Source organism: Rattus norvegicus, chromosome 1 (assembly GCF_036323735.1).
Source record: "Rattus norvegicus strain BN/NHsdMcwi chromosome 1, GRCr8, whole genome shotgun sequence".
In the NCBI taxonomy this organism is placed as follows: Eukaryota; Metazoa; Chordata; class Mammalia; order Rodentia; family Muridae; genus Rattus; species Rattus norvegicus.
Window position 1 is genome coordinate 56724879 of NC_086019.1, and position 144179 is coordinate 56869057.

At 44.5% G+C, this 144179-nt stretch overlaps 1 protein-coding gene, 1 long non-coding RNA gene and 2 pseudogenes across 3 annotated transcripts; 2 read left to right on the forward strand and 2 right to left on the reverse strand.

The window, feature by feature from the left end:
• Positions 1–45060: 45060 nt before the first annotated feature.
• LOC134482778 (large ribosomal subunit protein eL24-like) lies at positions 45061–45488 on the forward strand (annotated as a pseudogene).
• A 6664-nt stretch (positions 45489–52152) lies between these two features.
• Positions 52153–60855, reverse strand: LOC134482784 (sperm motility kinase 3A-like). 2 transcript variants are annotated; one of them, XR_010059332.1, is made up of 3 exons: positions 60182–60849; positions 52948–53207; positions 52153–52512 (listed from the first exon to the last, which is right to left on the reverse strand). XR_010059332.1 is itself a non-coding variant. In XM_063276975.1 (3 exons), exon 2 carries the CDS (start codon positions 54496–54498, stop codon positions 52993–52995), a length of 1506 nt encoding a protein of 501 aa, XP_063133045.1. In that variant the 5' UTR covers positions 54499–54524; positions 60182–60855; the 3' UTR covers positions 52153–52512; positions 52948–52992. The 2 variants fall into 2 exon arrangements, 1 of the variants encoding a protein (XP_063133045.1); XM_063276975.1 differs by having other exon boundaries at positions 52948–54524; positions 60182–60855.
• Positions 60856–78385: 17530 nt separating this feature from the next.
• LOC134482785 (uncharacterized) lies at positions 78386–116247 on the reverse strand. Its single transcript, XR_010059335.1, has 3 exons — positions 116159–116247; positions 80204–107851; positions 78386–79735 (listed from the first exon to the last, which is right to left on the reverse strand). It is a non-coding gene; the product is annotated as an uncharacterized LOC134482785 (long non-coding RNA).
• Positions 116248–142550: 26303 nt separating this feature from the next.
• Positions 142551–143022, forward strand: LOC134484149 (large ribosomal subunit protein eL24-like; annotated as a pseudogene).
• The last annotated feature ends 1157 nt before the right edge of the window (positions 143023–144179 follow it).

Consider the following 144179-nt stretch of genomic DNA (forward strand, 5'->3'; position numbering starts at 1 on the left):
AATGGGAAAGAATCCTTACCCCATTCCTCAGGCTGTGGGGGCTGCCTCCACCTGGCATGATAGTGTTCCTGGGGCAGTGGTATAGGGCTGTTTGGGGTCTCCTCTCCTCACCTTAGTCAAGCAGGTTCAGGGGCCAGTAAGCAGGTGCAGTTCATGGGCTCTGGGAAGGTATATGGTACGTTATCTACCCATGGAGCCCTCATGATTCCTTTACTGCCCAAGGTCCAAAGAAGTATTTGATGTCCATTTACTTGGGCAAGAGGAGACTTGAATGTCACTGCTGAGCTCAGATTCTTGGTAGTTGTGCCAGCATTGTGTGAGAGCCACATCTGGATCCCTTCTAACATTCGTCAGTGTGGAGCTCAAGTCTACCTGGCTGGGTAGGGCAGAACCTCCTCTTCTAGGCCTTCTCCTGTGGGTCCTGAGCTCAGCCAGAACGTGGAGTTTGGACAACCAGTCAGGATGTCAGTTGATGCAATGACTCACACTGGGGCACAGGCAGAGCTGAGCGTTCTATTGTCTGGACAATGTGATAACAAACAGACTGGGAACCATGGGAGGAGGAGGACCCCCAAGCTAGCTCAGGTTTCAATCCCAAAAGATCAGTGTTCCCCATTCTTATGAAGTGCGTTAACTATCCCTGACCAAGAGGTATGTTAGCTTCTATTAGAAAAAGTTTGGGAACAAAAACCCTAGTGTTAAGTGGGGACTGTGCCAACTGTGAATGACCAGCATGGGGCAGGACTGGTGTCAAGACATGCCCCCCTGACACACACACAGGCACACATGCAGGTGCATATATAGGCACACATGCACATGAGCATGTGCAAACACACACACACACACACACACACACACACACACACACACACACACCACCTGGTACCAAGGGGGTGTGTCCTCCTTGCCTTTCCTTAGCTTCCCCTCATCACATATGTCCCTGAAGAGTCTGAGCCAAGGGTAGTCCCTCCCCTCTCTGAGGTTTTTATCCCTCAAGCTCAGGTAAGGTCACTCTGATCCTCTTTCCTTGCCTGGCCTCAAGCTTGTCACCTGGTCCTGGGGTTCACAAGTGCTACCAAGGAAGAAAGTACCCCCCCGCCAGCATGCTAGGAACATAGCATATTTGTATTTTATGGCAAAACTACTTTGAATTTGGTTGTCTGGCCCTCAGTACCCTACCCTCTCCTTTTTTAGGGCCACAGTTCCTGTCCTCTGGCTTCTGGTCCTCATCATTCTCCACCCTGGTTTCTTAAGTAGTTGGTTCGTTTTAGTCTTCCTGACCTTCAACCAGTGGTCTCAGTCCTGCTCCTCCTTGTGGCAGTTTCATATTTGCTAATACGAATTTGCTCATTAAACATTTTGTTGTATTAAAAAAAAGGACGAAAGTGCAAATGTCTCCATTTTTACCCAGCTGCTCATACTGCTGGCTCTGGTCATGAGTCAAGTGTGGACAGGAGCTTGGTAGGGTCTAGGTACTTCGTTTGTCAGTGTGTCCACCAACACAAGTCTCCTGTGGTACCAAAGCACTCCAAATAGAGCTTGGGATGTGCTGGGTGGCATGGCTGAGTATGCCTGTGAATAGCAGACAGGCCCAGTACAGCCACAGTACAGCCTTCTCTGGGCGTGAATGTGCCTGAAAACAGATGATGTTTTGTTGGACAGGAATGGAAAAGTCACAGCTATGCACTTTGGCTTCAGTACACAAGTTGAACTAGGGCAAATGCTGAACCAATACTATGGTGGTTACACTTTGCTGCCTTTGAACTCTGCCTAGGCAAACTTCATAATAGTCCAAAGAATGACATATGGGACATAGGAGTAGCCTTATATTTCACGGTCGTCAGAAAGGTCTCATATGACCCTATAATCATGCAAGAGTTGAGAAGACAGGTTATGGCCTGTGTATACCTCGTCCACATGTGGGCTGTCAGAAGAACTTAAGGGCCTACATCATCTATCTATAAGGCATATTGTGTGGTCTTGGAGTTGAGCACAGGGACTTGCACATGTAAGCAAGTGCTGTACGCCTAGGTCCGTTTTCTGAACTATATTTTCTCTTTTATATCCACTTCCTAGGATATCTTAAAAAGAAAGTAGGGCCTTGGTCTACCATGAAATCTTGAACCTGAAGGTAAAGTTTAATACAAAGATCACATGTCACTCACAGATGAATCTAGTAGGAAGTACATGAACTTCAGTAGCACTCAATATGAAACCCACAATGTGTGTACACCACCCTCACTGCCCTCATTTAAACTCATGTTTGGACCACTGTCCCTAGCTGGAGACACCTTGTCATCTCCCAGAATAAAGTGGAGGCTTCGTGCTCCAGTGGAACAACTGATTCAAGGTGCAAGTGATGAGTAACATTACAGTGAACACCAGGGACTGCCCCTGCAGAGGCAGGAAGTGGCCCTTCCATTCCTGCTGGGGAAGCAGTATCTAAATTGTCCTGAACAGGGGAGGATCCCCTCACTCTAGCTGATATATTGGGTGACACAAGGAATGTAGGTAGATTATGAAATCACAGTACCACATTTCTTTCTGAGGCAGAGACTCTTGAGAAACTTTGCCCAGGAGTTAACAGCTCAAGATAGCAAGGTGAGGTCACTGTGGGCCCTGCATTGACCTATGAAAAGTTATTCATATTAATCACCATATCTTTAAAACTTACAGCATGTGAGAGCAAAGTCTCCTCGGAGACTCAGCTAAAACTAATCGGTGAGCTTTTAAGAACACAAACAAGTAGGAAATTTAAATTCATGTGACTACTACTAGTAAAGCAACATGCTGGCAGGTAGATAAGGGCCTTTGTGTAAGGCCCCTGACAACATATAGAACTTGAGATGTCAAGTGCTCAGCTCACATGCTCAGTGCCATGAACTCAAGACAGAGCTTCTCTGTGAGTCACCATCTCTGAAGCATGGTGTGCAAACAGTGGCAACAAACCTTCTCCCAAGTTTGAAGCTGACTTTACTGTCATTGATTGTTTGCACCCTCCCCCAGATTGCCAGATTTGATTAACATTCTCTGAATTTCTCTCACCCATGTACAGATGGACCTCCCTCTGCACATGAAGCCTGTTCCTCTCAGGCCTGCTCTTCTCCTCCCCAGATTAGGAACTGGATACCTTTCAAGCCTACATTCTCAAGTCTTGTATCAACTTTGGGTACACAATAGGCACAACATGACATTGAATGCCAAATGACACTTGCCTACCAGACAATAATTACAGTCCAGGGGTCCCAAATGGAAACTGGCCAGGGAAGGTCAGGTAACCCCTATCCTGTCTCTATGTAGAGACAAAAATTGACACACCTTCCCAAGCAGACTTTCTCAGCTGTCTCAGCCCACACAGCAGTCCTTTGCTGAGCTTCTTTACTTCCAGTGACCAATGAGAATACATGAGAAGATGCCTGATTCTGGAAAGACCTGGGCCCCATGAACCACAGCAGCCACAGCTTCTGATCAAAGGTGATTCCAGGAACTGAAAATGTCTAATGTTCCTGTGGCGATTTGAAAACAGTAAGGCCAGGGAGTGGGACTATTTGGAGGTGTGGACTAAGTGTGGCCTTGATGAAATACATGTGTCACTGTGGCTGTGACCTTTACGTTTCTTGTCTGAGCTGCCTGGAAATCAGTTTTCTCCTAGAGGCCTTCAGATGAAGATGTAGAACTCTCAGGTCCTCCTGCACCATGTCTGCCTAGATGCTGCCATGCTCCCACCTTGATGACAGTAAAGTAAACCACTGAATCTGTAAGCCAGACACAAATGTGTTCTTTAAGAGTACCTCTGTTCATGGTGTCTGTTCACAGCAGTAAAACCCTAAATCAGTTACTCCTGATTACAGAATAGAAGCTTAGTTTAGTGATGTCGTTCCTTGAGGAGAGATGGCCTCTTATTAAGGTGCTATTCTTCTAAGAAATTTCAGGCTCTCTTCTGGCATGGGCATTCATTATAATATTAATCTTCCCAGTGTCCTTTTCACTCCAAACTATAATTTTTTATTTCTTTTTTGCCTCCTTTGCTTTGATTCATTATAGACCTGTTAAGAGTAATTGCTAAGAACAACATGACAGTGGTTATACAAGGCTCTCTTCAAATCTGCACCAAATAATTTTGTTTATTACTTTTAAATTTAGCCTCAGGTAAGGTGTTAGGGAGTGGGAAGAAGGAACCCATATTTCTGTAAGAGCATCACAGGAAATATCATTAGCCAGTCGTAAACATTGTTCCCTTCCGAATCCCCTTGTTCTGGGCTTCCCCAGTCTGAATAGTTCTTGGCACTCCTGAGCATTCCAAGCTCCTGCCAGTATAGACCATTAAGCTCTTCTTAGACCATTCAACAACTTCTAGGTCAAAGTTCCAAAGTTTTCCATATTCCCCTAAACAAGAACCAAACAAGCACAACCTGGCAGGATCAGGTGTCACACAGCAAGAGTCCACTCCATTACATCACCATCTGCATTAGTTACATTTGTATTTCTGTGACAGAAATGCCATGAGCACAGCAAACTATAAAAGAAGTAGGGAGTTAGTGATCCTATTACAGAGACCACTTGTTACCAGAGGTTAAGTTCCATGACTACAAGGCATGGTGGACATATAAAGGCAGACCTATCAGAATCACACCAGACTTTTCGCCGGAAACTATGAAAGCCAGAAGATCCTGGACAGATGTCATACAGACCCTAAGAGAACACAAATGCCAGCCCAGGTTACTGTATCCTGCAAAACTCTCAATTAACATAGATGGAGAAACCAAGATATTCCATGACAAAACCAAATTTACACAATATCTTTCTACAAATCCAGCACTACAAAGGATAATGAATGGTAAAGCCCAACATAAGGAGGCAAGCTATACCCTAGAAGAAGCAAGAAACTAATCGTCTTGGCAACAAAACAAAGAGAAGAAAAGCACACAAACATAACCTCATATCCAAATATGAATATTACAGGAAGCAATAATCACTATTCCTTAATATCTCGCAACATCAATGGCCTCAACTCCCCAATAAAAAGACATAGATTAACAAACTGGATACGCAATGAGGACCCTGCATTCTGCTGCCTACAGGAAACACACCTCAGAGACAAAGACAGACACTACCTCAGAGTGAAAGGCTGGAAAACAAATTTCCAAGCAAATGGTCGGAAGAAGCAAGCTGGAGTAGCCATTCTAATATCAAATAAAATCAATTTTCAACTAAAAGTCATCAAAAAAGATAAGGAAGGACACTTCATATTCATCAAAGGAAAAATCCACCAAGATGAACTCTCAATCCCAAATATCTATGCCCCAAATACAAGGGCACCTACATACGTAAAAGAAACCTTACTAAAGCTCAAAACACACATTGCACCTCACACAATAATAGTAGGAGATTTCAACACCCCACTCTCATCAATGGACAGATCATGGAAACAGAAATTAAACAGAGACGTAGACAGACTAAGAGAAGTCATGAGCCAAATGGACTTAACAGATATTTATAGAACATTCTATCCTAAAGCAAAAGGATATACCTTCTTCTCAGCTCCTCATGGTACTTTCTCCAAAACTGACCATATAATTGGTCAAAACACGGGCCTCAACATGTACAGAAAGATAGAGATAATCCCATGCATGCTATCAGACCACCACGGCCTAAAACTGGTCTTCAATAACAATAAGGGAAGAATGCCCACATATACGTGGAAATTGAACAATGCTCTACTCAATGATAATCTGGTCAAGGAAGAAATAAAGAAAGAAATTAAAAACTTTTTAGAATTTAATGAAGATGAAGGTACAACATACCCAAACTTATGGGACACAATGTAAGCTGTGCTAAGAGGAAAACTCATAGCACTGAGTGCCTGCAGAAAGAAACAGTAAAGAGCATATGTCAGCAGCTTGACAGCACACCTAAACGCTCTACAGCCAAAAGAAACAAATACACCCAGGAGGAGTAGAAGGCAGGAAATAATCAAACTCAGAGCTGAAATCAACCAAGTAGAAACAAAAAGGACCATAGAAAGAAACAACAGAACCAAAAGTTGGTTCTTTGAGAAAATCAACAAGATAGATAAACCCTTAACCAGACTAACGAGAGGACACACAGAGTGTGTCCAAATTAACAAAATCAGAAATGAAAAGGGAGACATAACTACAGATTCAGAGGAAATTCAAAAAATCATCAGATCTTACTATAACAGCCTATATTCAACAAAACTTGAAAATCTGCAGGAAATGGACAATTTCCTAGACAGATACCAGGTACCGAAGTTAAATCAGTAACAGATAAACCAGTTAACCAATCCCATAACTCCTAAGGAAATAGAAGCAGTCATTAAAGGTCTCCCAACCAAAAAGAGCCCATGTCCAGACAGGTTTAGTGCAGAATTCTATCAGACCTTCATAGAAGACCTCATAGCAATATTATCCAAACTATTCCACAAAATTGAAACAGATGGAGCACTACTGAATTCCTTCTATGAAGCCACAATTACTCTTATACCTAAACCACACAAAGACCCAACAAAGAAAGAGAACTTCAGACCAATTTCCCTTATGAATATCGACACAAAAATACTCAATAAAATTCTGGCAAACCGAATCCAAGAGCACATCAAAACAATCATCCATCATGATCAAGTAGGCTTCATCCCAGGCATGCAGGGATGGTTTAATATATGGAGAACCATCAACGTGATCCATTATATAAACAAACTGAAAGAACAAAACCACATGATCATTTCATTAGATGCTGAGAAAGCATTTGACAAAATACAACACCCCTTCATGATAAAAGTCCTGGAAAGAATAGGAATTCAAGGCCCATACCTAAACATAGTAAAAGCCATATACAGCAAACCAGTTGCTAACATTATACTAAATGAAGAGAAACTTGAAGCAATTCCACTAAAATCAGTGACTAGACAAGGCTGCCCACTGTCTCCCTACTTATTCAATATAGTTCTTGAAGTTCTGGCCAGAGAAATCAGACAACAAAAGGAGGTCAAGGGGATACAGATCGGAAAAGAAGAAGTCAAAATATCACTATTTGCAGATGATATGATAGTATATTTAAGTGATCCCAATAGTTCCACCAGAGAACTACTAAAGCTGATAAACAACTTCAGCAAAGTGGCTGGATATAAAATTAACTCAAATAAATCAGTAGCCTTCCTCTACACAAAAGAGAAACAAGCCGAGAAAGAAATTAGGGAAACGACACCCTTCATAATAGACCCAAATAATATAAAGTACCTCGGTGTGACTTTAACAAAGCAAGTAAAAGATTTGTACAATAAGAACTTCAAGACACTGAAGAAAGAAATTGAAGAAGACCTCAGAAGATGGAAAGATCTCCCATGCTCATGGATTGGCAGGATTAATATAGTAAAAATGGCCATTTTACCAAAGCATCTACAGATTCAATGCAATCCCCATCAAAACAGCAATCCAATTCTTCAAAGAGTTAGACAGAACAATTTGCAAGTTCATCTGGAATAACAAAAAACCCAGGATGGCTAAAGTATCCTCAACAATAAAAGGACTTCAGGGGGAATCACTATCCCTGAACTCAAGCAGTATTACAGAGCAATAGTGAAAAAAAACTGCATGGTATTGGTACAGAGACAGACAGATAGACCAATGGAATAGAATTGAAGACCCAGAAATGAACCCACACACCTATGGTCACTTGATTTTTGACAAAGGAGCCAAAACCATCCAATGGAACAAAGATAGCATTTTCAGCAAATGGTGCTGGTTCAACTGGAGGGCAACATGTAGAAGAATGCAGATCGATCCATGCTTATCACCCTGTACAAAGCTTAAGTCCAAGTGGATAAAGGACCTCCACATCAAACCAGACACACTCAAACTAATAGAAGAAAAACTAGGGAAACATCTGGAACACATGGGCACTGGAAAAAATTTCCTGAACAAAACACCAATGGCTTATGCTCTAAGATCAAGAATCGACAAATGGGATCTCATAAAACTGCAAAGCTTCTGTAAGGCAAAGGACACTGTGGTTAGGACAAAACGGCAACCAACAGATTGGGAAAAGATCTTTACCAATCCTACAACAGATAGAGGCCTTATATCCAAAATATACAAAGAACTCAAGAAGTTAGACCGCAGGGAGACAAATAACCCTATTAAAAAATGGGGTTCAGAGCTAAACAAAGAATTCACAGTTGAGGAATGCCGAATGGCTGAGAAACACCTAAAGAAATGTTCAACATCTTTAGTCATAAGGGAAATGCAAATCAAAACAACACTGAGATTTCTCCTCACACCAGTGAGAATGGCTAAGATCAAAAACTCAGGTGACAGCAAATGCTGGCAAGGATGCAGAGAAAGAGGAACACTCCTCCATTGTTGGTGGGGTTGCAGACTGGTACAACCATTCTGGAAATCAGTCTGGAGGTTCCTCAGAAAATTGGACATTGAACTGCCTGATGATCTAGCTATACCTCTCTTGGGCATATATCCAAAAGATGCCCCAACATATAAAAAAGACATGTGCTCCACTATGTTCATCGCAGCCTTATTTATAATAGCCAGAAGGTGGAAAGAACCCAGATGCCCTTCAACAGAGGAATGGATACAGAAAATGTGGTACATCTACACAATGGAATATTACTCAGCTATCAAAAAAGATGACTTTATGAAATTTGTAGGCAAATGGTTGGAACTGGAAAATATCATCCTGAGTGAGCTAACCCAATCACAGAAAGACATACATGGTATGCACTCATTGGTAAGTGGCTATTAGCCCAAATGCTTGAATTACCCCAGATACCTAGAACAAATGAAACTCAAGATGGATGATGAAAATGTGAATGCTTCACTCCTTCTTTAAAAGGGGAACAAGAATACCCTTGGCAGGGAAGAGAGAGGCAAAGATTAAAACAGAGACTGAAGGAACACCCATTCAGAGTTTGCCCCACATGTGGCCCATACATATACAGCCACCCAATTAGACAAGATGGATGAAGCAAAGAAGTGCAGGCAGACAGGAGCCGGATGTAGATCGCTCCTGAGAGACACAGCCAGAATACAGCAAATACAGAGGCGAAAGCCAGCAGCAAACCATTGAACTGAGAATAGGACCCCCGTTGAAGGGATCAGAGAAAGAACTGGAAGAGCTCGAAGGGGTTCGAGATCCATATGAACAACAATGCCAACCAACCAGAGCTTCCAGGGACTAAGCCACTACCTAAATACTATACATGGACTGACCCTGGACTCTGACCTCATAGGTAGCAATGAATATCCTAGTAAGAGCACCAGTAGTAGGGGAAGCCCTTGCTCCTGCCAAGACTGAACCCCCAGTGAACGTGATTGTTGGGGGGAGGGCGGCAATGGGGGGGAGGGGGAGGGGAAAACCCATAAAGAAGGGGGGGATTAGGGGGATGTTTGCCCGGAAACCGGGAAAGGGAATAACACTCAAAATGTAAATAAGAAATACTCAAGTTAATAAAAAACAAACAAACAAACAAACAAAAACCAAAAAAACAAGGCATGGTGGAAGGAGCAGGAAACTGAGGGCTCACATCTAGAATCACAAGTACAAAGCAGAAGGTGCACTGGGAGTCACGAAAATCACAGTAACCTCAAGTCCAGCCCAGATGACATTCTTTCTCCAGCAAGGGCACACCTCCTGAATCTTCCCAAACAGATTCACCAACTGGGAAAGGAGTACTCAAATGCCCGAGACAGTGGAGGATAGCTCATTCAAAATGTCATGGTGATTCAGGAATTCGAATCAGTAACAGAGAGAACCTTCACTCTGGGTCAATGTGTGTTGCTGCAGAGCCAGCAAGCTGCTCTCCCTCCTCTTTCACATAAGTTGTGGATTAAGTAAAAATGTAAACAAGCATCTCCATGGAAAATCAACAGCCCTTTTAATCTGGTAATACTTATAGGATAAGTCCAGAGGTGCTGGACACGGAAATCACAGAAGGATCCCACGCAAACTCAAACCCTTTAGTCTTCAGGAATAAAAATACCACAGAAGCCAAAAGGGGCAAGGACATTGAGCAAACACTCACTCACTCAGCAGATAAAATTACACCTAGTCCTAACCCACAGACCTACTTTAAACAGCATACATTCTGCTGGTACCTATTCAACACAACCCTAAATGCTGCAATCAAAACAAATGGTTTCTTACTTTGTTAAGTATGACTTAAAAACTCTGAAGGAGTCCTCTGAAGGAGGTAAATGGAAACTTCTCAGGGCCTGGGGTGGTTGGCTAAGGGAGTACAGAATAACAAAACAACAACACCCAATTTCCCCACCAGCAAGCAGAAACCGGCCTGATGTCAGTTGCCAATTCCTGAGGGTTTAACAGAAGCCTACAGACTGGAAGGACTGAGGTAGGTGAGATTAAAATAGTTACACTGAAAGCCCACTTGAGGAATGAGAAAGGTAGCAACTGGACATTGCTCTGTGTGTGTGTGTGTGTGTGTGTGTGTGTGTGTGTGTGTGTGTGTGTGTGTGTCTGTCAGTCTGTCTGTGTCTGTGTTTGTGTCTGTGTGTGCCTGTGTAGAGGTCTGTGTGTGTGTTTGGGTTTTTGTTGGTTATTTTCAGGCAGGGTCACACCACAAAATGTGGCTATCTTAATATTTAACATGTAGACCAGAGTAGTTTAGACAGTTTAGAGAGCCTCTCTCTCCCAAGTGGTGCCATTAATGATGTGTAGCACCAGTTATGGGTGACTTTAAATCTCAAATTCTGAAGATTTTATAAGTCTTCTTTTGCTTGTCTTAACAATGCTGCTTCTTGAGGCAATACATGGTGCACTAAGAACAGAATAGAATATACTGTGTTCGTTGGTGAGATGGATCAGAGGTGAAAGGAACTTACTGACGATCTGAGTTTAGTTCCAGAGGTACTGTTAATATTCAAAAACAAGTACTGTCAATTTGTATTCTTTCTAAAAATCTGTCAGGGCATCCAGTCAGAGATTAAACTGTTTTTCGTGTTGTGATGCTACACAATCATAAGACTGATTCCTGTGGAACAGGCTAGTGGAGCAGACAGTAATCAACAGGACACGAGAAAACCTACAGAGCAGAAACTAGAGAGATGGTTCAGGGTTTGAGAGCACTGGCTGCCCTTGCAGAGGACCTGCACGTGTATTGCAGGACCCATAGGCAGCTCACAGCCATCTGCAACTCCTGGTCTCAGGTATCTGACCCTCTTATGACTTTGGGGACACTGCCTAATACATACAGTGCACATACCCACATATATGTGGACCATGCATATACACAAAATAAAATACCTAACTCTAAAAGAAAATAAATCCTTCAGAGACATCAAACAGATTCATGATACCCTGTTGGACACACTGACTTTTGTGACATGAGACAATGGCCAGCTTTGCTCTTATGACCTTGAAGAGGAGCTATTAACTAACCTTCATGACCAGAGAGAGCAGGTATTCTAAATCTTATGACATGGGAGAGTGGCTATACCAAAACATGTGTCCTGACACTTGAAGTTAAATCCATAACTACCAATATTAGCAGTCAGCAGCTTTCTAAATTCATTTTGTGATGTCTACATTAAATTACAGCCAAATATATTCAAAACGTGACCAAAATAACTATTTCTGCAGACTTTCTGACATGTACAACAACTGATAAGTGATAGAGTTATTACTACCATTTCCCAGCATCAAACGCTGAGCCTCTCCAATCTGAAGATATTCCTGCACAAACCAACTTCTCTCTTCTGGAATATACTAAACTGAAGCTGAAGAGTTAAAATAAAAACTTCATAAAAACTGCAAAAGAACAGCAGATAAGGGGGCAGGACAGAGCTGGCCTGAGATGTGCCCGGCCAAGCCTATAAACAAGGTCGAGGGATTGTTCCAGGAAGGGGGCCATCCGGACGGATGACTCCCTGCTCTACAGATAAAGACATTCTCCTATATTGAGAACACCCCAGCCCGCACGTACTGCTTGCAGATGAGACCTTGTACCCATTTCCCTTGCTGATAACCACGCGAAACCCCCTGGCTTCTCCTATATAAACCCCTGCCTGAAGAGGCTCGGGGCCGATTCCTCTGTCTCCTGTGTGAGATAGGTGTCAGTCCGGGATCTCGTTAATAAACGCTACCTCTTGCTGTTACATCAAGACCGGCTACTCGCGTTTCTTGGGGGCACCTCAACCTGTGACTGGAGAGAGTCTCCCCAAGTTTGGGGGTCTTTCAAAGCTAAAGCCATCTCAGTTCACCTCTACAGCTGCAGCCTTGTCCTCCTCTCACAAGCACTCTTAAAACATAACCCCATGACAGTAGTCACACTGTGAAATGAGTGTTGTTTAAGGGTGCCTGAGCAAGTCCACTTTCTGTTGCAAGAACAAAATGACTGAAGCTGGCTTATGCATGAAGAGGTTTGTTTGGGACAGTTTTGTTATTGAAAGCTAGGGTGACCTCACTGGCTCAGCTTTGGTCATAGTACCATATGATATCATGGTTGGAGTGTGTGCTAGAGAGAAAGATCCCATGGCATGATGAGAAGTGAGAGGGGTTTGGGAAGAGTTTGGATCTTTTCATAGCCACCAGGTTTTGCTACACAGGCTCCCTCTAGACATGACATAACCATCTTGCAGTAGGCACCACCTGTGTGTGTGTCTGTGTGCTTGTGTGTTTATGATATGTGTAGTATAATGTAGGTTGTGTGTGTTCGTATCTATATATGTGTGTCTTTGTGTGCATGTGCACTTGTGTGTGTGTGATTTCCATGTGTTTATTTGTGTGTGTGCCTCTGTGTGGTATGGCATGATGTGTATGGTGTGGTATATGTGTATGTGAATGTGTGTGTGCACCCGTGTGTGTGGGCATCTGAGTTGTGTGAATGCATGTATGTGTGTGTGTGTGTTCCATGTGTGTTTTTGTGAGTATGTGCATGTGTGTGGGCATGTGTGTGTGCACATGTGTGCCTCTGTGTGCATTTGTGTGTGCACATATGTGTCTGTATGCATGTATATGTCATGAGTGTGTGTTCATGTATGTGTGTTTGTGTGTGTGTGTGTGTTGTGTGAGCATGAAGAGACAAAATGAAAAGATTAAGTCCTTTTTTCATCACTCTCTCCCTTACAAGTTCAAGTCAAGCCACTCACTGAAACACAAGTCTGTCATCTCAGCCAGGCTGACTGTCAGCTACAAGAATAGGCTGGTATCACACTGTCCCACAGTTCTAGGATTATGGGCATATATAGTCCACAGTCACAGCTGGTTAGTCCTAATGGTTCTTACATGAGCTTCCAGCACAAGGCCTTTTGGGGACATCCATAATCAAATGATGACAGGGACAGACCTTGCTACCCTCAAGCATACCATTTTCAAGGAAGAAGCCTTCTTGTTAAAAGCAGTGAAAACAGCAGGCACAAGAACACCTGACCTCACTTTCCTCCTGAGACACAGAGATAGAAGCCACACATAACTCTGGTCTTCCCACTGAAGAGAGGTCAGCCTGAGCTAAGCAGCTCTCATCTGTCCCAGTTTTCTTCTTGGCTTTCATCATAGGGAAGCATGATAAATATTTTTCCAAGTCTGCACAGGTCACCAACACCCTTCCTAGTTGTGTCTGACAAAGCCACATGGAGACTACTGTGTAACTGGAGTCCTAGTCTATGGCATCTCTCTCCTTCACACTACACTCTTTCTAATGAAGCTTTGATAAGGAAACTATATTCTTTGTGTACTGACAAATCCCACATTCTTTACATGTGGCTATTGTTTCTTGCTCAGAATGCTTGCCTGGAGACAGGGGTGGATGCAGGTATTTTGGAAACAAGGCGAGATGCTGGTACTCTAGTAGCCATAGGACACAAGCCATCACAGCTATAGTTCAGAGCATGGCATGCATTCACAAAGAAGACGCTGTAGGCACCAAGAGCAGCTACATCCACAGGGACCTAAGGAGAGGGACCTGATTGCTACTGTTCATGTTGCATTTCCTCTTTGTTCTGACTGTTTTAAATGGAATTGCCCAACACAACACACTTCCTAGGATATCTGACAGCCACTCACAGATGCACATGCAGGTAAAACACCAATGCAAATGAAATAAAAATAAATAATTTTAAACTAGTATATAAGAGAGAGAGACTGGTGTTTATAAAAGAGAAACTTACCCTCAAAAACTATTTACTGTCCTGAAATCTATTTCTCATAAGCAGAGGACCATAGGCATGGAATTCTTTCTCTCCGCACTTCTCAGTGTGTGCTAGGGTACTCGATCTTTATAGGTATTTGGTGAAACATTGAGGAGCTTAGAAAGATTAGCATCATGTTGCATGTCAGCTGTCTTTATAGTCTTGAGTTCCATGTTTTCAGCTGAGCATCTGTTGCAATGGGTTCTGTATCCTGAGTTATTGTCATGGTCTGTGGAACTCCATTAACTACATGGATACAGGGGCCACAGAATGGTCATCTGGTACTTCCCCAGCCCATGAACATGACCCATGTCCAGTCACAAGTCAGAATTGGGTCCTCAAAGCTGCCACCAGGAATGCATGTAGACAAAACTAAGGTATCTGAGGAGGGTAAGGAGGAACAGAGTCAGGTTGAGGCCTGTTTCAAATTCAGAATTGCCAAGTATGTATTTCAGTTAACTGCTTTCATATTTCCCTACTGGGTGAAATCTTATCACTTGTTAGATTGGATCTTTTAAGCCAGAGAGCTAACACTGCTGAAGCAAAATCGTCATACAGACAGGCTATCAGGAATGTCACCCATGTTTATTATCTCTGGTAACAGCAGAAGTGCAGAAACATTTCCTCACTCAGGGTGAGTATGGCACAAAGAAAACCAGTGCATGCTCCTTACACCCCTGAGGGCTTCCCAGTGTAGGGGCCAGCACACTGGGTTCTGACAGTCAATGTGTCTGTGATGTGACTAAGGCACTAGGGACTGCTTACATCATCAACAGCAAGGGTCACTTTTCTAGGGATGGCACTGCAGAGATCAGACAGTAGTTAAACCTGAAAGCTCATCACATTCAACTTCTCCCTGAGCTCCTAACACACCTGATCCCCACACCCTAAGCACTTGCAAGGCCTTCATGCCTGCTGCTGTACTTTCACACTCTGCTTCCATGCACTCTGCATTCTTCCTCCTCTCATGCTCTGCTCCCAAGGCCCTGCCTTCCACCCTGGTTTTTCTTTATTTTTATTTCATGCTCCTACCTCTTCCATGTATTCTGAGTGGATCAGCTATGGGGTAGGATCATGAAATCTGTGGTTCTAAACACACACACACACACACACACACATACACACACACTCAGAGAGAGAGAGAGAGAGAGAGAGAGAGAGAGAGAGAGAAACACACACAGAAAAACACACAGACACATAGACACACACACACACACACACACACACACACAGAGAGAGAGACACACACACAGTCGTACCAGTTTAAGACAAGACTATGTGTCTGCAGGGGATCCAATTCATCCAAGATTAGGGACCTGAAAAAAGATCACTAAACTTCAAAAGAAAAATCGAAAGAAAATAACTCAAAGGAGTGTCACTGCAGGTTCTGCCACCCAAGAAGAGCCCGTGAGAAGACGAAGGGCATACTGAACAACCAGCCACACTGGAAATGTCTGCATCTGAACTGTGCAGCATCCCTATCCTGGAGTGTGGCATGCTGTGGGGGTGTCTGAGACACCATTTCTGAACACCTGGGTTTGCACTTATTTAGACCAAGTCATTGGGTGTTGAAGGTGACTACTATATCTATAGATTTATTAAAACTTATATGAATGAATTCATGATGCACAAATTGTACAACCCCACTCTCAAGAACCACCAACTGTTGGACGTATCATTAATGAATTATTCCTTAAATACTTCTGAGCACGGGGATGAAAAATTTAGGATTAATCTCTGTTCCACTTCTGGATGACACACTAAGTGTGCACCTCAGTGGAAGAAACCAACCATCTAAGGAAAGCCGCAGTCCTTTCCACCTTTTTGCAACCACAGTAGCCTACGCAAAGCAAACACTCACCTGTGGCTCATTGGTCAGAGCAAAACATTACTTCGTTATCTCTGCCAATCTCAGGGACAGAACAGCATTTTCTGTTTCTAGTTCAACTATCTTTTCTTCTTTAACCTGCAACCAAGGATCCAAAAAATGCATCAACACAGCACTTACCTGCCCACTTTGAAACACCATGAATGGACAGAGTGCAAGAAATGGTAGAAACAGCCTCAGCAAGGAGAAAGTCAACTGTCAGGTTGTGAAGACTCCTTCACATACTGCAGAGACAAGACAAGTCAGCCTCAGCAAGGCCTGGCCGGCTACCCACACACACCCCATGGCTCTGAGCCCATCAGCTCCAGACCTGAGGACTACCAGGGATGCAAGCTTTACACTCTGGACTCTTTAACCTTTGGTCAGGAAGGTACCATGGAAAGTACCTGGGAAGCAGAGTTTCCAGAGAAAGCCATAGAAACAGTTCAGCCTTAAAAATCAAAATCTGATCCCTTCAAAGCCAGGTGTGTGTGTGTGTGTGTGTGTGTGTGTGTGTGTGTGTGTGTGTGTGTGTGTGTGCGTGTGTGTGTAGGTGATCATAAGACATACGTGGTTTGGAAAATCAAGGAGAGGAAGGATTTATTGAGAAGCTGAGATGGTGGGGAATGAAGGGTGGATGTTGGAAGGAAGCTAGAGCATGGTGGGGTTTTATAAGCCAAAGAAGTGAAATTCGTATTTAATGCCCTTAAGACAACTGGTCCAGGTTCAGTGTTCTTGATGGTGGCTCAGTATTCCAGCTGTGGATTCAGGGAACTCAGAACATCATGATGAAAATAATCTCTCAGACTACAGAGTCAAATTCCTGCTGGTGCTGCAGTCTCATCAGAGAAGAAATTAAGTCCCTCCTCCTATGGATCCTCTCATTTTTGTCATTCTCGCCTGCAGGAGCTTCAGTCCTTCCTCTGAGGGGGCTACTCATATCTGCAGGTGATTTAGACCCTCTTGAAGGGAATTCTGTCTCCAGATTGGGATGCGGACCCTCCTGTTAGAGAATTAACTCTCTAAATCTTCTCACAGAGTATGTGTGACTACCTGGAGACAGCATTATCTGCACTTCTAAACTCTGATTGGTAAAGAGAACCCACGATATGAGTTTGAAAACCTCTGAGTTATACACTGTTAATTTCTAAATGTATTCTGTTGAGTATGAAAATTTCTGTAATATTTTGATGAAATTTACTTACTTCCTAGATTTCAAACAATAATAGAAGCTATAGTTAAAAGTTTAGTATGTGCTTCCTCAAAGTAATTTGAAAATATTTTTGATTTTTATTAAAGATGGTGTACGACATAGAATTTTTCCCAACTATTGTTTTGTTTACTGCTAGGATATAGAAATGCTTTATTTCTGTTGACAGAGCTCATATTCATTGTTCTGGTATAACTAATTGTTCAATGCTAAACTTTAGCAGATTCCTTAGGGTCTCTGCCATTTATAATAGGATTCCATCTACAAGTTGACTGCCTTGTTCTTCCTTTCTCATGTGATGCCTTTTGTGCAGTTTCTCCCCATAAATGACAAAGTTAGACCATGAGAACAATGCTGGATAGCAGTGCCAAAAAGACCTGGGACACATTTACAAAGTCTGGTCCAATTAGAATGGGGCTCTGTGAGAAATTTCTGTCAGGTTTGCCCTGACCATATGAGTCTCTCTTGAGTGCCTTAGGTTGGATATGATATACCCCAATTCATATGGTGAAGGATGAAGTCCCTGACACTGAGCAGGTGACACTTAAAGACAGTGCCTTCAAGGTCATCGATTCAAGGAAGCCTGAAAGGTGGGCTCTGTTGTAATGTCTTTGGGGTCTTATGAAGGGAACCATAGAGCAACAGACACTTACAGGGTGCAGGGAGAAACCACAGAACACCTAAAGGAATCAGCTACCTACAAACTGAGGAGAACTGGAGCCAATTCTTGGACCCAAGACTTCCAATCTCAAGCCCACAGAAACCTCTGCTCAGTTCTGCAGGCAGCCCAAAAATATTACAGTGTGCGTTCTTGGTGTGTCCTGGAGCCTGAAATTCACTGCTGTAAGCTCAGTTCTATCTTGGGGTAGATGGGACTAAGCATTAGATCTTAAGATTTATTTCTCAAGGTGAGATAAAGTGGTCCTGAGTTGGGTGCTAAGGTACAGTCCCAGGGTGAAGCTTCTGGATAGCTAAGTTGGGCCTTGAAACAAAACAGAGCTGTGCGGTCCCCAGGAAACTTAACACTTGTTGCTGGAACAAAGGTTTCTTCTTTCAATGTCCACTTAGGCAAATTTGCAAAGATCAAAAATGCTGATTGTGGTTCTCACCACTTTCCCTTGGAGCATGCCCACAGAGTTCCTTGTCTTCTACTGGGAAGTCAAGCCTTCTCTTATAAGGAGCTCTCATGCAGTCATCTCACGTCTCTGGTCAGGAAGAAAACCTGCTACAAACTCACCTTTAAGAGGCAGAACAGATCGTCTTCTCTCTGGTTAAGGTCACAGCATAGTCTTTATATGTTGGCTAGGATGGTGGGGCTTGAGCTCCCATTCCCTCAGTCTCTACCTTCTTTCCAGTATACCACAAGCCCTGGCTGGTCACATATCACTTTCCACAGAGACCTCTGTCTTCTAAGCCCTCAGTCTCCTCTGTTGAACAGGAGCTTTCTGTCCCTGCAGCCCAGACAAGGACTCTAACTTTAGGGTGGGGCTGAGTTTAGATCATGTAATGTTCAGACTCTCTGCTTGGCAGCCATTATCAGGCATAGTGTTTATATTTTTGTTCACTTTATCGGTCTATTTTTTCTACTGTGTGCTCTAAGAAGGGAACGCGTAGGGTTACATAATTTTTGGTGTTAGTAGCTGTACTCCCAAATCCTGCTCAGTATGTAGTCTGTGGATGTTCAGCATAGCTGAGGGAGGTACCAAGTCAGGAGACCTTGAGGTGCTAATGCAGCAAATGAGAGGTCAAAGAGGACCCAAGTGGCAATTGGAGAAAGGAGCCATAAAGACAGTGAGGAGTAAACAGGTCAACTTCCCTAAGATTCCGAAAAGAAGCAGACCTAATTGGGCTCCATCCCAAGGGAACTCAAGATAAGACTCACGGAAGAGTGCTACCAAGCCAATCCCAATTCTCTTATTTTTCCCACGTTCCTGAGAGCAGATAGGGGCGGTTTCAAATTCCCTGGGCTCCCTTCATACTCACAGGTATTTGATGCTGAAACTGCCACAACCTCTGTTCTGAAAATACTCACAGTAACGAATGAAGGGCGTGGCTAAATCCTAGAGAGGGGGGGCTAGTATCGTTCATTGGCCACTCATGCCCATGCGCACTATGCCTACCCACAGGAATTTTCCAGTCTAGCTTACCGGTTCATTGAACCGGTTCATTGAACCCACAGGTTCATTTTGCTCCTGTCCTCTCAAGAAATACAAGGTCCCCACAGTGCTTGTAAAATACAAATCAATTTACTGTGGCATTGAATACCCATCTCACCTGGAGGCATCTCTTTCCCAGCCCACTCGAGATCCTGCCTCAGACTTCCCAGAGAGCAGGCCCTTCCCATTCCCCTCTACCATCTTGCGAGCATACCTTACAGATAATGTTTTGTAGGGTCCTTCAGTCAACCACACAGGTTCTATGTTCATTTCTCACACCGTTAATTAAATTAAAATTAAATAACTCTGTTATGCTGAGAAAGAGATGCAGACTCAACTGCGACAAAGTGTTCTTCTAGCACTTAAGTCACAGGAGGCACAGCAACACGGTTCTTCCTTTCCTGACAGTGTATCTACATCTCCTTACTAAATGTTCAAGTTCTGAGATAGCTGTGTTTGCCTGCCACCCACGAGCTCCCATTCTTCTCAGACGTCTTTGCTCCTACCTGCAAGAATGCTGTGTAATGCTTTGAGAGCTCTAGAGCCTTTGGGGCCTCTGAAATATTAGTTAACTTTAGAACGGAATTGTCATCTTTAATTTCCACCAGTGATTAGTCTAATGATGATTTGTATTTTTAAAATTAAATCCCTAGGATCAAATCCAAAATCTTTCTTTAGAATTTTTGAAATTAAATAATGAATTAGATATTCAATCTCAAATATTTACAATAGATAGGGAGGCTCACATTTTTGAAGAATGATATGTTGTGCACCTTACATAAAAACCTCCTTCTAGCCACCTCATGCAAATTAAAGAAGGTACAGCCAACATTTCATCTGCACTGAGAGACTTTATCCTGCAGACAGGGTCCACTATGACACAGTAGTGGTCTGAAATTCTCGGATATCAATCTCCCGTAGGCAAATGGAGTTTGGAGAAAGAAGGGAAAGATAATGTCTAGGCCTACTGACCTTGGAATGACAATGGAAAAGGTAGGGTAGAGGAAACACCCTGTCATCTTTACAGCCCATCATTCTGCCCTCTAAGTCCAAGACTCCCCACAGCTAACAAGAACGGGTACCTTCACCTTAGTCAGATCACTAAGAACTAGGCAGGGTTTTTCTTGGTAAAGTAAAACAAAGTTTCTTGGATTTGGAACAATTGCAACCATTTCAGAAAAAGAAATTAAATATCACTTAGAAGTACATTTGTTCCTTCTTCTTCAGGCCCACTCCCACAAATCCACTGCCTAGGTCAGACCTGCTTGAGTACAGGTGACCTGTCTCTTCTCACTTACTGTTCAGTTCATTCTCAAGCTCTGTTAACTTAAGAGAGACTTTCATTTTGTCAGACACATCAGGACCTTGTGAAAAGTGGGGCAGATGCTCTTTAAATATCAGGTTTTCAGGGGCTCCAGAACTGCCAGGTAAGTCTGCATCGTGGCTGGAGAAGAAGAAAATACAAACGATCATGCATAAAAATACAACTAACTTGCCTAACTAAATTTTCATCAGAATTTTCATGTTTCAGTGAAATTTATTCTTTGTTGCATATTATTTCAGTAATTTTATGTATTGCGGCTGAGACAAGCTACACCTACGCTTTGGTCTGAGCAGAACTTTAAAACCCAATCTGTGCTCATCAACTAAATGTAAGTTCAAGGAAAAGGGCAGGGTTTGTGACATAGGCCTATCACCAGTCTCCCAAAAAGTTATGAATACAACTTAAAATATAACAAAAGTCTAATAAACCAAGAAACAATTCCATGTAGAAAAGGGACAATATATTTTCTTGACAGTAACTTTCAAAAATAAATATGCACACTACAGATGGCCCAGTGGTCAACCGAAGATTACATAAATGCTAGAAAGACAAGGCAAACAGCTTAGCCATTGAGAGACCCTCTTTCAATGAGTAACAGACAGTAATTTGAGGATAATTTCTGTCAACCTCAGGGTAAGCCTCCACGTGCACCTATGTACACAGATATATATGGTAATGCAACAAACCCACACTAAAAATGGAGAAAGAAAATAACGAAGACAGTGTTCTCAATTTCAGTAAGCAGGCAATTTGTGCCACCTAAGCAAGCATAACTACGGGGGTTGTTTAAAAGTACAGCGTTTCCAAAAACTTTCCCCAATCTAATACGGAGAGTCAGAACAGCCCTGATTAATGTAATTCAGTTTTACAAAGGCAGAGGACATCTAACCTGAATGGATGTTTAACTATTTACATATATACTTATGTAGATATATAACCATATACAACTAACAGACAATATCAAACAAAATGGAGAGAAATTTGAAGCAATACTACTAAAATCAGGGACAAGGCAAGCCTTCTCATTCTCCCAGTATCTATACAGTATATTATGGGAGGTTCTAGCCAGAACAATTAGATAACAAAAATAGATCAAAGGAATGCAAATTGGGAAGGAGGAAGTTAAGATATCACTATTGGTGGATGATATGATAGTATCAACCGGTGACCACAAAATATTCTACCATAGAACTCCTTCAGCTGATAAACAATTTAAGCAATGTGGCTAGTTAGAAAAATTCACTCTAACAAATCAGCAATCTTCCCCTACTCAAAGGAAAAATGGGCTGAAAAAAATTAGGGAAACAGCACCCTTAAAATTAGTCGCATATAATATAAAATACCTCAGGGTGACTCTAACAAAGCAAGTGAAAGATCTGAACAATAAGAACAAGACTCTGATAAAAGAAATTGCGGAAGACCTCAGAAGATGGAAAGATCTCCCATGTTCTTGGATCAGCAGGATAAACATAGTAAAATGGCCATCTTACCTAAACCAATCTATAGATCAAAGCAATCCCCATGAAAATTCCAACTCAATTCTTCATAGAGTTAGAGCAATTCTCAAATTCATCTAGAATGACAAAAAACACAGGATAAAGAGAAAATATTCTCAACAATAAAAGAAATTCTGGGAGAATCAGCATTCCTGACCTCAACCTGTACTACAGAGAAATAATTTTAAAAAACCACAGTTATTGATACAGGGACAGGCAGGTAGATCAAGGTAATACAATGTACAACCCAGAAAATAACCCCACACACCTATGGGCACTAATGTGTGACAAAGTAACCAAATCCATCCAGTATAAAATAGACAGCAGTTTCAACAAAAGGTTCTGGTTCAAATGTCAGTGAGCATGTAGAAGAATGCACATGATCCCTAATGTTTATACAAGTCTTATTTATAATACCCAGAACTTGTAGCCAATCCAGATGTCCGAAAATGGAAGAATGGATATAGAAATTGTGATACATTTTCACAATGGAGTACTACCAAACTATTATAAACAGTGACTTCATGACTTCATGAAATTTGCAGGGAAATGGATAGAACTAGAATATATTAACCTGACTGAGTAAACAAGACGCAAAAGGACTCACATGCTATGTACTCACTGATAAGTTGATATTAGCCCAAAAGCTCAAAATGCCCACAATAACCCTCACAAACCACATGGAGCTTAAGAAGAAGGAAGACCAAAGTGTGGATGCTTCAGTCCCACATAGTAGGGGGAACAAAATAATAACAGGTGGTGGAGCAAGGCAGGGACCAGGGAGCAAGAGAGGAGGGGAAGAGAAATATGCAAGGGTTGGGGAGGATAGGATCAGATTTTAGAAGGGAAATGGGCAAATTAGAGTTTCAGAAAATTGATTAAAAATATGTAGCAGTGGGGGATGATGAACTGGGTGTAGCCAGTATAAGGTCCCAGGTGTTAGGGCAGTGAGAGTCTCCTAGGACGCAAAAGGATGGCTTTATCTGAAGTATGCAACAAAGGGACATACAACCTGTAGAGACACCTCCACTAATCTAGACACGGCTCCAAGTTGAAGGATTGGGACACACGACCATCTCAAAATTTTTGCTTAGATATATTCCTGTCAAAAGTAAACACAAAAATAAAAAACTGGAACAGACACTGAAGGAAAGGCCATACAGAAACTACCCCACCTAGGATTCCATCCCATCAGCAGATACAAATTCTATACATTATTCCTAATGCCAAGATGTGTTTACTGACAGTAGCTTGGTATTGCTGATCCCTGTTATATCAGCATCTGACCAATACACCTGCAGATACTCACAGCCAACCATCAGCCTGAGCCTGGGGACCCCAAAGGAAGAGCTAGGTGAAAAACTGAAGTAGCTGAGGGAATTGAACCCCATAGGAAGAACATTATCAGCTAACTAGACCACCCAGAGCTCTGATAGACAAAACAGAAACTAAAGAGTACACATGGAGGGAACCAGGGCTCCAGATACATGGCCTTCGCTGACATCAATGGGAGAGGAGGACCCTGGTCCTGTGGAGGTTTGATGTGCCAGCCTAGGGGGATGTTAGAGTAGTCAGGCGGGAGTAGGGGAGAGAGTGGAGGAGCTCCCTCATAGACGCCAAGCTGAGGGGCATGGGGAAGATGGAATGGGTGGTTGTGGAGGGGCAACAAAGAAGGGGGATATCATTTGAAATTAAATAAATGAATTGATTAATTTAAAAAAAATCTCATGATCATCTCAGTAGATTCTGAAAAGGCCTTTGACCAAATGTGACAGTCCCTCATGTTAAAAGTCACAGAGAGAGAGGGTTACAGAAGAGTACATGAACACAATTAAGGTAACATACAGCAATCCACTAGCCAACATCACATTAAATAGAGAGAAACAAAGCAATTGTCCTAGGCTCAGGGGCAGGGCAAGGCTGTCCACCCTCTCCCTATCATTTCAATATGGTTCTTGAAGTTCAGGCAGAGCAATAAGACAACTAAAGGTGAACAAGGAGATATACATTGGAAGGGAAGAAGACATCGTATTGGTATTTGTGATGATATCATAGAATATAGAAGAGACCCAAAAAATTCTATCAGAGAACTCCTACATTTGATATATACCTTCAACAAAGTTAATGGATACAACATTAACTAAAAAATTCAGTATCACTCTTTTAAACAAACTATAAAGGGGCTGACAAATAAATTAGGGAAACACCACTCTTTACAATAGCGACAAATAATATAACAAAAAGGTCTCAGTGCAGTTATAAGAAAATGAAAGATCTGTATGACAAAAATTTTAATTTCTGATTAAAGCAATTGAAGAAGATATCATAAGAAAGGTCATGGACAGGTAGGATTAATAATTTAAAAATGACCATCTTACTAAAACCAATCTAAATTGTGAATGCAATACCTGTCAGAGCTGAAAACAAGTCTTTACAGACCTTAAAAGAGCAATTCTCAACTTCAAGTGAAACATTTAACAAACCCAGGATAGCTAAAACATTCCTGAACAATAACAGAATTTCGGGAGGAATCTCCATCTCTGATTTACTGCTGTCCTACAGAGCTATAGCAATAAAACTATATGGTATTGGTATAGGAACAGACAGGCTGATCAATAAAATGAAATCCAAGACCCTGAAATAAACCCACACAACTATGGATGCTTATTGTCAACAAAGTAGGCAAAATCATATGACAAAAAACAAGAAAGCATCTTTAACAAATGGTCTGGGCTAATTGGATATAGGCATAGGGAAGAATGCAATGAGCCTTATCTATAAACCTGTGCAAAACTCAAGTCCAATTGCATCAAAAACCGCAACATAAAACCTTATCCATCAAATCTGATACAAGAGAATGTGGGAAATACGCTTGAGCCCATTGTACAGGAGACAACTTCCTGGATAGAACACCCATGGTGCTCAGACATTGAGATCCACAATTAATAAATGAAATTTGATGAAACTGAGGAGCTTATGTAAGGAAAAGAGTACACTTAATGGGAGAAATAACAGCTGAGCTCAGGTGTCCTGGAGTCCTCCCTAGTCTGTGTCAATGATCTCAAGTCCAAGTCACAGCCGCCTGATTTGTAGTATCAAACACAGCAATGTTTCAGGCCGAGGGAGCTATGAACACCATGTACACCTTGCTGTTTGAATTTTACGGGAACTGCTGAGCACCTAAGGAAGCAAGGGCTACAAGGTCAGGTATTACAGGACTGGGACAGAGCTGGAATCCAAGTTCCCTTCTTCCGCTGCTCTGGGCAGAATGTGGGCCTGGTAATTGGTTCTTGCTGTGTATAGGGGACAGAACCAAAGGGTCCTTTTTTTTTTTTTTTTTTTTTTTTTTTTTTTTTTTTTTTTTTTTTTAGCTAGGGCCGAACCCAGGGCCTTGCGCTTGAGAGGCAAGCGCTCTACCACTGAGCTAAATCCCCAACCCCCGAATCAAAGGGTCCTATGGGAGCCCTGGCACAAGCCTGCCCAAGCCTGGCTTAGGGAGCCTCACAGCATCCCAGTATTTGATGTGTCCCCAGGTTTGTCTACCACCTTCTGTTGTGTGTCATATTCCCTACCACCTGCAAAGGACTCTAAATATCTTCCGACAAAAGGTTTTCAAGGAGGAGTTGTACAAGACACATGGTGGCTCTGTGGTGAAGTTAACATGACCCAATAGATTAGAGGGCTAGAGCCCCAGGACTGATGCTGGGTGGACACTCTCCTCTGAAATGCAACACGGAGATCTTTGTATAGAAATCAAGAGAGTGCTCTGAATAGCTGTGCAGAGCACCTCTGGCTCAGGGACTCAGGACTGACACCCATAGAATGCTGTAGAGGAGCCATTTGTGATACAATGGGTCATCTTCTTGGGTCCCTGTGCCTCTAGAGATGAGCGGAGGACTGGGCTGTGGCTGGTTATGGGCTCAGACAGGAGGGTGGGAGGGGACTTGTCCTCAGCTCCTGGGAGTAGAGCAGCTTTTCTTTCCCTGCCCCTGCTTTTTGGATTTTTTCCTTTGGCAAAAAGGAAGGACTGGAAGAAGTCTGTCTATGGAGAGTGAGGCTGGCTGGGAAACTGCTCACTGTTCTCCCTTGTCATCCTGCTGGGGGTTTGGGGTTGTTGGCAGGTTAGCCTCTCCACAATTCCAGTCTGCTTCTCTCCATTTAATCCATGCATCTCTGTCTCTGGGATAGGTGACATGGATGCACAAGTCCTACCTGTAGCTACCACTCCAGGGCATAAGTCCCTCAGTGAGTGAATTCCAGATGGTTCTGTCTAGAGAGAAATTGTACAGGGTCGTTGCTCAGTATGTAGGTACATGGAAGAGGATACTGCACGGCACCCAAACACATTTCATATAACATCAATCCACATACTCTGGTACTAATCGGTTCTATTTACACCTTTCGCCATTACTGCTATTCACTGTACTGTGAAGTGTGAATTTTTATTATGTTTCACTTCTGCAAAGGAAGAGACAGAGTTTAGCACTGGAGATTCCCTAGGGCCTGGCCGGAAGGGAGGCCTTGACACACATGTGTGCTCCTCGGAAAAAGCTTTTTCATAGGATGCCTCGTTGAATCCCAGGATGTGTGGAGGGCTCTATGCCCTATCCAGGGTTGATCTCAATATATTAATGGGAGCTGATGCTTCTCTCTGATAGAACAGTACCACCCTCCTGGAAGATGTTTGTGATGGTTTGCATATACTTAGCTCAGGGAGTGGCACTATTAGGAGGCATGGCCTTGTTAAGGTAGGTGTGTCACATTGTGCATGGGCTTTAAGACCCTTTTCCTATCCACATGCAAGCCAATCTTCCCCAAGCAGCCTTCAGATGAAGATGTGGAACTCTCACTCTCTCTGGCACCATGCCTGCCTGGTTGCTGCCATGCTCCCAGCTTGATGATACTGGACTGAGTCTCTGAACCTGCAATCCTGTGTTCATTAATGTTATCCTTATAAGAACTGTATTGGTTTTGGTGTGTCTCTTGTCAACAGTAAACCCCTAACTGACACAATGTCTACGTTCCTTTCTTCAGCTTCCAGACTTTAGAAGCTTCACACATGAGCAGAATTCTCTTAGGACTATGGCCCTAGGCTCTAGGCTATCTGCTTGATCTGAGAGTGTAAGGACATCCTGCACACCCCTATCCTGTGTTCTGAAAACGTTTCAAAGCCCATTCATCTGAGACTGGTGAGTTCAGGACAGTAGCCCCAAGTGTCTGACAGTTCACTCTCATGAGGCATCACCTGCCCTTGACAGCGGATTTTACTAAAGGGCATTGGATGTGCAGGAGAACTGTGTATGGTGAGTCTAGTCAGATCAGCACAGGAGGGAATCAAGGTCCCGTTGGCTTGTGGTTTTTAAACTCATGGTCCTGGCACTGTCTTGTTGGTATTTAGGTCCCTGTCAGTCCTCAATTGAATTTTAGCATGGGAAGCCAGGGCAGTTGTCTTCAAAGATATTCCTAGCATGGACCACATCTTCACCTCACCAGACATTAAGCACAATAAACACCAGGGGGGCAGAGAACCCTCAGGGGCTGGAACTGGCATGTTCATACACTCTGGCTTGACCTTGGCCAACACAGGTTCAGAGAACAGCCTCTATGTAGAAAGATCTCCTTCCTCCTCTCAGAGTTTAAAACATGTAGACTTAAACTAAGGTGGTGGCACACATGTGAGCAGAGGCACCAGCCTAGGCTTGTTCAATATCAAAGCCTACATGCCACCCCTGTATCACAGTCACATCAGCCCATCTCATGAGAATTCTAGGGGTGGTGATATTCTGGGTGACTATTGAATATTCTGCTGCCAGTTTCTTTGCTTCCACATGTCCAACTGTGAGAAGGGATTGAGAAAGGGAAGGTGATGAAGCCCTGCTAATATCTACTTGGTGCCACCAAATACAATGGGGTCTGATTGGCAAGATCTTTGAGTTAGATTTTATAAAACACAACCTCAGGGCAGTTAGTAGGTACTCTCAGGAAGGTGTAGAATGGTGGGTACAATGGGACAGGATCCCTGAGGCTGGTGCAGTGGGCCAGGGACCCTGAGGCAGGTAAAATTGTGTAGGGAGACTGGAACAGGTACAACAGTGCAGGGACCCTGGTGGAGGTTCAGTGGAGCAAAGACTCTGGGGGAGGTGCAATGGGGAAGTTGTCCTGGGGAGGGGACCTTTTATTAGTGATCCTGTGGCATGTGTAACTGGCAGGGACCCTGGGGCAGGTGCACTGTGACATGTTCCCGAGCTAGAATGTTCATACAGGTGTGTGTTTGCTTCATGCAGCTGCTGTCTGAAGTAGAGAACACTGGCAACAGCCCCAGAGGGGATTTTGGGAGCTCCTTTCAAGAACGCCATAGCTCCTAACTGAGAAACTATACATTGCACAGATGGGCCTTTATTGAAATGAGCAGATTCTAAGGGGGCTGCCTTGAATAAACAGCCAAAGAAAGCAGAAATGAATAAGAAGCAATTGCGCAGGCCATGTCCAAGGTGTTTTTGATCAGATAATAGGCCCTGAAGAAATCAGTTAAGTCAAATCACCTATCTATCTATCTATCTATCTATCTATCTATCTATCTATCTATCTATCTATCTATCTATCTATCTATCTATCTATCTATCTATCTATCTAATCTCCCTGAGGGAAGTCAGCTTTTATTTGTAGTAAGAAGATCACATCCGCGCCCCCTTGTGGTGAATACGAAGATCGCATGTCGTGAGATGGGTTATTTCTTCCTTTGTATCTTTGTATCTTTGTTTCTTTCTTTGTTTCTCTCTCTCTCTCTCTCTCTCTCTCTCTCTCTCTCTCTCTCTCTCTCTCTCTCTTTCTCTCCTTCCTTCTTTCCTTCTTGTTTTTCTTTCTGTACTTCTTTATTGCTTGATGTGGGATAGAATGCCATTTTTGGCCAGTCCCTATCAGTATTGGCTGTAACACAGACCCAGTCACAGTGTGACCCAGAAGAGGCCTACCTGGAAAGTTTGTCCTATCTCTAAGATACACTGTATAATACCATAGTCTGGACTGCCGGTCAGACAAGAACTGTGTTTAGGAGAATTGTGGACAGAATGAATGTCTGTGAGTCTGGACGTAGACTCTGTGGAGGGCTCAAGTCTCCTGACTGTCCTGAAGCTTCCCAATGTGATTTTTTTCCCTCCTACAGAGCCAGTCACCTCAGCAACTTCATTTCCTGGTTATTCCCTAATCCTCTTACACTGTGTAGAGTGTTCAATCTCAGGGAGGGCCTGGGAATCTGAGAGACACCACTGAGCCCTCTGGGCCTGGCTGACTCAACCTGAGGCTACTCTGTGTGTCTTCATTTTGCTCACCCTCCAGAGACCTCAAAAGTCAGCAGTAAGTTGCTGAGAGGCCAGGAACCTCCATATTGGCCCAAGAGCAATTGTCCTCTTTCACAGGTTCATCCACAGAGCACGTAATTCTGATTGGTGCAACAGTCTGGAAGAGTGAAAGACGTCATCTCCCAAGGGCAAGTGCTGTGCTAGTGGACACTGAGGAGCTGCACGGATCAGACCCCTCCCCATCCTTCTCCAGCCTCCTTTGTTCTTCCTTGATAAGTTTCCTGCAGATCTAAAAGATCCAGGCAGTCCATGACATGGGTTTGAACTTAATCTCAGGACATTTTATTCATTGCTATAAAACTAAGACCAGGTAATTCATTTGTTTGTTTGTTTGTTATATATAAGTACACCGTAGCTGTCTTCAGAAACACCAGAGAGGGCATCAGATGTCATTAGAGATTTTGTGAGCCACCATGTGGTTGCTGGGATTGGAACTCAGTACCTCTGGAAGTACATTCAGTGCTCTTAACCACTGAGCAATCCTTCTAATTTCCAGGCTAACTTTTTTTAATTCCAATAATGGTTTCTTTATTCAGGTTACATCCTGATCCCAGTCACTCTCCCTCTTCCTTTCTCAGTCCCACCTTACAAATCCTTTTCATCATAATGCTCTCCCTTCTCTTTGGTACTCCCTTTGGTACCACCCCATCCTGGGGCATCTAGTCCCAGCAGGATCAGCCACCTCCTGTCCCACAGATTTACAATCAGTTAGTCCAGAATGCGTAGGGTTCTAGTGGCAGCAACAGAGAATGAGACAGCCCTAAATCTACTTGTCAAATGACCCACATGGAGACCAGCTCCAGATAGCTACATCAGGCTCTGGGGTTGGTTGCCCAGACTCTAGCATTCTCCATGGTCCAAGGCTAATTGACTCTGGGGGTCATCTTGTAGGGTCTTTGACCCCTCTGATTTGCTTATCCCCCACTCTTCCTCAAGACTTCCTGAGCTCCACCTGACATTTGGCTGTGGCTTTCAGCCGCTGAGTGAAGCCTCTCCAGAGACAGGTGTGCTACTTTTCTGTCTGCAAGTAAATCAGAGTAACATAAATACTGTCAGAGTTTGTGTCTGTCACATGAGATGGATCTCATTTTGGGGCAGTCACTCTTTGGTTCTTCCCTCAATTTCTGCTCTGTCTTTATCCCTGCACATTTATTGGCAAGACAGATTTTGAGTTGAACATTTTGTGAGTGTATTGATGTTGCCTTCCTTTTCTAGAAATTCTTTCTTGCTACAAGAGGTGGCCATTTCACTCTCTTGCTCTGGTTTTAATCTAAGGTAGAGTCACCCTCGAAGACTCCCCCTATCCTCTACTTTACCAGGCATCTGGCAAGTCACCACAAATCCCTGCCCCTTCCTGCCAAGACAGTTTGCATTATCAATCCCTTTCCTCTCCCAACTCCTTCTCCCTAGACCTAATCACCGTTTCTATCTCCTTTCCTGTCCCTTCTCTTGTCCTGTTCCATCACTTCATCCTTCTGAGGACTGGGACTATTTTTTTTTTCACTTTCTGAGTGAGATTCACAACTCCTCAGATAGGACCTCCTTCTTCCTTCATTCCTATCAATCTGTTATCTTGAACTTTATGATTAATGTGCACTTACAAGTGAGTACACACCATAAATTTCTCTGTGGTTCTGGGTTACCTCCCTAAGGATGACATTGTCAACTTCATCCATTTGCCTACAAAATTCATAATGTATTTATTTTTAATAGCTGAAGAGTATTCCCTTGTGCAGATATTACATGTTTTCTGTATCTTATCTTCAGTTGAGGGACATCTAGGTTGCTTTTAATTCTTGGCTATTGCAGATAAAACCACTATGAACATAGTTCATTAGGCGTCTTTGTGGGATGGTGGGGCATCTTTGGGTTTATGTCCAGGGATTATTTAGCTAAGTCCTGAGGTAAAACGATTCCCAGTTTTCTGAGGAACTGCCAAATGACTTAGAAAGTGGATGTACAAGTTTGCAATCCAAGCAGCAATGGAGGAGTGTTCCCTTTTTTCCACATCCTCATCAGCATGTGCTGGATGTCACTTGAGATTTTTATTTTAGCCATTCTGATGCACATAAGTTGGAATCTCAGGGTGCTTTTGATTTGGATATACCTGAAGACCAAGGATGGTGAACAGTTTTTTAAGTGGCTGCTGGCACTTGGAAGTTCCTCTGAAGAATTTAGTTCTGCACCCCTTGTGTCCCCATAGGCCCAGAGAAAAGGCAGAAATAGAATCTTTATGGGACCCACGTGGCTTCTCAGGGTCAGTCAAAGGTCTTGGCTCCTTTATTCTCCATAGACACAGGGCACAGGTCCTGACCTCCATGCACATGCTGCACACACTAAGGATGAGTTATGCTGGCCTCTGCTGCTTCTGGGAGTACTGAAAAACATAATCCCTGGACCAGGGGAATAATGGGGGACAAGTGAGCTCAAGGCTCCTGCCACCTGCCTGAGGATAGAAGCCCCAGCAGGGTTCTCACTGCTGTGTTCCCCAAGATAATGACAAGCAGCTGTTACAGCAGGCCATGCTCTGGTTGAAAGGGCAGACAGGCACATCCAGGCCCAGAGGTGTGTACTGTTGCCGTGCTGGTTCTGTCTGCTCTTTACCGGCATACTCAACCATGCCACCCAGGATTTCAAAAGTTCTGTCTGCAGTGCTTTGTTTCCACAGAAGCTCTGTGGTCATGGAGAGACTGACAAACCAAGGACCAAGACCCTGCCAAGTACCTATCCACACTGGACTCCTGCCAGAAGCCAGCAGTATGGGCAATCATGTAAAAGTGGAGATATGGACTACTTTTTTCCTTGGGAGCACTTGTGAACCCCCAGGGTCAGGTGAAAAGCTTGATGCCAGGCAAGGACAAGACGGAGCAGAGTGACCTAAACTGAGCTTGAGGGATAGGGAACCCTTTGACTCACAAACTTCAGGGACATATGTGGTGGAAGGCGAGGCAGGCTGTACACACCCCCATGGTAGCAGGTGGTGTGTGTGTGTGTGTGTGTGTGTGTGTGTGTGTGTGTGTGTGTGTGCATGTGTGTGTACCTCAATGTGTGTCCATGTATGTGTGTGGGTGGGCCTGTCTTGACACCTGTCCTGACTGATGCCAGATACCCACAGTTGGCACAGACTCCACTTAACACTAGGGTTTTTGTTCCCAAAGGTTTTCTAATGGAAGGTAATATGCTTCTCGTCAGGGCTAGTTCACCACATTTTGTATGAATGGGGGACACTTATCTATTGGGATTGCATCCTGAGCTAGCCTTGTGGACCCTCCTCTTCCCGCTGTTCCCAGTCTGTTCCGTGTCACAATGTCCAGGGAATAGAACCCTCAGATCTGTCAGCACCTCTGTGTGGGTCATTGCATCAGTTGACATGCTCAATGGTTGTGCCAAACTCACATGTTCTGGATGAGCTCAAGATGCACACAAGAAGGCCTAGATGAGGAGGTGCTGTACTACCCAGCCAGTCAGACTTAAGTTCCACTCTGACAAACGTTAGGAAGAGGTGCAGATGTGACTCACAAAAATGCATCCACTATTGGGCTCAACTAGCAAGAACCTGTGAGCAGCAGTGACATTCAGTTTCCTCTTATCCAAGTAAAGGGACATCAAATACTTCTTTGGACCTTGGGCAGTCAAGAAATCTTGAAGACTCCATGGGTAAATAATGGACCATGCCCCATCCCAGAACCCCAGGACTGAACCTGCTTGATGCCCCTGGAGCTCCTTGGCTAAGGTGAGGAGAGGAGACCCCAAACAGCCCTTTACCAGTGCGTCAGCAACACTGTCTCACCAGATGGAGCAGACTCCATAGCCTGAGGTGTGCAGTGAGGGCTTTTTTCCATTTCATGCAGTGGTGTCTTGTATGTATGATCTCGTATGGAACTGAGACATACTGCAAGGGAGGCTTTGTGTTGGGTACAGTTAAAAGCAAGACATGAGAAGGAACTGCAGAGTTGTGATCTAGGAGACCCTGCAGTAACCAGCTCTGGGTCCTTGGAGCCTAGGCAGGCTTTGCAGTCACAGAGCTCCATCTACTGCCCAAGTCCCATTCTGACCCCGTCTCTAGCAGATAAGACAAGAGCCCAAGCTGCTTCAGGGCTAACAAGACAGTTGTTTCTCTCAGACACTTTTGCTCCAGAGAATCCTAGGAAGTTGGAGACAGAACCAAGAAAAATAGGGTCAATCCCAAGCCCTAGGCTCATGTCAGAGCAGGGTTCCCCCCCGCCCCGCCGTCTCCTACAAGTGGGCAGGGAAAGGACTGAAGTGGTGGGCAGAAGTGCTGAGGGCCAACAACTGACTTGCATGGAAATGGCTGGAGGCTGATCATGCTGGAATGCTCCCAAACCACCTTCAAGGCTGGCTGGCACAGACAGGACTACTATATGACTCTTGCCCAGACCACAATGTCCTCAAGGGTAGGGTCTTCCCCAGGCAAGTATAGGAAGAGGTAGTTCCTGAACTTCATGCCATTGAGAGAGCGAAGCTCTTGAGGACCCAGCTGGTCCACCAGTGTGCAGTCTCAGGTTGCTTTGGGTGAGATAGTCATGAGCTGTCTGTATGATTGAGCAGACACTTGTTATCCAGGCTGAGGACATACTGGTCACCTCTGCGGTCATTCTCTGCCTCTTCAACCTACAGGGAGATACGAAAACATGGAGGTAGTCTTCACCCTGACTTTTGGTTCTTTCTATGCTTCTACAATTCCAGGACTCCAGGTATTCACAGACCACCTAATTCTGGCTATTCGATCTGTCCTGGGCCAGATAAGCCATCCTGTTGGTTTCTCTGTCTCACAACACATTTCCCTCTATGTTGCCTCAGGCTGTCTCCTCCAAGCATCCCAGCATGCATCAGCTCCATATCTTCCCCAACCTACCTTAGGGTCTCTGATAATTCCAGATACTTTAATGTTCTCCCAGGAATGCCTGTGATCTCTTGTGTGCCTCACATTCATCCTAGAAGTTCTTGGGAGCCTCCATGCCATGGCATAGGATGTCTTTGTGTCCTCAATGGGCCAAGTGATTCCCTCCAGTGCAGGATTCTCTCCTTATTGTTGAATTTTGGCACTTATGTTTTTCAGGAATGGCTCTGGATATGTTCACCACACACTACCCTGGAAGACTGGAGAGTTCAAGGACGGCCAACTTTCACTTAAACAAACTTTTCCATAGTCTGTGTGGGTCCCATCAGCTGAGAGTAGCCTCCATATTGCAATGATGTGCAAACTTTTGCTGTTCAGCCATGATGGACTTTAGGATCTGCCCTGAGGACCCTACACAAGCCACAGGTAGGAGATGTGTAAATGGGGCATGTTACTGGGTCAGGTTATCAGTACAGTGAGGCTGTTCCAGACGCTGCCAGTTATCTTCCCACGCAATCATGCAGTCGCTGTGGGTTCATCCACAGACATCTCACACTCTCCCTGCTGGGAGTTAGGCTGGATGCCTACTATGTGGGAGCTGCCTTGGCTTGTGGAGCGGAGTCAGAAGCAGTGGAGGAGATGGTGTCTGCTGCTCTTAATGTCCTCAGTGCCCAGGGCATCCCTGTGATCTGGGTTCAGGTCCAGCTCCAGTGAATCATTGATGTAATTTCAGGCCATAGAAGCTCCAGACACCATGAGGTACAGGGTAGACCAGGAATGAGGGGGAACCAAGCAATCCAGGACCCTGTGGGGACCAGAGAAGCCAATATTCCATGTCATCTCTTAGGCATGATGTAAGGCTAGGAGCTCTGTGTGCCCTGACAGAGGGGGATGGGACCCTGACTCCCACAAAATGCTCCTTCAGACCTATTACACCATCAGCTTTGAGAAGGTCTTCCTCATTAAGAACATTCCACACAGCTTGCCTCTGCCATCGGACTCTATCTTCCATGGGTGAACCCCCTCAGGAATATTGACATGTCTTCTATGAATGGTTAATATTCTGTTAAGTCGTTCTCATAAACAGTGCTCAGCAGAGTATGTGTATCCACAAGAAGCCATTTTCAATTCTCTCAGGGAAAAGGAAGCAAAATCCTCCTCCTCCTCCTCCTCCTCCTCCTCATCCTCATCCTCCTCCTCTTCCTTCTCCTCCTCTTCCTTCTCCTCCTCCTCCTTCTTCTCCACATTTTCCTCCTTTTCCTCCTCCTCCTTCTCCTCCACATTTCTCTCCTTCTCCTCCTTCTCCTCCTCTCTTCCTCCTCCTCTTCTCTTCCTCCAGCTCCCCCCTCTTCTCCTCCTCATCTTCCTCCTACTCTTCCTCCTTCTGCTACTGCTAATGCTGCTGGTGCTGTTGCTTCTACTCCTGTTGCTGATGTAGCTTCAGCTGGTGTCTTTTCCTTGGCCATGTCTCTGATGTCACCTCCTGTTTATACTCAGGACATGACAGAATTTCCAGATGGCACTGTGAAAGAGACAAGACAATTTATTGCAAGCCAAAAAATAAAAAAAAATAATGAGTTAGAATTCTTAGATTACTATTTGGGGCTTTGATTGCCTTACTATTTTATTATTTCTCCTTTTCTACTTCCCAGTTGAGATCTTTGAAAGAAATTATTTAGAAATGTTACCTATAAAATCCTATATATCACTAGGTCTTAGGAACAAAAAATCAGTATGCACAAAACTATGCATGCATGCACGATTCTGACCATCAACAATAACCAGCAAACTAGGCTGTTGATACTTATTCAATGACAAACTTTGTTATTAGTTTTGAGACTTACTGAAATGTGATGTTACTTTTGAAAAGATAAGAATCTGTTCTGAGGCACTTGTAATTAATGACCACATGTGCTAGGACCAGTAGCCCAAGGATGAGGCTATGAGCCCATGACCCTCTAGTCATCACCCTTTGGGAGTTATTGTCCTAAGGGGGAGATAGAGTCCATGTAAAGGGATTGGGCAGCAAGACAATTCTGTAGAGTGGCATACACATCATTTATATTGAGTCCCTGCTGGGAAGAGGAGAAATCAAGAAGAGGGAGAAGGCTTTTTGTTAGGGAAACATCAAAAGAAATTAGAGAAGGAACAAGGTAAGAATTATGGGGAAAATGGAAACCAGAGACAGAGGAAGGACCAGCATAGATCAAACTGGAAAGGACAAAGCACAAAGGTACCTGGGCTGTGCCTGCTGCTTGTACTCTGGACTCTCCCTGTGGCTCATTTCCAGGGCTAGTTGCTGTTCTCCCCCACGCGAGGTTTCTTTCACCTTGGCAAGCAGCAACACAGCTTTATCAGGGCATTTCCTTTATTCCTGGTCCACCCCTTAAATCCTCTGGGCCAGACCCTGCTCAGGATGGGCTCATCCTCTGCTGGGGCTCTGTGGGAGAGTAGATTGTCTTATTTTCTTACTGCTACTTTTCTCAGTGAAGATGCTTGTTGGTTGAAGGCATGGGATACTCATGGCACATTTGTGATAGTGGTTCTGTGTAGGTGTCTTCAGGAATGGCCTGAGAAGACCAGGGACAATGGATCTTCTGCCTCCTCTTGGAGTAGCCTTCTGGCCATAGCCAGACCTTGACCATGGGAGGATGACAGTAGCAAGGTGACAAGAAGTAGCACAATTCCATACCTCTTTAGTTGTAATCTGAAAGCAGCAGCAGCATCAAGGCTAGGGAAATGGGGCTGTAACTGGACTCACTTGCTGTGCCTGGGCTATGCAACCATACCCTTGGAGAGCCTGCTCTTGTAGGAAGCAATAAGTTGCCATTGCCTCATTATATTTTCTTTTCATTAAAGAGTATTTTATTACAGAGGCTTGGAATCCAATACATTCCACCGCATCCAAAATTGCAGGGTCTGGTGTGAGGGGGAGTAGTTCTCCATAAGGACTTGGGAAACCCTTCCAGTATTCTTTCAACCAGGAGTGTTTCATCACCTCTGTGGCTCTTGATCTATAGCTGGGAATTACTCTCAGTAACAGACTAAGGAGGTCCTCCAGCTTTTCTGAAACCCCACATGAGGAAGCATACACTCTTGCCACAGCTTGTCTTTGAAGCTCTTGGATGATCAGTGAATCTAATTCGAACTTTCCCACCACCATATAACACAAGACCACTCCTATGGTCCACATGTCATTCTTTGGCCCGTCTTATAGATGGCCAAGGAAGAGTTCAGGGGCACAAAAAGAGTACGCACAGCAGTGCTGGGTTAGCATTTGTCCCGGTTGAAATTGGGTGCTAAGACCAAAGTCGAGGACTTTGACCTTTTCGTTTTATCGATCATAATATCATCTGGTTTGAGGTCCCTGTGAACTATACCAGGCCCATGGCAGTAGCTCACTGCTGATAATATCTGTTCAAATATTTCCCTGGCCTGGTCCTCCTCTATGTGCTCTGACTCTCTGTTGGCCTTCCACCAGCTCCATTATGAGGTATATTCTAGGTTTGCTCTCAATGATTTGGAGGAGCGAGATGATGTTCAGGTGGTTGGTCTTTCTCTATATATTTGCTTCCGTCATAGCTTGCTGGAACCACTGCTTGTACTTTAGGAGAACTTTGACAGCCACCGGGGTGCCTGTGAGCCAGTGGTGGACCTTGGCGTGGCTCCCTTGCCCAATTGTCCTCAATACTTTGTATTGGGAGTGAACGTTTCCCTCCTCAGAGATACTGGGCTTGGGGATATGGAGTGGTAACTCCTCCTCACTCTGTGTAGACATTTGATCAGTACTGATGCTGTCTAAAAATAACATTAAAAAGTAGGAATCAAATAGTGAAAAAGATGTAGCAATACAGGAGCTAAAATTACACATGTAAATAATCAAAACAATAATATTCCACATAAGAACATAAAAACTACCACAATAAATAAAACCAGACACCCTAATAAAGCATAAAAAAAATCGAAACCTCAGTAAGGAAATAGCCAGTGGTCCTCCAAATATATGGCCTAAATCTATCTCTTGTATTCATATAAAAATCAGTCAATCTATAAATAAGAAGCCAGCCATCTACATAGGCCTTTAATCTGATATTATGGGTTGGCATACCAAAGGCCTGGAAGCGACTGGTCATCCAGCCCAGATAATTGGCCAGCTGCAGGCCAGTGAGAGAGCCTGTCTTGAAAATAAGGTTGAGGACCTACCTCAGGAACAGCAGCCGGGGTGACTTCTGGATTCTACACTCTCTTGCACTGAGGTGCAGATAATATAGATACAAGGAGCAAAAGGGGATGGACACACACACACACACACACACACACACACACACACACACATCTCCCTGACATACAGGCCACCACGTAGATGTAAGAGGATACTGCACTGCACCCAAACACTTTCCATATAAAGTCAATCCTCATGCTCAGGTACTAATCTGTTGTATTTAAACCTTTCACCATTTTTGCTATTCGCTGTATTGTGAAGTGTGAATTTTTATTTTATTTTTCTTCTGCAAAAGAAGAGACAGAATTTAGCCCTGGAGACTCCCTAGGACCTGGATGGAAGTGAGGCCTGGAGAGTCATGTGTGCTTCTGAAAACAAATCTCATTCATATGATGCTTCCCTGAGTCAAAGGATGTGTGGAGGGCTCTGTGCCCTATCCAGGGTTGATCTCAAAATATTAATGGGAGCTGAGACTTCTGTCTGATAGAACAGTGCCACCCACCTGCAAGATGTCTGTGATGGTTTGTATATGCTTAGCTCAGGGAGTGGCACTATTAGGAGGCATGGCCTTGTTAAAGCAGGTGTGTCACTGTGGGCATGGGCTTTAAGACCCTTTTCCTATCCACATGCAAGCAGCCTTCAGATAAAGATGTGGAACTCTCACTCTCTCTGGCACCATGCCTGCCTGGATGCTGCCATGCTCCCAGCTTGATGATACTGGACTGAACCTCTGAACCTGCAATCCTGTGTCCATTAATGTTGTCCTCATAAGAGCTGCATTGGTTGTGTTGTGTCTCTTCACAACAGTAAACCCCTAACTGAGACGATGTCCGTGTTCCCTTCCTCAGCTTCCAGACTAGATGCACAGAACACATGAAACTCAAGAAGGATGACGAAAATGTGAATGCTTTACTCCTTCTTTAAAAGGGGATCAAGGGGCTGGGGATTTAGCTCAGTGGTAGAGCGCTTACCTAAAAGGGGATCAAGAATACCCTTGGGAGGGGATAGGGAGGCAAAGTTTATATCAGAGACTGAAGGAACGCCCATTCAGAGCCTGCCCCACATGTGACCCATACATATACAGTCACCAAACTAGATAAGATGGATGAAGCAAAGAAGTGCAGGCTGACAGGAATTGGATGTAATCTCTCCTGAGAGACACATTCAGAATATGGCAAATACATAGGCGAATGCCAGCAGCAAGCCACTGAACTGAGATCGAGATCCCCACTGAAGGATTCAAAGAAAAGACTGAAAGAACTTGAAGGGGTTTAAGACCCCATATGAACAACAATGCCAACCAACCAGAGTTTCCAGGGACTAAGCCACTACCCAAAGACTACACATGGACTGACCCTGGGCTTCAACTGCATAGGTAGCAATGAATAGCCTAGAAAGGACACCAGTGGAAGGGGAAGCCCTTGGTCCTGCCAATACTGAACCCCCAGTCAATGGGATTGTTGGGGAGGGTGGTAATGGAGGGAGGATGGAGAGGGGAACACCCATATAGAATGGGAGCGGGAGGGGTTAGGGGCATGTTGACCTGGAAACCAGGAAAGGGAATAACAATTGAAATGTAAATAAGAACGAAATTTTTAAAAAGATTAAAAAAGGGGGGGATTAAAAAAAGAAGTGAATGACTGGGACTGGGTTGTGGCTGAGCCATACATCACTGCTTGGAGTATAGTTATTTTCTCATTACGAAATATGGCCCAAGGCAGCTGAGGGAAGGGAGGGGGCTTGCTTTGGCTCATGGTTTGAGGAAACACAATCTAGAAGAGAAGGCGCTGTGATGGGAGCATAAAGTGGTTGGGCAGATGGTGACCGCAGTCACAAAACAGTGGCTATGGAGTGCTGGTGTTCTTCTCTTTCCCTCTCCTTTTCTCCTTCAGGGTGGGATCCTAACTCATAGAATGCTGCTGCATTCATTGGAAGAAGGGAGTCTTCTCTCATCAGTTAAGCCTCTCTGGATACATCCATAGAAGTTGGCCAGAAGTGTGCGTCCTAAGTGAGTCTACATCCTGTCAAAAGGACCATCAAAATTAAACATCGCATTTAGTATGGACATTACAGAAAAATGGTGGGAACAAAGGAAGGAAGGGGAGAGAGAGAGAGAGAGAGAGAGAGAGAGAGAGAGAGAGCGAGCAGGTGGGAGAGGGAGAAAAAGGGAGAGGGGGGGAGTGAGGTGGGAGAGAGATCTAGGAATACAGTCACTATTGACTTGATTTCATCATTCATTCTACCAGGACTGTAAAGTATAAACTATTCTTGTTTTTAAACCTCTACATTTATGGAGATTTTAAAGGAATAGGTGAAAGGTTTTGAATGGGGAGTCGTCGGGAGGGACACTGAAATGGATCTCTGGGGAGTGAAGAACTTTTCATAGAAGTTATTATAGCTGTGGACAGACAGAGAGGCAAATGCATCACTGTGGCTTCAAGGATCATTCAGGACCCAGCAGCAGAGACAGACTGTGTGGTGGTGTCTTGGAAGAGAGGAAACTATGGCCTCACTGCAGAAGTAGGGATATATTTTTCTGATTTCTGGAGATAGGGGATGTCTCACAGTACAAGTCTGCTGCCATACGTTCTAATTCCTAGGCAGGTGTCAGGGAAAATGGTGGGAATAGAATGTCTGGCTTCTAATGCGCCCTGTGATTTAACCTGATGTCCCAGGTGAGAGATCCTGATACTGGGAACTCTGTCAGCTTAGGGCCCCAGAAACAGGGTCTCAGTGGGATGCTTGTCAGTATCTTCAAAAAGGCAGTGGTGGCATCTGCAGATATTGTGATCTGAGCAGCAACTGGGTCTCACAGGACATTCTTATAGCAGGAATAAAAAACTGATGCAGTAAGCAAAATATTAGAGAATCAACAACTGACATTGTGGTCAACTGAAGTGAGCACGTAAATGATTTCCTCAGTGTCAGAAAGACCCTAAGGAGCCCTCGGTGTCTGTCAGCACAGCACCTTGAGTGGTAACTAGTACAAAAAGTGGGGCCAGGGTCCAGGTGAAGGTGGTGTGCGGGTGTTGGGGTGGGGTGTGTGTAAAACTGTCTCCTCTCACTGGTCAGGTGACTGCAGAAATGCCCTGGGTAGTTGGTGAGCGTGCGTTCGTGTGTGTGTGTGTGTGTGTGCGTGCGTGTGTGTTCATGCACACATTTGTGTGTATGTAGAGCCCAATCTAAGCAGGCTTTGGGGATGACTCGATTTCTCTACCTTTTGACCATCACTGCTTCCTCATTTGGAAGATGGAAACAATTCTTCATACAAAGTAGTAATACTGACATGAAAGTCTGCTGTGGAGAATGCTATAGCCTCCATTGGAGACTGACTTCTCAATCTTCAAGGACCTTTGAATAGCCAAATTGAAGTCTTCAGTGTGAGGGAAGGTGTTGAGCTGCTGGGGAGCATGTGAGTCAGGATATGGAGCACTCACTTCCTCAGCAGGTCAAGAAGAGCTGAGGCCTAGCAGGCTCCTGCTAATGACTTGTCTATCTCCACACACAGGTGATGGTTTTAAGAAACATGTTCAAACTGGCTCTTTACTATGTGGGAGCAGATAAGGAGAAAAAGTTGGCTTGGCTCTCTCTGGTGGTACATATTCCCGTGCCATAATGGACCAAGGTACTTTCAACACTGACCTGCAGGGTTCAAGAGGGTTGAACCACTGTTATGACATCCCACTTAATGGAATTCCATTTTTGTGTCTCACTTAGTTCTGTGGTCCACATGCTGATGTCTATTTGGAGTGCCTGGTTTTATAAGATATGCACACAGTCCCTAAATGTTCCTGAACAATGACTGTTATTCTTTACTGGGCCTGGGGCTTGCTCTATGCTAGATGCTCATGGGTTTTCTTCATTGTTAGTTCTAGCTGTGGTTTTGATGGCAATGCAAAGTTGGGTGAATGCCAGCCACTGCAGCATTCCTAGAGGGAAACACTGCTGCTCTCTCGGTTGGAGACATCAATGACTTCATTAACTTGCAGAGAAACCATGCTGGCCAGGGTTTTCTCTTCTGACATCTGGAGACCAAGGTGGAGAAAGTGCTCAAAGGGCCTCAGACTCCTTAACTTCAAACACAGGGAGCTCCAGTTCCTAGACTGCAGGAGACACAGCTGGCAACTGATGCATCACTGAGGAACCAGAGCAAATGTAATCAACTTGTGGGCTTCAAGAGGGCCCAGGGAGTGGTCCTTTGTCACCTGGCCCAAGAAACTGCCTTTCCCACAGGCAACTCACTGTTTCTCAGAGGAATGTTCTCCTCACAGGATTTTACCCAGCCCAGGAAGGGCTTTGGCTGAAATGGAGACTTTGATCTTTTAGTAACAAAAACATCAGAAAAAAAGCTGAATCAGTTGTTTGAGGCTTCAGGAAAAAAAAAAGCCTTCTGACAGTTTCCCCTCCCAGAGCTCAGCACAAGCCAGACAGAAGGCTCAGAAGGGAGCCTGCTCTCCAGGGCAGAGGCAGCATCTGTGTTCTGCAGGAGGCCACTCATTCGAGCTCCTTTCCTCTGGGTTTGAAGCCGTGGGCATCACTGTGACCTGCAGCACTCCCAGGCAGGTAGAACACCCAAGGCCTGGCCTGAGACAAGCCAGCAGACAGTGCCCGGGATGATGGCCACCCCAGTGGAGCTGCCTCAGCTGGCCTGTGTTTTCCTGACGGTCCTGCACCCTGAAGCAAGGCTAAGCAGGCAGGGGAGTCCTGTGCACAGCTTCTGTTTCAGTTCTGATAAAGCTCTTTCCTCTGTCAGAGAGGAATCTCATGGGATTCACTGTCTTGAAATATACGTGTACAGCCTGAAAACAACCTGCACTGCCACAAGTCAAATAAATGCCCAGACTGGAAAAGTCAGGGTTTTTCTTAGAAGATATTCTTTCCTTCGTCAAAGAAATTGCTGAGCAGACTTTAGGCCTCAGGAGCTAGAGGCCTGGAAGGCTAAAGACCTTCCTTGCTCAGATTCTTGGTTAAAATGAGCCTGCTGGGGTCTTTGCTGAACCCTGTCAATGGTAGTAAACCCAAGTCCCTCAGAAAGACATGCTACTGTGGCATGCTGGCACTATCAGCAACCTGACCACACACACTAAGAAGCATAAAATAGGAAACTGCATTTATTTCTGGGCCTGTGTCTGTTAGTTTACTTTCCTCTGTGTTCTGACAAAAGCCACTTAAGGACAGATTTGTTTTGGCTCACAGTTTTGGACTACAGTCCATCACAGAAAGGGAAGCATCCACCCATCCATCTTCCATCATCCAGGTTAGGGAGCTGCTCACATTGTGTCCACATTCAGGAATCAGAGTTAATGAATGTGAGCACTCAGCTAGCTTTCTCCCTTTTAATTCATCTTAGGAATCTCAGGACATTATTACATGGTCTTCCTATATCTGTTAACTCAGTTTAGAAACTCCTTACAGATATTTCCAGAATGTTCTTTCCTAAGTGATTCTATATCCCATGCAGTTAGCAAACAGTAGTAACCATTACACTCCCTGACCATTCATCTATCCACCTCTCCATCCACTACCCTTCCATTCATCATCAATCCATCCATCATCCATCTCTCCATCACACATCCATGCATCTATCATCCATCCATCATCCATCCATCCATCTGACATCCATCCATCCAACCATCCATCCATCCATCCATCCATCCATCCATCCATCCATCAATGTATCATTATCCACCATTCATTCATACACCAACTCACGCACCAGTCCATCCATCAATCCAGTGATCCATTCATCCTCTATTCAAGCATTTATTACTCAGTCCCTCCCTTCTTCACACGGTCTATCCACCCATCCATTCTCTGCCTTGTTCCAATACAGGGCCAATTACTGTGAGTTTCTTGATACCTAATGAGTAGAGAAAGAAGTTGAAACCGAACAAAATAGACAACAGAGAAACGGTAAAAAGAAAATGAAAGCAATGTGAAGTCAAGTTGATGTTTTATTGGAAATCTTCCATTAAGTTGAAAAGAAATAAAAAGAGAGAGGGAAGAGTCAAAACACAGTTCTCTGTATTTAAAAAATAAGTCTCAAGCAACATAATGGTAACAATTAATAAAGCATGCAGCTGTGAATTAATATTTATTTATTTATTTATTTATTTTTGAGACCACATCTCACTATGTAGTCTATGCTGTCCTCAGCTGTGGAATCAGTGGGATCAAGTCTCATGCTGGTTTCATATTGAAAGTAAATCAAACACATCTTTCAAAATCAAGATAATTTTCTGCTAGAAATATCTAAATTTATGTGGCTTTTTGCAACAGTGTTTATTTTAAACTTAAAATCACACCAAGAAAGGAATGCATTTTTTAAAATCATTATCAGAAAAAGCACACAGAGAGGGTGTGTTTGAAAGGAATCAGGGACATCTGTCACCATGAAGGTAGAGCTGTGCAGTTTTAGCAGGTACAAGATCTACTCTGGACACGGGCCTCGCTATGCCAGGACCGATGGGAAGGATTTCAAGTTTCTTAATGCCAAATGTGAGTCTGCATTCCTTTCCAAAGGAACCCTCGGCAAATTAACTGGACTGTCCTGTCCAGAAGAAAACACAAGGAAGGACAGTTGGAAGAAATTCAAAAGAAAGGAACCCGCTTGCAGTCAAATTCCAGCAGGCCATCACGGGTGCTTCTCTGGCTGATATAATGGCCAAGAGGAATCAGAAACCAGAAGTTAGGAAAGCTCAGCGAGAACAGGCTATCAGAGCTGCCAAGGAAGCAAAAAAGGCTAAGCAGGCATCAAAGAAGACAGCAATGGCTGCTACCAAGGCCCCCACAAAGACAACCACTAAACAATAGATCGTGAAGCCTGTGAAGGTCTCTGCTCCCCGAGTTGGTAGGAAATACTAATTTGGTAGATGAGAGTTTAAAAATAAAGATTTGTCTTTAACTCAAAAAAAAAAATAAAAGAAAAGAAAAAAGAAAAAAGAGAGAAAGAAAAAGAAAGGAATCAGATGTTGGAGTAGTTCCTGGGTTTGCGTTGGGTCAGATCTCCCCCTCGTCGATGTGCCTCCATCTTCCTTTCATGTCTCTGTTTCTTTTCTGTGAATAAACACTCTGACAGAAGCTCCTTAGCAGAGTGCGGTGGGTTTATTCCTGCTCACAGTTCTAGGTAACCGTTCCTTATTACAGGACAATCACAGATGCAGGAGCAGGCTCATCTGGTCACATTGCAACCACAGTCAACAATAGAGCAGCCGGATTCCTGGACTACAGACAACTTTTTCAACCTCATGGGTCAGCACAGAAAAGAAGCTCTGTAGAGGCTTTCTGTCACCCGTGGGCAAACAGTTTCAGGAGGGAGAGACATGGGTTATGGCTTCAGCATTTCCTTAGTACCAAGCCCCATACCTGACTCGTGTAAGGATTCATAGTCAGTGTTTCCCCCCTGGCAGGCCCCTCAGTCTTCCTCGGGAGAGAGGCTGCCCCTCTCTGTGTGCACTAATAAACACAGTCCCATCTGGTGAAGGTCGGACTCCTGTGTCTTTCTGTCTTCCATCTCTGTATTCTACCTTAAAAAGGTAACAGTCAAGCAGCAGAGAGCAAGGCATGCAGCTAGCACAGTCCAGAAATCTCAGCAAACGACACATAGGACCAGGCAAGACAAACTAAGGGACCAGCCAGTCAGATTCCAAGACCTTATGAATTTAACCCATGTCAGGCTTTCAGAGGGTGAACACACTCGAAGACAGAAGGTGCATCAGTAGGATGGGTGGGGGTGGGGATGCGGTGGAATTCCCACAGCTGAGCAGGACCCACAGGAGTCTGGACACAGTAGCCTGGCATATTAAGCTGTGTGCTGGCGAAGACTAAATCCTGCTTCATTTGTTTTAACTGTGGAATAAGGTAAACTTCAGTTTCTCTCTGTGTGACATTTTTCTTCACAGACGGAATCTTAAATGTAAATGTGGGTGTTGTGTGTGGTGGGAAGCATCTGTGTTATCTGAGAGCTTCAGTAACTAAGAGCAGCTGAAGCACAGAATGAGGACTTGAGCACTAGTGTGCTCTTGGGACAAGAGAGTGTCCACGGGACATTCACAAGTATGAAAACCTCAAGAGAGAGGCGAATCCTCAGTGAGAATTGGACATCCCAGGGGAGGGGAGGGGAGGAGACCCAGCAGTGATGGAAGTGGGTGGGAAGGTCCTGGGACTGCAGAGGGCTTTCTCCAATGGAGGTTGATGACAAAACCCCAGGGCAAAAGAAAAGGCAGTGCTCTGACTATGAGTAGCAAACAGTACACACAGACTGGTTAGCACTTGATAATAGCAGCTTACCAGCTACTTTGGGGATGTGACCACACAGTGCTTTTCAGACCACCCTAGGATCACCTCAAGAGAGACAAGTAGGGGTCCATTCCAATATGTAACTTGAGGAGGGAAAGTTAAAGAACAGAGTTAGAGCTGTTCTGCTATTTAGACTTAGTGATTGCCTTTGTTACTATAGGAGTTCTCCATTGTGGAGTGCATTCAATGGGCTGGGTGCTTTCCCACGTACTTATGAACTTCATTTTTAGAAGAAGCTACAATGTAGATTAAGTTTTTAATTTATATCACTTAATTAGGTAATTCTTTGAGTACGCACACCCACACACACATCACACACACACATACACACACACACACACACACACATACCACACATTAAACAATTAGCAGAAACAAAGGACTCATAAGGCACAGTGTGTGTACAAACTGCCAACACCAGGGAGTCCCACAGGGAACTCGGTGCTGACATAAAGGGCGGCAGGCCCCGCTGGTGCTCTGCTTGTACTGGATGAGGCTCCCTTCATCCCCACACAGCAGAGCCACATCCTTTGGAGAGAACACTGCTGCTCTGCTGTCTTAACGATTGCATAGAATCCCCTTCTACAAATGAGCTATAATCTATTCAGCCAGACCCCTTTAAGGAATGTTTGGATGGCTGCCAATCCATTGCTTTTAAACCCCATTGTGCAAGGGATACCATGATTTCACAAATGGTCAACTGCCCAGACTCAGCTTCTCAAATCTGATTCCAGCATATCCCTCGACATCCTCATGGGGTTTGCTTTTCCAGCTCCAATCCTAAGCAAGGCCATATTTTCTCTTTACAGACAACTAAAACAATACATCGCTGTCTGTGGACAGGAGCAAAACTGGGACCCAGCTGTCTCAGTAGGCCAAACAATGAACATACTGTCATATGTAAAACAGTGCCCTCTTCCCACCGATTTCTAACAGTGTAATTGCCGTGCGATGGAGTTATTTTTATTTTATGATATAGTAAATATCTTTTCAATTTCTCATTTTAGCAAGCTGGGGAAATGAATAGAGTACTCAGTAAAGTGCTCGCCTTGTAAGTCTGAAGACCTGAGTTCACTCTCTAATACACATATTAATAAAGCAAAACAGCTGGGTGGGGCTAGAGCTGCCTTTAATCCCAACACTCGATGGGCAGAGGCGGACAGATCTCTGTGAGCCTGAGGCCAGCCTGGTCTACAGAGAGTATTCCAGGACAGCAGTGGCTACAAAATAAACCATGAAGATTGAGAGGGAGAGGGAGAGGGAGAGGGGGAGGGGGAGGGGGAGGGGGAGGGGGAAGAGGAAGAGGAGGGGGAGGGGGAGGGGGAGGGGGAGGGGGAGGGGGAGGAAGAGAGAAAAGAGAAGAGAAGAGAAGAGAAGAGAAGAGAAGAGAAGAGAAGCGAAGCGAAGCGAAGCGAAGCGAAGCGAAGAGAAGAGAAGAGAAGAGAAGAGAAGAGAAGAGAAGAGAAGAGAAGAGAAGAGAAGAGAAGAGAAGAGAAGATCCAAGCATGGTAGTGCACACTTCCAATCCCGGCACTGGCAAGATGGAGCCAGGCAAATCCCTGGGGCTAAATGGCCAGTCTAATGCTCTGACCAGGCCAACTGGTGTTGCCGTTGGCAGGAGTCAGGGGCAGCATTTCTATACTCATGTCCTCAGGCCCTACTCACCTGCACACAATCAAGGTTCAGGGTCCTCTCTCCCATGTGCTGCTGCTTCTAAGAGATTGGCCAGCTCATGGAATGACAAAGAGGGCACATATGTGTAATATGTAAGGTGTGTTGATTGCTTTCCTGGGTGTGTACCCACGCAGAGTTCTCCAGCAGAGTGCAAACTGGTGCACAGGGCTCATCGTGTGGTACAGCCCTTGACTTCACCCATCCGGCTGATTAAAACCATCTGTGTGTTTTAATTGGCATCTCAGCACTGTGCGTGCACCCAGGCATTTCTGGATGTTTATGGACTGGTGCTGTTTCTGTAAACCATGCATTCTTACCCCCTTTAATTTTCTATTGAGTAATTGAAGCACTTTTTTCCCTCTTGGCCACTTTTGGTCATAGATACTGGGAAGACTACTTTTTTATCTGGGAACAGTCAACCACCCCGACCCCTCATGATATTTTTTTCGTCTTTACTTTGACACATGCTATTTTTTCTTTTGTATAAAATGTTTCAGAAAATCTATGTGTCCAAATTAACTAATTAATTGCATCTTTTATGACTTGAAGTTTACAAGCTATTAAAAAAAAACCTTTTGTGTTGAAGTTTATGAGAAGGAAGTTTTCTCAAGTATCACACAATACACAGGAAAAGGAAAAGTTACTTGAAACAATGTATTTCTAGGTACGATTAGTCTCAGTGGGTGTCTGTGCTTGCTTTGTACAAGCTGCTTTTGCTTCATGAAGAAAACTGAAATGGGTCTGGGAGTTAGTGGTGCACACTTTTAATCCTAGCACATTGGAGATAGAGGCAGGAGGAGCTCTTCCAGTTTAAGGCCAATCTGACCTATGTAATGAATTTCAGGACAGCCAGGGATGTCATTGAAGGACCTCATGTCAAAAAAACAAAAAACAAAAAAGGAGAAAGGGAGGGTATGTGGGGAGGGAAAAGGAAGACCAGGAATGGTGTAGCCACACACTTCATTAGAAATGAGGTTTGCTGGAGCTTCCTAATAGGGAATATGGGGATGAGATGGTGAGGAGGGTGGAACTGAGGGTGAGTCATTCATTACCAGTGCAATTCATGAGTTCTAGTCATTCATTAGCAATGGAAGACAGTCTTGTCTCGGGTCCTTACCATTAACCACACGAGGGAGCCTGGCTCAGGTTGTGACCTAACTCAGGGACTGTGAAGACAGGAGTCAGTGTTTCCAACCTCCTGCTGACCCAAGGAACTCAATCCCAAGTGGCTGTGATGGATGAACCGGTCAGTCACAGGCTCTCCCTTATCCACAGTCCCAGGGAGAGCTCTCCAGGCTGCTCCATAGGCCACCCAATGCTGCCCTTGGCAGAGCACAGGGTCAGCTCTCCTGCTCTCCTGCCCTCAGGGCAGGCTCACCTCTACTCTAGAGTCCAGAGCCAGCTCCCAAGTGCTGCTCAGTCAAGGCTCTGGGTCCACTCTCCCAAGAGCTACAGCCTGGGAGGGACTGGGTGTGTCTCAGGGCGCGAAACAAAATAATTGGGACTAAGGAAAGGAAGAGATGGCAGAAGAATTGGTAACTGACGAAGGACTCTGTAAATATTTGTAAATAATTTTAAAAAATTTGTGTATGAGTGTTTGTGTGTGTGTGTGTGTGTGTGTGTGTGTGTGTGTGTGTGTGTGTGCGTGCGCGCGCACATGTGTATATGTAGTACCCACGGAAGCCAGAAAAGGCCACTGGATCCTGGGGCTAGAGTTACTGATGACTGTAAGTCACCATGCGTGCTGGGTAACCTTGGTCCTCTGCAAGAGCAGCAATGGCTCTTTGTTACTGAGTCATCTCTCCAGACCCTGATAGGGAAGATTTTGAAAAACTGTTTTAAACATGGTGGTAGGCACCATTCAACACATGTGCAAACACTTCCAAATCTTATAGTTGTCTTAACTGTCAAGAATTATTAAAATGGACACATGTTTAAAGAATAATTTTTATTTAAAAATCCTAAGTTCTGAGAGGAGCAAAGGAGAATCCTTTCTGTTCCTCGCCAAACAACATCAACAATAAAAAGCTCCCAACTCTTGATTCGTTTTGTGAAAACATAGGAGAGAGCGACTTGATGGGGCATTACATTGTACCTTAATGAAAAATGTCCAGCCGGGACAAGAGGCAACCAGCTCTCCCCAGACTGCCATCGTCCTTGCCTCCTGTGCACATAGCACTCTCCAGCTGAGGTCCCTTTCAAAGGATGGGAATCGTCTGCCCCGTCTTCCTGTCAGGGCAGGTCCCCAGGTGGGACCCTGAGGAAGGGACCTGAAACTTCCAAAGAACGGAGGAACTTGTGCCACTTGATGCAAGCAAAGACAGTTTCTACCTGCCTGAGATTTTTATTACAAAGGTTGTTCAACTGGACAATTACAACTCGAGAATTGCCCAGAAATCCAAGCGTCCTCCTCCTTGCCAGAGTACAGTCTCTAAACACGACCACCACTGTCTGCTAGGTCATCTCTGAGAGTGCTGTCTCACCCAGATGAATACTTGGCCTAGGTAGGCTGTGACTCAGATGGTGAATAATGTGGTTCTCAACTATCCTATTGCTGCGACCCTTTAATATCGTTCCTTGAATTGTGGTGGCCCCCTAATCATAAAACTATTTCTGGTGCTACTTCATAACTGTAATTTTCCTGCTGTTATGAATCCTAATCTAAGTATCTGTGTTTTCTGATGGTCTTAGGTGACCCCTGTGACTTGAACCCCAAAGGGGAACGACCTACAGGTTGAGAGCTGCTGATGTAGAAGAATGAGAGCTGGGCCTGTCAGGAGGGGCTCTGAGGGGTTTCCTGGGAGGAAGCCACCTAAGGGTCCAGGGTTGAGGACCTAGTGCTCTGCACAGAGGAACCCACCACACCCAGTCCAACAGTCTCTCAGAGAATTCCAGGGTCTGTCCAGTTTAGGCTGGATCTCAGAGGGCTGTGAGTGAGAAAGGGAGAGGCCCTGTTATAAAAACTGAAGGCCTTAGGAGCACAGTGTCCTTACTGAGCTCCTAGAATGTTCGTTGTCATGGCTCAGTGCTGGGTTCCTGCGTCCACGGCCCTGTCTGTCCATGCTCGTGGCCTCAGTCATTTTAGACTCCTAGGTCTGTGCAATGGTTGTCTCACCATTGCTAGCTGTGCTGAGAGAGCAGAGACTGGGCTGACAGATGAGGCGATTGAGGATGCAGAGCCACTTTGAGGCCTTTGGGCATCCATAGAGGCGATACCGGAAGAGGGGGCTCTGCCTTGTCACTGGTGACAGTGAAGCATGCCGGTGAGGCACCTGAAGGAGTAACAAATTTGACAGAAGGGACAGGAACTCCCAGCGCCCAATCCTATGGAGGCCACTTAGAGGCAGACTATGACCAGCACACAGTGGTCCAGCATGTAAGGACCCCATTAGGACACATGACCTTCTTGGCCCTGAGGTGGGCCCTATTACCCAGTGCTTCCTGGGGCCTTGGAATGCCACAGGGCCAATTTCCCTATGTGAAGAAGATGCAGAAAAATCTACGAGGTCATCTTTCACAAACAGCTATTTTATTCTCAGAGTCGGATAAACACATTGAGAAGACGTATATTCTCCACTAAGAGTGAGGCGAGAACTTGTGCCAAGAGGAGGTGTGTGATGTGACCCTGGTCGGCAAAAGGGCTCTGGTCTTTACCAGCTTTGGACTGGTTTTCAACCTCCACCAGGAAGAGTGATGCCTTTGAGGTGCTCTCTTGCCACCTGGCATCTCTTCATTTGCTTTCATCCTTCCACAGCTGACCTGGAAGGTGACAGCTCTCACAGCGCTCCCTTCTGCAGGTCCGTGTCCACACGTGGGTCCACTTCAATACTGGGACTGCAGAGATGCAGCATCCGGCATCCTCTAGTGATCTTCTAAAAGGCAATGACACATGTGAGAGGGACTCTGGGACCTCTGCTGGACAGGGCATCTCTCCAGCTGTGGTCACCCTGTTCCAAACTGCTCTCCAAGCTTCTCGGAACCTCTTCCCCTCATCTCCTAGCCCCCACCCCATACCACCCTCTCCTCCCTCAGCATCTCCTTCTCTTCCTTCTCCAACTTCATCCTCCTACATTGGTTAGTATCCTGCTGTCTCTTTCTAGTTGAATGTATTTTAGTATTCCCATGAGCAGGATGAACATGGCAGTTACAGTCGGCAATGACAGATGTGCTGGTAGCTTAGACTTAACCATCGTCCCACGGTGTTTTAGACCTAGCTTCCCCGTGCATCGTCCCATAGACATACACACTATGATAACCTGCCAGTTGACTCAGACACGAGCAAAATAGATACAAATTCAGCAATGTACCTGGGCAGTGTTGGATGCTTGCTCTCTGGATTCCTTCCATGTTCTTCATTTCTGGGGAACAACTCTGTTGTGCCCCAGGGGAGGTTTTTTTCTGGACGGAATGCAGCAACACAGGTTCATCAGGCCATTTCGGATGTTCTTGAGCCACCCCCTAAATCTTTTGGGCCAGGGCCTGCTTGCGACAGGCTTAACCTCTGCTGAGTCACTGGATTTGTCTTCTGTGCTTTCAGTGTTGATGGTCTTCTTGCCTCTGCTGTGCACTGAAGAAAAGCAGGGGTCACTAATAGAAATTCTGTGGGTTAGCTCCACTGTGGGTGCTATCTGACGTGGCCTGCAGAGAAGACCGCCAGGCCAACTGGCCCTCTTGACTAATCGATGACTAGGAGTCTGGCCGAGGTCAGAACCTTGACTATCGGAGGATGACCCGAGCCATCTAGGCTCGCTTCCTCGACTTCTGAGCCCTCGCACTGAAGTAGCAGGGTAATCAAGGGTCGGGAATGGGGTCATGCATGGATGAGGCCGGGTTGGGTTGTCACACTCCTGAAGAGCCTGCTTTTCCAATAGGTAATAACAAGCCATACTTTGGTTGAATTTCTTCTGATCGAGGGAGTCTTTAACCTCTTGGGCTTCAAATCCAATGTCCTGCATTGCTCTAAGAATGGCTGGGTCTGGCCTGAGGGGGATGAGTTCCTTACAAGGTTGTGGGAACCCCTCTGAGTCTATCTTAAGCCAGGGATGAGTCAAAAGATCAGGAATTGTGGGCCTCTGCTGGGAGTTCACTTTCAATAAAAGACTCAGCAGGTCTTGTAGCTCTTCTGACAGGCCAGGTGGGACAACGTACGTCCCTAACACAATTTGCCTTCGGAGTAGCGGTATGCTGGCAGCCTCAAATGGGACCTTTCCAACTGTCATATAATAAAGAATTACTCCTAGGGCCCACACGTCGACCTTGGGGCCCTCATAAAATTTCCCGAGTAACAGCTCAGGAGCAGAAAATGCATAAGTCCCATAGGGCTTTCTCAACTTTTGCCCAGGCCGCACTTGAGTGGCAGAACCAAAATCAATGATTTTAATTCTTCCCTTGGTATCGACTAACAGATTATCGGGTTTAAGGTCCCGGTGTATAATGCCTTCTTCATGGCAGTATCCCACAGCACTTAATAATTGTCTGAATATGCCCCGTGCTTCATCCTCCTGCAGATGGCCAGCCTCTTTGATGTGAGAATAAAGCTGGTTCCCCTTGGCCAACTCCATGATGAGGTATGTTATCTTTTCAGTGTCAATGACTTGTATGAGAGATACAATATTTGGGTGGTTGATCCTCATCATGATTTCTACCTCAGATGTGACCTGCTGGCACCACTGTTGTCTCTTGAGGATCATTTTGACAGCCACGGGGGTACCTGTGAGGCGGTGCACGGCCAACTTCACGGCCGCGTGGAAACCATGGCCGATGGTATTCAAAACCAAATATTGAGAGCAGAAACTCTCTGTGCAAGAGCTGCCCTGAGATCGGAGCCTTTCTGACTCCCGTTTGCTCCGGAAGCTCATTGGAGGTAACAGAGTATAAATGCTACCTAAGAGGAAGGAAAAAGAAATAAAGGGAAGAAAGAGAGCTAAGATGGAAAGTAAAATAGTGAAAAATAAGAAAAACAGAAAACTAAAACCAACCAAAACAACAACAGAAACCCTCAAAAGTAAAACAACGTACAAAGCCAAGGAAATCCTAAGTAAAAAACTATATACTAGTCACTAGGAGGGAGGAGCACAGCTCAGCCACACTAAGATCAACATCACTGATTGTGTAAGAAAAAGAATGTACAATGAAATGAACGATCAAAGAAATTAAAACTATTAACAGTTAGAAAACCCAAGCTACAGAAAATGAAATGAAACAAAATCAACTTCCAAACAAGCAAAACTACATAAAAGCTAAAAACCTAGAGATTAAAACAAAATAGAACGCACTCATCAAAACTCCTAGAATATAGAAAGTATTAAAGAGACAACTCTAAGGAAACGTCCCAGTGAACAATTGGGATTAATTGAGATAGGGGTCTTCAAAGGGTTTTTCTCACAAGTCATGCATGGCTAAGGAATGTATGGCTAAGAAATATATATGTATATGTTCACCATCTTGGGCCATTAGGGAGATGAAAACTAAAACTAGTTTGAGACTTCATCTTATTCTAATCAGAATGGCAAAGGCAACAATGCTGGGGTGCATGTGGGGGATGGAGACCCTCATGCACAGTGTCCGTGGGAGGATATAAACTGAGGTGGCCACTGTAGTGTGGGGGTTCCTCAGAAAACTAGAAATAGGTGTGCCACCTGATACAGCTACGCCATTCCTGGGATATACTCAAGGAACAATATTTCCTGCTGCAAAGACACTTGTTCATCCATGTTCACTACTGTTTCATTTGTTCACGGTGCAGGGAATGTAGACAGCCTAGGTATCCGTCCAGGTGATGAATGACTAATGCGAGTGTGGTACCTACACACAGTGGAATGTCATTCAGATGTAAAAGAAACTGAAATTATCAAGTTTCCAACTAAATGCTTGGAGCTAGACAAGGTTACACTAAGTGAGCTCACCCAGACTCAAGATAACAAACACAGCATGTTCTTACTCATATGCACATCCTTGCAAGAAGTCTTCAGATTTAATAGTACAACTCTCATATCTCAGAGAAATTTCTTGGTGCAATTGCACAGAAACTCATAGCTGCTAAAAGACTGGAGAATACCTGTTGACAAAGTGCTCAGGGAAAACAGGTGTGGTGGTGTGTCCACATTCCCTCCCTCCCTCCCTCCATGGCTCAGGGACTATAATGGAAAACAAGGGCAGAGACATTGTAAGATTCTGGGGTTGGGAAGAGACGTATCAAAATATCTTCTCAACACATGACCACCTCATTCATAAACTCCCAACAGCTGTGACTGCCTGCATCAGATCTCCACAAAATCAAGCAGTCCTGCATGACTAACCCAGAGTGGGAACATTGACAGTTGATGACACATAGGGAAGAGAGTCATTCCCCACACTCAGGAACACAGGACACCAGGTTATTAAAAAACCATGAATTTGTGGGTTGTGGCAGGTGACTGTGAAGATGGATGTGGGAGGAGTTGGTGAAGGATGCAGGGAGTGAAGAGGATCCAAATACATTCAATGGAAGATGAAATTCTCCAAGAATTTATATAACATTTAAAAACCACAAATAATCACAAACTCAAATCCCCAGTTAGAGTAAAAACAGCAATAACCAAAACTCCCATGCATAAAGAGTCCTATGAGAGGTACCCAAATCCCATGGGGGAGACAGCTGGACTCTCAGAAGTGAGGAGAATTCTGGGAGCATGGGGGAGGCCACCAATTCTCCTCACGTTCCTGGCAGAAGAGGAACCTGCCTAGAGCCCCGTGCACCCAGGATCCTAGGAGCAGTCAGGCAGTCTCTCCCTGTGCAAGAATTGAAAGCCATTCACAAGGGGCGAAGACATACTAGAGAGCAGTTCTAAGACCATCAGTTCTGCTCCAAGGGTCCTGCCTGAAGCCCTCAGGACACACCAACCCAGGAGCAGTCTGGGATAGAACCCTTTCAGTTCCTGCCTCCAACCAGAGCTGAGCCAGTCCCAAAGCTCTCTGTACCCAGAAATGACTGTGTGAAAGCCGGTCTCCAGGATTGCTGATACACAGGCTTACAGGAGGGTCAAGCCACTGTTATCGTCAGCAAGACCAGATAACACCAGAGACAACAGGATGGCAATTGAAAATTGCAGCAACCTAAGGATAATAGGGATGGAAGAGAGAAAGATTCCCAACTTAAAGGGCCAGTAAATATCTTCAAAAAATTATTGAAGGTAACATCCCTAACCTAAAATAAAAGATGCCCATAAACATCCAGGACGCCTAGAGAACTCCAAATAGATTGGACCACAAAAGAAACACCAAATGCACAAAACAAAGACAGAATATTAAAAGCAGTAAGGGTAAAAGGTCACGTAACATATAAAGGCAGACCTATCAGAATTGCCGCAGACTCCTCACCAGAGACCTTGAAAGCCAGAAGATCCTGGGCAGATGTCAAACAGACCCTAAGAGAACAAAAATGCCAGACCAGGTTACTGTATCCAGCAAAATTCTCAACCAGCATAGCTGGAGAAAAGAAGATATTACATGGCAAAACCAAATTTACACAATATCTTTCCACAAATCCATCCCTAAAAAGGATAACAGATGGAAAACTCCAACACAAGGAGCGAAACTACCCCTTAGAAAAAGGAAGAACGTAATCCCCTTGCAACACACACAAAAGAGAGCTACACAAACATAATTCCACCTCTAGCAACGAAAACAACAGGAGACAGCAATCCTTAGATCCTATTCCTTAATATCTCGTACCAGCAATGGACTCAATTCCCCAATAAAAAGACATAGTCCAACAGGCTGGACATGTAAAAGAGGACCCAGAATTTTGCTGCATTGAGGAAACATACCTCAGTGTCAAAGACAGCCTCTACCTCAGAGTAAAAGTCTGGAAAACAATTTTCCAAGCAGATGGTCCCAAGGAACAAGCTGGAGTCGCCATTCTAACGTCTAACAAAATTGACTTTCAACCAAAAGTTATCAAAAAACTTTCATATTCATCAATGGAAAAATCCACCAAGATGAACTCTCAATCCTGAATATCTCTGCTTCAAATGCAAGGGCACCTATATTCATAAAAGTATACTTAGTCAAGCTCAAAGCACACATTGCACCTCACACAATAATCATTGGAGACTTCAACACCCCACTCTCATCAATGGACAGATCATGGAAACAGAAACTAAACAGAGACATAGCTAGTCTGACAGAAGTTTAGGAACCAAATGGATTTAACATATTTATAGAATATTTCATCGTAAAACAAAAGAATATACCTTCTTTTCAGTACCTCAAGATACCTTCCCCCAAACTGACCATATAATTAGTCACAAAACAGGTCTCAACAGATACAAGATTGAAACCAACATTAGCACAAAATTCTCCAAATTGTAAACATAAGAAAAACAAAAGAGAATTAAAAAATAACAACCTCAACAACTCTGAAAGCCAAAAACAATCCAAGCAAAGAAAACCAAAAAATAAAATCAGAAGCATAAAAGGTTAAAACTCAGATAATCCCTGGGTCGTGATGGTCCATACCTTTCCTCCCAGCACTCAGGAGGCAGAGGCAGGAAGATCTCTGAGTTTGAGGACTGCCTGGTCTATAGAGAAAGTTCCAGGGTACTCAGGGCTAAGCAGAAAAACCTATCCTTAGGAAAATAAACAAAGAAAAAACCCAAACCCAAACCCAAACCCAAACCCAAACCCAAACCCAAACACCCTCCAATATCCCCAGGCTAGGGAGATAGTTCAGTAGTTAATTAGCAAAACTCAAGGGAAAATGTTCTGATCTTTAAAACCCATATAAAAGCTGTCAACCGTAAAATTTTAATTTTGGATTATGAAGTAGATCAAAGATCTCAACATAAAATCAGACACACTAAATGTAATACAAACAGTGTTGAACTCATTGGTTCAGGAGACAACTTCCTGAACAGAACACCAATAGCTCAGATACTAAGATCAACAATGGGACCTCATGAAACTGAAATCTTCTGAAGTGCAGAGGACACTGTCTTTAGGACAAAACAACAGCCTAAAGAGTGTGGAAAGATCTGCATGATCCTACATCTGACAGAGGGCTAATATCCAAAATACATAAAGAAGCCAAGAAGCTAGACATTGTGAATGCAAACAACCCAATTGAAAAGGGGCACAGAGCCAGAGAATTTTCAAGTGAGGAATCTCTAAAGGCTGAGAAGCACTTAAAGAAAAGTTCAACGTACTTAGTCATCAACAAAATACAAATCAAAATGACTCTGAAATTCCATTTTTCACCCATCAGAATGTGTAAGATCTAAAACTCAAGTGACATCACATGCTGTTGAAGATATGGAGCAAGAAGAACACTCTTCCATTGTTGCTGGGAGTACCAACTTGCACAACCACTCTGGAAATCAATTTGGCCGTTTCTTAGAAAATCGGGAATAGTTCTAACTCAAGACCCACCTATACCACTCCCAGGCATATATCCAAAAGATGTTTCACCATACCACAGGCAACTTCCTCAACTGTATTCATAACAGCCTTATTCATAACAGCCAGAAACGTGAAACCACCCAGATGTCCCTCAGTGAAGAATGGATAAGAAAATGTGGTTCATTTACACAATGGGATATTACTCAGTTATTAAAAGGAGGACACCGTGAAACTTGAACGCCAATGATTAGAAACTGAACATGTCATCCGGAGTGACGTAACCCAGACCCAGAAGGACAAACCTAGTATGTATACACTTATAAATGGATATTAGCTACAAAGTGCAGGATAACCATGCTATAATCAACAGACCCCAAAAAAGCTGAATAAGGATGACTCAAGGCAGGATGCTTGAATCTCATTCAAAAGGGAAATTCAAAAAGTTGAGTGGAGGGAGGCAACTGATGGGGAGAGGATTGGGGACAAGAACAGGGCAGGGCACAGAGGGAGGGGAAAGGAGAAGGCTGGGTTTGGGCAATGCATCTCTGGCATGAAGGAGACTGGGGGTGGGAGGTTCCAGGGAGTCAGAGTGATGCTAGCTGAGCCTACTAGCAGCTGGGGTTGGAGAGACTGACATACCCATGTCCTGTAGGTAGAAAGGATTTTCACTAGGGGAAGGGGGACACTAACCAACCCACAAAACCTTCAAACCAACATTTGTCTTACTTACAAGATGTTCAGGGATAAAGGTAGAGCAGAGATTGAAGGAAAGTCCAACTAATGACCGGCTGAACTTGAGACCCAGCACATGGGACAGAGCATTGTTAATTATATTCTATGACTTGCAGACATGACTTAATGTAAGTGTCTTCTTCTGACAATTGGAGCAGAGGCTATCTCTTACTCTGTTGCCTGACTTTGGATCCCTTTCCCCTACATGGGCTGGTTTTTCTAGCCTTAGTGGGTGAGGATAAACTTAGTCCTGCTATTTCAGGGCAGAGTGATACCCAAGGGGTTGGCTACTTCTTCTCTAAGAAGGGAAGGGAATTATAGGAAGAGGGGCAGTGAGGTGGCACTAGGAGGAGAGGAGAGAGGGAGGGGCTGTGATTGGGATGTAAAGTGAATAAACAAATAAACTTAAACCAAAATATGGTAGATGCTTACCTTAGGAACAATGGCCAAGCTGACTGCCAGCCTCAATACTTTTCCTCACACAGGTGTTCTCACACTTACAACTAGTGTACGTACGTCACAACAGACACTCACACACAAGTTGGGCACACACACACCCACACACACAGATGCACTCACAGTCACCCCCAAGTATACCAACACACACACACACACACACACACACACACACACAAAGGTACTCACACACTCAAGTAAACTTAAAACACAACATACATGCACACGCAAACACGCAAACACACACACACAACACACACACACAAAAGCGACCCTCCACACAAACACTGACCTAGACACACATACACAAGCTACTCACAAATCAATCAAATGCAAAATCCACACACTGCTCACTAGATCCACCAAAATCACCAAAGTCTCCACTCCACCACTCCTCTAAACACACTCAAGGAAATCCAGGCCTGGCTACAGCTTAACATCTGTTGGCTGGACCGCCTCACAATCACTCCTCATGAGGTCACAATAGGACCTGTCCTTGCATGGTTGGGAAGGACTCCAAGGCTCTGGCTTAGGTTGGCTATGGGGAGCCTTTAGGCTTTTATAAATCAAAGCCTGCAGGGTGGTTTGCTGTCCTTAGTTCTCTGAACTTTTGCTGTGCCTCCTCCTTTAAATTCCTTATGTCTACCTTCCATGGGTCCCTTTTAATTCCAACTGAAGGGTTTAAGAAGATGCTACAGATATATATATATATATATATATATATATATATATATATATATATATATGTGTGTGTGTGTGTGTGTGTGTGTGTGTGTGTGTGTGTGTGTGTGTGTGTGTGTAATCTTCTCTTTAAGACCTGGGTGGCTGCTGCCTTTCTGACATTACTGTAGCCACTTTGTTTTAATACCAGTCACCAGCCTTCTTACATTATTACAGAGGACCTTTCTCATGCCCAGCTAATCATTAACTACATATCGCACTAAGTTGTGTGGTCTGTTGTTCCTGGAAATTACCCTAACCTGTGCCCTCCTTTAGGGCCAATCATAGTTAAGTTCAGTTAGAATTGCTTTGTATGCTAGTAACAATAACCTTGGACCCGAACCAACTACCCAACTCCCTGGGAAGACTTTCGGCACCTGTGTATGAGCTCTTAGTTGCTAAGAGCTTCTGTGGTTTTGCCTTTCATACTGCAGTCCTTGGAAATAGGGTTGCAGTCTCTACTCCCCTGTGTGACATGTGTCCCTGACCAATCAGTCCCAGGATATATGTTCCATAAACTGTCCCTGCTTGACTGAAATGGCTGTCTGGTTTGTGGGGTGATTCCTGCACCCCAACACTGCTCATGAGACATAATAAAGAAGCTTATTACCATCTGTAGGGTGACAGGAAGATGCCTTCCTCACAGCTTCCAAGGCTTTTGATTCTCATCTGCCCTGCAAAGTGTGAAGACCTGATTTTGAACCCATGCGAAAGTTGAGCCCACACCTGTAATACCAGAGCTTTTAGGAAGCAGGAAAAGCAGGAGAGACAGAAATTTGCCTGGGAGCTTGTCGTTCAGGCAGCCTGCCATGTGCAACATCAAACCACACACCTAGTTCCAAACAAGGTAAGATAAGGTCTGACAAAAATGTCCTCTAACCTCCACACACAAGGTGGGACACATCCATAACAGTGTACATACAAGACTGCTTCATTCTTTTCTCTCTCTCTCTCTCTCTCTCTCTCTCTCTCTCTCTCTCTCTCTCTCACACACACACACACACACACACATACACACACACAAGCACACACATACCACACCACACACATTCCCACCCTTTATTACAAACACACAGACTTACACTCACACAGACTCACAGAATGGGTGAGTATACACAACACTATACAAAAACAACAACACAAACACTCTTTAGGAACTATGATTTTCTAGTAAAATTTTCCTTCAAAATTGAGGAAGAAAACTAAGAAACTCCCACAGATGAAGACCGATTTAAAGGATTTCAGAATCTCAAGAACAAATAAAGAACAGGTGATCCCCAAAGGCAAGGTGAACTTCTGCTTCCTCCAAGATGTGAGAGATGCCATGTCACATGACCCCAAACAGCAGTGCCACCGAGGCTCAGGTACACAGACATCTCCTTCGTTGACATCAAAAACTGAAGAAGTTGGTCAGGGCTGTCCAAATAGCAGTAATACAGTCCACATAGAACTGGTGGTATTTTAGCATTTTCGGTATGATATCCATGGTAACAAAGAAAAAAAAGAACCAAACCCCAGATTAACAGAAAGGAAGAGAAAGTCAAGCATTTCTTTACAAAAAACCCAACACAGCAGAAAAGGCAATAATCAGGGAAGAGAGACAAAGCTGTAAGGCTAATGAAGAATACAGGAATGCTTCTTTGGTGGCTAGTGCATGTTCTCTCTCTCTCTCTCTCTCTCTCTCTCTCTCTCTCTCTCTGTCTGTCTGTCTCTCTCTCTCTCGCTTGCTCTTGCTCTCACTCTTGCTCTCTCTCTTGTTCTGTCTTTCCCTCCATCCATCCCTCTCTCTCTCTCTTGCCATCCTTCCATCCCTCCCCTCCCCTTCTTTACACACAGAGGTTGGCAGGATTTTATAGAAAACCAAGTCCATCCTGAGTGTAGGGCTTACTTTAAGACACTAAGGTCCAATAGTGGAACAGGTGTGTGTGAGGACAAGGAGCTCTGTGCTCCCTCAGACCAGAAGGAACAGAGTTCCTGTGCTGACACAGTTAAAATAAACTCTCAATCACAGTCTGTGACAGCCAGGTCACAGGACCCAGGCTGCTGTGTTATTTGTGAGCACCCAGTGCAGCCAGAAGTTAACTATTGAGCACTGACTGGCCCAAATCCCAAAAGGGTCTCTGTTTTTCAGAGTGCTGGGGGAAGTGCAGTGTGTAGCACTTTCCTTCTGAAGACTCTTCTGGGGTTTTCAATCCCCTGTAGAGGACCCTCATGGCTGCAGACACTAAGCCTGGGAGGAAAGATCCTCATCTGTAGTGTTCATTGAAAGGCCTGAGAGCAGAAAAGGAAAGAAACAGCAAAATGTGCCCCTTCTGCTCACTGTGGTTCAGTTTCTGCCTTTGCAGCTGAGCTCAGGTGCCCTGGAGTCCTCCCTAGCCTGAGTCAGTGATCTCAAGTTCAAGTCCCAGCCTCCCAGTTTGTAGTATCAAACCCAGCACAGTGTCAAGCCATGGGAGATGTGGACACTATCTAGGCCTTGCTGTTTGCATCTGAGTGGTGCTGTTGAGCACCAGAAGAAGCAAGGGCAACAAGGTCATGTAGAGTACTGACAGGCACTGGGCTACTAGTGACTATTAAGTCACCCTTCACCCCCACCAAGGTGTTCAGGGACATGCAGCCTTGAGCTAACCTTCCTCCCAACCTCGATTTTATGATCCCTCTAGCTCTATATTTTGGTTCTGCAACACCTCCTAGCCTCTCCTCAGACAGTTGTATCTCTGAAAGAGAAGGTAAATTGCCCTTCACCAACCCCTCCTTTGAAAGATGTCCTTTCTAATACACAGTGGCACCGCAGAGACTGGAACAGAAAGAGACCGCCCTTCACGGTGGCATGGTCAGAGCAACAGGGTTTGCTGGTTCCCTGAGCAGCAGCCCTGAGTCCGTGTGAGCACTGGATCCTGGAGACCTGCATTCAGAAGGAAGATGGGACAGAACGAGTTAGACTCTTTGGCATGCTCTCCATCCTGTCCTTAATTCACCCAGTGCCACAGGACAATCAGAGACACATTACTGACTTGTATTAGACCTTTATATGTTGTTTCCAGTTAGAAAGGAGACATTTGTGTTGTCTCAAGCATTCTGCAAGCACTGGTTGACTTAATGTACCATTGGTCAGGAAGGTGGTGTGGTGCACAGCCAAAAGCCTAAGTACCCAGTCCCCAAGCCTGCAGTATCCTGTGGAACTGGGAATGTCCCCATTCTGCTGTGCTGGCACAGGCCACTCACAGTGCTAGAAGGGCAGAAAAACATCCACTAGGTTCACAACATAGAGGGTAGGTGCTCAAGTCTCCTCTCTACCCCACACCTCCTGATTCCTTGTCCATAGCATGGACTGAAAACAAGAAACACCCTAAGTTGCTAACATGGCATCCAGAGGGTTCTTCCCACGGATACGACATCTACTCGCCTCGTGCTTACTATCGTGCCTATTGGAGTGGACAAGCCAGAGTGCCTTACAGCATTTACATCTACATACCATGCTCTGCCTTTCCATACTCCAGGGCCTGTGCCTCTTCTGAGTCCTCAGTTCACTTCCCTGAGATGTGGCCTTGGTGTTCCTTCTACACAGGCACTGGCCCAGTTGTGAAAGTAGCTAAAAGACCAGACCGCAGTTGACTGTAACACAGAGGGTAGTCATGCCCAAGCCTATCATACCCTGACTGCACAAGCCTCCTTTAAAATCTCTTCACTCATTTTGGTGTTCCTATGTACATGTGTGCATGGCAGGCATGTGTGTAGAGTGAGGTGTGCATGCATGTGTGCATATAGGTACATATGTCACGTGTGATGTGCACAGTGTATATATGTCTGTGATATATGTAACGTGCATGCACATCTGACACGTGATGTGTATGATGTGTGGGTTTAGGAATATGGAAGATATATATATATATATATATATATATATATATATATATATATATATATAGTGTGTGTGTGTGTGTGTGTGCATGCGTTTGTGTGTGTTTGTGTATATGTGTTGTGAACATCTGATGGGGTCCTTTTCTTCTCATACTAGCTGGCCTGCTGCAGAAAGGAAACAGGTCTCCCCAGGAGAGTCTAAGCATCCAGCCGTCCAGGGATGGGCCTGCACATGAACATAGTCTGGCCAGAAACACCCTCTAAGCTCTTAATAAAGAACATTCTCATTCCAGAAGAAGCAAGAGAAAACTAAAAAGAAGCCAGACAGCAAACTGAGCTTCCACCACAGAAAATTCTTATATGGGAAAGCTCCCAATTCCCTGAGAGTGAGATGTTTACGACCCCACTGCCTGCTCTGGAAGCAAACCCACTCCCCTGCTGAAAATTGGGGCCTTCCTGTAATCTCCTACCCTGAAGACAGGCAGAGGGAGAGTGGCTGGGATCAGGATGTAACCTGAATAAAGAATACATTCTGGGAATTTAAAAAGTTAGTCTGGAAGTTGGAAAAATTGCTCAGTGGTTAGGAGCACTGAATGCTCTATCAGAGGTCCAGAGTTCAAATCCCAGCAACTATATGGTGGCTCACAAATATCTCAAATGAGACCTGATGCTATCTGGTGTTTCTAAAGACAGCTACATTGTACTTACATATAACAAATAAATAAACAAACAAATGAATTACCTGGTCTTAATTTTAGAGCAAGGAGTAAAATGTCCTGAGATTAAATTCAAATGCATGTCATGGACTGCCTGGATCTTTCAGATCTGTAGGAAACATCTCAAGGAAGAACAAGAGAGGCTGGAGAAGGATGGGGAGGGGTCTGATCCGTGCAGCTCCTCAGTGTCCACTAGCACAGCACTTGCCCTTGGGAGATGACGTCTTTCACTCTTCCAGACTGTTGCACCAATCAGAATTACGTGCTCTGTGGATGAACCTGTGAAAGAGGACAGTTGCTCTTGGGCCAATATGGAGGTTCCTGGCCTCTCAGCAAGCTCACTGCTGACTTTTGAGGTCTCTGGTGGGTGAGCAAAATGAAGACACACAGAGTAGACTCAGGTTGAATCAGCCAGGCCCAGGGGGCTCAGTGGTGTCTCTCAGATTCCCAGGCCCTCCCTGAGATTGAACACTCTACACAGTGTAAGAGGATTAGGGGATAACCAGGAAATGAAGTTGCTCAGGTGGCTGACTCTGTAGGAGGGAAATAATTCACAGTGGGAAGCTTCAGGACAGTCAGGTGACCTGAGGCCTCCACGGAGTCTAAGTCCAGACTCACAGACATTCTTCTGTCCACAAGTCTCCTAAACGCAGGCCTTGTCTGACCTGCAGTCCAGAGCTCTGTATATACAGTATCCCTTAGAGAGAGGACAAACTTTCCAATTAGGCCTCTTCTGTGTCACACTGAGACTGGGTCTGTAGCACAGTGGATGCTGACGGGGACTGGCCACAACTGGCATTCTATCCCACCAAAAGCAAAAAAGAAGTAAGAAAGAAAGAAGGAGAGAGAGAGCGAGAGAGAGAGAGAGAGAGAGAGAGAGAGAGAGAGAGAGAGGGGGGGGGAGGAAGGAAGGAAGAAAGAAAGAAAGATACAAAGAAACAAAGATACAAAGATATAAGAAGATACAAGGAAGGAAGAAAGAAATAACCCATCTATCTCACTCCCTGCAAACCTGGTTTTCACCATAATGGGGCGCGGATGCGACCTTCTTCCTACAAATGAAAGCTGACTTCCCTCAGGGAGATAGATAGATAGATAGATAGATAGATAGATAGATAGATAGATAGATAGATAGATAGATAGATAGATAGATGGATGGTTGATGGATGGATGGGTGGATAGATAGATAGAGATAGAGATAGAGATACAGAGATAGAGAAGTGATTTGACTTAATCAGTTTCTTCCAGTCCTATTCTTCAGAGCAAAGTCACCTTCGACATGGCTGGTGCAATTGCTTGTTCTTCATTTCTGCTTTCTTTGGCTGTTCATTCAAGGCAGCCCCCTTAGAATCTGCTCATCTCAATAAAGCCCCATTTGTGGAATGTATATCTTCTCAGTAAGGAGCTGAGGCATTCTTGGTAGGAGCTCCCAAAATCCCCTCTGGGGCAGTTGACAGTGTTCTCTACTTCAGACAGCAGCTGCATGAAGCAAACACACACCTGTCTGAACATTCCAGCTTGGGTGCACATCACAGTGCACCTGCCCCAGGGTCCCTGTCAGTTGCCCATTCCACAGGGTCACTACTACAAGATCCCATCCCAAGGGCTCTTGCCCCATTGCTCCTCCGCCAGGGACCCTGGCCCACTGAACCAACCTCAGGGATCCTGTTCCATTGTACCCACCATGCTGCACCTTCCTGAGAGTACCTACTGTCCTGAGGTCACTTTTTATAAAATCTAATGCAAATATCTTGCCAGCAAGACCACATTGTCTTTGGTGGCACCAAGTAGATATTAGCAGGACTTCATCACCTTCCCTTTCTCAATCCCTTCTCACAGTTGGACATGTGGAAGCAAAGAAACTGGCAGCAGAATACAGAATATTCACCCAGAATATCACCACCCCTAGAATTCTCATGAGATGTGCTGCTATGACTATGATACAGGGGTGGCAGGTAGGCTTTGATATTGAACAAGCCTAGGCTGGTGCCTCTGCTCACATGTGTGCCAGCAGCTTAGCTTAAGTCTACATGTCGTAAACTCTGAGAGGAGGAAGGAGATCTTCCTACATAGAGGCTGTTCTCTGAACCTGTGTTGGCCAAGGTCAAGCCAGACTGTTTGAACATGCCAGTTCCAGCCTCTGAGGGTTTTCTGCCTGCCTGGTGTTTGTCCTGCTTTATGTCTGTTGAGGTGAAGATGTGGTCCATGCTAGGAATAAGTTTGAAGACAACTGCCCTGGGTTCCCATGCTAAAATTCAATTCAGGACTGACAGGGACCTAAATACCAACAAGACCGTGCCAGGCCCATGAGTTCAAAAACCAAAAGCAAATGGGACCTTGATGTCCTCCTGTGCTGCTCTGAAAAGACTCAGGACACACAATTCTCCTGCACATCCAATGCCCCTTGGGAAAATCCTCTGTCAAGGGCAGGTGATGCCTCATGAGAGTGAACTGTCAGGGTAGGACAAGACACTTGGGACTACTGTCCTGAACTCACCAGTCACAGATGAATGGGCTTTGAAAAGTTTTCAGAACACAGGATAGGGGTGTGTAAGCAAGTACAGGTAATCCTTGGGAAACACATAGTTCCTGAGGAGGTTCTGAGAGCTGTTGGATCCACTCCTGGAGAAGACAGCATTGTGTTCAGGGGGTAACAGAGCAGGAGCCTGCTGATGCTATAAACAGTATTGCAAGGGAGCGGTAACAATGCCCTTAGGAGCAGGATGTCCTAGCACTCTCAGATCAAGCAGACAGCCTAGCGCCTATTAGGGCCATATCCCAAGAGTATGCCGCTCATGTAGGAAGCTTCTAATGTCTGGAGGCAGAAGAAGGGAACATGGACATTGTTTGAGTTAGGGGTTTACTGCTGAGAAGAGACACACCACAACAAATGCAGCTCTTATAAGGACAACATTAATGAACACAGGATTGCAGGTTCAGAAACTCAGTCCATTATCTTCAAGCTGGGAGCATGGCAGCATCCAGGCAGGCATGGTGCCAGAGAGACTGAGAGTTCTACATCTTCATCTGAAGGCTGCTTGGGGAAGATTGGCTTGCATGTGGATAGGAAAAGGGTCTTAAAGCCCAGGCCAATGTGACACACCTACTTTAACAAGGCAAAGTCTCCTAATAATGATACTCTAGAGCTAAGCATATACAATCACAGACATCTCCAAGGAGGGTGGCACTGTTCTATTAGAGAGAAGCATCAGCTCCCATTAATATATTGAGGTCAACCCTGGATAGGGCACAGAGCCCTCCACACATCCTGGAACTCATGGAGGCATCCTATGAAAGAGCTTTTTCCCAGAAGCACACGTGTGTCAAGGCGTCCTTTCCAGCCAGTCCCTAGGGAATCTCCAGTGCTAAACTCTGTCTCTTCTTTTTTATTCTTTTGTGAATAAAAATTCACAGTACAGTGAATAGCAATAATGGCGAAAGGTGTAAATAGAGTGGATTACTACCTGACCAGTAGGATTGATTTTATATGAAATGTGTTTGGGTGCAGTGCAGTATCATCTTCCATGTACCTACCTACTCAACAACTATCCTGGACCATGCTGCTCTAGACAGAACCATCTGGAATTCACTCACTGAGGGACTTATGCCCTGGAGTGGCAGCTACAGGTAGGACTTGTTCATCCATGTCACGGAGTGAAGAGACAGAGATGCATGGATTAAATGGAGAGAAGCAGACTGGAATGGTGGAGAGGCTAACCTGCCAACAACCCCAAACCCCCAGCAGGATGACAATGGAGAACAGCGAGCAGTTTCCCAGCCAGCCTCACTCTCCATAGACAGACTTCTTCCAGTCCTTCCATTTTCCCAAGGGAAGAAAAGTTCAAAAAGCAGGGACAGGGAAAGAAAAACTGCTCTACTCCCAGGAGCCAAAAACAAGCTCCATAGCACCTCCCTGTCTGAGCCCATAACCAGCCACAGCCCAGTCCTCTGCTCATCTCTAGAGGCTCAGGGATCCAGGCAGATGAGCCCTTGAATCACAAACGGCTCCTCTACAGCATTCTATGGGTGTCAGTCCTGAGTCCCTGAGCCTGAGGTGCTCTGCACTGCTATTCAGATAAGACTTCTCTTGATTTCTGTACAAAGATCTCTGTGTTGGATGTCAGAGGAGTGTGTCCACCCAGCATTGGTCCTGGGGCTCTGGCCCTCTAATCTGTTGGTCCATGTTAACTTCACCACAGAGCCACCATGTGTCCTTGTACAGCCCCTCCTTGATCACCTTTTGTAGGAAGATATTTAGAGTACCTTGCAGGTGGCACAGAAAATGGCACACGGCTGAGGGTGGTAAACAAACCTGGGGACACATCAAATGCTAGGATGTTGTGAGGATCCCTAAGCCATGCTTGGGCAGGCCTGTGCCAGGGCTCCCATAGGACCCTTTCTTTCTGTCCCCTATACACACCAAGAACCAGTTACCAGGCAGGGTGAGAAGGGAACTTGGATTCCAGGCCTAGCCCAGTCCTATGATTCCTTACCTTGTAGCCCTTGCGTCCTTTGGGGCTCAACAGTTCCCCTACAATGCAGACAGCAAGGCATACCTGGTATTCACAGCTTACCTGGGCTGAAACTGGGCTGCGTTTGATACTACAAACCAGGAGGATGTGACTTGGCCTTGAAATTACTCACTCAGGCTAGGGAGGACTCCAGGGTACCTGAGCTCAACTGCAAAGGCAGAAGCTGAACCACAGTGAGCAGAGGTGGCACATTTTGCTGCTTCTTTGCTTTTCTGCTCTCAGGCCTTTCAATGAACTCTACAGATGAGGATCTTTCCTCCCAGGCTTAGTGTCTGCAGCCATGAGGGTCCTCTACAGGGAACTCAAACCCCAGAAGAGTCTTCAAGAGGAAACTGCTACACACTGCACTGTCCCCCAGCACTCTGAAAAACAGAGACCATTTCTGGGCTTGGGCCAGTCAGTGCTCAGTACTTAGCTTCTGGCTGCACTGGGTGCTCACACATAACACAGCAGCCTGGGTCCTGTGACCTGGCTGTCACAGACTGTGATTGAGAGTTTATTTCATGTGAGTCAGCACAGCCACTCTGTTCCTTCTGGTCCCAGGGAACACAGAGCTCCTTGTCTTCACACATTCCTGTTTTAACGTTGGACCTTAATATCTAAAGTGAAGCCCACACTCAGGATGGCCTTGTTTTTCTATACATCATGCCAACTTCTGTGTGAGAGGGAGTTTTTTCGTGTATATGCATACCCCCTTATGTGCCTAGGTGTCCATGTATACCCAGGGTACCCATGGACCAACTGTCTCCCGTCCCCAACCCCACCCCGCCCCTGGGATGCCCAGCACAGCCACAGTACAGCCTTCTGTGGGTCTGGATGTGCCTGTCTGCCCTACCCACCAGAGCATGGCCTGCTATGACAGCAGCTCTTCATTATTTTGGGAAACATAGTAGTGAACCCAGGTGGGGCTTCTGGTCCTCAGGGAGCTCACTTGTCCCCCACTAGTTCCCTTGGTTGAGGGATTGTGGTTTTCAGGACTCCCAGAAGCAGCAGAAGCCAATGGACTCATCCTTAGTGTGTGCAGCAGCTAAAGGTGCATGGAGGTCAGGACTTGTGCCCTGTGTCTTCAGAGACAAGAAGGAGCCAAGACCATTGGCTGACCCTGAGAAGCCACTTGGGTCCCATAAAGATTCTATTTATGTCCTTCCTCTGAGCCTGTGGAGACATTGTGGGGAACTATGCCAATTTTCTCTGGACACCAGGCTGTGCAGAGCTCCAGACTGTGGTCACAATCAATAGGGAATGAACAGGACAATTAAAGGCCAGGCTCTGCCATGTCTCTGCCAAAGAGAGTTCAGTGGGGTCAAGGTGTGGGCATAAGGAGGAGCCCAGGCAGATTCCAGATTCTCTTTCCTATATTCATCTGAATGCTGGGGAAAGAAAGTCACCACAAAATCATAGTGACTTTACATGACTGCCTATTAAAAGAAACATCAAAGATGACAGGCGTAAATCATGAAAATGGCATTTGTGTGTGCGGAGACAGCTGTCTGCATGGACAGAGTGTACCCACACTCCAAGCAGGGACTACAAGCATGGGGAGTGTCTGTCTACACTTGCAGCAGGGCATACATGCTACCAAACACACAATAAAAGCCATCATGCGGGGCTGGGGATTTAGCTCAGTGGTAGAGCACTTACCTAGGAAGCGCAAGGCCCTGGGTTCGGTCCCCAGCTCCGAAAAAAAGAACCAAAAAAAAAAGCCATCATGCCCAAGCCTTGGGTCTATAAGTCACTGAAAGCCTCTCACCCCTCAGTGGGGTCCGATCTCCAACACCTTAGAGACATCCACAGACTGTGCCTGTCAGAATATGGAGAGCCATGATGAGAGTCTCCCCCGGGAACTCTGTAGTCTTGCTGGAAAATCAAGAGGAAAGCCCAGCCTCTAGGCCAACGTGCAGCACAGTTAATACACAGTGTAAGCTTCATTGACACACAAAGATGCTGAAGACAGAACATGGGAGGGCCTGGCAGAACCGTAACTCGGCCAAAGGTGGTGCGGCTTACAAAAAAGAGCAATCATGCCTGTGGTAGCTCCCTAAAGCCCAGCTCTCTGCCCCCTGTATTTTGGGGTCTCTGAGGAAGACAAACCGATAGAGCATCCTGTTGACTAGCTTGCTGTTCAGATGTGGGATGTGGTCACAGTGCTCTGACAAGGCCACAAGGGCATCTGCTAGGACAGCCAGACTCTAATTGATAAAGAAGGCCTCCTTCAGGGCAAACCCAGTCACCACAGACACAGCTGTAAAGTAAGCAGTCCAGTCGCTTGTGAGCATGCTATCCAGACAGGAACAGGCAAACAGAGGTGGTTCTTGGGAGGGACCATGGGACCCACCCACTTCCCAGACAGGCACCATGGCCTGGTAGTCATTGAGGTCCCTTGTTGGATACCACAGTCCTTTTAACTGCCGGTAACCCTTTTTCTAGACACAGAACAACATAAGGCCCATCATGGGGTATAACATGGCCTTCTGTTGACAGTTCACAAGCTCTCTCTACTGTGTTGCCCTTTGATGACTCTGGCATTCTTGACTGGGCAGATGTCGTCCCCCGTTCACCTGCATACACACTGCTGGCCCAGTCCATGTGCTGAAACCTGCCCCCCCCAGGAGCTGCCCAGCATGGTCGGGTGGGTCCACTGGAGATGAAGCCCAGTGCAGTGGTAATCCACAAATACCTGCCCTTGCTTTCTCGTGAAGGTCAGCTTGGCTGGACTTTGGGGCTGTGGTCCGGAGAGTGGAAAACAGAAGGGTCACAAAGGTCTGTCAATCATCAGACAGAGCTGAATGTCTGGGAATCCATTGGCAGACAACTGAGACTCCCTAAGCACCATGAGGCAGGCTTTGCTCAAGCACTGTCCATAGGGGGCAAGTCCTGGAGGTGGATGTGCCTACTAAACAGACAATGCTGCCCTAAGCAGTCTCGTCCCTTACAGAAGTGTCACTGTAGCAAGATGGAGAATGTCCATCTCTACTGGCTTTCCATAGGAGTGAAAACTAGCCTGGGTGTGTCCTGCTGTGCCCAGGGCTCTGCACTCTCGCTTATGATGTGGAGGCCCAGAGCAGCTGTCCAGCATAGCATGTGAGACCTTGAACGCACTGCATTTAAGTCCTAGGGTGAGTCTCATGTGGTCAAACTGCATGACTCTGGTGGCTGACATCTAACCTGCTGTGATTGACATCGCTGGCTTTTACAATGTGGGTGTAGCCTTAGGGGCCATGTTCTCTGAGTTGCATACCTCTGTGGATGAGGCCCACAAACTCCAGGGCACTGGTGACAGACCTGGAAAAGGACAGCATGAGTCAGAGGTAACCCCCTGGATGATCTGACAAGGGATAAGCACTCTGCGCTCGGGGTAACCTTATCTTACTCATCTGACAGACAATTCTCATGTGAACCAAGTGTGGTAAGTTTAAGAAAATAGGCTGGGGCTGGAGAGCAGGCTCAGTGGTTAAGAGCATGGCTGCTCTTTCAAAGGTCTTGAGTTCGATTCCAGTCACCATATCATAGATACTAACTATGTATTATTAGATCTGATGCCCTCTTTGGACACACAGATGTACATGCAGATAGAGCACTAAAGTAAATGAATCTTAAAAGAAAGGAACAAATGAATGAAAGAAGAAAGAAAAGAAAGATAAAGAATGAAAGAAAGAATGAATGAAAGGAAAGAAAGAATGAAAGAGACAGAGAGAGAGAGAGGGAGGAGGAGGAGGAGGAGGAGGAGTAAAGAAAGGAGGAAGCAAACAAGCAAGCTGCTCAGCTGTAGAGAAATGGGCCTGTAATCCCAGACACTCAAGACACACAGTAGGGAGGGGGATCAGAAGTTCAAAGCTAGCCTGGTCTACAGCATGAGTTTCAGGTCTGCTTGGACAACTTAGTGACACCCTTTATCTAAAGGTGAGGAGGGCTAAGGCTACTAACTCAGTGGTAGAGCACTCATGGGGGAAGCAGACTGCTGTCCATTGATACCTCTCCTTTCTTGCTCTGAAATAGACAATGGTGTTAGAAGAGTCAAAGGTCCCTGTCTTAGCATCCACTATTCTATTTGCTACAACGTTAAGGGTCCAATTTTTGGTATTTTTTCAGTGATCAAATCTATGAAACAAAACTTAAGCAATACTCTTATTGCTGTCAGAGTGGCAGGTGGATGATAAATGCTTGCCCACCTGCATCAGTAAAAAGCTGGTTCCTTGGACTCCCTGCAAACACATCACTGCTAACTGTATGCCTTGTGTAGGCTTTTCCAGCACTGTACATAGCTTGAAAACCTTCCCTGCTATGGACCCTTGAGTGGGCATCCTGCCTCTCAGTCTCAGAATGGAGCAAAGATCCCCTGGTCACCTCTAGGCTCACAGGTCAGGGACCTCTTCCATCCCGTGGTGAGGAAGACTGGCACGGCTGCACACACCTTGGAAAAAGAACATATTGGCAACCCTTATCGAAAATGATGCTTCTCACTTTCCATTATGGCATTCTATAAAATATGGGTATTTCCAGGTATAATTAGACATGTTGTTGATTGAGTGTGTGTATGTTTTTGGAGGTTGGAGGCGGATAATTCGTTTCTCCAAGCCCCTTCCTCAATTTTGGGTGATAAACATTGACTCTCATATAGACTTTTAATAATTTACAGTTATTTATATATTTTTAAGTTTTGCTTATTTTTACAAACTTTTTGTTCCTCTCTCTCTCTCTCTCTCTCTCTCTCTCTCTCTCTCTCCCTCTCTCTCGTTCTCTCTCTCTCCCTCCCTCTCTCTGTCCCTCCCTCTCCCCCTCCCTTCCTTCCTGTCTCTCTCTCTCTCTGGGTAATTAGATATAATACTCAGGGTCAGGACATTCTACCCTTGAGCTACCCCAAACAGAAAAAGGTTATAAACAGCTTTATTATGATATCTGTGACATATAAAGCTGAAACGTGTTAGACGTGAGCATCTTGATGTTCCTAAAGACATGTACTTTCTCAGATACAGAATTCCAGCGGGCTAAAATTCCTGCTGTTTCTTCAGATTAACCTTGTCATGAACTGAACCAATGGGGAACATACTAAGCACAGTCCCTGAGCTGCTTCCTAGGTTGGTAGCACTGGCTCCATCCCAGGCACAGCTAGAGTGGGCAGCTGTAAGGTTGAGGACCTGCACTCAGGACACTGGGCTCCAGGAGCACCTCACCTGCAGGTCATCCTGTGTACCTCTGAATGTCACTCCTGGGTTCTCACTGCCTGGCACTTAACCATAGACATCACTGTAGAATTATCTAAGGCCAGAATGTCAAAAACATAGTTGTTATGAATTTCTACTTTGAAAATGTCAAATGTTGGGCTGCTTGAACAGTTTTCAAGAACAGGTTCAAGAAATGAACCTGGGAGAAACACAAGAAATATAGCCTGGAGTCTCTTCCAAAACCGCCACTCCAGCATAAGCCTCCACAGGCAGTCACTCTCCTCTGCACTACCGTCCCCCTTAGTTTACAGCTCATGGATCTCCTTGCTTAGCATGTCCACAAGGTGCATTTGCTGTTGCTTCTCCAGCTTCTCCCTGGTATCTTGTTTCCATGGGTCTGGAGACAGACTATCCCCACAGGACAACTCCTCTTTACTGATAGTTTTCTACTGCAGATTCCTGTGCTCAATAGTGGGGGGCTGCTGCTGGGGCTACAGCTCCAGAGTAACTGTTTCTTGGGGCCTCTGCAGTGTGGAAGGTTTTCCTGGTTGGGCTGGTGTGGCCAAAAGAGATAAAGGAAGCAGGGATAAGGGAATGAGAGTGCATCTGCCCCAGATTCTACTCCTGCTCCCCGTGCTTCCTCTCTGCTCTTGTCCAGGCAGGCCTTCTATATCTCAGACCACCACTGCTGCTCCTCCTTCTTTTTTGCTAGCCAGCAGCCACCTGAGCAGACTGGGATCCTGCCTTGTTTGCAGAAGGTGGTGGGAGGGGCAAAGCCACTGAAATGCCATCAAAACCACTGGTGTAGGTGGACCTGTGGTGGAGGAGGTGGTGGAGGGAGGTCTGTTCATATGGGCTGGAAGACAGTCACAGGGGTGGGCAGCACCTCTGCTGGGTTTTCCAATGGCCAGGACCACTCTTGGTAGAGTGGAAGCAGGGGTAACTGACTTGGAGGAATATTTCAGGTGCTCCTGGCTGGATGTCATAGAGTCCACTGAGGAGCTCTGGATCCACATATCATTGTCACACTAGAGATCCATGCTGGCCATTACTCAATGCAGCTCAAGTTGGTAAAACTCTTCCTGAAGTTCTTCCATTGAAGGGGTAACACACCGAGAAAAGAAAAGACGAAGATCTAATACTTCAGAGACTCACCAGAGATATTAACAAAATTTCATGCATGTTTCTTTCTCACAGAGGAGGTAAGAAAACTGAGGAATGGGTGTATAACCAGACCTGACACTGCTTTATGGCTCACTCTCCAAGTAACCAGCTGTACCTGTGTGTACAAAGGAATAAAAAGATTTTTCTATATACTGATGCATGCTGTTTGTGGCATTGTCACTCCTACAATTTAGCTCCTAGCTTCAGGACTACGTACAGGGGTCTGTTCTTGTGAAAGGTAAAGAAATACACAATGAGATTCATAAAACTGCATAAAAGGTGAACTTTGTCCTCAGGGATCTGTTTTACAATCTTTAAAAAAGCATTCAAGGGGGTTGACACCCCAAAAGGAGCTTTGCCATCTCTGGAAGAGGTGATAGACGGGTTTGTATGAGGGGTTATTGGCAAGACAGGAAGGGCTAATATTGGATTATAAAATAAATAAATAAATAAATAAATAAATAAATAAATAAATAAATAAATGGTTTTTTAAAGAACATATTTTAAAAGCCATGATAAAAAAATGTAATTTTGACCCTATGCTTTCAATAAAAAAAATCTTAAAATTTCTTATTTACTCATTTACACTAATTCTCATGTTCCCCGATTCATTAATTTATTTGACTAGTGTAATAGAAATAAACTTAAATGACCAAAATTCAGGAATGATAGTTAATGTAATTTGTTGAGAACTGTATCAAAGAAGTCAGATATTTCACCAGTAAGAAAGTGTTCCAGCTCATCTCAGACCTCAGTGCAGAGGTCTCCAGTGGAGACAGATGTTAGCTGCTGTTGTAGTGGTATATGCACACTTCTCTCCAGGAATAGGAGGCTGATCTATTAGAAATAGTGTTAAAAACCCAAGTGTCACATTAAATAACAAGTAAAATAAACATAACATTCCTTTAAATGCAGGAGCCATGGCATACCCATCATACACTGAGGGCAGGATGTTTAGCACTGAGCCAGAGACAAAGATGTACCAGAAGTCGGCTTCACGCACCCCTACAAGTCTCCTGACGCCACAGACCAGGATAAGGACTTTCTCCAGGACCAGATGAGATCTGTGCTAGAGACATGAGAGTAAATACGTGAAGCCTTTTGGAGGTTGAAGCCTTTTGGACGTTGGGGTCTCTATTCAGTATACTCCATCCTCACTACTTTGTTAGCAACTCTTTTAAGTGTAAAAATGATCTCCACTAACTTGGAAACTCGATCCATTTTGAAGACACATTTATAGTGCATTTTGATCTATAAGGGTCAAGGGTTTTCCAAATAAAATCCTAATTTTGGACTAGTATGAGACCTCTATGAAAACTGTATTCTAGCTGGCCAAGGGACACAAAAAACAATGATCAAAGTATAAACAATGATCTGGGTGACAAGGTGACTTAGAGAATGCCTCTTCTTACTTGTCACATTGGGGCTGAAAAGGTATTCTGCTTTGTTTTTCATCAGCCTGTCTTTACCAGGCAGCTTCGTTGGATGACTGTGCTCTGTCCAAGGCTTTTGAGGACTCTCTGGGGAGCTGTTTTGAGCTGAATTATTATAGAGCTCGAAACCTTTACTCTTCCACCTATCGATGATGGACAATGCCATCCTCTGCTACATAAGTGGCTGGAGCCATGGATCCCTCCTTGTGTACTCATGAGTTCATGGTTTCCTACATGGTAGCTGTGGGGTCTGGTTGGATGATATTGTTGTTCTTCCTGTGGGGTTGCAAACCCCTTCAGCTCCTTCAGTTCTTTCTCTGACTCCTCCATTGGGGTCCCCATATTCAGTGTAATGTTCAGCTGCAAGCATCTTCATGCCAGGGCACTGAGATGGGAATGGGTGGGTGGGAGCGGGATCATACTCATAGAAGCAGGAGGAGTGGGTTGGGAGAGCATGGGAAGTGGGTAACATTTGAAATGTAAATACATAAAATATCCAAGAAAAATAAAACTCATAAAAACTTCACTCTGTGCTCTGGGTTTACCTGAGCCATAACGATCTGAAACTGAAACCAAAGCCAATTCACTCCTTCTCTCTCCCTCATTCTTTCTAAGATTAAGAGCTTCAAAGGATGCATCTAAAATTCTTATATTTAATAACTGCTCTTGGTATAATAGGGTGATCTTATATATACATTCTTTGACCAGCCTAAAAAAGCAAAAACAACCAAGCAATCAGAAGAAACCATAGTCCAGGGTCTCACTACGTATTTGAGGCTGGTCTGGAATTCAGTACACAGGCAAGAGGACCCCAAACTCACAGAAATCTGCCTCTTTCTGCATCCTTAGAGCTGGCATTAAAGGTACATGCCACCACAAATAGCTTTATACGAACATTTTCAAAAACTTTTACATATATTGTCTAGAAAACCTTTTCATTTACATAGTATGTATCTATGGGAGAAATTGACCTTTTTTATTTTCTCAACATCTGACTTATAATTTGTAAATAACAAAGTAACCTTTTTTAGAGTAATTTTTAAAAAGCACTCAACTACTCTTCTCTCACTTGATAACACACATATTATTATCCATCAGAATGACAGCATCACATGGTGCTGTCACATGGTGTGATTATCCACACCTGTTCACAGTTTAGTCTTCCTGTCTGCTCACCTGGGACTCATTTGTTACCCACGACCCTCTTTGAGTTTGTAAATGGTGTTCTGCTTTAACATGCCAACACATGGTCTAGCCAGGATTGGTTCCTGTTCTACGCTTTAGTATACAGGATTCTAGACTGTCAGACACTGATATTGTTGTTGATACTGTAGCTACAAAGATCAGGCGCTAGGGTGTGCAGGTTCCAAAGCCGAGGCAGGGTCAGAAGGGAGTTCACAATACTGCAATTAACAGACTGTGAATATATCTAGGAAACCGTACCATTAGATCTGATCTGAATCATGACCCAGAAGTATTTCTCAGCATCATGCACTCTGTCTCAACTAACTTCTTCCTTGAAGAGCTGAGCAAGAGCTGTGGTAGGAGCTACTACATGGGAATTTTAGGGCCTCTCTTTATAAAAATAATTTATGTGTATGAGTGTTTGCCCAGCATGTGTGCACATGAATACAGAGAACTTAGAAGAGTGCTTTAAATCCCATGAAATTAGAGTTTCGGGCAGTTTTGGGCTAACACTGGTGTTGTAAAATACTGAACCATCTTTCCAGCCCCAGATTTTGATAACTTTTAGGAGGAGCCATATCTCAATACAGCATCACTATATGTTGGCTAACCTGGCTTGAGTCACTAGCTCTTACCTCTCTGCACCATGGAGGACAATGGCTGGGTAAGAAAGGTGGACAGGCAGTGAAAGAGGATGCCTTGATTTGCAACTTCCAGGGTAACCATGGGACTGGTACTAGTCATGAGTTCTGCTGCCCTAGGAAGAAAATATAAAGAAACAGCGGTCACTGTCACAGTAGAGTCTCTGTTCAGAATACTTGTGCTTAGGTTCCTCAGCCTGGTTGCTGTGTGGGAAATAAACCAGGCTTTCAGAAGATTATGTCCTCTCTACATCACTTATGATAATTAATTATAAAAAAGGCAAGTATATTCTATTCTATAACATTAACATTAAGATATTTAAACATTTTACAAGCTCTAAGTATATGTGTACATATTTATATAATTATTTAAGGTAATACTCTATACTAATATACATTCTTAAGAGTGAACACAAAATGAGATTCCTGTGCTCTAAGAACTAGGATTATTGGGGAAGGTGAGTAAACACAAAGATCTTTTACATCACTACTTTTTGAATTCAAATTTCAAAATACAAAATATCACTTCAGTACATTAAAACTAACCAATCAGTTGAGGCTTTAAAGGAACCAATTAGTCATACCTTTCCTGAGAAAGTCCAACCAGACTAAATCCATCCACAATGAGGAGTTGGTCATGGGCACCTAGTTGTCCAACCTGAGCCACCAGAAGGATGCAGGTGTAGGGAGAAAAGAAGAAAGGCAGCGTCAATGCACAGCAGCATTCCTCACACCACACAGTCAGTGTACAGCAGCATTCCTCACAGCACACAGTCAGTGCACAGCAGCATTCCTCACACCACACAGTCAGTGCACAGCAGCATTCCTCCCACCACACAGCATCCACAGCCATAAGCATCTGCACAGTATTTCACAAAGCTCGAGTGAAGAATGCCTTTCACTGTTTCCTTTAAAACAAATACTGACCACATCTGCAATACCTCCTTGGACAACGACTTAACATAGATTTCCAGTTTATACTGGCCAGCAGCCTATGCAAAAAAAAAATGGTCAGAACAGCACAATTAAATCACACAGCAGGAAATGTGCAAAATCCTGCCCACATACACCCTAGTAGCTTGACTAGTTAGGAAAGTTTCTATTTTATGGTTCCAAACTTGTAAGAAAAATACTCCTGTAAAAATGGACAATTTGGTGAGAAAATGCCCATAGACTTGTAATACTCAAAATGATTATTTATAAAGTCTGAAACAGCTACAAATCCAAAGGAATGAGAAACACCTCAAGTGACCAGCCCTTACCCATATCAGGACAGAAAACCAGCTTGGTACTAAATAATCCAGCATCTGCCTTCTCTATCTTCTATTTAAACATAAGGTTTAAATTTCAAAACAAGAAATTAACTTCTTGGAGGAAGCAGTTAACAACACTTTGTAAGTAAATATTATCCAGAAAGTGCTCTACTGGAATTCATATCCTGGGACCGAACAGTCAAACACACTTAAATAGCATTCTATGGAGAGAGCTAATGAAGTGTTTTAAAAAAAGTTAGGTATTGTATATAATTTCAGGATCAAAAATATTCTGCTTAGAGATCATAATATGACAACAAAAGAGCTTTGGATCACATAGGGAAGTATTAAACCATACAGTCATGTGCATGAAGCCCTACCCGGATATTACTGGAAGTTGCACAACACTATGTGTATACTTTTGTACCAACAATAAAAATAACTTACCTTAAAAACTATGAGATAGTATTTGATATAGTAATGTATCATAAAAAGTGACTTCAGGAAATGAAGAAAAATTTCTAAAGTAGCAATCAAGAAGATGTAATTTTATGTGCAAACCATCTGTGTTTCAGCAAATAGTTAACATTTTATTTTACCTTTTTCATTGATGAGAATGGTCCATTTTCTCCCCTGCAGTAGGGAGTAGGGAAAAGACAGCAGTCATCAAGTATGCAGTGTGTTACTGTTTCATAGGCATACAACCTGTGTTTTGTTTACATATAAACATAGAGATGAATATAATAATATTATGAATAAAATAATAAATTACATTATCTATCAATAGAAATTATATATTATAAAAGAGAATTGTCTCATACAGGGTTCTTTAGAGACACAGATCTTATGGGAAATCTCTGTACAGTAAGACAATTGGTTGATGACTTGCAGTCTATAGTCCAACTCCCCAACAATGATCAGCAGCAGGTATGAATAGGAGTCCAAGGATCTAGCAGTGGCTCAGTCCTACAAATAAGGCAGGCGGACGAAAGAGAGACTCTTCCTTCTTCCAATGTCCTTATATAAATCTCCAGCAGAAGGTATGTCCCAGATTAAAGGTGTGTACCACCACAGCTGGAACTGGGACTTGCTTTGTCCTAGGTGACCTTGAACTCAGAGATCTCCTTGTCTTAAACTCCTGAGATTCATAGCTACTTTGCCTCATGATCTCCATGCCAAGATTCAGTTCAGAAATTTGTGTCTCCCAGCCTCAAATCAGGATCAAAGGTGAGCTTTCCAATTCTGGATTGAAGTTCATTCCACATATAGTCAAGTTCACAACCAAGAATAGCCATTACAAGTATATACAATGTGTCATTATACATATACAATACATATACATATAAATTTGAAAATACCATAATATTTTATTAGTATATGTTAACCGAGTAAAGTGACAGAGGTGGCTGTGTCATTTGTTTGCACATCGTGCACGGGTGGGAGAAGAACTTATAAGCCCTTGCATCAAATGAGGAGCTGCAGTTAACCACAGCTGATAGAAATTCACTCTTCCTTGGGGACAAGCCACTGGTAGGACTCTGATAATCCAGTGAATGTCTGTACACACAGTATGCATGTATGACTAGCACTAATAGGGCTTACTGGGATACAAAAAATGTGTGTATGTATATTTCCGTACACACACACACACACACACACACACACACACACACACACACACACACACAGAGGAATGGTTTAGTGGTGCTGACTTTTAAGCCCAGGATCAGATTCAGGTGGACCTCTGTGGTTCTAGACTAATCTGATTTACACAGCAAGTCCCAGACCAACCAGGGCTATAGAGTCAATCGGGGGATTCTCAGAGGGATCTTTTAGAAGTTGGAGGACAGATGTTAGGGTGGATATGACCATATTTTACTGTATACATGTATGGAAATTTAAATAAATGAAAAAATACATAAAGTAACTGAGATGAAAAAAGTACACTCAATAATCGCAACTTTTTGAACTGACATTTGTCTAGTTATGTGGCAAAGAAGAAATAAATATGCCTTTTACTGATTTCATCTATGGCAATGCCAGTTTCCTTGAGTCAAAACACTTAACATAGATGATTGGAAATGACCTTGAAATCACAGTTACCTGTGGGGAGCGGGTGTGGCGGTAGTCCCAAGATGGCGCCTGGGACTGCAGCTAAGTCTCGTGACTAGCATCTGACTTCCTCACACACCTGAAACTAGCCACGTCCATTGTGAGAGCTGTGCAGGCGCACCATGATGCAAGATCAGGCCATGTGACGTGGACCTAGGAACTGAGATTACGCAGTCTGGACTGAGGAGGCGGAGTTGAGGGAGGGTATAAGGGAGTGTGCTCCGGGGGCTGGGCTGGGAGGGAGACAGAAGAAAAGAAGATTCCTGTTTGCATGTTGTAAGGTTCCTGAATAAACCGCTTTGAGAAGAACGCTGTGTAGTCGCTCTTTTCTGCGGGTCGGAAACAGAAGCGACAGTTACCATCAGCATCCATGGGCTAGATTGAAATTTTATAGTTCTGATTAATGAAGCTGGAAGATATTTCATAACTTTATATTATCCACTGCATAGGTTATTTTATAGATCAATAGAATTCCACAACTCAGCTGTTAAATCATTCCATTCTCCCAGTAAACATCCATGATACAATAATGATATTCTAATCTCTTTGAACAGGTGCTCCGGTGCAGAGTTTGCCTGAGATAGCCCAACAGCTGCATCCTGTCTTGTCTCCTTCTAGAGAGCTTCGTGACTTTTCTGAACAGAATACAAGGTGGGTTATTTGTTTGGATTTTAGTTGGGATTTTTGACTTTAGCTTTTTCCCTGATATCTTTTCCATAATTTGTATTCTATTTTCCTAACTTTGACTTTAGTTTATTTCAAGCACTTTTTGTTACATGTAATTTTAAAATAACCCCACACTAAGTCTGGCTAAACACAGGCATCAGAGTTTCACCCAGTCCCTATGGCTACTTCTATGCACTTGTTACCCTGCATCCTGAGGCTCGATTGCTAAGCCAATTGGGAACCAGTTTAACATAAAATACCTTGACTACTCAAGATGAAATACTGCTCTTTGTTTAAGCATGTGAAAAGATAGTCTTTTTATGAGCCAAATTTAATAATAACTAATCATAAGTCTTCGTTCATGCATTGTGAACAATGGCATAAGGAATCTTTACCTTTCTTGCTTGGTTCTCTTGAATTTTCTAGTTCTTCAGGGGGGCTCACTCTGCCCTTTCTGACCCAGAGAACCCTGGAAGGAGTCCAGTGCCTAATTACTTTTCCTATAAGCAGAAACATAAGGTCTTTCTCCCAAATTAGCATGCGCTTTAGCCAGTAACCAGAAAGATTTTTAGGTTGACATCTTTCCCAGAGGAATAGTAAAATAACCAGAAAATTCAAAATCACATACATTTCGAAAATTAAATACTCATACGAGGGAACTAAACCAAACAAGCAGAGTAGAAACAGTTTTTTCGGGCCTTTTCTAATCTGCCAAGACAGGATATTTAACCCTCTTTTGAGAGAATAGGAGAATCCTGTGATACACTGAGACTTTCCTAGAGGATTTCATCCTTATCCAAATTCTGTTGTCTGCCTTGGAGGCTGTAGTTTTTCTGTTAGCTCAGTTTGTCCCTGCACAGCAGGAGCTCCCAGATAATCTGGGCCCATTTGCCCTGAGTTAGCTCTGAACCTCAGGAGCAATTCCCCAGGTGACTCTGGCCAAAATTGTGTCCTCTTCTATCTTTAAACAAAATTACACCAAATTAGCAACAACTAAACCAAACTTTATTAAAAGTAGGCAGTCTTCAGTCTCCCTCTCTGCCTGGATCCATTTATTATACTGATTCTTTTTACAGGAGGAGAACTCAGAGCCTGATTTGGGTCTGTCTATCACTGTGTTTGATTAAGATTCCCATGTGCTGGAGTCACTTGACTCATCTCTGCTCATTCAGGAATCTAATTCTCTCATCCCTAGGACAAGAATCCTAACTCCCTAGTGGATTGTTGACTACCACACGCAACATCATCTATTGCATGAAGTTTTAAATTAAACCCATGCAAATTCCTGCTATGTTCTGGTATCAGTGGTTATGCTGAACCCACATGGCTAGCTCTATGCAGCCATCTTGTCCTGGTTCCTGCTGGTAGTTTGCTACTCTAAACAAACAACTTTAATCTGAAATGCCTGGACTACTGCTTGCATTTCTCATCCCATCCACCACCTCTGGCTGACCTGCAGAAAGTTGGATAATGCTCCTTTCACAGGAGTTGCCTTAGTCTTTTGAAATGAAAACCCAGAAGCTTATACTAGCCAGATTTATAGTGGTAAATCTCAAACTCCAAAAGTCCCAGTCAAAGAACAGAAAACTCAATAATATAAGTACAAGCTGAGTGCTTAGATTAGACAAATCTACCACTACACTACTCTATTGCCCATTTATGAAATCTCTAGCTACTTGTGGCTCCTGCAAGCCCATGGGCCTGCTCCATTTCCCACCTCTTCTCCCCCATCTTCTTCTTCTTGCCCGCATCATCCGTCTCTATTCTTTCTCTCCCTTTGCCAAAACATTCTGCTCTATCTTTTCCTTCCATTGCCCAATGACAGGCTGTAGCCTTTATATGGCTAATTACTATTTCACTTGACATCATCTGAATATGTGATCTATTGCACTACAGGGCCACTCTCTTGAGAGGAAAAAATTCAAACAGTAATCCACAAGACATTTTGCTCATTTTAGTTAACACATGAAGTGACAATAGCTTCAGTTTCCAAACATCTTTTTCATTATTTTTATTCTACACTTTTAAAGTTATTTCTAGGTATTATTTGTAGTATTTTTAGCTACAATGCTTACACATAGTAAGGAGGATTTCCCACACCCTAGGCCCCAGCAGAGGGAAACTTCCACACTCAGTACAAAGTCTTAAGGACTTAAGGAGCAATGCCAAGGTCCCGATATCACATCATCACCTCCCTAGCAGTCCCATGGCCATCAAACTGCTTGTAAAGAAGCATTGGTGTAGGCCACACATGGCCAAGGCAGAAACAATGATGATGGTCGACAACCTGAACAGCATCTCACTTCCCCAAGTAAGAGCTTGTTGAAGGACAACAGCTTTACCAAAACACCTGAAAATGGGGCCACCTAGAGGAGGACAAGGGCAGGAAATATTTAGGCAAATAATAGCAACTGTGAGCTAATGCCATGAGCACGGTATAGTACACAGTGAACTGAAACCAGATAAGATTATGTTGGACATAAATGGAAAAGTCAAAATCATCGACTTTTGCCTTAGAACTCAAGTGGAACCAGGGCAATGCTGAACTGGCACTGTGGTGCTTTCTCTTTTGGAGCTCCTGAACTCTTCCTCAGAAAACTTTATGATAGTCCACAGAATGACATATGGACCATAGTTTTACATTTAATGGTAGATTAAAAAGTCAGATTTTACTCTGTCTTCATACTACAGTTTTGAAGACCGGTTGTGGCAAGTATGTATCCTAACCTCTGTGGGGTGTCAGAAGAGATAAATGTAGGACCTCTTGGCCTCTTAATGATAGTCAACATGAAATATAGGTTGACAGTCACAGATGTGATGATGTACCCCTGGTTAAAGGAAGATTGAAAGGCTTTCCCAAATGCCTACAAAGGACTGAGCTCTGTCAGGTAGACCCTGCAATTGTGGAAGAAATAGAACATACTGGGTACAGAGCCTAAGATATCACAACATATAATCAAACCGTGGGATCATGTGGCTTACTGTACAGGCAAGTTCTCCAGGTGCAAGGCTGAACAATGGAGGCTCACACATTGAGTCCAGTTATTCCCTCCCCTTGATGATGATGATGCATTCCTGTTGGGCTGTAGAGGAGTGGTAGCTACCCTGCCCTATATGCGCAGGCCTCATCATCATCCAATGGTCTAGTGACTTCCTTTGACCACAATCTGGTCAAAAAGTAGGCAGAAGAGTCACTGGGGCTGCCCTTTGTTTCTTCAGGCCACACCAGATTACACCCACACTGGACAAACATACATCCACGCCAGCAGTGTCGCCTGAATTCACTCAATAATCATCCTCAGAGAGAACACAACAGCAATGAGAACACAGGAATGCAAATTCCTGCTATGCTCTGGTATCAGTGGTAACGCTCAACCCACATGGCCAGCTATATGCTGTCATCTTGCCAGGTTCCTGCTCCTAGTTTGCTACTCTAACCAAACAACTTTAATCTGAAATGCCTGGACTGCTGCTTGCGTTTCTTATCTCATCCACCCCATCTCCCTGACCTGCAGAACGCTGGCCAATGCTCCTCTCACAGGACTTGTCTTAGTCTTTTGTAATGAAAACACAAGAGGCTTATACTAGCCAGATTTATAGGGGTAAATCTCCAACGCCAAAAGGCCCATGCAAGAACAGAAAACTCAATTATATAATTATAAGCTGAGTGCTTAGATTAGACAAATGTACCACTACACTACTCTATTGCCCATTTATAAAATCTCTACCTACTTGTGGCTCCTGCTCCATTTTCAACCTCTTTCTCCCCCATCTTCTTTTTGGCCGATTCTTCCGCCTCTATTCTTCTTTCTCTCCATTCCCCAAAAAGTTCTGCTGTGTCTTTCCTTCCATTGCCCAAACACAGGCTTTAGCCTTTATGTGGCCAATGACTATTTCACCTGACATCATCTGAATCTGCACTACAGGGTTGCCCTCTTGACAGAGCCAAAAAACCAAGAAACAAACAAAAACAAAAAGTAAAACAGAAACAAATAAAAGAATAAACTGCAATCCCAAAGACATTTTGGTCATTTTTAGTTAACACATGCTGTGATTTTAGCTTCATTTGCCCTACATCGTTTCCATTATTTTTATTCTATACTTTTAAGTTATTTCTAGGTAATATTTGTAGTATCTTTAGCTACAATGCTTACACATAGTAAAGAGCAGACCCCACACCCTAGCCCTCAGCAGAATTTCTGATGAGGGAAAATTCCAATCTCAATACAAAGTCTTAAGGACCATGGGACACAGGAGCAACACCTTCGACTCAGTGGCAGCCCCAGAGCCATCGAACCGCTTCTAAAGAAGCAATGGTGCCTGACACTCATGACCAAGGCAGAGACAATGATGGTTGACCACCTGAACAGCATCTCACTTCTGCAAGTAAGAACTTGTTGAAGGACAACAGCTTTACCAAAGCACCTGAAAATGGGGCCACCTAGGGGAGGACAAAGGCAGGGAAATATTTAGGCAAATAATCATAACTGTGAGCTAATGAAATGACCAGGGTATAGTGCACAGGGAACAGAAACCTGATAAGTTTACCATTGGACATAAATGGAGAAGTCAAAATCATAGACTTTTGCCTTAGAACCCTAGTTGAACCAGGGCAATGCTGAAGTGGCACTGTGGTACTTTCTCTTTTGGAGCTCCTGAACTCTTCCTCAGCAACTTTATGATAGTCCACAGAACGACAAATGGACCTGAGTTTTACATTTCATGGTAGTTAAAAAAGTCAGATCTTACTCTGTATTCATACTACAATTGAGAAGACCATTGTGGCATGTATGTATCCTAACCCCCGCAGGGTGTCAGAAGAGATAGAGGACCACTTAGCCTCTTAATGATAGTCAGCATGAAATATAGGTTGACAGTCACAGATGGGATGATGTACCCCTGGTTAAAGGAAGACTGAAAGTCTTTCCCAAATCTCTATGAAGGACTGAGCTCTGTCAGGCTAGACCCTGCATTTGTGGAAGAACTGCACCATAATGGATTCTGAGTCTAAGATATTACAATGCATAATCAAACCAGGAGATCATCTTGCTTACTGTGTGCCAAAATATGCCTTCCTAGAGTAAGTCAAGGCTAGGGAAATATTGTGCAAATAATAGCTGTGATGAGCCACTTCTACGGGCAAACAATACTTCACAGGGACGTGAAGCCAAAGAGTGCTGGTTTGTATATCAATTGAAAAGTCAAGATTATGAACTTTGGCCTAGTACCTCATTCTACCCAGGGGAAATGCTGAACCAGCACTGCGATACTTATACTTTTGGTGTCCCTGAACTCTTCGTTGAAAAATTTTATTATGTTCCAAAGAACAAAATATGGACCTTGGGTGGAATTTTATAATTCTTGACAGTCAGAAATTTTCCATTTGATTCTCTCTTAATTTTGGAGCTGAGAAAACACGTTGTAGTAGAGGTATGTGCTGCCTCTGGTGGGGTGTCAGAAGAGCTGGAAGACCTACTTAGCCTCCTAACGATAGTCAACCATAAATATAGGCCAACAGTCATTGTGGTCATGATGCAACCCTAGTTCAACTAAGACTAGAAGCAGTTCCCAAATCCCTATGAGCAACTGATCCCCCTCAGGCTAGACCCTGCTAATGTGAAAAAGCAATGGAATACATTGGATTCCAAGCCCTAGAAACTAAGGACACTTGAACCAGACAATGTGTTAACCAGACCATATCATCCTACTTCCTTCTGCAATGGCAGGAAGTTCAGGGGAAAGGCAACAAAACATAGGCTTGGACAGTCAGTACAGTGGATGTGTTGGGTAAAAGCAGGTGCTAAGACAGTGGATGTTCTGATACAGTGGCCTCCAAGTCCTTGTGAGGAAGAAGCACTTATGCCATCCAGTAATGACCATGGCAATGACAACAATTGTGTTTAACTACCCCAACATCATCTACAAGTAATTGAGACCAAAACAAGTGGATACCTTGTCATGGAGCTGGGTGAGGTTCAACATCTTTACAAATGTATCTCAAAGTATGGCTACATAGTGAAGGACAAGGCCTGGCAAATGTTTATGCAAATATTAACAGCCTAGATCTACTGTCAGGGGCACAGAATAATCACAGGACTTGAAAACAACTAATATGTTGGATAAGAAACCAAAAGCCAAAATCATTGACTTTGACCTTAGTACCCAAGACAATCAGAGCAAATGCTGAACCTGTACAATGGTGCTAACACTTTTGATGCCCATGAACTCTTCCTAGGATAAATTTATGATGGTTCAAAGAACCACATATGAATGCTAGAGTCTTACATTTTAAGGTAGTTGGAAATGTTGCCTCTATTTTCATACACGAGCTGAGAAGACATGTGGCAGGTGTGTATCTTGACCACTGTTGGGTGTCAAGAGAGCTAGATGACCTGCTTAGCAACTTAATGACAGTCAAACCCAGATATATCCATCATAGACATGATAATGCACCCCTGCTTCAAAGAAGAATGGGAGCCATTTCCCAAACCCCTATGAGGAAATGATACCTCTCAAGCCACACCCTGGAATTTTGGAAGTAATGCAATATGTTCCATTCAAAAGACAAGACATAATGTTTCTTTATATCAAAGAAAGTCTAAGCAGATCATGGCATTCAACTGCTTACTGGAAGGACAGGCTATCCAGGTGCCTGGCTTCACAACCAGCCTCAGACAGTTACTCCAGTTATGGCTCCATTCCCTACCCTTAATGAGTATGCTACTTCCGCACTAGGCCTGGACTGCAGAGAAGTGGAAACCAACCCACCATTGGCACGTTGGACTTGTCATCTCCCATAGCCTTCTTTATGCCTATGTCCATAATTCTAGTCATAGAGGATTCAGAAGAACCACTGAGACTGGCCTTCTCTTCAGGCCACTCCAGAGGACACCTGCACTGGACAAAACATACATGCCAGGGTGTCTTCTGCCTTCAGTCAACAAGCAGCCTCAGGGTGAAAAGAAGCAGCAATGAGAACACAGAAGACAACCTATTATTCCTCTGTGCCTAAGGAGAGGGCAACACTGTCCCCAGTAGTGGCCATCCAAAAGGCTTTAAGGATGGAACAAGAAATAAAAAAATGTCCTGATGAAAATGTGTTGCTGCTCTCCATCAAGAAAGAAATCTCACCTGAGGCAGAACGCCTTGTCTCTTTTGAGAAATGAAGCACAGGGAGAGCATCCAGAGAACAAGTTGCAGGCCCAACCCAAGTACCTTTGTGCTAGGTCCTACCCAATTTACTCTATGATGGTTCCTCCTGTGTCTCTGATTTCCATTTCTTCAAAATTATTTCCTTTTTAACTTCTGTAAGTACTGAATGATTCTTGGTCCACACCAAGCGCTCTCTCTGTTCTATATTTCTCTACTTCCCAGCAGGCATTCAATATGACCCCACTCATGCCTTCATCTGTACTAGAGCACCCCACAAATACAACAGCTCCCTCAAGGTCAGGCCTAGAGGCCTATTATAGAGTAATGGAATCTTCCAGCGGCAACTGATCCTAACATATCTGGCAATTAATCACAAGAGCTGAAGAACAAATTCTTAAGTTGTCAGAAGTAACATCACATCCCATTAAGCCTCAAAAGTAATAACCAGCAATTCCTTCAAAACAGTGACAGTGGAGTTAGTGAACAGTGTGGATCCTGTGACAATGTAGGTCCTGCAATACTGGAGGCAATGAGATAGTGCAGGTACTTTTACACTGGAGGTCAGGCAACATTGGAGGACCAGCATGAGTAGAGGTCCTGGGAAAGTGGAGATGGGACTGGTACAGTGGAGGTCCTGACTAAATGCAGGTGCTGCAAGAGTGGAGGTCCTGCAAGAGTGGAGGTCCTGCAAGAGTGGAAGAACGGTGATAGTGGAGGTGCTGGGTCATTACCATACTGGAACAGTGGATGTCCTGCTACAGTGGCTGTCAAAGTGCTGGTAAAGAAGAAGCAAGGGTGACAGCCAGTAATGAAGATGGCACATGTACTGATGATTTTTGACCATTCCAACATCATTTCACTACTCCAAGTAATTGAGTCTGAAACAAGACAATACCTTGTCATGACGCTACTTGAAGGTCACCAGTTTTACAGACACATCTGAACAGCTGGCCAGTTGGTGGAGAACAAAACCAGGGAAACATTTAGGTAAATACTATCAGGCATGAACTACTGCCATAGTCACATAATAGTTCAAAGAAACCTCAAAACACATGATATTTTCTTGGACAAGAAAGGAAAAGTCAAAGTCATGGTCTTTGGCCTTATGAACCAAGTTGATATAGGGCAAATAGAGAACCGGCACTATGATGATTACCTTTTGCTGCCATGGAGCTCTATCTAGGCAAATTTTATGATAGTCCAAAGAATGACACAGGGAAGACATGAGTAGTCTTATATTTCATGGTAGTCAGAGGTTTCATTTGACTAGTCATACAAGGGCTGAGAAGTCAGGTTGTAGCCTGTGTGAATCCTGCCCCCTGTGGGAGATGAGAAGAGCTGGATGACCTGCATAAGTTCTTAATGAGAGTAATCCCCAGATACAGGCTGACAGTCATGGACGCCATCATGCAAATCTAGTTCAAGAGAGACAGAAAAGCATTCCCAAATCCCTATGAGCAACTGATCACACTCAGGACAGAACTTGCAATTGTGGAAGCAATACAATATATTTGGTTCCAAGCCCTAGATACTACAGGTACCAAAAAAAGTATATCAAGACCATGGCATCCTATTGCTTACTGCAAGGGCAGGCTCTCAAGGGACATGGCTGCACAACACAGTGTCACCTAGTGAGAACAGTTATGGCACCATTCCCTAACATTGATGCTGATGCTGCTTTCCCTCTAGGAATAAAGAAGAGCAGAAGCCAGCCCACCATCAGCACATTAGTTTCGTCATCTTCCAATGGTCTAATTTCTGTTTTTATCCAAAATGCTTGTTATAGAGTAGGCAGAAGACCCAGTGGGACTGGCCTTCTTTCTCTTCAGGCCACTCCAGATGACACCAACACTGGACAAAAGACACTGTCTCCCACATTTACTGAATGAGCAGCTTCAGGGAGAAGAGTAGCATCAATGAGAACAGAAAAAACAACATATTCTCTGTCTGTGCTTCAGAAGAGTGCAAGATATTCACCAGCTGGTGTCGGAGCAGAGGCTTTAAGAGATGGAGGAAGAAATGGGGGAACTTCCCTGATGAACCTTTGTCATGGCTTTACATCAAGAAAGAAACTTCACAAGAGGCAGGACAGAGATTCTCCCCAAAAAGAAGGAATAAGGATAGCATGCAGAGAACAAGGACCAGGTACAGCCCAGGTACCTTGGTGCTTTGTCCTACTCAGTTGGCTCTGTGCTGGTTCTTCCTCTATCATTTCCATTTCCTTAAAATTGGTACCTTCTTACCTTCTGTAAGTACTTTTTGATTCTTCCTCTATGCCAAGAGTTATTCCTGTTCTGGATTTCTCCTCTTCCCATCAGGAACTCAATGTGACTGATGTATACCCCACTCTACAAAGTTATCACTTGCTGATCCTATCCTTTCACCTGAATTGCATTACCCTCTGAAAGGCAACAGCTCCCACAAGGTGAGTAATAGAGGGATATGAGCTCTTGTGATCTTCCAGGGGATAACAGTCCTAGAACATGTGGAAATCAGTCACATGTGCTAAAAAAACAAATTCTTGGGCTTTCAAAAGTAACATCACATTCCAGTAAGGGTCAAATATAATAACTAGCAATGTCAATAAAAATTGAAAGTGAACTTGATGCAGCTGTGCCTATCATGAGTCAGTGTAGGTCCTGGAACAATGTAGGCACAGAGATAGTGGAATTACTGTAACAATGGAAGTCCACCATTATTGGCAATCATAAAATATTGGAGATAATGAGAGAGTGGAGATTAGGCTGGAACAGTGGGTGTCCTATAACAATGGAGGCACTGTATAAGTGGATGTCCTGCAACCAGAAATGTCCTTCAATAATGGAGCTACTTGGACTGAGGAAGTCCGTAATACTGGAGGTCCTGGGACAGTGGAGGTTCTCCCAGAATGGTATTCCTTTCAATGTAAAGGTAATGAAACTGTGGAGAACCCTCAACAATGGAGGTCATGTGCCAGCAGAAATCCTGTAAAAGTCTAAAAGAGTTGATATCCTGTGACAGTGGAGGCCCTGTGACAATGGAGGTCCTGCCCCTGAGGCAGTACAGTTGCTCCAACATTGGAGGTCCTGAAACAGTGAAGGTCCTGAGACAGTGGAGGTTCTTTGATAGTTAAGGTGATTGGAGAGTGAAGGTCCAGTGTCAGTTGAGGTCCTGCGACATTGGAGGTCCTAGAGATATAGTAGAAATCCTGAGACAGTGGAGATGAGCCTGGAAGAGTGGAAGTCCTGTGACAGAGGAGGTCCTGTGACAGCGGTGGACATGCAACAGTGGACATCCTTCTACACTGGAGGTCCTACAAAGGTAGAGGTCCTGAGACAGTATATTTTCACTGAGAATGGTGGTCATGCAACAGTGGACTTTCTGTGCCAGTTGACATCCTATAAATTCTAGTTGGTGAGATAATCAATGTGTTTCAACAGTGGAGGTCCTACAATAGTGAAGGTCCTTCAAGAGTGGCGGGGCTGAGACATTGGAAAACCTGCAACAGTGGGCATCCCTTAAGAGTTGAGTTGCTGCAACAGTGAAAGTCCAGCAAATGTGTACATCCTGTGCTAGTAGATGTCCTCAAATTTGGAGTCCTTAGAAAGTGGAGCTGCCTAGACAGCAGAGTATCTATCACAGTGGAGTTGCTGCATAGTGGACATCAAAGTCCTGCTAATGTAGAAGCAATGATGCCAGCCAGTAATGACCATGGCATTGATGATGATGGGTGACCACCTCAACATGATCTCACTACTTCAAGTCATTGTGAGCAAAACAAAATTATGTCTCATCATGGAGCTTGTTGAAGGTCAACAGCTTTCCAAATTCATCCAAAAGTATGGCTACCTAGAACAGGACAAGGTCAGGAAAATATTTTGCAAAGAACAGCAGTGATGATCTACTGCCATAGGCACACAATGTTTCACAGCTACCTGAAGCCATATAATATAATGGTGGATTTCAATGGAAGAGCCACAATCAGCAAATTTATCCATAGTACCCCAATTGAACAGGGCAAATGCTAAACCGGCACTATGGTGCTTACAATTTTGGTGCCCTTGAACTCTTCTTTGTCAATGTTTATGGTCAACCATCATAATTTTCTATTACTAACAGTAAACCTCAGATGTAAGCTGACAATCACAGATGTAATAACGCAATCCTGCTTCAAAGAATGGGAGGAAAGTAATAAAATATATTCAGTTCTAAGCCTAAGATATAAAGAATCTTTATATCAAAGATAGTATAACCAGACCATGGCCTCCAATTGCTTACTGGAAGGGCAGGCTATCCAAGTGCCTGGCTTCACAACCAGTCTCAGACTGGCTCCATTCCCTACCCTTATGATTATGCTGCTTTCCCACTAGGACTTTAGAGTGGAAACCAACCCACCATTGGCATATTGGACTTGTCATCCCCCCTGGCCTCTTTTCTGCCTATGTCCATAATGCTAGTCATAGAGGATTAAGAACCACTGAGACTGGCCTTCTCCTCCAGGCATTCCAGATGACGCCCACGCTAGACAAAGCATACATGCTAGAGTGTCTGATGCCTTCAGTCAACAAACAATCTCAGGTAGAACAGAAGCAGCAATGAGAACACAGAAGACAATACATGATATTTTCTTGGACAAGAAAGGAAAAGTCAAAGTCATGGTCTTTGGCCTTATGAACCAAGTTGAGATAGGGCAAATACAGAACCAACACTATGATGATTACCCTTTGCTTTTATCCCTCTGTGCCTCTAAGTAGGCAAGTCTGTCCCCAGCATGGCCTGGCCCAGAGGATTTAAGAGATGGTCTAAGAAATTAGGAATATCCAAGTGAAGCAGTGTTCTTTTGTTCGATCATGCAAGAAAACTCCCCTGGGACAGGACAGTGTCTGTCCTGAGAAATGAGGGATAGACACAGCATCCAAAGAACACGCAGCAGGCAGGCACAGCCCAGGTACCTTTGTGCCTTGTCCTGCCCAGTTTGCTCTGTGCTGATTCCTCCTGTGTCTCTGGTTTCCATTTCTGCAAATAGTTTCCATTTAACTTCTGTAAGTACTGTCTTTTTCTTCCTCCTCCCCACGCCTTCTCCCTCTTCTGGATTTCTCCTTTTCCCAGCAAGGACTCAATGTGACTGATGTGTACCCTGGACTACAGAGTTGTCCTGCTGACCCCATGCCTTCTGGACTGGAACACCACCGAAACAAAACAGCTGCCACAAGGTGAGGTCTACAGGGCTGTGGGCTCGTGCAACCCTCTAGGGGCAACAGATGCTAGCACATCTGGTAATTAATCACAAGATGTGCAGGAAAAATTGTTATTTTTTCAAAAATACCATCACATTCCATTAAGCCTCAAAACTAATAACCAGCAATGCTTTCAAAAAAGGGACAGGGGAATTAATGAAACAGTGCAGATCCTGAGACAGTTTGGGGCCTGCAACTGTGGAGGCACTGGGATAGTGCAGTTTTGTATTTGAGGTTGTGAACATTGGAGGTCCTGTAAGAGTGGAGGTCCTGAGACATTGGAGATGGGACTGGTACAGTGGAAGTCCAGAGACAATGCAGGTGCTGCAAGAGTGGATGTCCTGGAACAGCGGAATTCCTTGGACAGTGGAGGTCCTGCAATAGTGGATGTGTTTAGACAGGGGAGGTCCTCCAACAGTGGAGGTCTGTGACGGTGGAGGTTCTACAACAGTGGCATTCCTGTGATAGTGGAGGTTTGGAGACAATGTAAGGCCGGCAACAATGGAGATGCTATGCCAGGAGAGGTTCTACAAAAGTCTAGTCGGTTATAGAGTGGATGCTCTGAGACAGTGGAGATCTGGTGACAGTGGAGGTCCTGCACCATTGGAGGTTCTGGAACAATCGAGGTCCTGAGACAGTGTAGTTGCTCAGGCATTGGAGGTTAGGCAACATTGTAGGCCATGTGACAGTGGAGGTGCTGGGAGAAATAAAAGTGATGGGACAGTGGAGGACCTGTGACTATTGTGGTCCTGCAACGTTGGAAGTCCTCCATCAATTGGGGTCCTGGGATGTTTGAGGACCTGAAACATTGGATGTTCTGCAGTGTTGGAGGAGCTGATTCAGCAGAGATGAGCCTGGTACAGTTGAGACCTGGCTAAAATGGAGGTGCAACCACACTGCAGGTCCTGCAAGAGTAAATGTCCTAATACAATGCAGTTGCTCCAAGTTGGTAATTCCTGCAATACTTGGTTTTCTAGGACAGTGAAAATCCTACAAAAGCAGAGGTTGTGTGTCAGTTGAGGTTCTTTGACAGGGAATGTCCTAAAACAATGGACATCCTTCAACATCGGAGGTCTTGCAACAGTGGAGGTCCTAGACAGTGCATTTGCACTGTCAGTGGAGGTCCAGAACAGAGGAATTTTTTGGGCCAGTAGAGGTCCTGCAAAAGTCTAGCTGCTGAAAATGTGGATGTCCTACCACATCGGAGGTCCTGCAACAATTGAGGTAATGCAACAGGGTAAGTATACCTACTGTGGACATCCTGTGCTAGTAGAGGTCCTGCAAGTTGGAGTTGCTGAGACTGTGAAGGTGCAGGGACACTGAAGGTTCTGCAACAATGGAGGTCCTTATAACAGTTGAGGAACTGCAACTGTGGATGACCTGTGCTAGTAGAGTTCCTGCAATTTGAAAGTCCTGAGTCAGTGAGACACTGGAGGTCTTTTGCCAATGCAGGTCCTTGTCACCGTGGAGGTGCTGTGATATAGGAGGTCTTACAACAGTAGAGGTCCTTGTAACAGTTGAAGTGCTGTGACAGTGGAAGTCCAGGGGCAGTACAATTCCTGTGCCAGTAGAGATCTTGCAGTTTGGAGGTAATGAGACTGTGGAGTTTCCTGACAGCTGCGGTACTACCACAGTGGAGGTCCTGTGACAAGGGAGGTCTTAGGATAGTGCAGTGACTGGGACAGTGAAAGTCCTGCTACTGTGGTTATCAAAGTGCATGCAAAGAAGCAGCAAGGGTGCCAGTCAGACAAGAGCATGGCCAATATAATGAAGATATACATCCACCCCAATATCATATTGCTTCACCAAGTAATTGAGTCTGAGACACATCTATACCTTCTCATGGAGCTAGTTGAAATTCTATAGCTTTACAAATTCATCTGAAGTCTTGCCACCTCGAGGAAGACAAGGTCAGGGAAATATTTAGGCAAATATTAGCAGACTCGATATACTGGGATGGGCACAGTGTAGTTCACGGAGACTTGAAATCGAGTGATATTTTGTTACACAAGAACGGAAAAGTCAAAATCATCAACTTTGGCCTTTCCTACCAAAGTTGAACCTGAGAAAACGATGAGCTGGCACTACGGTGTTTACAATTTTGATGCCTGTTATTACATCCTAGGCAAATGTTGTAATGGTCCAAAGAACAATATTTGAGTTAAGGAGTAGGCTTATAATTCACTGTTGTAGGATTTGACTCAGTTGTTATAAAAAGGTGAGAAGATATGTTGCGGCCGGTGTGTATCCTGCCCACTGTTGGGTGTCCGAAGAGCTGGAGATCTGTGTAGCATCTTAATGGCAGTCAACCCCAGATATGGGCTGATAGTCATAGAAGTAGTGATGTACCCCTGGTCAATGAAGAGTGGAAGTGGTTCCCAAATCCTTGGAGGAACTGATCCCCCTCACGCCAGACAATGCTAATGTGGAAGCAATTGGATATTTTGGGTTTTGAGCCTAAGATATTATAGATACATCAAAGAAAATATTACCAGACCGTGGCATCCCATTGCATACTGTAAGGGCAGGCTCTCTATGGGCATTGCTGCAGATCCCAAGGTCAGCAAGTTTGTCCAGTTATGGCAAACATTCCCTACCCCTGGTGATGGCACTGATTTCCCTTTAGGACTAAAGAGAAGTAGAAGTGAGAACACCATAGACACATTGGTCTCCTCATCTTCCAAGGGTCTAATGTCTGCCTATAATAATGAGGCTAGTCAAAAGGAAGCAGAAGAGTCACTGGACTGCCCTTCTCTCCAGGACACTTCCGATGACAGCCACACTGGACAAAGCATACATACATGACAGAGGTTTCCCCTGCATTTACTCAGCAAGCAGACACACTTACAAGAGCAGCACCAATTAGAACATAAAGGACAAGCTATTCTCCAGGTGTTTGTCAGCTGAGAGCAGGCCTTTCCCCAGCTGGGGCCTTCCCAGAGGACTTAAAGGATGGACCAAGAAGATGAGAAAATCCCTGAAGTTTTGTTGCTCCTTTCCATCAAGAAAGAAACCTTACATAAGGCAGAACTGTGTTCTCTCATAAATGAGGCACAGGGAGAGCATACCGAGAACAAGCAGAAGGCACAGCCCAGGTACCTTTGTGCTTTACCCTTCCCACTTTGCTCTGTGGTCATTCTTCCTCTGGCTCTGTTTTCCATTTCCTCACAATTCTTACCTTCTTATACTCTCTAAGTACTTTACGGTTCTTCCTCCACCACAAGCCTTCTCCATCTTGTGGATTTCTCCTTTTCCCAGCTGGGACTCAATACGACTTAATTGTACTCCACTCCACAGAGTTGTCTTGCTGATCCAATCCCTTCACCTGAACTGTATGACCCTCTAAGGACAACAGCTTCAACAAGATGAGGGCTACAGAGCTATCAGATCAGGGAATCTTCCATAGGTTACTGGTCCTAGCACATGTGGCCATTAATCACAAGTGATACAGGACAAATTCTTATGTTTTCAAAAGTAACATTACATTCCATTCATCCTCAAATCTAATAACTGGTAATGCCTTTGAAAAAGTGTAATTAGAGTTGCTGCAACAGTGCAGATCCTGTGAAGAGGTAGGTCCTGTAACAGTGGAGGCACTGAAATAGTGCAGGTTCTGTGACAGTGAAGGTCCTTTGAAAGTGGAGGCACTGCGATAGGGGAGGTCATTCTACCTACAGTGGAGATGCTGCACCATTGAAGGTTTGGCTACAGCGGTGGTCCTGTGACAACTGAGGTCCTGCAAAATTGTAATTGCTGATCCAGGGGTATTCCTGTAAATGTAGAGATCCTGTGACAGTGAAGCTGCAGCATCATTAGAGGTCCTGCTTCAGTTGATGTCCTGAAACACTGTAGTTGCTTTGACCCTGGTAGTGCTACAACAGTGGAAATTCTGGGACAGTGGAGGTTATAGGCTAGTGGAGGGCCTACCAACAGTGCTTATCCTGTGCCAATGCTGGTCCTACAAAAGTGTAGTTGCTGAGTCATTGGAGGTCCTGTGACAGTGGAGGTCCTGCAGCAATGGAGGTCCTGTGACAGTGGAGATTCTTCAACATCTCAGGCTCTGGGACAGTGGAGCTGGTTGATGTATGGACAGTGGAGGTTCTGCAATAGTGGAGGTGTTTAGACAATGGAGGTCCTGTAATAGCATTTTCTCAGTTCTGGATTTCTACTCATCCCAGAGGGGACTCACTATGACTGATATGTAGCCCACTCTACAGAACTGTGTCCTGCTGATCCCATCCCTTAACCTGGATTCAACTTCTCCCAAAACACAACACCTCCGACCAGGTGAAGACTGGTGGACTAAGGGCTCATGGAATCTTCCAGGGGATATCAGTCCTAGAATATGTGGTCATCAATCACATGTGATGCAGAAAAAAATTCCTGTGTTTTCAAAAGTAATATCCCATTCCATTAAGACTCAAATCTAATAACCAGCAATGTCAACAAAATGTGAAAGTAGAATTGGTGCAACAGTGCAGATCCTGCTACGGTGTAGGTCCTGCAACACTGGAGGTACTGCAATAGTAGAAGTCCAGCAACATTGGAGATCCTGCAATAATGTAGGTCCTGAGACAGTGGAGATGAGGTTGGAACAGTGGAGGTGCTACAACAATGGAGGCACTCTAAGAGTGGAGGTCCTGCACCCATGGAGGTCCTTCAAAAATGGAGGTACTTAAGACTGACGTTGTCTGCAATAGTGGACATCCTAGGACAGTGGAGGTGCTTCAACAGTGGAGGTTCTGTGTTAGTTAAGGTACTGAGACAGTGGAGGATCATCAGCAATGGAGGTCCTGGGCCAATATAGGTCCTGCAAATTCTACTAGCTATCCTGCAACTGTGGATATCTTTTAACAGTGGAGGTCATGCAACATTGGAGGTCCCTGAGACAGGAAATTGGTCCAATATTGGAGGTCCTGCAACAGTGTAGGTCCTGCGACAGTGAAGGAGTTGGGACAGTTAATGTGATTGGACAGTGGAGATCCAGTGTCATTTGAGGTCCTGTGACATTAGAGGTCCAACAGTTATAGTGTAGATCCTGAGACAGTTGAGATGAGTCTGCGAGAGTGGAGGTCCTGCAAAAATAAGTGTGCTAAGACATGGGAGATCCTGCAACAGTGAATGTCCCGAGACACTGGAGTTTCTGAGACAGTGGATGTGCTTGACCAGTGGAGGTTCTCCGAGAGTGGAGGTCCAAAGCAATGGAGGTCCTGTGATTGCATAAGTGCTGAGAGAGTGGCGATCCTGTGACAGAGAAGTTCCTGTGACAGTGGTGGCCCTGAAACAGTGTATGTGATTCAACACTGGAGGTCCTGCAACAGTGAAGGTCCTGATACGGTGGATTTATCATGAAATTGAAGAACCAGCAACTGTGGACTTTCTATGCCAGTTGACATTCTGCAAAATTCTAGATGCTGAGAGAATGGATGTGCTGCAACAGTGGAGGTCCTACAATAGTGGAGGTCCTTCAAGAAGGGCAGTGCTAAGACACTGGAAATCTTGCTAAAGTGGATGTCTTTTAAGAGTTGAGTTGCTACAAGAGTGAAAGTCCTGCAAAAATGTACATTCTATGCCAGGGGAGGTCCTGCAATTTGGAGGTCCTGAGAAAGTGGAGTTGCCCTGAGAGTGGAGGTTCTACCACAGATTAGGTCCTTTGACAGTGGCTGTCAAAGTCCTTGTAATGGAGAAATAATAATGCCAGCCAGTAATGACCATGGCAGTGATGATGATGGGTGACAATCCCAACATCACGTGGTTTCTTCAAATAATTGAGACCAAAACAATATTATATCTTGTCTTGGAGCTTGTTGAAGCTCAACAGTTTTACAAATACATCCAAAAGTATGGCTACCTAAAGCAGGAGAAGTCAGTAAAATATATTGCAAATATTAGCAGTGATGAACTACTGCCCTGGGCACACAATATTTCACAGGGACCTGAAACCAAATAGCAATTATCTTGGTTATTAATGGAAAAAAACAAAATCATCGAATTTTGCCTTAGTACCCGAGTTGAACCAGGGCAAATGCTGAAGCACCACTGTGGTGCTTACACTTCTGTTGCCCCTGAACTCCTCTTTGTCAACGTTTATGATGGTCAACCATCATCATTATCTCTTAATCACAGTAAACCCCAGATATAGGCTGACAGTCACAAACCTCATAATGCAACCTCGCTTCAAAGAATGGGAGGGTTTCCCAAATCCGTATGAGGAAATGGTACCTCAGGCCACACCCTACAACTGTGGAAGTAATGCAATATATTCAGTTCTAAGCCCAAGAAATAAAGATTCTTTAAATAAAAAAATTATTAACGGACAATGGTGTTCAATGTCTTACTGAAAGGGCAGGCTATCCAGGTGCCTGGCTTCACAACCAGGCTCCCTCACTGAGTCCAGTTAGGGCTCCATTCCCTACCCTTAAAGATTATGCTGCTTTCCATCTAGGACTTCAGAGGAGTAGAAACCAAACCACCATTGGCACATTGAACTTGTCATTCCCCATGGCCTCGTTTATGCCTATGTCCATAACTTTAGTCATAGAAGATTCAGAAGAATCACTGGGACTGGCCTTTTCTTCAGGCCATTCCAGGTGACACCACACTGGACAAAACATACATGCCAGGGTGTCTTCTGCCTTCAGTCAACAAGCAGCCTCAGGGAGAACGAAAGCAGCAATGAAACCACAGAAGACAACCTATTATCCCTCTGGGCTTCAGGAGAGGGCAAGACTGTCCCAAGCAGGAGCATGCTCAGATGCTTTACAGGGTGGACCAAGAAATTAGGAATATCCAAATCAAGCAGTATTCCTGTGCTCAATCAAGGAAGAAAACTCTCCTTGTACAGCACAGTGTCTCTCCTGAGAAATAAAGGCTAGAGTACATCCAAAGAACAAGCAGCAGGCAGGCTCAGCGCAGGTACCTTTGTGCTTTGTCCTACGCAGTTTGATCTGTGCTGGTTCCTCCTGTGTCTCTGGTTTCCATTTCTGCAAAATTGTTTCTGTTTTACCTATTCTAAGCATTGTATGATTCTTGCTCCACCATAAGCCTTCTTTCAGTTCTGGATTTCTACCCTTCCTAGCAGGAACTCAACACAACTCATGTGTACCCCACACTAGAGTTATCCTTCTGACCGCATGCCTTCACCTGGACTTTAGCATTCCCAAAAGACAACAGAACACCACAAAGTGAGGCTTCGAAGGCTATCGGCTCATTGAGTCTTCCAGGCGCTACTGATCTAGCACATCTGGACATTAATCATAGGAGCTGAAGAAGAAATTCTTAACTTTTCAGACGTAGCATCACACTCCTTGAAGCCTCAACACTAACAACAAGCAATGCTTTCAAAAATGTGACAGTGGAGCTGGTGCCGTAGTGCAGATCCTCTGACAGTGTAGGTCCTGTAACAGTGGAGGCACTGAGATAGTGGAGTTACTTTCACATTGGAGGTCATGCAACATTGGAAGACCTGCACGAGTGGAAGTCATGATACAGTGGAGATTTGACTGATGTAGTGGAGGTCCTGAGACAAGGCACATGCTGCAAGAGTGGATGCCCTGCAAAGGTGGAGTTCTTGGACAGTGGAGGCCCTGGGACAGTGAAGGTTCTACAACAGTGGAATTTCTGCGATAGTAGAGGTCTTTAGACAATGTAAGACCAGCAACAATAGAGATCCTGGGCCAGTAGAGGTCCTGCAAAAGTCTAGGTGGTGATAGAGTGGATGTCCTGAAACAGTGGAGGTCCATGACAGTGGAGGTCCTGCACCATTGGAGGTTCTGGAACATTGAGGTCCTGAGACAGTGCAGTTGCATAGACATTGGAGTTCCTGCCAACAGTGTAGGTCCTGTGAGAGTGGAGATGCTAGGAGAATGAAGGTGATGGACAGTGTAACTATTGTGTTCCTATAATGATGGAGGTCCTGCAACAGTTGAGGTCTTGATACAGTACAGTTCTTCCAACTTTGGAGGCCCTGCAACAGAACAGTTCCTGGGAAAGTGGAGGTTCTGGGACAGTAAAGGTGATGGGAAAAAGGAGGTGCTGCATCACTTGAGGTCCTGGGACATTTGAGGTCCTGCAATATTGGAGGTCCTTAGAAAAGTAGAGGTCCTGAATCAGTGCATTTGCACTGACAGTGGAGGTCCAGCAACAGTGGACTTTCTCTGCCAATAGAGGTCCTGCCAAAGTGTAGCTGTTGAGAAAGTGGATAATATCCTACAACGTTGGAGGACGGGCATTAGTGAATGCCCTGAGACACTGGAGATCCTGAAATAGTTGGTTTGCTTGGACAGTGAAGCTGCTACAAAAGTGGAGATCCTGCATCAGTGGAGGGGTTTGGATAAAATGGAGGTGCTGCCACACTACTGGTCCAGCAACAGTGAATATCATGAGACAACACATTTTCAATGACAGTGGATCTCCAGCAACAGTGGAATTTCTGTGCCAGTTGAGGTCCTGCAAATTCTAGAAGCTGAGAGGGTCCATGTCCTGCAACGCTGTGGGTCCTGCAACAGTTGAGGTACTGCAACAGTGTACGTCCAGCTACAGTGGATATCCTGTCCTAGTAGAGGTCCTGCAAATTGGCCTTGCTGAGACAGTGGATTATCCTGTGAGAGTGGAGGTCCTATGACACTGGAGGGGATGGGACAGTGGAGGTCATGCCAAAATTGCGGTCCTTGTAATGGTTGAGTGGTTATAACAGTGGAAGTCTAGCAACAGTGGACATCTTGTGTCAGCAGAGGTCCTATAACATAAAGGTCCTAGGACAGTGGAGTTACTGAGACATTGGCGGTCTTGTGAGTATGGAAATTCTTTTAACAGTTGAGGTGCTGTGACACTGGAAGTACAGAAAATGTAAATGTCCTCTGATAGGAGAGCTCCTGCAAATTGGAGTTGCTGAGAGAGGGGAGGTCCTGCAACAGTAGTGATCCTGAGACAGTAGAGATCCTGCAACAGTGGAGGGGCTGAGACACCGGATGTCCTTTGACAGTGGACTTCTTTGTAATTGTAGAGGTGCTATGACAAGGGGGTTTTGCAATGGTAGGGGTCCTTGTTATAGCTGAGGTATTCCAACAGTGGAAGTTTAGGGACAGTAACTTCCAGTGCCCGTAAAGGTCTTGCAATTTGGAGGGTCTGAGACAGTGGAGTTGCCTGACCGCAGACGTCCTACTGCAATATTGGTCCGGTGAGAGTGGAGATCTTGGGATAGTGCAGGTGCTGGGACAGTGGAAGTTCTGCTACAGGGGTTATCAAAGTGCATGCAAAGAAGAAGCAATGGTGCCAGCCAAACATGACCATGGCAAATATAATGAAGATTTTCATCAACCCCAACATCATCTTGCTTCTCCAATTGAGTCTGAGACAAGTCTAATAACTTATCATGAAACTGGTTGAAATTTTACAGCTTTACAAATACGTTTGAAAGTCTTTCCCCTTAGAGGAGTACAGGGTCAAGGAAATATTTGGGTAAATATTAGCAGGCTTAATCTACGGCTATGGGCACTGTAAAAGTACACAGTGACCTGAAACCAGATTATATTCTGTTAGAGAAGAATGGAAAAGTCAAAATCATCAACTTTGGCCTTCAAGGCAAGTCAAACTTGGGCAAATGCTGAACTGGTAGCATGGTGCTTATCCTAATGGTGCACCTGATCTCTTCCTAGGAAAACGGTAGGATGTTCCAAAAACAAAACAAAACAAAACAAAACAAAAAAACAACCCCCCCAACATATGGACTTAGGAGTAGGGTTACATTTTGTCATACAAGAGCTGAGGAGACAGGTTGTGAGTGGTATGTATCCAGCCCACTGTGGGATGTCAGAAGAGGCAGCTTAGCCTCCTAATGACAGTGAATCACAGATATGGGCTAACAGTCACATAGGTGATGACACACCCATGCTCAATGAAGACTGTAAGTGGTTCCCAAATCCCTATGAGGAAATGATCCCTCTCATGCCAGATACTCCACTTGTGAAAGCAATGTAATATATTGGGTTTTGAGGCCAAGAGATTATAGATTCACTGTATCAGGGAAGGTACAACCAGAGCATGGCATCTTACTACTTAATGTAAGGGGAAGCTATTCACCGGCATGGCTGCATAACCCAGGCTCAGCAAGTTTGTCCAGTTAGGGCCCCATTCCCTACCCTCACTGACGGCACTTATTTCCCTCTAGGACTAAAGAGGAATAGAAGTGAGTACACCGTAGACACATTGGTCTCATCTTCCAATGGTCGAGTGTCTGACTTTGATCATACACCTAGTCAAAGAGGCAGAGGCACCTACCCTTCTTTTCAGGATACTCCCAATGCCACCCACACTGAATAAAGCATACATACATGCTAGAAGTGCCCTGTGTCTTCAATCAACAATCAACCACACTTAGAAGAGCAGTAGCAATGAGAACACAGAGGACAACCTACTTTCCTGCTGTTTCTCAGCTGAGAGGACTTTCCCCAGCTAGGGCCTTCCCAGAGGCTTTGAAAGAATGAACAAATTTCAATGGGGAAATTCACTGATGAAGTTGTGTTGCTGCTTTCTTTCAAGAAAGAAACTTTATATGGGGAGAAGAGAGTGTTCTCCCAGAAAGGAGGCACAAGGCGATCGTCCAGAGAACATGCAGAAGGCACAACCCAGGTACATTTGTGCTTTGTCCATCCCAGTTTGCTCTGTGCTCATTCTTCCTCTGGCTCTGTTTTCCAGTTCCCCATAATTCTTACCTTCTTATATTCTCTAAATATTTTATGATTCTTCCTCTAACCCAAGCCTCCTCCCTCTTCTGGATTTCTTTTTTCCCAACAAGAACTCAATATGACTGCTGTGTATCCCACTCTAGAGCATGGTCTTGCTGACTGCATCCCTTCACCTGAAGTTTATCACACTCTAAAAACACCAGTTTCCACAAGGTGAGGTGGAGAGTGCTATGACCTCATGCAATCTTTCCATAAGTTACTGGTCCTAGCACAAGTGGCCATTAATCACAAGACGTACAGAACCAATTCTTATGTTTACGAAAGTAACATCACATTCCATTCAGCCTCAAATCTAATAACCAGTAATGCCTTTGTAAAAGTGCAATTAGAGTTGTTGCAACAGTGCAGATCCTGTGAAAAGGTAGGTCCTGCAACAGCGGAGGCACTGAAATTGTGCAGGTTCTGTGACAGTGAAGGTCCTTTGAAAGTGGAGGCACTGTGATAGGGGAGGTCATTCTACCTCTAGTGGAGGTGCTGCAAAATTGAAGGTTCGGCTACAGTGGAGGTCATGTGACAACTGAGGTCCAGCAATTGGAATTGCTGATACAGGAGTATTCCTGTAACTGTAGAGATCCTGTGACAGAGAAGTTGGAGCATCATTGGAGGTCCAGCTTCACTTGATGTCCTGAAACAGTGTAGTTGCTGTGACCATGGTAATGCTACAACAGTGGAAGTCCTGGGATAGAGCAGGTTATAAGACACTGGAGATCCTGCGACAGTTGTAGTGCTCCTACAGTGGAGGTCCTGTGACAGTGGAGGTCTGCAGCAATGGGGGATCTGCGACAGTGGAGTTGATTTATGGACCGTGGAGGCCCTGCCATAGTGGAGGTGTTTCCACAGTGAATGTCCTGCAATCATAGTGTTGTTTGGACTGTGCAGTTCCTTGGACAGAGGAGTTCTTGTGACATTGATGGTCCTATGACATTGGACATTGTAAGACACTTGAGCTCCTGCACAGTAGAAATCCTGTGATAGTTGAGATGCTGAGAAACTTGAAGTCCTGTAACAGTGGAGTTGACACACAGACAGTGGACTTCCTGAGGTAGTGGTGGTGCTTAAACAGTGGATGTCCTGTGACAGAGGAGGTCCTGCAATATAGGAAGAACAACATATGCTGGCTGATGACCCAGAGCTTCCAGTAAATAGACCACCAACCAAGGGGTGTACAGGGATGTGATATATATCTATATCAATATCTATATATCTCTATATCTCTATATCTATATCTCAGAGGATGGCATTATCTGAAACCAATAGGATGAAAATCCCTTGGTCCTGTGGAGATGTGATGCCCCAATATAGGAGGATGCTGGAATGGTGGGTTTGGAAATGCTGGTGGGTTTAGGAGCACCATCATAGTGGCAAGATGGACTGATGAGACTGAAGATGTAGGAGTGGGAGTTTGTGGAGTGGCACCTGGAAAGTGGGCTATCATTTGAGATGTTAAAAAAAGTGAAAATGATAAGGTTTACATTGTCTGACCAAAACCCAAGGGACACTACATAAGGAACACAAAAACCCACAGGTGCTCACCAACAATCAGATAAAATTTGGCCTTCGGTGGTCTACTCCAAAGAAACTATTCCAAGAATACTGTTTAATTTTTTCAAACACAGTTTAAAACTCTTAAGTGTGCTCTCAAATCTGCCCTAATTCACATAAATCAATCAAAACTGTTGGCTTTGTAAATAGTTCTCTCGTGTCCCAATGTTTATATGCTGGTCACACCAACAACATTATACTTGTCTACATGTGACTCAAACAATGTGGGATCCTTGTCCCAAGTGGGCCATGCAGACCCTGGGCTCACCTTCAGGTTCTCACATACACATAAAAGCACACACACACACACACACACACACACACACACACACACAGACACACACACACAGAAAGAGAGAGAGAGAGAGAGAGAGAGAGAGAGAGAGAGAGAGAGAGAGAGCGCTTATCATCTATTTCTAAGGCATAATGTGTGCTCTTGGAGTTGGGCACTAGGACTTGCACATGTAAACAATGCTGTACACCTAGGAACATTTTCTGATCTGTATTTTCTCTTTTATATGCAGTTCCTTGGACATCTTCAAAAGCAAGTAGGGCATTGACATACCATGAATTCTTGAGCCTAAAGGTAAATTTTAATACAAAGCTCACATGTCACTCACAGATGACTCTAATAGGAAGTACATTAAGTTCAGTATCATTCAATCTGAAACCCTCAATGTGTATACACCACTCTCACTGCCCTCACGAAATCTCATGTTTGGACCACTGTTCCTAGCTGGAGATACCTGTTTATCTCCCAGAATAAAAGGGAGGCTCCAGGCTCAAGTGGAACAGCAGATTCAAGGTGGGACTGTTGGGTGACATTACAGTGAACACCAGGGACTTCCCCTGAGAGGCAGGAAGTGGTCCTTTCATTCCTGCTGGGGAAAGAGTATCTAGATTGTCCTGCATGGGACAGAATCCTCTCATTCTAGCAGATATCCTGGGTGACAGAAGGAATGTAGGTAGATTATGAAATCAAACTACCACATTTCTTTCTGAGGCAGAGACATTTGAGAACCTTGGCCCAGGAGTTAACAGCTCCAGATAGCAAGGTGATGTCAGTGTGGGCCCTGTATTGACCTATGTATAGTTATTTATGTTAATCACCAAATATTTAAAATTTACAGCACTTAAGAGCAAAGTCTCCCAGGAGACTCAGCTAAAACTAATCAGTGAGTTTTTAAGGGCGGCAATAGGGGGAGGATGGGGAGGGGAACACCCATAAAGAAGGGGAGGGGGAGGGATTAGGGGGATGTTTGCCCGGAAACCGGGAAAGGGAATAACCCTTGATATGTATATAAGAAATACTCAAGTTAAAAAAAAAAGAAAGAAAGAAAGAACACAAACAAGTAGGAAATTTAAATTCATGTGACTGCTAGAAGTAAAGCAAGATGCTCTTGGTAGATAAGGTGATAACCTTTGTGTAAGACCCCTAAAATCATACCAACTTAAGATATGAAGTGCTCAGCTAGGATGCTTAGTGCCATGAACCCAAGACAGAGCTTCTCTATGTCTCATCATCTCTGAAGCACAGTCCACAAACAGTTGCAACAAACCTTCTCTTTCTCCAAGTTCGAAGTTACCTTTACTCTTATTGTTTCCACAGTTAACTGAGCTCTCCTGGATACACAGGTTTGACTAACCTTCTCTGAACTTCTCCCAACCATGTACAGATGGACCTCCCTCTGCACATGAGGCCTGTTCCTCTCAGGCCTGCTGTTCTCCCTCCCAGATTAGAATTGGACACCTTTCAAACCTACATTCTTAAGTCATCTATCAACATTGGGTACATGATAGGCACAAGTTGACTTTGAGTGCAAAATGACACTTTCCTACCGGACAATGAATAGGGTCCAGGGGTTCCAAACATGAAAACTGGCCAGGTAAGGTCAGGTAAACTTCATACTGTCTCTATGTAGAGATAAAAATTGACACACCTTCCCAAAGCAGACTTGCTCAGCTGTCTCAGTCCACACAGCAGTCCTTTGCTGAGCTTCCTTACTTCCAGTGACTGATGAGAGTACATGAGAAGATGCTTGATTTCTACAAAGACCTGGGCCCCATGAACCACAGTAGCAGCAGCTTCTGATCAAAAGTTATACCAGGAACTGAAAATACCTAATGTTCATGTGGTGATTTAAATATGCTCAGCCCAGGGAGTGGGGCTATTTAAAGATGTGCCCTCATTGGATAGGTGTAGCCTTGATGGAAGAAGTGTGTCACTGTAGATGTGACCCTTATGTTCCTTGTCCTAGCTGCATGAAAATCAGTTTTCTAGTAGCAACCTTCAGATGATGATGTAGAACTCCCAGCTCCTCCTGCAACATGTCTGCCTAGATGCTACCATGCCCCTACCTTGATGATAATGAACCAAACTGCTGAACTTGAAGGCAAACCCAAATAAATGTTCTTCTTATAAGAGTTGCTTTGGTCATGGTGTCTGTTAATAGCAGGAAAACTCTAAGTAAGTCACTTTCTACCACAGATTACTAAGTTAGTTGAGTGATGTCTTCACCTGAGGAGACATGGCCTCTTATTAAGGTGCTAATCTCCAAGCAATTTCAGGCTCTCTTCTGGTATAGGCATTGGCTATAATATTAATCTTCCCAGTGTCTTTTTCTTTCCAAACTCTACATTTTGTATTTCTTTTTGCCCCATTTGTTCTTTTTCATTGAAGACTTATAACCACAGTAAGACCGAGGCCATACTGGGCCCTCTTCAAATTTTCATCAAAGAAATTTGTTTATTACTTTTAAATTTAGCCTCAGATAAGTTTTTAGGATGTGGGCAGAAAGGAAGCCACATTTTTGTAAAAGCTTTGTAGGAATTATCCTAGACCAGTTACAAACATTTTTTCCTCCTGAATCCCCTTCTCCTGGGCTTCCACAGTCTGAATACCTCTTGGCACTCCTGACTCCCAAGTGCCTGCCAGTATAGCCCATTAAACTCTTCTTAGAGCACTGGAATTCTTACATATTTCCCAAAACAAGAAACAACCTGGCATCGTGAGGTGTCACACAGCAAGAGTCCACTCCATTATGTCACGTCACCTTCTGCATTTGTTACCTTTGTATTTCTGTGACAGAAATGCCATGAGCACAGCAAACTATAAAACAAGTAGGACATTAGTGATTCTATTTCAGAGAACATGTGTTAGCAGAGGTTAAGTTCCATGACTACAGGGCATGGCGGAAGGAGGAGGAGGCTGAGGTATGACATCTAGAATCACAAGTACAAAGCAGAGAGTGCACAGGGAGTGGTGCACAGCACTGAAACCTCAAAGCCCAGCCCCGCTGACATTCTTTCTCCAGCAAGGGCATACCTCCTGGATCTTCCCAAACAGAGTCACCAACTGGGAAAGGAGTACTCAAATGCCCGAGACAGTGGAGGATAGCTCATGCAAAATGTCATAGTGATTCAGGAATTCGAATCAGTAACAGAGAGAACCTTCACACTGGGTCACTGTGTGTTGATGCAGAGCCAGCAAGCTGCTCTCCCTCCTCTTGCACATAAGATGTGGATTAAGTAAAAATGTAAACAAGCATCTCCATGGAAAATCAACAGCCCTGTTAATCTGGTCACACTTACAGTATCGGTCTAGAGGTATTGGACACTGAAATCGCAGAAGGAGCCAACACAAACTAAAACCCTTTAGTCTATAGGAATAAAAGTACCACAGAAGGCAAAAGGGGCAAGGACATGAAGCAAACACTCACTCACTCAGCAGATAAAATTACAGCTAATCCTAACCCACAGACCTACTTCTTAAACAGCGTACATTCTGCTGGTACCTATTCAACATGATCCTAAATGCTGCAGTCAGAACAAATGGTTTCTTACTTTGTGGAGTATGACTTAAAAACACTAAAGTCGTCTGAAGGAAGCGAATGGAATCTTCTCAGGGCCTAGGGAGGTCGGCTAAGGGAGTACAGAATAACAAAACAACACCACCCAATTTCCCCACCAGGAAGCAGAAACTGGTCTGCTGTCAGTTGTCAATTGCTGCAGGTTTAACAGAAGCCTCCACACTGGAAGGACTGAGGAAGTTGAGGTTAAAATACAATTACACTGAAAGGTCACTTTAGGAATGAGAAGGGTAGCAACTGGACAGTGCTCTCTCTCTCTCTCTCTCTCTCTCTCTCTCTCTCTCTGTGTGTGTGTGTGTGTGTGTGTGTGTGTGTGTGTTCCATGCATTTGTTTGTGTGTGAGTGTGGTTGGGTTGTTGTTGTTCGGTTAATTTGAGACAGAGTGTCACCACAAACTGAAGCTGTCCTAAAACTCACCCTGTAGACAAGGGAGGTTTGGACAGTATAGAGACCACCTCTCTCCTGAAAGGTGGGATTAATGATGTGTAGCACAAGCTATGAGTGAATGTAAATTTCAAATTCTGAAGGTTTTATAAATCTCTTTCTGCTTGCCTTAACAATGCTGGTGCTTACAGCAATACATGGTACACTGAGGACAGAAAAGAATATACTGTGTGAGTTTGTGAGATGGATAGAAGTGAAAGGAACTAGCTGATTGAGTTTAGTTCCAGAGGCACTGTCAATATTCAAAAACAAATATAGTCAATTTTTATCATTTGTAAAAATCATTAAGGGCATCCAGTAAGAGATTAAACTATTTTTGGTGTTGTGATGCTACACAATCATAAGACTGATTCCTGTGGAACAGGCTGGTGGAGCAGACAGTAATCAACAGGACATCAGAAAACCTTCAGAGCAAGAACTAGAGAGATCGCTCAGGGTTTGAGAGCACTGGTTGCCTTTGCAGAGGACCTTCACTTGTTTTCCAACAACTCTAAGTCAGCTCACAGCCATCTGCAACTCAACATCTAGAATATCTTACCCTCTTCCGGTTTTGTGGGCACATACTGCAGAGACAAGACAAGTCAGCCTCAGCAAGGCCTGGCCGGCTACTCACACACCCCATGGCTCTGAGCCCATCAGCACCAGACCTGAGGACTACCAGGGGTGCAAGCTTTACACCCTGGACTCTTTAACCTTTGGTCAGTTAATTGCCAGAGAAAGTAGCTGGGAAGCAGGGTTTACAGAGAAAACCATAGAAACAGTTCAGCCTTAAAAAACATAATCTGATCCCTTCGAAGCCAGGTGTATGTGTCTCTGTGTGTGTGTGTGTGTGTGTGTGTGTGTGTGTGTGTGTGTGTGTGTGTGTGTGTGTGTGTGTGTAGGTGCTCATAAGACATAGGTAGGCTTGGAAAATCAAGGAGAGGAAGGATTCATTGAGAAGCTGAGATGGTGGGGAATGAAGGGTGGATGTTGGAAGGAAGCTAGAGCATGGTGGGGTTTTATAAGCCAAAGAAGTGAAATTCGTATTTAATTCCCTTAGACAACTGGTCCAGGTGCAGTGTTCCTGATGGTGGCTCGGTGCTCCAGCTGTGGATTCAGGGAACTCAGAACATCATACTGAAAATAATCTCTCAGACTACAGAGTCAAATTCTTGCTGGTGCTCCAGTCTCATCAGAGAAGAAATTAAGTCCCTCCTCCTATGGACCCTCTCATTCTTGTCATTCTCACCTGCAGGAGATTCAGTCCTTCCTTTGAGGGGGCTCATACGTGCAGGTGATTTAGACCCTCTTGAAGGGAATTCTATCTCCAGATTGGGATGCGGACCCTCCTGTTAGGGAATTAACTCTCTAAATCTTCTCACAGAGTATGGGTGACCACCTGGAGACAGCATTATCTGCACTTCTAAACTCTGATTGGTAAAGAGAATCCACAATATGAGTTTGAAAACCTCTGAGTTATATACTGAGTAATGAAAACCTACGAGTTATACACTGTTAATTTCTAAATGTATTCTGAGTATGAAAATCTCTGTAATGTTTTGATGAAATTTACTTACTTCCTAGATTTCAAACAATAATAGAAGCTATAGTTAAAAGTTTAGTATGTGCTTCCTCAAAGTAATTTGAAAATATTTTTGATTTTTATTAAAGATGGTGTATGACATAGAAATTTTCCCAACTATTGTTTTGTTTACTGCTAAGATATAGAAATGCTTTATTTCTGCTGACAGAGCTCATATTCATTGGTCTGGTATAACTCACTGTTCAATGCTAAACTTTAGCAGATTCCTTAGGGTCTCTGCCATTTATAATAGGATTCCATCTACAAGTTGCCTGTCTTGTTCTTCCTTTCTCATGGGATGCCTGTTGTGCAGTTTCTCCCCGTAAATGACAAAGTCATATCATGAGAACAATGCTGGATAGCAGTGCCAAAAAGACATGGGACACATTTACAAAGTCTGGTCCAATTAGAATGGGGCTCTGTGAGAAATTTCTGTCAGGTTTGCCCTGACCCTACGATTCTCTCTTGAGTGCTTTAGCTTGGACAAGATACCCCAATTCATATGGTGAAGGATGAAGTCCCTGACACTCAGCAGGTGACACTTAAAGACAGTGCCTTCAAGGTGATTGATTCAAGGAAGCCTGAAAGGTGGGCTCTGTTGTAATGTCTTTGGGGTCCTATGAAGGGAACCCTAGAGCCACAGACACTTAAAGGGTGCAGGGAGAAACCACAGAACACCAAGAGGAATCAGCTACCTACAAACTGAGGAGAACTGGAACCAACTCTTGGACCTAAGACTTCCAATCTCAAGCCCACAGAAACCTCTGCTCAGTTCTGCAGGCAGCCCAAAAATATTACAGTGTGCGTTCTTGGTGTGTCCTGGAGCCTGAAATTCACTGCTGTAAGCTCAGGTCGATCTTGGGGTAGATGGGACTAAGTATTAAGTCCTAAGATTTGTCTCTCGAGGTGAGATAAAGTGGTCCTGAGTTGGGTGCTAAGGTACAGTTCCAGGGTGAAGCTTCTGGATAGCTGGGTTGGGTCTTGAAACAGACAGAGCTGTGCGGTCCCCAGGGAACTTAACACTTGTTGCTGGAACAAAGGTTTCTTCTTTCAATGTCCACTTAGGCAAATTTGCAAAGATCAAAAATGCTGATTGTGGCTCTCACCACTTTCCCTTGGAGCATGCCCACAGAGTTCCTTGTTTTCTACTGGGAAGTCAAGCCTTCTCTTATAAGGAGCTGCTCATGCAGTCATCTTACGTCTCTGGTCAGGAAGAAAACCTGCTACAAACTCACCTTTAAGAGGCAGAACAGATCATCTTCTCTCAGGTTAAGGTCACAGCATAGTCTTTAGATATTGGCTAGGACGGTGGGGCTCGAGCTCCCATTCCCTCAGCCTCTGTCATGTTTCCAGTATACCACAAGCCCTGGCTGGTCACATATCACTTTCCACAGAGACCTCTGTCTTCTAATCCCTCAGTCTCCCCTGTTGAACAGGAGCTTTCTGTCCCTGTAGCCCAGACATGGACTCTAATTTTAGGGTGGGGCTGAGTTTAGATCATGTAATGTTCAGACTCTCTGCTTGGCAGCCATTATCAGGCATAGTGTTTATATTTTTGTTCACTTTATCGGTCTATTTTTTCTACTGTGTGCTCTAAGAAGGGAACGCGTAGGGTTACATAATTCTTGGTGTTAGTAGCTGTACTCCCAAATCCTGCTCAGTATGGAGTCTGTGGATGTTCAGCATAGCAGAGGGAGGTGCCAAGTCAGGAGACCTTGATGTGCTGATGCAGCAAATGAGAGGTCAGAGAGGACCCAAGTGGCAGTTGGAGAAAGGAGCCATAAAGACAGTGGGGAGTAAACAGGTCAACTTCCCTAAGATTCCGAAAAGAAGCAGAATCTTGGCCTCCATCTCAAGGGAACTCAAGATAAGACTCACAAAACAGTGCTACCAAGCCAATCCCAATTCTCTTATTTTTCCCACATTCCTGAGAGCAGAGAGGGGCGGTTTCAAACTCCCTGGGCTCCCTTCATACTCACAGGTATTTGATGCTGAAACTGCCACAACCTCTGTTCCGAAAATCCCCACAGTAACGAATGAAGGGCGTGGCTAAATCCGAGAGAGGGGGGGGGGGGCGGGTATCGTTCATTGGCCACTCACGCACATGCGCACTATGCCTACACACAGAAATTTTCCAGTCTAGCTTACTGGTTCATTGAACACAGGATTTTGCTCCTGTCCTCTCAAGAAATACAAGGTCGCCACAGTACTTGTGAAATACAAATCAATTTACTGTGGCATTGCGTACCCATCTCACCTGGAGGCATCTCTTTCCCAGCCCACTAGCGATCCTGCCTCAGACTTCCCAGAGAGCAGGCCCTTCCCCTTCCGCTCTACCATCTTGCAAGCCTACCTTACAGATAATGTTTTGTAGGGTCCTTCAGTCAACCATACAGGTTCTATGTTCATTTCTCACAGCGTTAATTAAATTAAAATTAAATAACTGTTATGCTGAGAAAGAGATGCAGACTCAACTGCAACAAGTGTTCTTATAGCACTTAAGTCACAGGAGGCACAGCAACACGCTTCTTCCTTTCCTGACAGTGTATCTAAATCTCCTTACTAAATGTTCAAGGTCTGAGATAGCTGTGTTTGCCTGCCACCCACGAGCTCCCATTCTTCTCAGACGCCTTTGCTCCTACCTGCAAGAATGCTGTGTAATGCTTTGAGAGCTCTAGATCCTTTGGAGCCTCTGAAATATTAGTTAACTTTAGAACAGAATTGTCATCTTTAATTTCCACCAGTGATTAGTCTAATGATGATTTGTATTTTTAAAATTAAATCCCTAGGATCAAATCCAAAATCTTTCTTTAGAATTTTTGAAATTAAATTATGAATTAGATATTCAATCTCAAATAGTTACAATAGATAGGGAGGCTCACATTTTTGAAGAATGATGTGTTTTGCACCTTACATAAAAACCTCCTTCTAGCCACCTCATGCAAATTAAAGAACTTACAGGCAACATTTTACCTGCACTGAGAGACTTTCTCCTGCAGACAGGGTCCACTATGACACAGTAGTGGTCTGAAAATCTCGGATATCAATAACTGGTAGGCAAATGGAGTTTGGAGAAAGAAGGGAAAGATAATTTCTAGGCCTACTCTCCTTGGAATGACAATGGAGAAGATAGGGTAGAGGAAACACCCTGTCATCTTTACAGCCCATCATTCTGCCCTCTGTGTCCAAGATTCCCCACAGCTAACAAGAACGGGTAACTTCACTCTAGTCAGATCACTAAGAAGTAGGCAGGGTTTTCTTGGTAAAGTAAAACAAAGTTTCTTGGATTTGGAACATCTCTCAGTTGCAACCATTTCAGAAAAAGAAATTAAACATCACTTAGAAGTACATTTGTTCCTTCTTCTTTAGGCCCACCCCACAAATCCACTGCCTAGGTCAGACCTGTTTGAGTACAGGTGACCTCTCTCTTCTCACTTACTGTTCAGTTCATTCTCAAGCTCTGTTAACTTAAGAGAGGCTTTCATTTTGTCAGACACATCAGGACCTTGTGAAAAGTGGGGCAGATGCTCTTTAAATATCAGGTTTTCAGGGGCTCCAGAACTGCCAGGTAAGTCTGCATCTTGGTGGACAAGAAGAAAACACAAACGATCATGCATAAAAATACAACTAGCTAGCCTAACTAAATTTTCATCAGAATTTTCATGTTTCAATGAAACGAATTCTTTGTTGCATATTATTTCAGTAATTTTCTGTATTGCTGCTGAGACAAGCTACACCTATGCTGTGGTCTGAGCAGAACTTTAAAACCCAATCTGTGCTCATCAACTAAATGTAAGTTCAAGGAAAAGGGCAGGGTTTGTGACATAGGCCTATAACCAGTCTCCCAAAAAGTTATGAGTACAACTTAAAATATAACAAAAGTCTAATAAACCAAGAAACAATTCCATGTAGAAAAGGGACAATATATTCTCTTGACAGTAACTTTCAAAAATAAATATACACACTACAGATGGCCCAGTGGTCAACCGAAGATTACATAAATGCTAGAAAGACAAGGCAAACAGCTTAGCCATTGAGAGACCCTCTTTCAAAGAGTAACAGACAGTAATTGGAGGATAATTTCTGTCAACCTCAGGGCAAGCCTCCACGTGCACCTATGTACACAGATATATATGGTAATGCAACAATCCCACACTAAAAATGGAGAAAGAAAATAGCGAAGACAGTGTGCTCAATTTCAGTAAGCAGGCAATTTGTGCCACCTAAGCAAGCATAACTACGGGGGTAGTTTAAAAGTACAGCGTTTCCACAAACTTTCCCCAATCTAATACGGAGAGTCAGAACAGCCCTGATTAATTTAATTCAGTGTTACAAATGCAGAGGACATCTAACCTGAATGGATGTTTAACTATATACATATATTCTCATGTAGATATATAACCATATACAACAAATAGCCAATGTCAAACAAAATGGAGAGAAATTTGAAGCAATCCTACTAAAATCAGGGACAAGGCAAGCCTCCTCATTCTCCCAGTATCTATTCAGTATATTATGGGAGGTTCTAGCCAGAACAATTAGATAACAAAAATAGATCAAAGGAATACAAATTGGGAAGGAGGAAGTTAAGATATCACTATTGGTGGATGATATGATAGTATCAACCGATGACCACAAAATATTCTACCATAGAACTCCTTCAGCTGATAAACAATTTAAGCAATGTGGCTAGTTCGAAAAATTCACTCTAACAAATCAGCAATCTTCCCCTACTCAAAGAAAAAATGGGCTGAAAAAAATTAGGGAAACAGCACCCTTAACATTAGTCGCATACAATATAAAATACCTCAGCGTGACTCTAACAAAGCAAGTGAAAGATCTGAACAATAAGAACAAGACTCTGATAAAAGAAATTGCGGAAGACCTCAGAAGATGGAAAGATCTCCCATGTTCTTGGATCAGCAGGATAAACATAGTAAATTGGCCATCTTACCTAAACCAATCTATAGATTCAAAGCAATCCCCATGAAAATTCCAACTCAATTCTTCATAGAGTTAGAGCAATTCTCAAATTCATCTAGAATGACAAAAAACACAGGATAAAGAAAAATATTCTCAACAATAAAAGAAATTCTGGGAGAATCAGCATTCCTGACCTCAACCTGTACTACAGAGAAATAATTAAAAAAAAAAACACAGTTATTGATATAGGGACAGGCAGGTAGATCAAGGTAATACAATGTACAACCCAGAAAATAACCCCATACACCTATGGGCACTTAACCTGTGACAAAGTAACCAAATCTATCCAGTGTAAAATAGACAGCAGTTTCAACAAAAGGTTCTGGTTCAAATGTCAGTGAGCTTGTAGAAGAATGCACATGATCCCTTATGTTTATACAAGTCTTATTTATAATACCCAGAACTTGTAACCAATCCAGATGTCCTAAAATGGAAGAATGGATATAGAAATCGTGATACATTTGCACAATGGAGTACTACCTAGCTATTATAAACAGTGACTTCATGACTTCATGAAATTTGGAAGGAAATGGATAGAACTAGAATATATTAACCTGACTGAGTAAAGGAGACGCAAAAGGACACACATGCTATGTACTCACTGATAAGTTAATATCAGCCCAAAAGCTCAAAATGCCCACAATAACCCTCACAAACCACATGGAGCTTAAGAACAAGGAAGACCAAAGTGTGGAAGCTTCAGTCCCACATAGTAGGGGGAACAAAATAATAACAGGTGGTAGGCAAGGCAGGGACCAGGAAGCGAGAGAGGAGGGGAAGAGAAATATGCAAGGGTTGGGGAGGACAGGATCAGATTTTAGAAGGGAAATGGGCAAATTAGATTTTCAGGAAATTGATTAAAAACTGGGTGTAGCCACTACAAAGTCCCAGGTGTTATGGCAGTGAGAGTCTCCCAGGACGCAAAAAGGATGAATTTATCTGAAGTATGCAACAAAGGGGACATACAACCTGTAGAGACCACCTCCACTAGATAGACACGGCCCCAAGTTGAAGGATTGGGACACACGACCATCTCAAAATTTTTTACTTAGATATGTTCCTGTCCAAAGTAAACACAAAAATAAAAACTGGAACAGACACTGAAGGAAAGGCCATCCAGAAACTACCCCACCTAGGATTCCATCCCATCAGCAGATACCAATTCTATACACTATTCCTAATGCCAAGATGTGTTTACTGACAGTAGCTTGGTATTGCTGATCCCTGTTACATCAGCACCTGACTAATACAGCAGCAGATACTCACAGCCAACCATCAACCTGAGCCTGGGGACCCCAAAGGAAGAGCTAGGTGAAAAACTGAAGTAGCTGAGGGAATTGAACCCCATAGCAAGAACATTATCAGCTAACTGGACCACCCAGAGCTCTGATAGACAAAACAGAAACTAAAGAATACACATGGAGGGAACCATGGCTCCAGATACATGGACTTCGCTGACATCAATGGGAGAGCAGGACCCTGGTCCTGTGGAGGTTTGATGTGCCAGCATAGGGGGATGTTAGATTGGTCAGGCGGGAGTAGGGGAGAGAATGGAGGAGCTCCCTCATAGACACCAAGTTGAGGGGCATGGGGAGGATGGAATGGGTGGTTGTGGAGGGGCAACAAGGAAGGGGGATATCATTTTAAAAGTAAATGAATAAAATGATTAATTAAAAAAAAATCTCATGATCATCTCAATAGATTCTGAAAAGGCCTTTGAGCAAATCTGACAGTCCCTTGTGTTAAAAGTCACTGAGAGAGAGGGTTACAGAAGAATACATGAACACAATTAAGGTAACATGTCGTGCCCACCTCGGCCAGCAAGGAAGACGCAACAGGGTTGGATTCTTCTCAACAGCCTTTACTGCAGGACACCTTCATTGTTGACAGGGGGATTCAAGCATCAAAAGCGCTCGCCTTATATACACAACAGTATGCTAATATTCTTTCAGGGATTGGCGGGGCACGAGTCACCCCACTGTCATCCCAGCTACTTGACCTCCAGAGATTGGCAAGGCATGAACCTCTATTAGCATAGTACCACCCCAGCCAGGCTGACTTCAGGTGCAAAACCATGCCCATGCGCAGTACTGTTGTTCACCACAGGAGGGCGCCGGATCACCTCATTATCATACAGCTGCCCTGAGGAGGGGACAAGCCTGAGCACTCGTGGTAAGTTATTCACAATGGAAAGGGGCTGGCTGTAGGCGCCTCTCACTACAGTAACATACAACAATCCACTAGCCAACATCAAATTAAATAGAGAGAACCAAAGCAATTGTCCTAGGCTCAAGGGCAGGGCAAAGCTGTCCGCCCTCTCCCTATCATTTCAATATGGTTCTTGAAGTTCAGGCTAGAGCAATAAGAAAACTAAAGGTGAACAAGGAGATATACATTGGAAGGGAAGAAGACATCGTATTGGTATTTGTGATGATATCATAGAATATAGAAGAGACACAAAAAATTCTATCAGAGAACTCCTACATTTGATAAATACCTTCAACAAAGTGGATGGATACAACATTAATTAAAAAAATCAGTATCACTCTTTTAAACAAACTATAAAGGGGCTGACAAATAAGTTAGGGAAACACCACTCTTTACAATAGCAACAAATAATATAACAAAAAGGCCTCAGTGAAATTATATGACAATGAAAGATCTGTATGACAAAAATTTTAGTCTCTGATTAAAGCAATTGAAGAAGATATCATAAGAAAGGTCATGGACAGGTAGGATTAATAATTTAAAAATGACCATCTTACTAAAACCAATCTAAATTGTGAATGCAATAACCGTCACAGCTGAAAACAAGTCTTTACAGACCTTAAAAGAGCAATTCTCAACTTCAAGTGAAACATTTAAAAAATCCAGGATAGCTAAACCTTTCCTGAACAATAACAGAATTTCGGGAGGAATCACCATCTCTGATTTACCGCTGTCCTACAGAGCTATAGCAATAAAACTATATGGTATTGGTATAGGAACAGGCAGGCTGATCAATAAAATGAAATCCAAGACCCTGAAATAAACTCACACAATTATGGATGCTTATTATCAACAAAGTAGGCAAAATCATAGGACAAAAAATAAGAAAGCATCTTCAACAAATGGTGCTGGGCTAATTAGATGTAGGCATATAGAAGAATGCAATGAGCCTTATCTATAAACCTGTGCAAAACTCAAGTCCAATTGCATCAAAAACCGAAACATAAAACCTTATCCATCAAATCTGATACAAGAGAATGTGGGAAATACGCTTGAGCCCATTGTACAGGAGACAACTTCCTGGATAGAACACCCATGGTGCTCAGACATTGAGATCCACAATTAATAAATGAAATTTGATGAAACGGAAGAGATTCTGTAAGGAAAATAATACACTTAATGGGAGAAATAACAGCTGAGCTCAGGTGTCCTGGAGTCCTCCCTAGTCTGTGTCAGTGATCTCAAGTCCAAGTCACAGCCGCCTGATTTGTAGTATCAAACACAGCAATGTTTCAGGCCAAGGGAACTGTGAACACCATGTACACCTTGCTGTTTGAATTTTATGGGAACTGTTGAGCACCAAAGGAAGCAAGGGCTACAAGGTCAGGTATTACAGGACTGGGACAGAGCTGGAATCCAAGTTCCCTTCTTCCGCTGCTCTGGGCGGAAAATGGGCCTGGTAATTGGTTCTTGGTGTGTATAGGGGACAGAATCAAAAGGTCCTATGGGAGCCCTGGCACAAGCCTGCCCAAGTCTGGCTTAGGGAGCCTCACACCATCCCAGTATTTGATGTGTCCCCAGGTTTGTCTACCACCTTCTGCTGTGTGTCATATTCCCTACCACCTGCAAGGGACTCTAAATATCTTCCTACAAAAGGTTTTCAAGGAGGAGTTGTACACGACACATGGTGGCTCTGTGGTGAAGTTAACACGGACCAATAGATTAGAGGGCTAGAGCCCCAGGACTGATGCTGGGTGGACACTCTCCTCTGAAATGCAACACAGAGATCTTTGTACAGAAATCAAGGGAGTGCTCTGAGTAGCTGTGCAGAGCACCTCTGGCTCAGGGACTCAGGACTGACACCCATAGAATGTTATAGAGCAGCCGTTTGTGATACAAGGGCTCATCTGCCTGGGTCCCTGAGCCTCTAGAGATGATAGCAGGACTGGGCTGTGGCTGGTTATGGGCTCAGATGGGAGGGTGGGAGGGGCTTTGTCCTTGGCTCCTCGGAGTAGAGCAGTTTTTCTTTCCCTGTCCCTGCTTTTTGAACTTTTCTTTCCTTGGGAAAACGGAAGGACTGGAAGAAGTCTGTCTATGGAGAGTGAGGCTGGATGGGAAACTGCTCGCTGTTCTCCATTGTCATCCTGCTGGGGGTTTGGGGTTGTTGGCAGGTTAGCCTCTCCACCATTCCAGTCTGCTTCTCTCCATTTAATCCATGCATCTCTGTCTCTTCGCTTCGTGACATGGTTGCACAAGTCCTACCTGTAGCTGCCACTCCAGGGCATAAGTCCCTCAGTGAGTGAATTCCAGATGGTTCTGTCTAGAGAGAAATTGTACAGGGTCGTTGCTCAGTATGTAGGTACATGGAAGAGGATACTGCACGGCATCCACACACATTTCATATAACATCAATCCACATACTCTGGTACTAATCGGTTCTATTTACACCTTTCACCATTATTGCTATTCACTGTACTGTGAAGTGTGAATTTTTATTATGTTTCACTTCTCCAAAGGAAGAGACAGTGTTTAGCACTGGAGATTCCCTAGGGCCTGGCCGGAAGGGAGGCCTTGACACACAGGTGTGGTTCTGGGAAAAAGCTTTTTCATAAAATGCCCCGTTGAATCCCAGGATGTGTGGATGTCTCTGTGCCCTATCCAGGGTTGACCTCAGTATATTAATGGGAGCTGAGGCTTCTCTCTGATAGAACAGTGCTACCCTCCTGGAAGATGTCTGTGATGGTTTGCATACACTTAGCTCAGGGAGTGGCACTATTAGGAGGCATGTCCTTGTTAAAGTAGGTAAGTCACATTGGTCATGGGCTTTAAGACCCCTTTCCTATCCACATGCAAGCCAATCTTCCCCAAGCAGCCTTCAGATGAAGATGTAGTACTCTCAGTTCCTCAGGCACCATGCCTGCCTGAATGCTGCCATGCTCCCAGCTTGATGATACTGGACTGAGTCTCTGAACCTGCAATCCTGTATCCATTAACGTTGTCCTTATAAAAACTGTATTGGTTGTGGTTTGTCTCTTGTCAACAGTAAAACCCTAACTGACACAATGTCCACGTTCCTTTCTTCAGCTTCCAGACTTTAGAAGCTTCACACATGAGCAGAATTCTCTTGGGACTATGGCCCTAGGCTCTAGGCTGTCTGCTTGATCTGAGAGTGTAAGGACATCCTGCACACCCCTATCCTGTGTTCTGAAAACTTTTCAAAGCCCATTCATCTGAGACTGGTGAGTTCAGGACAGTAGCCCCAAGTGTCTGACAGTTCACTCTCATGAGGCATCACCTGCCCTTGACAGCGGATTTTACTAAGGGGCATTGGATGTGCAGGAGAACTGTGTGTGGTGAGTCTAGTCAGATCAGCACAGGAGGGAATCAAGGTCCCGTTGGCTTGTGGTTTTTAAACTCATGGTCCTAGCACCGTCTTGTTGGTGTTTAGGTCCCTGTCAGTCCTCAATTGAATTTTAGCATGGGGAGCCAGGGCAGTTGTCTTCAAAGATATTCCTAGCATGGTCCACATCTTCACCTCACCAGACATTAAGCACAACAAACGCCAGGGAGGCAGAGAACCCTCAGGGGCTGGAACTGGCATGTTCAAACACTCTGGCTTGACCTTGGCCAACACAGGTTCAGAGAACAGCCTCTATGTAGAAAGATCTCCTTCCTCCTCTCAGAGTTTACAACATGTAGACTTAAACTAAGGTGCTGGCACACATGTGAGCAGAGGCACCAGCCTAGGCTTGTTCAATATCAAAGCCTACATGCCACCCCTATATCACAGTCACAGCAGCCCATCTCATGAGAATTCTAGGGGTGGTGATATTCTGGGTGAATAGTCTGTGTTCTGCTGCCAGTTTCTTTGCTTCCACATGTCCAACTGTGAAAAGGGATTGAGAAAGGGAAGTTGATGAAGTCCTGCTAATATCTACTTGGTGCCACCAAAGACAATGGGGTCTGACTGGCAAGATCTTTGAGTTAGATTTTATAAAACAGAACCTCAGGACAGTTAGTAGGTACTCTCAGGAAGGTGTAGAATGGTAGGTACAATGGGACAGGATCCCTGAGGCTGGTGCAGTGGGCCAGGAACCCTGAGGCAGGTAAAACTGGGTAGGGAGACTGGAACAGGTACAACAGTGCAGGGACCCTGGTGCAGGTGCAGTGGAGCAGAGACCCTGGGGGAGGTGCAATGGGGAAGTTGTCCTGGGGAGGGGACCTTGTATTAGTGATCCTGTGGCATGTGTAACTGGCAGGGACCCTGGGGCAGGGGCACTGTGACATGCTCCCAAGTTAGAATGTTCATACAGGTGTGTGTTTGCTTCATGCAGCTGCTGTCTGAAGTAGAAAACATTGGCAACAGCCCCAGAGGGGAATTTGGGAGCTCCTTTCAAGAACACCATAGCTCCTAACTGAGAAACTATACATTGCACAGATGGGCCTTTATTGAGATGAGCAGATTCTAAGGGGGCTCCTTGAATAAACAGCCAAAGAAAGCAGAAATGAAGAACAAGCAATTGCACCAGCCATGTCCAAGGTGTTTTTGCTCAGATAATAGGCCCTGAAAAAATCGGTTAAGTCAAATCGTCTGTCTGTCTATCTATCTATCTATCTATCTATCTATCTATCTATCTATCTATCTATCTATCTATCTATCTATCTATATCTCCCTGAGGGAAGTCAGCTTTTATTTGTAGGAAGAAGGTCACATCCGCGCCCTCTTGTTGTGAAAACGAAGATCGCATGTAGTGAGTAGGGTTATTTCTTCCTTTGTATTTTTGATCTTTGTATCTTTCTTTGTTTCTCTCTCTCTCTCTCTCTCTCTCTCTCTCTCTCTCTCTCTCTCTCTCTCTCTCTCCTTCCTTCTTTCCTTCTTTTTTTTCTTTCTGTACTTCTTTATTGCTTGATGTGGGATAGAATGCCATTTTTGGCCAGTCCCTATCAGTATTGGCTGTACCACAGACCCAGTCACAGTGTGACCCAGAAGAAGCCTACCAGGAAAGTTTGTCCTATCTCTAAGATACACTGTATAATACCATAATCTGGACTGCCAGTCAGACAAGACCTGTGTTTAGGAGACTTGTGTACAGAATGAATGTCTGTGAGTCTGGACGTAGACTCTATGGAAGGCTCAAGTCTCCTGACTGTCCTGAAGCTTCCCAATGTGATTTTTTCCCCTCCCACAGAGCCAGGCACCTCAGCAACTTCATTTCCTGGTCATCCTCTAATCCTCTTACACTGTGTAGAGTGTTCAAACTCAGGGAGGGCCTGGGAATCTGAGAGAAACCACTGAGTTCCCTGGGACTGGCTGACTCAACTTGAGGTTGATGTGGGCCTCCTCATTTTGCTCACCCACTGAGAACCTCAAAAGTCAGCAGTAAGTTGCTGAGAGGCCAGGAACCTCCTATTGGCCCAAGAGCAATTGTCCTCTTTTACAGGTTCATCCACAGAGTACGTAATTCTGATTGGTGCAACAGACTGGAAGAGTGAAAGACGTCATCTCCCAAGGGCAAGTGCTGTGCTAGTGGACACTGAGGAGCTGCAGGGATCAGACCCCTCCCCATCCTTCTCCAGCCTCTCTTGTTCTTCCTTGACAAGTTTCCTGCAGATCTAAAAGATCCAGGCAATCCATGACATGGGTTTGAACTTAATCTCAGGACATTTTATTCATTGCCATAAAACTAAGACCAGGTAATTAATTTGTTTGTTTTTTGTTTGTTATAAATAAGTACACCGTAGCTGTCTTCAGAAACACCAGAGAGGGCATCAGATGTCATTAGAGATTTTGTGAGCCACCATGTGGTTGCTGGGATTTGAACTCAGTACCTCTGGAAGTACATTCAGTGCTCTTACCCACTGAGCAATCTTTCTAATTTCCAGGCTAACTTTTTTAATTCCAATAATGGTTTCTTTATTCAGGTTACATCCTGATCCCAGGCACTCCCCCTCTTCCTTTCTCAGCCCCACCTTACAAATCCTTTCCACCACAATGCTCTCCCTTCTCTTTGGTATTCCCTTGGGTACCACCCCAACCTGGGGCATCTAGTCCCAGCATGATCAGGCACCTCCTGTCCCACAGATTTACAATCTGGTAGTCCAGAATGTGTAGGGTTCTGGTGGCAGCAACAGAGATTGAGACAGCCCTAAATCTACTTGTCAAATGACCCACATGGAGACCAGCTCCAGATAGCTACAGCAGGCTCTGGGGTTGGTTGCCCAGGCTCTAGCATTCTCCATGGTCCAAGGCTAATTGACTCTCCGGGTCTTCTTGTAGGGTCTTTGACCCCTCTGGTTTGCTTATCCCCCACTCTTCCTCAAGACTTCCTGAGCTCCACCTGACATTTGGCTGTGGGTTTCAGCTGCTGGATGAAGCCTCTCCAGAGACGGGTGTGCTAATTTTCTCTCTGCAAGTAAATCAGAGTAACATAAGTACTGTCAGAGGTTGTCTCTGTCACATGAGATGGATCTCATTTTGGGGCAGTCACTGTTTGGTTCTTCCCTCAATCTCTGCTCTGTCTTTATCCCTGCACATTTATTGGCAAGACAGATTTTGAGTTGAACATTTCGTGAGTGTATTGATGTTGCCTTCCTTTTCTAGAAATTCTTTCTTGCTACAGGAGGTGGCCATTTCACTCTCTTGCTCTGGTTGTAATCTAAGGTAGAGTCACCCTCATAGACTCCCCCTATCCTCTACTTTACCAGGCATCCAGCAAGTCACCATAGATCCCTGCCCCTTCCTGCCAAGACAGTTTGCATTATCAATCCCTTTCCTCTCCCAACTCCTTCTCCCTAGACCTAATCACCGTTTCCATCTCCTTTCCTGTCTCTTCTCTTGCCCTGTTCCATCACTTCATCCTTCTGAGGACTGGGACTATTTTTTTTCACTTTCTGAGTAAGATTCACAACTCCTCACATAGGACCTCCTTCTTTCTTCATTCCTAATAATCTGTTATCTTCAACTTTATGGTAATGTCCACTTGCAAGTGAGTACACACCATAAATTTCTCTGTGGTTCTGGGTTACCTCCCTAAGGATGACATTGTCAACTTCATCCATTTGCCTACAAAATTCATAATGTATTTATTTTTAATAGCTGAAGATTATTCCCTTGTGTAGATATTCCATATTTTCTGTATCTTATTTTCAGTTGAGGGACATGTAGGTTGCTTTTAGTTCTTGGCTATTCCAGATAAAACCACTATGAACATAGTTCATCAAGCGTCTTTGTGGGATGGTGGAGCATCTTTGGGTTTATGTCCAGGGATTACTTAGCTAAGTCCTGAGGTAAAACGATTCCCAGTTTTCTGAGAACTGCCAAATGACTTAGAAAGTGGATGCACAAGTTTGCAATCCAAGCAGCAATGGAGGAGTGTTCCCTTTTTTCCACATCCTCATCAGCACGTGCTGGATGTCACTTGAGATTTTTATTTTAGCCATTCTGATGCACATAAGTTGGAATCTCAGGCTGCTTTTGATTTGGATATACCTGATGACCAAGGATGGTGAACAGTTCTTTAAGTGGCTCCTGGCACTTGGAAGTTCCTCTGAAGAATTTAGCTCTGCACCCCTTGTGTCACCATAGGCCCAGAGGAAAGACAGAAATAGAATCTTTATGGGACCCACGTGGCTTCTCAGGGTCAGTCAAAGGTCTTGGCTCCTTTATTCTCTGTAGACACAGGGCACAGGTCCTGACCTCCATGCACATGCTGCACACACTAAGGATGAGTTATGCTGGCCTCTGCTGCTTCTGGGAGTACTGAAAAACATAATCCCTGGGCCAGGGGAATAATGGGGGACAAGTGAGCTCAAGGCTCCTGCCACCTGCCTGAGGATAGAAGCCCCAGCAGGGTTCTCACTGCTGTGTTCCCCAAGATAATGACAAGCAGCTGTTACAGCAGGCCATGCTCTGGTTGAAAGGGCAGACAGGCACATCCAGGCCCAGAGGTGTGTACTGTTGCCGTGCTGGTTCTGTCTGCTCTTTACCGGCATACTCAACCATGCCACCCAGGATTTCCCAAGTTCTGTCTGCAGTGCTTTGGTTCCACAGAAGCTCTGTGGTCATGGAGAGACTGACAAACCAAGGACCAAGACCCTGCCAAGTACCTGTCCACACTTGACTTCTGCCAGAAGCCAGCAGTATGGGCAATCATGTAAAAGTGGAGATATGGACTACTTTTTTCCTTGGGAGCACTTGTGAACCCCAGGGTCAGGTGAAAAGCTTGATGCCAGACAAGGACAAGAAAGAGCAGAGTGACCTCACCTGAGCTTGAGGGATAGGGAACCCTTTGACTCACAAACTTCAGGAACATATGTGGTGGAAGGAGAGGCAGGCTGTACACACCCCCATGATAGCAGGTGGTGTGTGTGTGTGTGTGTGTGTGTGTGTGTGTGTGTGTGTGTGTACCTCTATGTGTGTCCATGTATGTGTGTGGGTGGGCATGTCCTGACACCTGCCCTGACTGATGCCAGATACCCACAGTTGGCACAGACTCCACTTAACACTAGGGTTTTTGTTCCCAAAGGTTTTCTAATGGAAGGTAATATGCTTCTCGTCAGGGCTAGTTCACCACATTTTGTATGAATGGGGAACACTTATCTATTGGGATTGCATCCTGAGCTAGCCTTGTGGACCCTCCTCTTCCCACTGTTCCCAGTCTGTTCGGTGTCACAATGTCCAGGGAATAGAACCCTCAGATCTGCAGCACCTCTGTGTGGGTCATTGCATCAGCTGACATCCTCAATGGTTGTGCCAAACTCACATGTTCTGGATGAGCTCAAGATGCGCACAAGAAGGCCTAGATGAGGAGGTGCCGTACTACCCAGCCAGTCAGACTTAAGTTCCACTCTGACAAACGTTAGGAAGAGGTGCAGATGTGACTCACAAAAATGCATCCACTATTGGGCTCAACTAGCAAGAACCTGTGAGCAGCAGTGACATTCAGTTTCCTCTTATCCAAGTAAAGGGACATCAAATATTTCTTTGGACCTTGGGCAGTCAAGAAATCTTGAAGACTCCATGGGTAAATAATGGACCATGCACCATCCCAGAACCCCAGGACTGAACCTGCTTGATGCCCCTGGACCTCCTTGGCTAAGGTGAGGAGAGGAGACGCCAAACATCCCTTTACCAGTGCGTCAGCAACACTGTCTCACCAGATGGAGCAGACTCCATAGCCTGAGGTGTGCAGTGAGGGCTTTTTTCCATTTCATGCAGTGGTGTCTTGTATGTATGATCTCGTATGGAACTGAGACATACTGCAAGGGAGGCTTTGTGTTGGGTACAGTTAAAAGCAAGACATGAGAAGGAACTGCAGAGTCCTGATCTAGGAGACCCTGCAGTAACCAGCTCTGGGTCCTTGGAGCCTAGGCAGGCTTTGCAGTCACAGAGCTCCATCTACTGCCCAAGTCCCATTCTGACACCTTCTCTAGCAGATAAGACAAGAGCCCAAGCTGCTTCAGGGCTAACAAGACACTTGTTTCTCTCAGACATTTTTGCTCCAGAGAATCCTAGGAGCTTGGAGACAGAACCAAGAAAAATAGGGTCAATCCCAAGCCCTAGGCTCATGTCAGAGCAGGGTCCTCCCCCGCCCCCGCCGTCTCCTACAAGTGGGCAGGGAAAGGACTGAAGTGGTAGGCAGAAGTGCTGAGGGCCAACAACTGACTTGCATGGAAATGGCTGGAGGCTGATCATGCTGGAATGCTCCCAAACCACCTTCAAGGCTGGCTGGCACAGACAGGGCTGCTATATGGCTCTTGCCCAGACCACAGTGTCCTCAAGGGTAGGGTCTTCTCCAGGCAAGTATAGGAAGAGGTAGTTCCTGAACTTCATGCCATTGAGAGAGCTAACCTCTTGAGGACCCAGCTGGTCCACCAGTGTGCAGTCTCAGGTTGCTTTGGGTGAGAGAGTCGTGAGCCATCTGTATGATTGAGCAGACACTTGTTGTCCAGGCTGAGGACATACTGGTCACCTCTGCGGTCATTCTCTGCCTCTTCCACCTGCAGAGAGATACAACAATATGGTGGTAGTCTTCACCCTGACTTTTGGTTCTTTCTATGCTTCTACATTTCCAGGATACCAGGTCTACACAGACCACCTAATTCTGGCTATTCGATCTGTCCTGGGCCCGATAGGCCATCCTGTTGGTTTCTCTGTCTCACAACACATTTCCCTCTATGTTACCTCGGGCTGTCTCCTCTAAGCATCCCAGCATGCATCAGCTCCATATCCTGCCCAACCTACCTTCGGGTCCCTGAGAATTCCAGATACTTTAATGTTCTCCCAGGATGGACTGTGGGCTCTTGTCTTTGCACATTGATCCTGGAAGTTCTTGGGAGCCTCCATGCCATGGCATAGGATGTCTTTGTGTCCTCAATGGGCCGAGTGATTCCCTCCAGTGCAGGACTCTCTCCTTATTGTTGAATTTTGGCACTTATGTTTTTCAGGAATGGCTCTGGATGTGTTCACCACACACTACCCTGGAAGACTGGAGAGTTCAAGGATGGCCAACTTTCACTTAATCAAACTTTTCCATAGACTGTGTGGGTCCCATCAGCTGAGAGTAGCCTCCACATTGCAATGATGTGCAAACTTTTGCTTTTCAGCTATGATGGACTTTAGGATCTGCCCTGAGGACCCTACACAAGCCACAGGTAGGAGATGTGTAAATGGCACATGTTACTGGGTCAGGTTAACAGTACAGTGAGGCTGTTCCAGACGCTGCCAGTTATCTTCCCACGCAATCATGCAGTCACTGTGGGCTCATCCACAGACACCTCCCACTCTCCCTGCTGGGAGTTAGGCTGGATGCCTGCTATGTGGGAGCTGCCTTGGCTTGTGGAGCAGAGTCAAAAGCAGTGGAGGAGATGGTGTCTGCTGCTCTTAATGTCCTCAGTGCCCAGGGCATCTCTGTGGTCTGGGTTCAGGTCCAGCTCCAGTGAATCATTGATGTAATTTCAGGCCATAGATGCTCCAGACACGATGAGGTACAGGGTAGACCAGGAATGAGGGGGAACCAAGCAATCCAGGACCCTGTGGGGACCAGGGAAGCCAATATTCCATGTCATGTCTCAGGCATGATGCAAGGCCAGGAGCACTGTGTGCCCAGACAGAGGGGGATGGGACCCTGACTCCCACAAAATGCTCCTTCAGACCTATTACACCATCAGGTTTGAGAAGGTCTTCCTCATTAAGAACATTCCACACAGCTTGCCTCTGCCATCGGACTCCATCTTCCAGGGGTGAACCCCCTCAGGAATATTGACATGTCTTCTATGAATGGTTAATATTCTGTTAAGTCGTTCTCATAAACAGTGCTCAGCAGAGTATGGGTATCCAGAAGAAGTCATTTTCAATTCTCTCAGGGAAAAGGAAGCAAAATCCTCCTCCTCCTCCTCCTCCTTCTCCTTCTCCTCCTCCTCTTCCTTCTCCTCCTCCTCCTCTTCATCCTCCTCTTCCTTCTCCTCCTCCTCCTCTTCCTCCTCCTCTTCCTTCTCCTCCTCCTCCTCCTATTCCTCCTCCTCTTCCTCTTCCTCCTCCTCCTCTTCCTCCTCCTCTTCCTCCTCCTCTTCCTTCTCCTCCTCCTCCTATTCCTCCTCCTCTTCCTCTTCCCCCTCCTCCTCTTCCTCCTCCTCTTTCTTCTCCTCGTCCTCCTTCTCCTCCTCCTCCTTCTCCTCCACATTTTTCTCCTTTTCCTCCTCCTCTTCCTTCTCCTCCTCCTCCTCCTCCTCCCCCTTCTCCTCCACATTTTTCTCCTTTTCCTCCTCCTCCTTCTCCTCCACACTTGTCTCCTCCTCCTTCTCCTCCTCCTCCTCTTCTCTTCCTCCTCCTCTTCTCCTCCTCCTCCTCCACTTCCCCCCTCTTCTCCACCTCATCTTCCTCCTACTCTTCCTCCTTCTGCTACTGCTACTGCTGCTGGTGCTATTGCTTCTACTCCTGTTGCTGCTGTAGCTTCAGCTGGTGTCTTTTCCTTGGCCATGTCTCTGATGTCATCTCCTGTTTATACTCCGGACATGACAGAATTTCCAGATGGCACTGTGAAAGAGACAAGACAATTTATTCCAAGCCAAAAAATAAAAAAATAATGAGTTAGAATACTTAGATTACTATTTGGGGCTTTGATTGCCTTACTATTTTATTATTTCTCCTTTTCTACTTCCCAGTTGAGATCTTTGAAAGAAATTATTTAGAAATGTTACCTATAAAATCTTATATATCACTAGGTCTTAGGAGCAAAAAATCAGTATGCAAAAAACTATGCATGCATGCACGATTCTGACCATCAACAATAACCAGCAAACTAGACTGTTGATACTTATTCAATGACAAACCTTGTTATTAGTTTTGAGACTTACTGAAATGTGATGTTACTTTTGAAGAGATAAGAATCTGTTCTGAGGCACTTGTAATTAATGACCACATGTGCTAGGACCAGTAGCCCAAGGATGAGGCTATGAGCCCATGACCCTCTAGTCATCACACTGTGGGAGTTATTGTCCTAAGGGAGAGATAGAGTCCATGTAAAGGGATTGGGCAGCAAGACAATTCTGTAGAGTGGCATACATATCATTTATATTGAATCCCTGCTGGGAAGAGGAGAAATCAAGAAGAAGGAGAAGGCTTTTTGTTAGGGAAACATCATAAAGAAATTAGAGAAGGTACAAGGTAAGAATTGTGGGGAAAATGGAAACCAGAGACAGAGGAAGGACCAGCATAGAGCAAACTGGAAAGGACAAAGCACAAAGGTACCTGGGCTGTGCCTGCTGCTTGTACTCTGGACTCTCCCTGTGGCTCATTTCCAGGGCTAGTTGCTGTTCTCCCCCAGGCGAGGTTTCTTTCTCCTTGGCAAGCAGCAACACAGCTTCATTAGGGCATTTCCTTTATTCCTGGTCCACCCCTTAAATCCTCTGGGCCAGACCCTGCTCAGGATGGGCTCATCCTCTGCTGGGGCTCTGTGGGAGAGTAGATTGTCTTATTTTCTTACTGCTACTTTTCTCAGTGAAGATGCTTGTTGGTTGAAGGCATGGGATACTCATGGCACATTTGTGATAGTGGTTCTGTGTAGGTGTCTTCAGGAATGGCCTGAGAAGACCAGGGACAATGGATCTTCTGCCTCCTCTTGGAGTAGCCTTCTGGCCATAGCCAGACCTTGACCATGGGAGGATGACAGTAGCAAGGTGACAAGAAGTAGCACAATTCCACTCCTCTTTAGTTGTAATCTGAAAGCAGCAGCAGCATCAAGGCTAGGGAAATGGGGCTGTAACTGGACTCACTTGCTGTGCCTGGGCTATGCAACCATACCCTTGGAGAGCCTGCTCTTGTAGGAAGCAATAAGTTGCCATTGCCTCATTATATTTTCTTTTCATTAAAGAGTATTTTATTACAGAGGCTTGGAATCCAATACATTCCACCGCATCCAAAATTGCAGGGTCTGGTGTGAGGGGGAGTAGTTCTCCATAAGGACTTGGGAAACCCTTCCAGTATTCTTTCAACCAGGAGTGTTTCATCACCTCTGTGGCTCTTGATCTATAGCTGGGAATTACTCTCAGTAACAGACTAAGGAGGTCCTCCAGCTTTTCTGAAACCCCACATGAGGAAGGATACACTCTTGCCACAGCTTGTCTTTGAAGCTCTTGGATGATCAGTGAATCTAATTCGAACTTTCCCACCACCATATAACACAAGACCACTCCTATGGTCCACATGTCATTCTTTGGCCCGTCTTATAGATGGCCAAGGAAGAGTTCAGGGGCACAAAAAGAGTACGCACAGCAGTGCTGAGTTAGCATTTGTCCCGGTTGAAATTGGGTGCTAAGACCAAACTCGAGGACTTTGACCTTTTCGTTTTATCGATCATAATATCATCTGGTTTGAGGTCCCTGTGAACTATACCAGGCCCATGGCAGTAGCTCACTGCTGATAATATCTGTTCAAATATTTCCCTGGCCTGGTCCTACTCTATGTGCTCTGACTCTCTGTTGGCCTTCCACCAGCTCCATTATGAGGTATATTCTAGGTTTGCTCTCAATGATTTGGAGGAGCGAGATGATGTTCAGGTGGTTGGTCTTTCTCTATATATTTGCTTCCGTCATAGCTTGCTGGAACCACTGCTTGTACTTTAGGAGAACTTTGACAGACACCGGGGTGCCTGTGAGCCAGTGGTGGACCTTGGCGTGGCTCCCTTGCCCAATTGTCCCCAATACTTTGTATTGGGAGTGAACGTTTCCCTCCTCAGAGATACTGGGCTTGGGGATATGGAGTGGTAACTCCTCCTCACTCTGTGTAGACATTTGATCAGTACTGATGCTGTCTAAAAATAACATTAAAAAGTAGGAATCAAATAGTGAAAAAGATGTAGCAATACAGGAGCTAAAATTACACATGTAAATAATCAAAACAATAATATTCCACATAAGAACATAAAAACTACCACAATAAATAAAACCAGACACCCTAATAAAGCATAAAAAAAATCGAAACCTCAGTAAGGAAATAGCCAGTGGTCCTCCAAATATATGGCCTAAATCTATCTCTTGTATTCATACAAAAATCAGTCAATCTATAAATAAGAAGCCAGCCATCTACATAGGCCTTTAATCTGATATTATGGGTTGGCATACCAAAGGCCTGGGAGCGACTGGTCATCCAGCCCAGATAATTGGCCAGCTGCAGGCCAGTGAGAGAGCCTGTCTTGAAAATAAGGTTGAGGACCTACCTCAGGAACAGCAGCCGGGGTGACTTCTGGCTTCTACACTCTCTTGCACTGAGGTGCAGATAATATAGATACAAGGGGCAAAAGGGGATGGAGACACACACACACACACACACACACACACACACACACACACACACACATCTCCCTGACATACAGGCCACCACGTAGATGTAAGAGGATACTGCACTGCACCCAAACACTTTCCATATAAAGTCAATCCTCATGCTCAGGTACTAATCTGTTGTATTTAAACCTTTCACCATTTTTGCTATTCGCTGTATTGTGAAGTGTGAATTTTTATTTTATTTTCTTCTGCAAAAGAAGAGACAGAATTTAGCCCTGGAGACTCCCTAGGACCTGGATGGAAGTGAGGCCTGGAGAGTCATGTGTGCTTCTGGAAACAAATCCCATTCATATGATGCTTCCCTGAGTCAAAGGATGTGTGGAGGGCTCTGTGCCCTATCCAGGGTTGATCTCAATATATTAATGGGAGCTGAGATTTCTTTCTGATAGAACAGTACCACCCACCTGCAAGATGTCTGTGATGGTTTGTATATGCTTAGCTCAGGGAGTGGCACTATTAGGAGGCATGGCCTTGTTAAAGCAGGTGTGTCACTGTGGGCATGGGCTTTAAGACCCTTTTCCTATCCACATGCAAGCCAATCTTCCCCAAGCAGCCTTCAGATAAAGATGTGGAACTCTCACTCTCTCTGGCACCATGCCTGCCTGGATGCTGCCATGCTCCCAGCTTGATGATACTGGACTGATCCTCTGAACCTGCAATCCTGTGTCCATTAATGTTGTCCTCATAAGAGCTGCATTGGTTGTGTTGTGTCTCTTCACAGCAGTAAACCCCTAACTGAGACAATGTCCGTGTTCCCTTCCTCAGCTTCCAGACTAGATGCACAGAACACATGAAACTCAAGAAGGATGACGAAAATGTGAATGCTTTACTCCTTCTTTAAAAGGGGATCAAGGGGCTGGGGATTTAGCTCAGTGGTAGAGCGCTTACCTAAAAGGGGATCAAGAATACCCTTGGGAGGGGATAGGGAGGCAAAGTTTATATCAGAGACTGAAGGAACGCCCATTCAGAGCCTGCCCCACATGTGACCCATACATATACAGTCACCAAACTAGATAAGATGGATGAAGCAAAGAAGTGCAGGCTGACAGGAATTGGATGTAATCTCTCCTGAGAGACACATTCAGAATATGGCAAATACATAGGCGAATGCCAGCATCAAGCCACTGAACTGAGATCGAGATCCCCACTGAAGGATTCAAAGAAAAGACTGAAAGAACTTGAAGGGGTTTAAGACCCCATATGAACAACAATGCCAACCAACCAGAGTTTCCAGGGACTAAGCCACTACCCAAAGACTACACATGGACTGACCCTGGGCTTCAACTGCATAGGTAGCAATGAATAGCCTAGAAAGGACACCAGTGGAAGGGGAAGCCCTTGGTCCTGCCAATACTGAACCCCCAGTCAATGGGATTGTTGGGGAGGGTGGTAATGGAGGGAGGATGGAGAGGGGAACACCCATATAGAATGGGAGCGGGAGGGGTTAGGGGCATGTTGACCTGGAAACCAGGAAAGGGAATAACAATTGAAATGTAAATAAGAACGAAATTTTTAAAAAGATTAAAAAAGGGGGGGATTAAAAAAAGAAGTGAATGACTGGGACTGGGTTGTGGCTGAGCCATACATCACTGCTTGGAGTATAGTTATTTTCTCATTACGAAATATGGCCCAAGGCAGCTGAGGGAAGGGAGGGGGCTTGCTTTGGCTCATGGTTTGAGGAAACACAGTCTAGAAGAGAAGGCGCTGTGATGGGAGCATAAAGTGGTTGGGCAGATGGTGACCGCAGTCACAAAACAGTGGCTATGGAGTGCTGGTGTTCTTCTCTTTCCCTCTCCTTTTCTCCTTCAGGGTGGGATCCTAACTCATAGAATGCTGCTGCATTCATTGGAAGAAGGGAGTCTTCTCTCATCAGTTAAGCCTCTCTGGATACATCCATAGAAGTTGGCCAGAAGTGTGCGTCCTAAGTGAGTCTACATCCTGTCAAAAGGACCATCAAAATTAAACATCGCATTTAGTATGGACATTACAGAAAAATGGTAGTAAAAAGGAAGGAAGGGGAGAGAGAGAGAGAGAGGGAGAGAGAGAGAGAGAGAGAGAGAGAGAGAGAGAGAGAGAGAGAGAGAGAGAAAGCAGGTGGGAGAGGGAGAAAAAGGGAGAGGGGGTAGTGAGGTGGGAGAGAGATCTAGGAGTAGAGTCACTATTGACTTGATTTCATCATTCATTCTACCAGGACTGTAAAGTATAAACTATTCTTGTTTTTAAACCTCTACATTTATGGAGATTTTAAAGGAATAGGTGAAAGGTTCTGAATGGGGAGTCGTCGGGAGGGACACTGAAATGGATCTCTGGGGAGTGAAGAACTTTTCATAGAAGTTATTAAAGCTGTGGACAGACAGAGAGGCAAATGCATCACTGTGGCTTCAAGGATCATTCAGGACCCAGCAGCAGAGACAGACTGTGTGGTGGTGTCTTGGAAGAGAGGAAACTATGGCCTCACTGCAGAAGTAGGGATATCTTTTTCTGATTTCTGGAGATAGGGGATGTCTCACAGTACAAGTCTGCTGCCATACGTTCTAATTCCTAGGCAGGTGTCAGGGAAAATGATGGGAATAGAATGTCTGGCTTCTAATGCGCCCTGTGATTTAACCTGATGTCCCAGGTGAGAGATCCTGATACTGGGAACTCTGTCAGCTTAGGGCCCCAGAAACAGGGTCTCAGTGGGATGCTTGTCAGTATCTTCAAAAAGGCAGTGGTGGCATCTGCAGATATTGTGATCTGAGCAGCAACTGGGTCTCACAGGACATTCTTATAGCAGGAATAAAAAACTGATGCAGTAAGCAAAATATTAGAGAATCAACAACTGACATTGTGGTCAACTGAAGTGAGCACTTAAATGATTTCCTCAGTGTCAGAAAGACCCTAACGAGCCCTCGGAGTCTGTCAGCACAGCACCTTGAGTGGTAACTAGTACAAAAAGTGGGGCCAGGGTCCAGGTGAAGGTGGTGTGCGGGTGTTGGGGTGGGGTGTGTGTAAAACTGTCTCCTCTCACTGGTCAGGTGACTGCAGAAATGCCCTGGGTAGTTGGTGAGCGTGCGTTCGTGTGTGTGTGTGTGTGTGTGTGTGCGTGCGTGTGTGTTCATGCACACATTTGTGTGTATGTAGAGCCCAATCTAAGCAGGCTTTGGGGATGACTCGATTTCTCTACCTTTTGACCATCACTGCTTCCTCATTTGGAAGTTGGAAACAATTCTTCATACAAAGTAGTAATACTGACATGAAAGTCTGCTGTGGAGAATGCTATAGCCTCCATTGGAGACTGACTTCTCAATCTTCAAGGACCTTTGAATAGCCAAATTGAAGTCTTCAGTGTGAGGGAAGGTGTTGAGCTGCTGGGGAGCATGTGAGTCAGGATATGGAGCACTCACTTCCTCAGCAGGTCAAGAAGAGCTGAGGCCTAGCAGGCTCCTGCTAATGACTTGTCTATCTCCACACACAGGTGATGGTTTTAAGAAACATGTTCAAACTGGCTCTTTACTATGTGGGAGCAGATAAGGAGAAAAAGTTGGCTTGGCTCTCTCTGGTGGTACATATTCCCGTGCCATAATGGACCAAGGTACTTTCAACACTCACCTGCAGGGTTCAAGAGGGTTGAACCACTGTTATGGAGATCCCACTTAATGGAATTCCATTTTTGTTTCTCACTTAGTTCTGTGGTCCACATGCTGATGTCTGTTTGGAGTGCCTGGTTTTATAAGATATGCACACAGTCCCTAAATGATCCTGAACAATGACTGTTATTCTTTACTGGGCTTGGGGCTTGCTCTATGCTAGCTGCTCATGGGTTTTCTTCATTGTTAGTTCTAGCTGTGGTTTTGATCACAATGCAAAGTTGGGTGAATGCCAGCCACTGCAGCATTCCTAGAGGGAAACACTGCTGCTCTCTCTGTTGGAGACATCAATGACTTCATTAACTTGCAGAGAAACCATGCTGGCCAGGGTTTTCTCTTCTGACATCTGGAGACCAAGGTGGAGAAAGTTCTCAAAGGGCCTCAGACTCCTTATTTTCTAACACAGGGAGCTCCAGTTCCTAGAAAGCAGGAGACACAGCTGGCAACTGATGCATCACGAGGAACCAGAGCAAATGTAATCAACTTGTGGGCTTCAAGAGGGCCCAGGGAGTGGTCCTTTGTCATCTGGCCCAAGAAACTGCCTTTCCCACAGGGGACTCCCTGTTTCTCAGAGGAATGTTCTCCTCACAGGATTTTACCCAGCCCAGGAAGGGCTGTGGCTGAAATGGAAATTTTGATCTTTTAGTAACAAAAACATCAGAAAAAAAGCTGAATCAGTTGTTTGAGGCTTCAGGGAAAAAAAAAGCCTTCTGACAGTTTCCCCTCCAAGAGCTCAGCACAAGCCAGACAGAAGGTTCAGAAAGGAGCCTGCTCTCCAGGGCAGAGGCAGCATCTGTGTTCTGCAGGAGGCCACTCATTCGAGCTCCTTTCCTCTGGGTTTGAAGCCGTGGGCATCACTGTGACCTGCAGCAGTCCCAGGCAGGTAGAACACCCAAGGCCTGGCCTGAGACAAGCCAGCAGACAGTGCCCGGGATGATGGCCACCCCAGTGGAGCTGCCCCAGCTGGCCTGTGTTTTCCTGACGGTCCTGCACCCTGAAGCAAGACTAAGCAGGCAGGGGAGTCCTGTGCACAGCTTCTGTTTCAGTTCTGATAAAGCTCTTTCCTCTGTCAGAGAGGAATCTCATGGGATTCACTGTCTTGAAATATACGTGTACAGCCTGAAAACAACCTGCACTGCCACAAGTCAAATAAATGCCCAGACTGGAAAAGTCAGGGTTTTTCTTAGAAGATATTCTTTCCTTCATCAAAGAAATTGCTCAGCAGACTTTAGGCCTCAGGAGCTAGAGGCCTGGAAGTCTAAAGACCTTCCTTGCTCAGATTCTTGGTTACAATGAGCCTGCTGGGGTCTTTGCTGAACCCTGTCAATGGTAGTAAACCCAAGTCCCTCAGAAAGACATGCTACTGTGGCATGCTGGCACTATCAGCAACCTGACCACACACACTAAGAAGCATAAAATAGGAAACTGCATTTATTTCTGGGCCTGTGTCTGTTAGATTACTTTCCTCTGTGTTCTGACAAAAGCCACTTAAGGACGAATTTGTTTTGGCTCACAGTTTTGGACTACAGTCCATCACAGAAAGGGAAGCATCCACCCATCCATCTTCCATCATCCGGGTTAGGGAGCTGCTCACATTGTGTCCACATTCAGGAATCAGAGTTAATGAATGTGAGCACTCAGCTAGCTTTCTCCCTTTTAATTCATCTTAGGAATCTCAGGACATTATTACATGGTCTTCCTATATCTGTTAACTCAGTTTAGAAACTCCTTACAGATATTTCCAGAATGTTCTTTCCTAAGTGATCCTATATCCCATGCAGTTAGCAAACAGTAGTAACCATTACACTCCCTGACCATTCATCTATCCACCTCTCCATCCACTACCCTTCCATTCATCATCAATCCATCCATCATCCATCTCTCCATCACACATCCATGCATCTATCATCCATACATCATCCATCCATCCATCCATCCATCCATCCATCCATCCATCCATCCATCCATCCATCAATGTATCATTATCCACCATTCATTCATACACCAACTCACGCACCAGTCCATCCATCAATCCAGTGATCCATTCATCCTCTATCCAAGCATTTATTACTCAGTCCCTCCCTTCTTCACACGGTCTATCCACCCATCCATTCTCTGCCTTGTTCCAATACAGGGCCAATTACTGTGAGTTTCTTGATACCTAATGAGTAGAGAAAGAAGTTGAAACCGAACAAAATAGACAACAGAGAAACGGTAAAAAGAAAATGAAAGCAATGTGAAGTCAAGTTGATGTTTTAATGGAAATCTTCCATTAAGTTGAAAAGAAATAAAAAGAGAGAGGGAAGAGTCAAAACACAGTTCTCTGTATTTAAAAAATAAGTCTCAAGCAACATAATGGTAACAATTAATAAAGCATGCAGCTGTGAATTAATATTTATTTATTTATTTATTTATTTATTTATTTATTTATTTATTTTTGAGACCACATCTCACTATGTAGTCTATGCTGTCCTCAGCTGTGGAATCAGTGGGATCAAGTCTCATGCTGGTTTCATATTGAAAGTAAATCAAACACATCTTTCAAAATCAAGATAATTTTCTGCTAGAAATATCTAAATTTATGTGGCTTTTTGCAACAGTGTTTATTTTAAACTTAAAATCACACCAAGAAAGGAATGCATTTTTTAAAATCATTATCAGAAAAAGCACACAGAGAGGGTGTGTTTGAAAGGAATCAGGGACATCTGTCACCATGAAGGTAGAGCTGTGCAGTTTTAGCAGGTACAAGATCTACTCTGGACACGGGCCTCGCTATGCCAGGACCGATGGGAAGGATTTCAAGTTTCTTAATGCCAAATGTGAGTCTGCATTCCTTTCCAAAGGAACCCTCGGCAAATTAACTGGACTGTCCTGTCCAGAAGAAAACACAAGGAAGGACAGTTGGAAGAAATTCAAAAGAAAGGAACCCGTTTGCAGTCAAATTCCAGCAGGCCATCACGGGCGCTTCTCTGGCTGATATAATGGCCAAGAGGAATCAGAAACCAGAAGTTAGGAAAGCTCAGCGAGAACAGGCTATCAGAGCTGCCAAGGAAGCAAAAAAGGCTAAGCAGGCATCAAAGAAGACAGCAATGGCTGCTGCCAAGGCCCCCACAAAGACAACCACTAAACAATAGATCGTGAAGCCTGTGAAGGTCTCTGCTCCCCGAGTTGGTAGGAAATACTAATTTGGTAGATGAGCGTTTAAAAATAAAGATTTGTCTTTAACTCAAAAAAAATAAAAGAAAAGAAAAAAGGAAAAAGAAAGAAAGAAAAAGAAAGGAATCAGATGTTGGAGTAGTTCCTGGGTTTGCGTTGGGTCAGATCTCCCCCTCGTCGATGTGCCTCCATCTTCCTTTCATGTCTCTGTTTCTTTTCTGTGAATAAACACTCTGACAGAAGCTCCTTAGCAGAGTGCGGTGGGTTTATTCCTGCTCACAGTTCTAGGTAACCGTTCCTTATTACAGGACAATCACAGATGCAGGAGCAGGCTCATCTGGTCACATTGCAACCACAGTCAACAATAGAGCAGCCGGATTCCTGGACTACAGACAACTTTTTCAACCTCATGGGTCAGCACAGAAAAGAAGCTCTGTAGAGGCTTTCTGTCACCCGTGGGCAAACAGTTTCAGGAGGGAGAGACATGGCTTATGGCTTCAGCATTTCCTTAGTACCAAGCCCCATACCTGACTCGTGTAAGGATTCATAGTCAGTGTTTCCCCCCTGGCAGGCCCCTCAGTCTTCCTCAGGAGAGAGGCTGCCCCTTTCTGTGTGCACTAATAAACACAGTCCCATCTGGTGAAGGTCGGACTCCTGTGTCTTTCTGTCTTCCATCTCTGTATTCTACCTTAAAAAGTAACAGTCAAGCAGCAGAGAGCAAGGCATGCAGCTAGCACAGTCCAGAAATCTCAGCAAACGACACATAGGACCAGGCAAGACAAACTAAGGGACCAGCCAGTCAGATTCCAAGACCTTATGAATTTAACCCATGTCAGGCTTTCAGAGGGTGAACACACTCGAAGACAGAAGGTGCATCAGTAGGATGGGTGGGGGTGGGGATGCGGTGGAATTCCCACAGCTGAGTAAGACCCACAGGAGTCTGGACACAGTAGCCTGGCATATTAAGCTGTGTGCTGGCGAAGACTAAATCCTGCTTCATTTGTTTTAACTGTGGAATAAGGTAAACTTCAGTTTCTCTCTGTGTGACATTTTTCTTCAACAGACGGAATCTTAAATGTAAATGTGGGTGTTGTGTGTGGTGGGAAGCATCTGTGTTATCTGAGAGCTTCAGTAACTAAGAGCAGCTGAAGCACAGAATGAGGACTTGAGCACTAGTGTGCTCTTG

What these genes read in the sequence shown, in the direction of transcription:
- LOC134482784 (XM_063276975.1), bottom strand. Translation starts at nt 54,498, where the DNA reads ATGAGCTTCCGGAGCAAACGGGAGTCAGAAAGGCTCCGATCTCAGGGC.